We start from the raw sequence: 135,972 nt of genomic DNA, 5'->3' as shown, positions 1-135,972 counted from the left end.
AGTCTAGAAGAAGGTATAATTCCTAAACCCATAGATCAATTTTCGACATGGATCTATTGAATGTAGTACTTGGATGTGTGAATGTCTGCGTTGCATCTATGTGAATATGACTTCTATGATATTATAGAAAAACCAAAGTGTGTGATTGAAAGTTTAGGGCTTTGGGGATATTGGGGATGGTGGGAAGAAGCCAATGCCATTGGAGAAGGTAAGGGTTCTTTTGGTTGCAGTTTCAAGTTCCCAATTTCCCATTAGGATTAAGAGGAGGAGGAATACTTCTTACTTCATGTCGTGTGCTAGGGCAGAAGATACTTTCCTTTCCACTTCTCTTGCTACCTATCTTGACGTTTTGGCTGTGAATTGCCTTGTGGAGCTCTGTTGAATACTAGGTTACATTGCTATGCAAAATTGAGGCATTTTTTACTCCATCAAGACTTGTGTCCATGAGGACCAAGGGATTTGTCCCAGTTTTGGGGGTATTAGTTTGGATAATTTCAACTTGCAAACATGCAAGCTCACATTTCATATATTTTGGATGAATGTAAAGTTTGTGTCTTGAAAAATGCCCCTTTCATAAAAAGACTTGCTTACACAAATATTGGACGTTAGATTTGTGTTTTTCGGGGGATAAAGAGTTACATGCAAAACCTTTGTCTATCTCTAAATTGTGATGTCTCATTTAAGAATAGAAATATGGTATATGATATATCAGGGGCGGAGGGAGGTAGTGCCTTGGGGGACATGTGCCCCTCTCGCTCATTTTTTTGTTGTAAGATTATTGCATTAATCATATTAAATAATAGTTCTTGAGTGCCCCGCCTTTCTTTCATGTTTCTCACTCACTCTCATGTTTAAATCTTGTTTTTTTTTTAACCATGTTTAAATCTTGTTGAGTAGCATATATTTTGTTAATTACAAATGAGTATGACATTGTTAATACAACAATAAGAAAAAGTTAATACAACAATAAAGAAAAGTTAAATGAGTATTACATATATAATGTCCTTAATTTTTTTTCCTTTTTTTTTGTTTGGATAGATATGGATTGAAGGAAGCTTTTATTGATCTTATTATTAGAGATGTCTCATTTAGAGACAATTTGCATTTGTACGATTCTTGTGTTGCTGATGCTAAGGGCCAAACAGAGACATGTTGAACGACGCACTTTGACTAACCGTTCACTTGTATGACGAGATATTAGTTTGTGTTATCTGAATGGTATAATAGGGAATACTGACAGTGAATGTGTCAACGAATTGAGAATGGATAGAAGGACTTTTGGCATATTATGTGACTTACTTCGTCAAGATGGGAGGGTAAAAATGGATGGTTTGGTCTTTGTAGAAGAGCAGGTATGTATGACTTTACAAATACTAGCACATCATACTAAGAGTCATAGTGTTGGTGGTAGATTTTATAGGTCGGGAGAGACTATAAGTAGGTATTTCAATAGTGTATTGCAAAGAATTTTGCGATTACAAGGTATCCTACTAAAAGTCCCTCAGCCTATGCCTATTGATAATTTTTGATAATTATGTTGATAATTAGGTGGCGATGTTTTAAGGTATGTTGATAATTTTTTTCATTTTTCCTAAGCTTTAACTCTTCCTTCCCTTTGTATAAATTAACAAAAGCTTTTTTTTTGTTTAGAATTGCTTGGGAGCATTAGATGGAACACACATTGATGTGCATGTACCTGAAATTGACAAACCAAGATACCGAACTAGAAAGGGTAGAGTCGCAACTAATGTGTTAGGTGTGTGTTCAGGAGATATGCAGTCCTCGAACTTTCAAATCAGGTCTCATGTCATCCGACACTTGCTCATTCAAACTCGCATATTACTGATCAAACTCTTAGGCTTCCTACCCGAAATATACCGATACATGTTTGACTTAGAAGTGAGCCAACAATACTCATCGTGGATCGGACACCAAAGTAAAGCCAATTCCTTGAAGAGAAACAATAGTGGGATAGGGATAACTCAGATGGAGGTAAGTTGTCCATGGGATTTCTGACTAAGAGCATCAGCTATGACATTTGCTTGACCAAGATGATACTTAAAAGTGCAATCAAAATCACCGATGAGTTCCATCAACTTCTTCTATCTCAAACTCAATTCCTTTTATGTGAAAATACACTAAAACTTGCTTGGTTAGAAATGATGCAACACTCCTCGCTATAGAGAAAACGTCACCAGATTTTACAATAAGGGAAATTGTTACCAGCTCTAGGTCATGAATAAGATAATTCATTCAGTGAGGTTCGAGATGTTCAGGAGCATAGACGATGACCTTCCCATGCTACATTAGAAAACAACCCCAAATGTGACTAGGATGCAAAACAAGAACCTTAAAACTCACCACCAACATTAAGCAAAATAAGGACAGAAGCATGAGTAAGACGATGCTCCAAACTCCAAAAAGTTATATTCCCAACCTTCGTCCCACATAGATTTCTACCAAGAAAGGGTGTCATTAGGTTTTCAAGTAAGATTGTAACTGTTAACTCAAGGTCGTAGATAGGATGGTTCACTTCATACTGTTTTAGCAATTAAGAGGCACACGCGTTACAAGGTCATGCTGCTTCAACGTGCAGCCAAACATTTAATAACACATCACCATAGAATTTAAAATTTGTTGATGTCATCGAAAAGTGTAGGAATAATGATCAAGTGAGACAATACTTCAGTTGTCAGAAACTTCGTTCACCTTCAACATTTCAAACAAAATTGACTAGCTATTTAGCAAAAAAGGAATAAGGCTATGCTCTAAGAATCGTTAAGAACTACCAATAAAAAGTGACAAGACCAAGGATATCTCGTATTTCACAACACCTTGTGAGGATTTTCAATTTCCAATGGTCGCAACCCTTTTGGAAATTGATAAAAATAACTTCTGCTACAAAAAAGTCTCCCAAGAAAATTATTTAATCTAAACGAAATCAATGTTTGAAGAATTTGGTGTAAAGCTGAGTGTCGATGTTTAGTGAACTGACCTTGTTGTTAGAGTAAGCAAGAAGGTTATCAGTAAAACAATCATCGAGAAATCCTCTGAAGGTCCACACAAATTAACACTTACTAAACTGTGGATATAACTAATGCTTCTTCACTTTCTCTAACACAAACTTTAGATGTTTCAAGCAATGTCCATATAGATATGACTCTGCCCGCCATTCCTACGAAACGTATGTCACAAAGTAACATCACTGTTTCAGAACACTCCAGCTGGTCTGGCCCAAATCTTAACCCACTAACATTTTTCTGTATCACAACACTCCTATGTAGATCAGACTATGCCCGCCATTCCTAGGGAACGCATGTCGCAGAGTAACATCCTTATTTCGAATCTTCAGCTGGTCTTAACCAGACTTCCTTTTACTGAGATTTTCTATTTCACATCACTTAATGTAAAGCCGACTCTGCCCACAATTCTTAAGGAATGCATGTCACAGAGTACCAATCCGATGTTAAAAGTCATCCATCAATCCATTTCGTCACCGATGAGGTACAATCCGGACACGAATTCTTGTATTTCAAATAGAATGCGACAACTTAAACAGAAAAAAGTTTGCACAACTATGCCGAATGGCACATAATCTGGAAACTGTGACATCCAAATGATGTCAAGGCCGACACACTGCTACAGTAATAGAAGATCCTAAGTATGCTCTGAACAAACCATGCTCTGATATCAAATTGACACGCCCGACCCCGAAATCCTCCAAACGTCGGGTAGTCACGTGCTAGCCGACACTCGAAGGTGACGAAGCCATATTAACATGCATGAGAGCCATGAAGAAAGAACGAACATAAATAAAACTTATAAATTTGACTATAATGAATATGCAATTGTGGAACGAGTTCAAGGCATACAACTAATCCAGAACATTATAGGAGGAATGTCATAAAATGTACGAACAAAAGAATGGGTCGTACACCGAGATGACTCGAAGATACCAATGCGGGAGTGCCTTGACGCTGAGATTATACACCTCAATTCTAAATCTTGAGGGGGCGTAAAACAAAACATGAGTGGACCAAGTTTATATATATGTAATACTAAAATAGATATTCTTCAAATGTACTAACCCCAAGTTTATGAAAACTCATGTAACATAATAAGTAATAGGTTTTTCGAAAATCCTAGAATGCCATAAAACCTTCATAAAACATATATCATATATAGTGTGCTTAATAATGGTATCACAATCACCCGAAGGCACTACATCGCCCGCCCAAAGGTCATATATAAATATCTTTCACCTAAAGGCACTACATCACCCGGCCGAAGCCATATATAAATATCTTTCACCTGAAGGCACTACATCACCCGGCCAAAGCCATATATAAATATCTTCCACCCGAAGCCACTACATCACCCGACCAAAGCCATATATAAATATCTTCTGCCCGAAGGCACTACATCAAATATCTTCCACCCGAAGGCACTACATCACTCGATCGAAGCCATATATAAATATCTTCCGCCCGAAGGTAATACATCATCCAGCTGAAGCCATATATAAATATCTTCCACTAAGTAAGCACAGAAAATCATAAACATAACCTTTCCAAAATATCTCATCAGAGCACAATAACTTAAATATCATATCATAAATCATATTCATAAATATCTAAATAACGTAAATTCGATAAAGCATGATATTTCATAAAGCATAAATCCGATAATTCAATAAACATTCCATAAAACGTAGTCATAAAATCACGTTTTTCATGTATGCATTTCTAGTTATTAAATCATGCATTTTTTAAGGGGTCCACTCGCAGGTACTCCGTCGTCGAAGAGCTGCTTAAACTAAAGAAAAATGAATAGCCACTAACAAATGCACCTAAGCACATAAAGGGAACAATTAATAAAACTGTACTAAAATGATTAAATTTGGGAAAACAGAGTGCGGATTTGGAATCAGGGTGTCGAATTACCCTAAAAAAGGTCCCAGGCAAATTTCGTAAAAGTCAACAAAAAGTCAACACAAGAATATTCCATCGAATCCGGGTCGGGTCAATGGTCAATGAGTCGGATCTGGTTCAGAATATTCCAAAAAATATTCCATCAAATCCGGGTTGGGTCAACAATCAACGAGTTGGATCTGGTTCAAATATGGGTTCAAGGTGAATGAGCCGGGTCGCTAGGTTAGGTCTGTTAGTTGGGTTTGGGCTGAGTAGTTAGGTTGGGTCTGAGTTGATGGGTTAGGCCTAGTTCAGATCGGGTTTTGGGTTGCGGATCGAATCGACCCAATTTCAGGTCATAGGTTGGTAAGTGGCCGAAAAATGCCTGCAAAACTTGCAGTTTTCTACCATGAAATAACTTAGAGTCCGACTAGCTCCATTTCACAACTAACACCAGCATGTCATCTATGGATTTCAAGCTATGGAGGAGAGGAATAGAGATATAACATTAATTGGCCCAGTCATGGCCGGTAAGTGGCCAAAAAATGCCTGCAAAACTTACTGGTTTTCTACCAAAATATAGGGAGAAGTCCCCGAGTTGGAATCATGCTAATCCTTCACAACAACAGTAAACAACTTAACAATCAAACTCAAACATCAACTTGAAACAAATGAAGGAAATCACAAAGCTTACCTAGTCGAAAAAAGGTGGACATTCACCAGCGTGGTGGGTGTGCTATGTTCAGTGTCTTTGTGCTTCACAGAAAAGAAAAAAAAGAGAGAAGAAATCATGGCAGTAGGAGGTGGTGCCCACCGTTCCGATGAGAGTGGTGACTGGGTTTAGTATCTCTACATTTGCAGAGAATGAGGGACGAGAGCAAGCTGAGAGAGTTTAAGAAAGAGAGAGAGAGAGCCTCACGGGGAGAGAAATGAAAGAAGATAGGGAACTAAGAGATAAAAACAAAGAAGTGGGTCCACTGGCACACCAAACAAGATCCACCAAAGACAAAAATTTAAAATAAAAATCCCAACCAAAGTGAAATTACAAAATTACCCTTGTCGTTCTGAAATTTGTAAAATTTTGGGACAGGTCGTTATAGAGTGTGCCATTGACCAAGTAATATATAATGGAATCTTGCCAATTTGGAGTTGTACTAACCTGTGACACTTTAGTTGCTGGCTCCGCCTCAATGCTTGGCTTGTCTAGATATTCCACCAAAATAGGGAGTTTAAGTTGACGATAAAGGGCGGAGCCTAGGTTGGCTAGCGTGTCTGCGTAGGCATTGTCTACCTGTGAAGCTTAAGTAGGGTGTAAGTCTGAAATGCCTTAAGTTACTTTTGTACCTTCTCTAGGTATTGCGTCATCTTCGGATGTTTTGCCGTGTACTCCCCAATAGTCTGGCTGGTGATTAGCTAGGAATCAGAATGAATTGCAAGCTTTTTCACCGCCAAGTCTTTTTCCATTTAGAGACCTCTAGTAGGGCTTTGTACTTTCCTTCATTGTTAGATGCTTTGAAGCCTAGAATGATTGCCAACTTGATCATCGAATCGTTTGGGGTGACAAGGACCACGCCTGCTTCCGAGCCCTTGTAGTTGGATACGTCGTCGACATGCAAATGCCAGAAGTCTCCATTGGGTGAAGCAAGCGAGCTTGGTTGCCTCTAGGGCGTCGTTAGGTTGCTCTGTTGCATCGCCTAGGCTAAGCATGAATTCTGCTATGAAGTCCGCCAAGGCTTGGACCTTTATCACCATACGGGGTTGAAAAACTAAGCTGTATTGGCCAAGTTTCAACACCCATTTCATTACTCGTTGAGAAGCATCTGGACCATGTAGGATTGATCGGAGAGGATACTAAGTCATAACAATAACTGTATGAGCTTGAAAATATGGTTTGAGCTTCTGAGCCGCAACAACTAGTGCCAAAATTAATTTCTCGATCTTCAGATATCTAGTTTTCGCATTGAAAAGAGCTCCAGAAGTGTAAAATACCGGCAGTTGGGCCCCCAGATCTTCTCGCATGAGGGCAAAGCTCACCGCTACTTCTGAGACTACCAAGTAGATGTATAAGTCATCCGCTACTTCCAACTTGGATAGTAAATGAGTTGTCTCGTTATGCCCTCTTGATTGTTTTGAAAAAAGGCTAGCATCGATCGGTGGACCGTAAGAATAAGCGGTTAAGTGCGGTTGCTCATCCAACCAAGCTTTGGATCTCCTTCAAAGAAGTTGGAAACTTCATCTCTAGGATTGCTCGGATCTGCTTGGGATGTGCTTCGATTCCTCGTTGGGTTCATCTTGTACTTTCTAAGGATGTTGAAAGTTTTTGTCAAGTTATCGATGTGGTCTGATCGCTGCTTACCCTTCACCATGATGTCGTCGACGTAAACCTCCATGGTTACTCCATTTTTCTTTTTGAACATCATGTTTACCAATCGTTGGTAAGTGGCTCCCACATTCTTGAGGCCCAAAGGCATGACCTTATAGTAGTAGGTGCCTCTCTCGATTATGAACACGGTTTTCTCCTTGTCAGGCTCGTGCATGGCTATTTAGTTGTAGCTGAAGTATGTATCCAAGAAACTAAGCAGCTAGTTCCCAGAAGTTAAAACTACTAGTAGATCAATTTGGGGAACTAGATAAGGATCCTTTGGGCATGCTTTGTTAAGGTTGGTGTAGTCCACGCAAACCTTCCATTTGCCCTTTTCTTTATTCATTACTAGCACAACATTTGCAAGCCATGCTGAGTATACTACCTCTTCTATGAATCCGGCCTCCAATGGCTTGTCGATTTTTGCTTCGATGATTGCCACTTGTTCAGGTATGAAATGTTTTCTCTTTTGGATCATTACTTTAGCAGTAGGGTCGATGTGCAGTTAATGGCAAGCTACCTTGGGGTCGATGTCGGGCATGTCGAAAGGTAACCATACGAAGACGTCATAATTTTCCTTAAGAAAACAGTAAGTTCCTCATTTTCTTTTGGGCTCAGACGTGAGCCGATTCTAGCAGTTTTTCTAACTGCTAGGGATCAAGAATGATGTGTTCGGCGTCCTTTTTGGGTTTCCATCATGTCTCTTCTGCTAACGCGTTGATTTAGACACCATCTTCTTGATCTATTTGTTGTAGTTGCTATTTGGTAGCTTCGTTCTCCCTTTGGACCTCGATAGCCTCTACGGGGGTAAAGGTTTTCTTCTTTTACTCCTTCAGTACTTGCACAGTGCATCTCTGAGATGTGGCCTGGTCAGACTTCATTTCTCCGACTCGTCTTCTTGAGGTGCGAAATCGGATTTTTTTATACTTGACAAAGGTTATAGCATCCAACTTTATTAGCCAAGGTCACCCTAGAATCCCATTGTAAGGAGATGGGTCGCTTACTATCATGAACATCTGCTTTGAGACAACATAAGGTGTTCTCACGTCAAGTGTAATGTTGTCGATGGCAGTCGAGGTGTGTCCGTTGAATCCGGTGAGTACCTTCGCTCGACATATGATTATACTTTCCAAGCTCATCTTCTAAATTACTGAGAGCTAAAGTAGGTTGACCACACTTCCATTATCAACCATCATTCTATCGACTATCGCGTGGGTTAGTTGGATAGATACCACTAGTGCGTCCTTAAGTGTTGACTGCTGATGCGAGATTTATACGCACACAAATTAAACCCTCTTTTTATCAATTGTAGTAAGTATGTAAGTAGGGATCGTTCTGGACCGGGGATTAGGAGGGATTGTTAATCACTTGGATTTGACTCAAAAATGTAAAAACACAATATAAAACACTATACTAGACTCAAAGAATGCAAAACTAAACTTTAAAACACTAAGACAAACCAAAAGACTCAAAACAAGTTCAAAAGACTCAAAACTGCCTAAAAACACTAACTAGGCAGTTTCTGACCTTAAACCCAATTTTGGACGAATTTAAGATTATGGCTTGATTCAAAACACTTTAAAACATAAACTAAACAGATTCTAAGCACTAAAGAACAAGAAAGTAAATGGGGGGTTTTGATTTGACGAAAATTGAAATAACAAAACAAGTTAATAAACTAAGCAGATTGTAAAACGAATTTGGATTTAATGAATGGAATGAAGGCTAGCTAAGGGGTTCATCTCCATACATGTTATACTTGCATATAAAACGATTTCCAATTGCTTTTCAATAAACCATGAATTCTCAACGCCCCAGATTAACCGTGAATTGCACTAATTAACCCTCAGATTTTCCTAACGTTATTGAATTGGATGATTGCAAACGACAACCCAAAGCATTCCCCACAAGTTCCCTACATGAATTGCATAATAGAGATACAAGCAAGAATCATTACGTTCTTTGAAAACCATAAGCATTGACGAAGCACTCGTTACTACGAACTGCATGAAACTTATGCCAAGAATTTACTTAACACAATTGAGATCATCAACCTTTACTACTTGTGAATATAAGTTCAGAACTATTAGGTGAAACTCACTTATATTCTAGCGTCATATTCATGCATGAAAATTAAGCGTGCACTCTCAATAAACATGCATAAATAATTGTAATTCACATAGATAAGTAAATTGAATTCACAACTTATGAAACGTAATTAGAAGTAATCAAATCATATCGCAAGCATAAACATGTATTTCGAATCCCCCCCTAGCCAAGGGGGGGGTTTAGTTCCTCATACTTACAAAACAAAGAGAATTGAACATTGAACATTGAAATCAAAGGAAAAGAAACACCTAAACATTCCAACAACTCAAACTTTTATTGTATGAACGTTTAGGCCCTTTTCTCTTCCTCTTTGTTGCGGCACAAGGTCTAAGGATAGGTTTTGGGGTGGTGGTTGTATGGAGGAATGGTTGTGTGTTGGTATGAATTTGTGTATGAATGAATGAATTTCTGGAATGGTGGAGTGGCACGGCATAAAAGGGATTGGAATGGTGGAAATGAAGGTGTTTTTCACGGCCAAGGGAAGTTCTCCTTGTTGGTGAGGGAATGCATGGTTTTATAGGGAGAATGGGAGAATATGTGGCTGAAATAATGAAGGAAATGCATGTGAGTGACAGCTAGATTTGTTGGTGGAAAGCTGAAATTGCAAAGGGGAATGCATATGGCTGCAAGGTGAGTGAATGATTATGGGTGCATGTGGATGTTGCTAGGTTAGAAAGATGATGAATGCATGTGCAATGACAGCTAGGTTGGTTGTTTATTGAAGGGGGAAAGCTGGAAATGGGATGGGAGTGCACGGCAAGGTTGGGATTGTGGTGGGTTATGCACGGCATGGTTGGGATTGTGGTGCAATGATGGAGGAATAAGTGCATGTGGCTGAATTGGTGGTGCAATGATGAAAGAATAAGTGCATGTGGCTGAATTGGTGGTGAATGTGCACAGCAAAGAGAGGGATTGTGCTAGGTTATGATGATGAATGCATGTGGATTAGGTTGGAAAGTAGGGTGAATGATGATGAATGCATGTGGATTAAAGAAGAATATGGAAGTGAATAAATCAGAATAGGGCTGCAAGGTTAAAGGGCTAGGGTTTAAGTGCATAGGATGGGCCTAAAATAGGGTGGCTTGCATGGCAAGGGAAGGGGAGAAGGGATAAGCCACGGCAAGGTTATGTAATTGGGCTAAGGCCATTGTTTTGTGTCCTAAAGTGCCTCAATTTCGTCCAACACCTTGGCTCCAAACATAAGCTATCCATCCTTAGCCCAAAAGTGCTCCAAAAGGCTCCAAAATGCACTTCTTTGCTCCTTAAGCCCTTAGAACCTGAAAACACACAAAAGAAGCATAAAGGACTAAAATAACTAAAGAAACATAACGTAAATGTACGAGAACAAGCCATTTAAGTCGCATGAATATGCTCCTATCAAATTCCCCCACACTTAGCTTTTGCTAGTCCTCGAGCAAAACGGAAAAACAAAACAAAACGAAACGAAACAAAACAAACCAAAGACAATCTTAAACCTTCCAACGTTGCCTCAGGGATTTCCAATGCACATGACATGTTAAAAATCATCATTCCCACAGATTTTGGTTATCTTTTCACTTAAGTACATACTTAATCATAGTCACCACATACTAGTTCATAATTAAGCATTTAAAACCATGTTTTGAATGTAGTAACATGCCTTAGAGAATTTGCTCAATTCCTTACAAGATATGCACTCAATTTTCACTCAGATTTTCTAACTACACACCCTAATCTAGTTACATGTGAGAAGATTGATGTAAACATGAAAACGAACACTCACATATATGTATCATAAAGAGAGCAATTTCTGGAGTTAATAAGCATGTTTAGGTATGATCTCATGAATGGAATGCTACTACTTAGATGCGAGAACCAGTGACACCATATGCTCATACCAAGTTCAAACTCCACAAATTGAAACACATAACACTCAAGATTGAAGTCACGGGTTGTAATGGGGCTTGGGGTGTGTGGATAACAAAGAAGGGATATGGAAAACAAAGGTTCTTAAAGAAATAGTGAGCAAAACACTTGAATCAACTTAGAATTCACTTTTGAATGAAAACTCAACTTTTGAACAAAAAAGGGGAACAAGCTCTTTTTCCTTTCTTTCTTTCTTTTCTTTTCTGTTTTTCTTTTTCATACGTTTTTCACAATTTTTTCTTTTCTTTTGAATCTCAAAACATACACAAATACTTAAGAACAAACATTCTCTCCCCCACACTCATTTTCTTTCATAATGTAACTCAAAAGGAATTCATTTAAGTCATGCTCACTATCTTTTAAGAACAAGGGTGTGGACTGTCCTAAACTAGGCTAGGTGAGGATTATGTGGGTTAACAAAGAATAAAGGCTAAACAAGGCTCAACGGGGTTAAAACTTACAACATATACGAAATATGGGAAGTAAGGCTATTTGGCTATGGTGGCAACTACACAACTTCATCTTGATATATGTTATGCAATTCAATGTCATGCTTTGAATGAAACGGATATAAGTTCTAGCATTTAGTTCTATCATGATACAATTGCATTCTAAGTAGCAACCAAGCAAGGAATAATGAGATCATGCAACAACTTTAGAAAACAAAGAATCACAGATTATAACTCTCCAAAGAAGGTAATGGCTCGAGTCTCACAGGGTTGTAGCGTTTGTTTGAGTTCCTTCCTTTAAGCATGTTACAAAAACGAATTTTTCTTTTATGATTGCATGTGAAGTCATACATTATAACCATAACCAAGCATATACCAAGAGTAAATCAAACTTTTCTCTATGTTTATAACTCTTTTTAACAGTCATGCAATTACAAACCAAATCCTTATCATTGTGTTGGAAGGTACCCTAAGACACAAACACACAAAAACGACTCAAAACACTCTTTTTAGGCTTTTCAAAACATGTTTTTCAAATTTTTATGTGATTTTCAGAGTTATAAAAACAAAACATACTAAAACACTCTAAAACAACTTAAAAACACCAAGGAACAACATTTGAAGTTATGGGTGATAAAATCCCACGAATTTGCATCAAATATACTTAGTTACCCCCCCCCCCCCCCCCCCACACTTAAATCAAACATTGTCCTCAATGTTTTAAGCATAGATTCACACAAAACATAAGTAAACACACAAACAGCACTTAAACATACTAAACATGGCAGAATGTAACTAGCAAAGAGAAGAGTTTAGGGACGCAAATCTGGTTATGGAGTGTAAATTCCATCTTCTCCTTGGTGATTGCATTGAGGCTTTGATCTTGGTGATTCCACAGGCTTACTCTTGAACTGGGCTGGAGGATTCTTTTAGTCTCCCCGAAGGTCTGAGCTTACTCCTTTTATCTGTTTCTTTGTTCAATCTCTCCAATTCATATTGAAGAGGGTTAGAGGATAACTCAGCATATGCAGTTGTTGCTTGTCTCCACATGCTTCAATGTATCATTTTCACTTGCCTTACTTGCTCCCCTTTGCAAAAGTGGTCCCTTCTCTGGAAGTGTATCAACCGTTGAAGATGACTACTTGAGAGCAACGCTAGGTAAGCAACCAGGGAATAGATTCCAGGTAGTCGGTTCCAGATCGGAAGACTGACTCCTAGTGCCGGCTGATTGCTTCTTTCACTTTGCCATGCGAGTAAGAACAAGGACAAAGGAAAAGACAGGGAAAGAGCATGATATGAGATACCTTTGCTTTCGCCCTTGATGATATGAGATACTTTTGCTTTTGAAGAAGTTCCTCCTGCCTCATCTGTTCTCCAGGCATTTGGTATTTTCTTTAGGGGTACATCAATGGTTGAATAGGTGTTCTTAAGGGAAGAAGAAAACTGAGCATGTTGAGAGGTTTGGTTGTAGCTACATTCTCGGTCGAGAAGAAGAGTCATGCGTTTTTGGATGTATGCCTTGCCATGAATGTTGACATATATAGAAATTTTCCAATAGCAAGTGGTGGTACTGTTCTTTTACCATTGTCGACAAAAGTTTTGATCCAGCAAATCCGGCTTTTTGAAATTCAAATAGTGATGACTCTTCGATCTTTGAATAAGCGGCCCTTCGATTTCTGAACAAGCACCTCTTCGATTTCTGAGCAAGCGCCTCTTCGATTTCTGAGCAAGCGCCTCTTCGATTTCTAAACGGCAAGTAGTAGTGCGGATGCGCCTCTGTCAGAGATCTTTTGACAAAGTTGCACGCGTTTTCTGAAAAGCAGAGAAAGCGTCGCCGAACTTTATGCTTGTCGACAAAAGTGTGTAGTTACGATGATGACCTCCACGTGTTTTCAACTTTGTCAGAGATCTTTTGACAAAGTTGAACGCGTTTTCTGAAAAGCCGAGAGAGCATCGCCGAACTTTACGCAGGAAATTCCGGCTTTTTGAATTGGTGGTCGTGTCGCCTTGGCTTTTTATAGAGGTATCGATCACCTCCAACATGCACACTTTGAAGATTGCCCATTCTTGAAAATCGTCTCTGGCCCTTTGAGATTTTACTCCATCCAACCCTTCTCTTTGAACACCTTTGAAAAAATGGCTAACCCATCGAACCTTTGCTTAGAATTGAGTCTCAGCAGTGATACGGGTGCGCCGTGTCAAGGTAATATATGGCACCCTTCTTTTTTATCTTTTAATGGTCCTCTTACAGGTGAAGACTCCATGATGACGGATGCAACAACAACTACGATAGTAGCTAGGAACCTCCTCACTCCTAAAGATAGTAGGCTGCTTTTAGGACGGTCCGATGAGTTGGTCGTTCAAGAGTCCCTAGCTCTCAGTGTTCAGTGTGCGGGCTCTGTGTCCAACATGGGCCAACGCCTACTTGCTCGCTCCCGTCAAGTTGAATCGTTGATGGCAGAGGTGGAAAATCTCAAGCAAGAGATTAAACAGCTTAAGCACGAGAATAGAAGTTTGCACGTGCTTGCAAACAATTATTCAACGGCATGAAGAGGAAGCTTGATGAGCTGCAAGAATCTGAAGGTCGGATTCAAAGTGACCGTCAAAGGCTTGCGGCTTATCTCCAGAGGCACCTTTTTCCTGGGTCATCTAGCGTTCCACCAAGTATTGAGGTCTTGAATGATCTATCTTCGATGCCTCCCGCTCCGATGCCTCGTAGTAGGGCTTCACGTAAACATCCTTTGTGAAGGCTCCATCATTCTGCCATGTTTTTTTTATTTTTTTTATTTTTTTATTTTTTTTATCGCACGGCATGAAATTGATCTTTGAATGGGAGGTGATACTTGAGATGATCCGTTAATGGTTTAAATTCTAGAGTGGATGCCTGAATCATTAACAACATATTAGTATAAAAGAAAATTGAAATTCAGGGAGGCGGCTTACCTGTGTGCTCCGACATGAACTCAAGAATAAACACATCTTCTTTGAACATTTCAGGAACTTTGCCTTTGGACAGATTATGTGTGAGGATTGTTCCTTGTCCTGTGTCATAAAATTCAACTTCTTTGGGGTTGTTTATCTCAAGAACGTCCTCTTTGATGAATTCATGATATTCCATACTTTGCATCTTTGGAAGGGCTTCCAAGATGTCTTTTTCACTTTCTTCTTCCTTGGAATTCATGAACCTGCAAGGAATAGGGATATTAGGTGGAATGGGGTTAGAACTAATTAAATTTGGAACAACCTTACTTGAATTAGATGGCGTAGGAGCAATAGGTGCCTCCGGTAAAGGTGTTTCCACCCTTTCCGTGGGTTGGGTGTATTCCTCTTCCTCAAATTGCAATATTTCATCTTCCTTGTGATTTGATTTTGATGGTTGAGGGTCTGTTCCAACCTCCTTGCCACTTCTCAAGATGATTTCCTTGGCAGTTTCAAATCCTCCATTCGGATTTGCAATGGTTGAACTAGGGAGTTTGCCTTGGTCTCGAAATTGTCCTACGAACTCCGCTATCTGCCCAATTTGCTTTTCCAAGTGGTCCAACCTTTTGTCTTGATTTTGCCTCTCTTTGTCTTGATTCTCTAGCCCCTGAGACAAATTGGTGAGTAACTTAGTAAGCATATCATTATAGAAGGATGTACCTGAATTTGTTTGGGCAGGTTGTGGTGGCTGCATAGGTCTTGAATAGAACTCCTCATATGGCGGCCAATATCCTTCTTCTTGAACATGTTGAGTTTCCCACCACATAGAGTTTGAATGATCACTCCAATCTGAATTGTAAGTATTGGAAAACACGTTATTCCTTGATTGAAGATCAAATGTACCAACGCTTTGCATTTGGGACCTTTCCATGAGCTGTGACAAAAGAGAAGCATTATCAAGTGCCATGTTGTGCTTCTCTAGTACTTGAATTCAACAAACAAAACACAAATCAAAAACTAAAACTAAAATACATAACAGAAACGAACAATCCAAGGGATTAGCAAATTTGCTAATCCCCGGCAACGGCGCCAAAATTTGATGCGAGATTTATACGCACACAAATTAAACCCTCTTTTTCATCAATTGTAGTAAGTATGTAAGTAGGGATCGTTCTGGACCGGGGATTAGGAGGGATTGTTAATCACTTGGATTTGACTCAAAAACGTAAAAACACATTATAAAACACTATACTAGACTCAAAGAATGCAAAACTAAACTTTAAAACACTAAGACAAACCAAAAGACTCAAAACAAGTTCAAAAGACTCAAAACTGCCTAAAAACACTAACTAGGCAATTTCTGACCTTAAACCCAATTTTGGACGAATTTAAGATTATGGCTTGATTCAAAACACTTTAAAACATAAACTAAACAGATTCTAAGCACTAAAGAACAAGAAAGTAAATGGGGGTTTTGATTTGACGAAAATTGAAATAACAAAACAAGTTAATAAACTAAGCAGATTGTAAAACGAATTTGGATTTAATGAATGGAATGAAGGCTAGCTAAGGGGTTCATCTCCATACATGTTATACTTGCATATAAAACGATTTCCAATTGCTTTTCAATAAACCATGAATTCTCAACGCCCCAGATTAACCGTGAATTGCACTAATTAACCCTTAGATTTTCCTAACGTTATTGAATTGGATGATTGCATACGACAACCCAAAGCATTCCCCACAAGTTCCCTACATGAATTGCATAATAGAGATACAAGCAAGAATCATTACGTTCTTTGAAAACCATAAGCATTGATGAAGCACTCGTTACTATGAACTGCATGAAACTTATGCCAAGAATTTAATTAACACAATTGAGATCATCAACCTTTACTACTTGTGAATATAAGTTCATAACTATTAGGTGAAACTCACTTATATTCTAGCGTCATATTCATGCATGAAAATTAAGCGTGCACTCTCAATAAACATGCATAAATAATTGTAATTCACATAGATAAGTAAATTGAATTCACAACTTATGAAACGTAATTAGAAGTAATCAAATCATATCGCAAGCATAAACATGTATTTCGAATCCCCCCTAGCCAAGGGGGGGGTTTAGTTCCTCATACTTACAAAACAAAGAGAATTGAAATTGAACATTGAAATCAAAGGAAAAGAAACACCTAAACATTCCAACAACTAAAACTTGAATTGTATGAACGTTTAGGCCCTCTTCTCTTCCTCTTTGTTGCGGCACAAGGTCTAAGGATAGGTTTTGGGGTGGTGGTTGTATGGAGGAATGGTTGTGTGTTGGTGTGAATTTGTGTATGAATGAATGAATTTCTGGAATGGTGGAGTGGCACGGCATAAAAGGGATTGGAATGGTGGAAATGAAGGTGTTTTTCACGGCCAAGGGAAGTTCTCCTTGTTGGTGAGGGAATGCATGGTTTTATAGGGAGAATGGGAGGATATGTGGCTGAAATAATGAAGGAAATGCATGTGAGTGACAGCTAGATTTGTTGGTGGAAAGCTGAAATTGCAAAGGGGAATGCATGTGGCTGCAAGGTGAGTGAATGATTATGGGTGCATGTGGATGTTGCTAGGTTAGAAAGATGATGAATGCATGTGCAATGACAGCTAGGTTGGTTGTTTATTGAAGGAGGAAAGCTGGAAATGGGATGGGAGTGCACGGCAAGGTTGGGATTGTGGTGGGTTATGCACGACATGGTTGGGATTGTGGTGCAATGATGGAGGAATAAGTGCATGTGGCTGAATTGGTGGTGCAATGATGAAAGAATAAGTGCATGTGGCTGAATTGGTGGTGAATGTGCACGGCAAAGAGAGGGATTGTGCTAGGTTATGATGATGAATGCATGTGGATTAGGTTGGAAAGTAGGGTGAATGATGATGAATGCATGTGGATTAAAGAAGAATATGGAAGTGAATAAATTAGAATAGGGCTGCAAGGTTAAAGGGCTAGGGTTTAAGTACATAGGATGGGCCTAAAATAGGGTGGTTTGCATGGCAAAGGAAGGGGAGAAGGGATAAGCCACGGCAAGGTTATGTAATTGGGCTAAGGCCATTGTTTTGTGTCCTAAAGTGCCTCAATTTCGTCCAACACCTTGGCTCCAAACATAAGCTATCCATCCTTAGCCCAAAAGTGCTCCAAAAGGCTCCAAAATGCACTTCTTTGCTCCTTAAGCCCTTAGAACCTGAAAACACACAAAAGAAGCATAAAGGACTAAAATAACTAAAGAAACATAACGTAAATGTACGAGAACAAGCCATTTAAGTCGCATGAATATGCTCCTATTAACTGCTCAGACCTGAGAGACTAATATAGCCTGCTAAATCTTCCTCTTCTTGGAGTTGTTGGTGGCCCCCAAGTGCTTAGATTCGACGAATATGCCATTGATCTGGATTGTCTTGGTCGATGGCTTTTCATCAGCGTCTGCATTTCTTCCAGGATGCGCAGCTGGCTTGTCCAAGTATTTGTCAACCTTGCCTTTTTTCACCAACTTCTCTAGGTAGTTCTTCCAAGTGTAGCAGTCATCAATTGTGTGACCATTACCTCGACGGAATGCACAGTACTTGGTGTGGTCCAACTTGGAGGTATATCTCTTTGATTACTTTGGCAACTTGAACCATGGTTCGCTCTCGATGTCATGGAGGATTTAATGGATCGGGATCAAGAACTTAGAATAATTCTTCGGTGTCGGGCCTCCTTTAGTTAGGGATCGGTCCCTACGCTTGGTCTCTTGCTTGCTTTTGTTGTTGTAGTACTTCATGTTCTCCTTCTTTTGAGCTACTGCCTATTCTCTTCAAGGTTGCTTAGGTGCCTTATCTACTCGCCGAGCCTCGTCCTAAAGTTCATGCTTCTCTACCAAAGTGAAAGAGTATGCCAGAGTTAGATCTTCTTTCATGATCAGTTCTTCGAACAACAGGTGGTCTGATGGAAGTCCTTTTTGGAAGGCTGCACTAGTTATCGAGTCGTTGTATCTTACTATCTTTGCCTTCTCTGCTTTGAACCTCTTCACATAATCGCGAAGTGACTCCTTTGGGTTTTTCTTGATGTTGAACAAATGGTCGGACTTCTTCTTGATCGAGCGGTATGATGAATACTCTTTGGTAAAACCAAAGAAAACTCATCGAAACTCAGGATGGATTGTGATGACAAGGTGTAGAACCAATCTTGCGTCTTGCCTTGTAAAGTGGTGGTGAATATAACCAATCTTGCGTCTTGCCTTGTAAAGTGGTGGTGAATATCTTGCACATGAGAGCGTCGTTGTTCTAGTAGAGGATCATTGCGCTTCGATAATGTTTTAGGTGCCTCTCTAAGTCTCCATCTCCTCTGAAGGATGTGAAATGTGGCATGATGAACTTACGCGGAGGCTCTACCTGCTCGATCTCGTCCATGAAGGGTGACCTGCTTATGTTGGTCATATCCCGTCGAAGTGCCTCGTCAGTGACCTCGTTGCATTGGAAATCATGCAATTGCTCGGTCATGAACCTCTCTACTTCTTCCTGAATTTTCCTTTGATGAGGTAGGGGAGCTCTCGACTGCCTCCGATCGTGACCTATTAGTTTGGGCTGTTCTTCCATGTGTTCGGATCATCTATGCCGCGACTACTGTGCATATGGTACGTTCCTAGCAGGCAAGCGAATTTCTCGCACGCTGCCGATTGAACTTGAGCCAGAATGTGTGACTACTTCCCTCGGTCCTTCATGCTGCCTACTCCGATATGAGGTGGAGGATGCTCCTTACGGGCCTAACCATGAATGAACACTTCGCCTAGAAGGTTACTTATGTTGATTATCGGAGTATAGCCTCAACCATGAATGTATGCTCGTCCATGGGCCTAACCGAGAGTGCACGTTCCTCCGCGTGCTAAGACTAGAGTATACGCTATCTCAGAGGCCCAGTCAGGAGTGTACACTGCCAAAACGCTCAATTTGTGACTGGTCGAGTGGGTGCTTGCCATGACACCACTAGAGAGGTTCGTTGTCTGCCCTTGTCCTACTTCGAGACACCACGTCTGGGGCATGCTGCATCTTGATGCGCTGCATGATTCACCAAGGTCGTCTACTACACGAGGGCGCTTATTAACTCTATGTCTTGTCTAGACAAGTGTTGTTCACCATTTAGGTTGGACAAGCTTGGACGGTATGTGTCTTCTTCAGTAGTGGAAATGAAATGAACTCCGAGCACGAGATTTGAGTTAGGTATGTCAAATATGCGGAGAAATTAGGTGAAAATACACCCGGTTCAATCATTAATCCATAAATCTGAAGCTGAGATAGCTGAACCGGCTTTAGACCAATTTGGGTTGCTATGAGGGCCACGGGAATGGGCTGGACCACAAGTTAGACAGCAGGAACGGATCGGGTCATCGACACAGGTCAGACCATGGGTGTAGGATGAGCCGCTGAAGCGCATGGGTGTTGGGCTCTCCTTGGCATGACTTGGGTCTGCGCGCCGTCCTAGGCCTACGAGTCTTAAGCCACTGCCTTGGCACATGTGGCTGCAACTTGGGCCTACTTGTGCTGGGCCATACTGGGCTTTTTTGTGGCACAAGCTTAGGCTTGCTACTGCAATGTGGCACGGGCCTCGGCTTGCGAATGCAAAGTGATGCCTTCATCATGGCTTGAGTCTCACTGTGAGTTGCCACGGTGGCTGCTGCTCATTGGCATAGCCACGGTAGAGCCCCATGGGGGTGGTGCCGCTCTAATTGTCGTCGCGTTGAGCCTCGTGAATCGTCGTGGTGGGGCTATGCCTCGATCTCCATTGTTTGGTCCAAATCCTTGAACATAGGAAGTTTCATTCGTTGTGGTTTCTGAATTTCTAGTCATTGTATTTTTCTTTTACCTCTATTCAAAGAACTTTATAAAAATTCTAGGAATAAAAATGTACGAAAAATCTACCAATGAATAAGAAATGAGAAACTTTGAATACGAGAGTTTTCTTCGAGCTTATGAATCAAACTCTCAATGAAAGCACCAATTTGTGGATGCAAATATCCGTCGTCTTCTCCTTTGACGAAAGTGCACCTGCAAAATAATAACACCTAAGATTAAGGCCAAAAGCCTAAAGCGCCCACGATGAATAGGGGGCTTTTGCCGAAGAATCTCTTATGCCAAAGTTAGAATTTTGAAAAGAATGTGTTTTGGAGTTTGTGGAGGTAGTAAATGGCGTAACTTTTTAGTGGGATAATAGAGCTGTTTATAGGGGAGTGGCCAACCCTATTTGGAGAATAGTGGCCGGCCATATATGGTGTAATTGGAGAATAATTGCAAGATATTATGTGAAATAATATCTTGCAATGAACATGGCAATTAAACTTAAATTAAATAGAAAAATTGGAAGTTACCTTTAGAATAAGGATTTGATGAGGAGTGATGAGAGGGATTTGAATAAACACCATTTTGATCATCTTTGACTCTTCCTTGATTGAGCCGTTATTGTCCGTTGCATGAGCATGGGAATCCCGGTGTACCTCGAGGGTAATTTTGTCCTTTTAACCAAAAGCCCACGTGTCACCTCCATAATTTTCTTTTTTATTTTTGGCTCCACAATAATGAGGAGTATTCTTAGATGATAGACTAAATTCTTCTAGTTTATTTCTTTTCTTTGTATGTACCCCTCAAAACTGCTCCAATTCATTTCATAATTGGATGAACTTGTAGTCAATCCATCCTTTGCAAATTAGGTACACCATTTCTATAAATATACCACCATGAAACTAAAAAAGGAAAAAACCCACAATTAATAAATAAATAAACCAAACTGCCTAGGACTACCTAGGAGCCATCTAGGTGCCGCCTAGGCACCTAGCTCTAGACTGATTTTTTGAAATGATTTGTATTAAATCGCGGCGTGCCTACGCCACCTAGCGCCTAGGCGCCGCCTAGGCCAATTTTTAGAACATTAGCTTTAATTAGTTGCCCTACAAGTAATATAAGTCATAAAGGGATTTGATCTCCCAAATCCTATTGGAATCTACTTCTAGATTTGCACAATCATGTTCCTAAATAATATTAGCTACAACACTCCCCCTTGAGCATGTAAAGCTTAAGAAGAAGTAGCATTAGGTCTTCATGGACGATTATTGAAGTCTTCAATCCTCATAGGCAGTACACACATGAATTTGAGTTAGGATTGCATGTAGGGAAACATAAACTAACAAAAACCTGACAATAGCAAACCCAATGAGACAAATCCCAAAGTCTCAAAGAAAAAGTTGAGAAGTGCAAAGTCTATGCTTGTGGTAGTCAAGTGGCGATTAACGCTCACATCAGGGTATGACCACCCCAGTATAAGTGTCTCATTAAAACCTTCTCAGGTTAGCAAAATTCAATGGGAAAAGTGCTCATGAACAAAGAAAAAAAGTGTACACTAGGTTCAACTTAGTATCTACTAAATACTCATCTTAAGTTCAACAAAACTTCCTAATTAGACTGCAAATGGTGTAAATCAGGTAGTTTACGCATTCCAATTCCTCGAACAAGATTCTAAGAATAGGACTTGGTGAGAGATCAACAAGATTGTTTACGGAACAAATTCGCTTGATTTTGATCTTGATGCTTTTGTTGTTGATGAAAGAAGAAGAACTTCAGCGCAATGTGCTCGGCTATACGTGTAGAGTTATCGCCCAAGATTGTTGTTGGGACGTCAAAGATAGACAACAATCCACATGCACTTTGAATATGCTCGACCACAACTCTCAGCCATATACATTCATGAGCGGCCTCATAGAGGGCGAATATCTCGATATGGTTCGAAGACATAGCAACTAAAGTTTTCTTAGTAGACCTCTAAGATTTCGTGGTCCCAAGAATGGTGAAGACATAACCTATTGCGGATCTTACCATGGGTGGGTTTGATAAGTACTCATCATTAGCATAACCGACAAGGCAAGATTCAGAGTGAAGACCAAGGGGGCAGCAATTTCACTCGAGAATAAGTAGGGATAGAATAAACTCAAATCCATAATACCTATAAGGTATTGTAGAATTTCTTTAACACATTTTTAGTGTTTGCATATCAGTGTGTGGCTGTATCTATCTTGCTAAAGAATTCACAACAATGGAGATGTCTGGTCTTGTACATTGAGCTAAGTACAACAAAGTGCTAAATGCACTAGCTACTGAACTTCGGGTTACAAAACCTCTTCATCATCCTCCTTCGGACGGAATGAGCCTTGTTGTGCATCAAGCGTTCAAATGACTGTGGATGTACTCGAAGTTAGCACTTTATCCTCATTAAAGCAGTGTAACACCTTAGTGGTCTAGTTCAACTATTGGACCAAAATACTGTTAGAACAATGCTCGATCTCAAGACCAAGGCAATGTCGAGTTTTCCCAAGATCCTTCATCTCAAATTCTGATTTAGGGTGTGCAACAGTATTGTCAAGCTCTATAGGAGCTCCAGTGAGATTTATGTCATCAACATAGACTACAACGATTGCAAATCTGAAACTAAACTTCTTCATAAACCCGCAAAGGTATAGTTCGTCATATCCCTGACTAATCATTTCCCTCTTAGATGATTATACCACATCAATACAGATTATTTCAATCAGTAAAATGAATGCTTCAATAAAATAGAAAGGGTGTTCCATGGTCTAGAACTATCTGACCATATCAATATAAGCCCCTCAGGAACAATCATGCGAATATTCATATCATTATCCATAAGAAAATGTGTGATTGAGCTAACAATAAAATGTGTCAGCCATATGCATAACTAATCATAGTAAAGTTTTAAATCACGTGGAATAATCGTAACGGGAGGCAAGGCTACACCAAAATTAGAAGTGCATGTACATATTAACAAAGGTAGCTAATTATCCTGTTGAGTAATAAATATTAATGAAAAATAAGGTAATTTCTCATGTTGGGCTAATTTGTTATATAGTAGCTCCAGCATATTTAATGAAAAATAACGTAATTTCTCATGTTGGGCTAATTTGTTATAGCAGCTCCAGCGTGTGTTGGAGCTCGAGGAACAGGCAAGGGAACAGAGCCAGAGAGTCCGAGCAATCAAGCCCAGCGTGTGCTGACGAGAGAGCCCGAGCAAGCCCGAGGGAGAGGCCCGTGGAGAGTTGCCAGCCCGAGAGCCCGGAGTGGGTTTGATGCAAGGCCAACGTCGCCCTAACGTCAGCCACGTTTTTTCTTCTGTTTTGCTTCAGTCGTTGGGGCCCACATGCACAGCTGCGTCAGTGACCGTTGGAGGCCACGTGGCACCTTGACGTCCATTGGATCTCAACGGTTATTTGTTTTATACCGTTGGATTTCCAACAGTAATAATAATTTTAAAATCTTATTTAATTGCAACCGTTGGATCTGAGGTCAACGGTCCATGTTATTCACCTTTATAAATTAAAAAAGAAAAAACTGTTTAAAATTCAGAAATCTTACCGTTATGCCATGTGGCACAATTTGGAGTGTTGGAATTCAAATTTTTTTTAATCCAACGCCAGAGATTAATTAGGTGAATAAAAATTTAAAAAAATGTAAAAAATTAATAAAAATCCGAAAATAAAAATTAGAAAAAAATTAAAAAAAAACTGATTTTACTTTTCTATAAATACCTTCTCATTATCTTCTAACTTACACCACAATTTCATATTTTCTCAACTACTTTCAACCACATTCCTATCTTTCTCTCAAAGTTCAATCCAATTTTTTTTCCAACAAAATAACTCATGATGCACATACGAATTGGACACTTCTTGAAGATGTTGCTTTGTGTACTAGCTGGGCTGAAGTTACTTATGATTTGCTTACAGGTAATGAGATGCAGTTGCGAGAAATGTGGAGTCTTTTTCATACCAATTATCTTGAGAAAACGGATGGAAAAAGAACCAAAGAATCAATGTCCAGTCGTTGGAAATTACTTAGCCAATCGTTTAGTACGTGTAAAGATGCATTGGCACAAGCTAGTAGTAATCTTCAAAGTGGGGAAAATTTAGCGGATCAGGTAACAATATATTATTTATTTTTTTGTCTTATTTATTTGTTAGCTACTTTGATTATAATTATTTGTTTGTATTATTTATTTGTTACCTACTTTCATTATAATTATTTGTTTGTATTATTTATTTGTTACCTATTTTCATTGTAATTATTTCTTCTCCCGCATTGTGTAGGAACTTCAAGCACAAGCTTGGTATAATGTCAAAACCAAAAGCAAAAACAAATCATTCAACTGGTGGGAATGTTGGAATATTGTCAAAGATTGTCCTAAATTCAGGGTTGTGTCTATCCGTCTAGAAGTTTTCATGAACAGCACCCCTCTACACTCTACACTCGATCATTCAACTGGTGGACATGTTCATGAAGATGACGTTGAAGAAGTGCCCGAAACACCCCTTTAAACAAGCGTCGGGGTCGACCCATTATCCAATTAGGCATCAAGCTAAGAAGGCTTCAAAGAGAAAAATGAGTGCTTTCAAGAATGATTACTTGACAAACGTTGACTACCTTGAGTAAATGTCGTCTGCTAGGTAGTATGGCCCGTCATACTTACGTCCATTGACCTAGTACATGACTTTTGGTGCCTTTCCTTGCAGGGCATCGTTGAACACTGGGGATTGGGTAAGGACATTGAGGTCATTTTGAGCTCCAGAACCCCAAAAAATGTGTGCCAAATCTATGTATCAAAAGATGCAACCGCCTCCAAAATGATATTTTTTGCTCCTTTTCTGTCCTCATAAGCAACTTGCCATGTACTTGGACAGTTTTTCCAAGTCCAATGCATATAGTCGATGCTTCCAATCATCCCAGGAAAACCTCACATCTCATCCTTCTTTAGAAGCCTTTGCAAGTCCATGACAGTAGGTTTTCGGAGGTACTCTGCGGTGTACATAGATTCAATTACTCCGCAAAACCTCATCAGGGACTTAAGAATGGTTGATTTCCCCATCTTCGCTATCTCATCCACTTGATCTGCAGATACTCCATATGCAAGCATCCGCAAGGCAGCAGTAATTTTTTGCTCAAGAATGAGACACATAGCACCAAATGCATCCTTCTTTTGCACAAAGTAAGAATTATGGTTGCAAATAGCAATCATGATTTTGTTGAACAAATGTCGTTCCATTCTAAAACGACATCTAAAGTACGTATCAAGGAATGCACTGTTACGGACAAAATAATTGTCCAAGAGATCCATACCTCGTCATTGCCTGCTTCTATCAAGGTTTGCAGAACGGCTGGGCCTGGAGATATGAGCCATGGCTTGGATGACTCGATAGTAATGTGAGGCTATTTGGTTTCTTGCTTCGTAATCTCTTCTTCTACGCTCCTCATCCTCTTCCCTCTCATTTTAGGCCACCTGGAGATTGAACATTCCTTATGATTAGTCAAACAATTATTCCTCTTGTTGATTGATTTCCCACATCATCCTTGAAGAAGAAGGCATTGTAAGAAGGAAGCAGAAACGATGAATAATGATACAAATTTTGATTTTGATGAAAAATGAAGCATAAACTATGAATAATGATAGAGATCTTCAGAAAATTGATATGAGATTTCTGAAAATGGATGGTGGATTATATAGAGGATTCATAAAGGATTAGGTTGTAGATAATATCACGTGGCATGCCGTCATTCATTAAAAATATGATTGAAATATATCCTCACATATTGTAAACAGATTGTGACACGTGACGCGACGTAATTAGTTAAAAATCTTATCGGAAATCTATCATCAACGATTCTAAAAAGGTAACAACACGTGGCACAACAGCATTGGATAAAAATCTTATCGAAATTCATCACCAATAATTGTCTTTTCGGATAATAACACGTGACGCAACGAAAACGATTAAACAATTAAAAATCTTATCTGAAATTATAAATTAAATTATTTTGTATTATTTTATAAATAAATAAAATACTAATATTTTATTATCTATTGCTAAGGTTATTCAGTGTAAGGATAAAGATGTAAAAAGCAATTACTGTTCATTGAATAGATTAAATAGTGAATAGCGTTGGGGAGAGAGAGAGAGAGAGAAGGGGGGGGGCAGAGGACTGTAGTCGGGTGAACCCATAGTAATCCGGCAGGTCGGAATTTTGGATTTCAATACATTTTTTTGCTTTTTCTTCTCTAACCTCAATCAAACAAGCAGGCGCAGTTTAGCACCGCAAAGACATAGTGCGATTCAGAGCAGTCTGTCGTTCTAGGTCCAAGGCGGTCGAACATTGTGTACATTGTCATTGCCATGGCTGCTGCTTCTTCCTCCGGTTCCGGATAAGTTCGGGTTCGAACATGCCCATGGAATTGAGTCATGGCCATGGTGGTTGCCTCTGATCCTGTTACGGTTATGGATATCTGCTTTTCTTAGCCACGCGGTTCGAGTTGATGCTGTTGAATCCCTTTTCTTGGAACCAGCTCCCACTCCCGCCACTTTCCAATATACTTGTCATTCATTTCAAATATCGCTCATACTATAGAATCCAAGAAACACCATCCGCTTAATCCACATTTCAAATATAACCATACTCCAGACCACTGTAATTCAAGTCTCTGTCCCAGACAACACCGTAACTCATCATCTCAAGTTTCCAACTAGATACTCCTCAAAAGGCAAAAATGATAACCAAGACCCCAACTGGTTTCACCCTCAATTCATAAGCACCTAGAATTTGAAATAGGGCACATAACCTAAGAAAAAGAGCACGAGAGGGGAAATTAGGATAAACGACATAACCACCATGAATAAACATACGCAGAGCCAACAAATATGCCAAAGCAGATCCACCCGGATCAAATGCATATATGCAAGAGATTAAACGGATGATACCCAGTTACCATAGACAAAATGGACAAGGCACATTTAACAAAGCTGCAGAGTAAAACCATAATTCCACGCGACTACTTCATACAAAACAAGAATTAGCATGGAAACATAACGTTCCAAATGCTATGTATCGCTAAATCGTTCCCATCAATTCGATGGAAACCTACACAACTACTTCTCTTTTCCTTTTCCTCACAATTCCAAGCAACACAAATAAAGGTAAATACTAAACAGCTTACACCATTTGCAAAAGCCCCAATAATGCGAAGAAAACTAACAAAATCTAAACAGAGAATTCGCATTAACAGATATAAGCAACCGATTAACATAATCGGATTTAGACTCATTTATCAGCAAATCACAGAGAGATTGAAATAGAAGAAAACTCATCAATCATTCACAGAACAATCACAGATTGCAAAAACACACTACAATCGATATCTGTATATATCCAATTTTTCACAAAACCATCCAACCATTAATGCTGGAAATCCCTTTTTCGCCTAATCAAATTCTAAACCCTAATCTTCAAATTCCAAACCCTAGAAAATAGAGCAAATCAGATCAATAATTGCATGGCTACGAAGGAGAAGAAGACGATCTGGCTCGCTGGTTCAGTTGATGTCGGTGTCGTCGAAATCGTCTTGGAAGGAGTTGAAGAAATCGGCGCCGGCCAGCTTGCTCTCGCTGATGCCCTCGCCGAACGCCTCGATTGGGTCGACGTCGTCAACGTCCATGGCCATGGTGGAGCCCTGATCGTCCATGTCGCTGAAGAAGTCCATCGCCGTTGGCCTCATCACTTCAAATTGCCTCTGCCTTGCGGAAGCTATGGCTATGGAGCGTCTCACGTTTTGGCTTTCTGCCGGAGTGCTCGCGTTTTTATTTTGTCTTGCTCTTGACGACGACATGTCCTTTCTTTAATTCTGTTTTTGTAGAAATTATCACCCACTCAGTATTTATTTTTTTTTTTTTTTATAACCAACCATATTATCTACATAAGACCAACTCCAATGGTGGGCTAAAAGCCAAATTACCCTCTAAAATTTTCCCCCAAACCCACTCCAACCAAAGAGGAAATTTTGGGCTAAATGCTAAACCAATGCCAAATTCTCCCCAAAATTTAGCCTAGAAATCAGAGTGGAATTCACCCAATATTTATTGGAATTTAAATTTTTTTAGATTAAAATGTTCATAAAATTAATTTATGATAGTCTACTTATCTTTTTTTTAAAAAAAAATTAATTTAACAAAAAAAAAATAGCCTAAGTTCATTCTTTAATAATCTCGGGCTAAAATTTTAGGCTAGAACGGTTGGAGCAAAAAAACTGTTTCTGGGCTAAAAGCTAAATTTTCCTGGCTAAAAAATTTAGTTTTTAGCCCAACCATTGGAGATGGTCTAAGAGAGGTGGCAAGGTGTAAGTGGTCATCTACCATAATGGTAAAAATGAGTATAACCCTTACACCACGGTATAGGTTCAAACTCCGTCGGCTTCCTAATCTAATATCTAATTTAACAAATCTGTTGTTTAACAAAAAAATAAATAAATAAAAAGAGGAATGGGGGAATGGGGGAATGGGCTAAGTTTTATAATGAGCTAACAATGGTCATCTTCGGTGAGAATCGAATATAAGACCTTTATACCACTAGACAATAGTATTAAGTGACCACTAACTCAGTATTTTAGGACTTTACTTTTTCTAATCAATTTAAGATTTTGCTGGAATGCTTTTTTACTGGAAACCGGCTGGGTTTAGGAACCGAAATGTCATATTCATCCCTATAACAACAAAATTAATCATATCCATAATCGCAAATTAACCATCAGAAATTATCTATAATTATACCCACGGAGTAACTGATTCTCCAATGGTTAACAATTATATACATCTTCGTCAATGAAAAAAAATTATTTGTTCAATTAACACTTTATAATTTAATAGTTTCTAATTCCATCCTTAAATATCTACATCTATATCATAAAAAATATAACAATACTTTATAGAGGTGTTCATGATAAGCTAAATATGGCAGCAAATTAGGCAAATTAGTCTGATGAAAAAGAGAAGAGGGATGACAAAAGCAAATAAGCAATCATTACCGGAGAAAGATGACCCAAATTATCAAATAATTTCAATACAAAACCACTTCATCATGCCATCACCTCCAAACCCAACACAAAACCACCAACTCCACCACCAATTCCATCCTACAACTCAAGCCACCAATGTCGAGAAAAATGTTATGGAGGTTGATGAAATGGTATGGACTATCATGATGCGGCCACCACCATCGTCACCACCCACAGAGAAGAATTAGAAGTTTTACGAGTCAAGAATCGGTAAATGAAGGAATCAAATGAGAAGAAATAACTTCTTGAAACCCTAACTGAATTCTTAACCCTCTTATTTGTTAGGAGATTGCCCTCCTAATGTAATTTCAATTTGGGTTCATTTTTAATTCAATCAATACTTAATTGATCATGGGGTTCTATATTATATAATCTATGTTTGAAATTTAGATTTTAAGCCAACTAATATTAATGTTGACCATGATATAGCCAATTGGTGGGTTTTGAATATAATCTATGTTTGAAATATTAACTAGGGCTTAACATATGTGACATTTTTAATAGGTTGGATACTTGTTTGAAATGTTTAAGAAGGTTAAGACCAATTTGGAATGACACTAAAAGGTTTGGGGACTTTAGGTACTTAATCCTAAGTTGTGTTATATTACAAGAGGAGGATTTGGAGACGGATATGAATAGTGGAACCCTATAATCATATATGAAACCGTAACCGAATCATATTCATTGTTTCTCCCAATAATCGAAAAATAGCCAAATTTTCATCTTCAAATCTGCCCATCCGGGCGGTTATTTACAGTCATTGGGTTTAACCGGTTGAATTGTCTTCCACAAGCACCCCACATAATATTGAATAATATGTGAGGTGTTAATATAATAGTCATTCAGTACTACAATCTAGTGAAATTTCTTTTCACTTGGAAGTGAGAGGTCTTAAGTTCGAATCTCATGGATAACAAATTTGATACCAAATTAAGTTGTCCATTGTATGATTTAGCCGAACTCCCTCTCTCTTTAGCGTAAAATATCGATGTACTAAAAAATATGACAGGCCTTGCTGGAATCCCATTTGTGTTTATTTCTTTCAGTTAATATTAGTTTCCTCTGAATATGGGATTAACTAATATAGGCTCTAAATGGGTCTCAACTTTTCAAAATATTACAAAAAAACAGCCTAATGTTTTGATGATCGGATATTTGTTAGATCATTAAGTAACGACGTGCAAAAATATTGAAGTGAATTTTAACTCTCAGTCATCTATTGGAGCTATGAGTTCCCCAATCAACTCATTTTAGCAAAAAAAAATTGGGTTCAAAGGTGTTGATTTGGAGATTTAAGACTCCATAAATGACGAGCTAGTGACTTCATCATTTAAAACTAGTGACCTAACGTATGTCCAACTTTCAAAGTATTATGTAGTTAGTTGGAATTTTTTAAAAGCTTGAAACCTAAAATCATCCTAAAAGGTAGAGTAGTTATTCGTACTTATCCTTTAAAATAAATTCAAATTTTAAAATTTTAAAAATTTTAAAAATTAAAAAAAAAAACCCTAAAATCATGTGCAAGACCAGCTAAGTGATATCTTTTTTTCATTGTTTGAAGAGGTCCCCCAAGTCTGTATCCTACCACTCCCAATGATAAAAATTAAACAAAAATCATGCAAGAATAACTAGACAATATATGATTTATTGATCCATTGAAATTATAATACGTGACTAATTACATTTCGAAAATATTCGGCCATAGTGACCGTAAATGATGGATTATCTCTTAAGAATGGAAACATTAAATCCTCTCTTAAGCATAAAGATTTGTCAGCCACCACAATTTGTAATTTGAGTGAATTGATCGTGTTAACAAGTCACGTATTGTCACAATCACATAGAATGAAAATTTTACTTCAAAACGGATTGAAACACAAACCAAGAAAAAAAACTTTGGAATGGAAGGTGAATAGCAAAGCATGTGACCAAAACACAATGTGTTTATTAGAAAACAATTAGTAATAAAAGGTATCAAACCTGCGAAATATGCATGGAATTATATATCCTTGATGGAGCGTCCTCTCTTGTCAAAATTGTTCTTCTTTCTCTCTTGATCTCTTGAGGCTAAAGCCGAAGGAATATGAAAACGAAAGAGGGAGGAGGGTAAAAAGTACAGGCCAACCATGAGAGTCAAAAGCCTACAATCATGGAATATATAGGGAATGGAATTGGTAAAACGTATCATAACATTAACTTAAACTTTCCAAGCCTATTTACCCTCCAAAAATTGAAGGTTTAATGACCCGTTTGCCCCAAAAAGAAAACACGAGTGTTAATTTGTCATAACTTGACTTCTTTGAAATTCACATTTCATCGTGTTTGACCATGTTTCGTCTATTTCATTCCAAATTTGTTAAGTTGGCTTATGACAAAGTACTTTCGTCATTTTCGCAACCAGAGATATTTACATGTACCGTCACCAAGAAGTTGTTTGCAAGAAGTTGATCGTTGAAATGATAATTGATACACAGGAAGTACAAAATATTGATTCTTTTTCTAGATTAGAATTTTTAAAATAAGTTTATGAAATTCTCTAAGTTCTTGTTCCTATTTTGACTCTTGTAATGGGAATCACAATAAGCGTACTAGTAATTGTATGTCTACCCCTACATACAAAAACGAATGGAGAGATCAACGCCTACTAAACTAATTAGTATTCATACGTTTTTGTTAGATGGAAAATTTCAGGCTTTGAGACATCTTTTAACAGTGACTCATTGAGAAGCTAGCACAGCTACTAGACCAAGAATTAGTAAGTTTCTCCTTTCATTAAAATTTCAAACTACAAAAGAATTTATTTTTTGCTTATTTACTTCAGTATATTTTTGAAATTCAACTCGCGTATCACTAAATTTTTTGAAATTCAACTTTTGCCACTTAATCCACTAAAATTGAACCGTTTCATACTTGTCAACTATTGTCAAAATTTGTGAATAAATCTACTAAACAATTTACGTGGCACAAATAAGTACCATTGTTGCTGAGATGTCTGCCATGATTGAAAACAAAATTGTTAAAAGTTTTACTTTTCTATTTTAAAAAAGAGAATTTTAAATTCAAAAATATGATTTTCCAAACATTTTAGCCGCATGACAGCACACATCTCAACAACAATGGGTCACACTTGAGCCACATAAATAGTTTTGTAGTTGAAAATAAAGTGAAAGACGAGTTGATCATCAAAATATTATTTGGTTTCTCCAAGGTTAAATAAAACTCGTGAGTTTGAGAATATGGTAATGTGTTTAACCTTTATTTTTTTGTAATAAAGTTGGAGAGTGTTTAGGCGTCTCACAATGGATTAATAATATTATCGTTCAAATTCATCTTTAGTGAAAATCGAATTTAAAACTTAGTACTCACAAATAAAGAAAAATAATATTAGAAATTGGTATTAAGTGAAAGAGTTTTAATTGGAGAAAAGATAACGAGAACGTGGCAGATGGAAGCTCACACTACGCATGGAGAGCAGTGTCCTCCTTACAGCACAGCCTCATCCATGGCGACACAAATATTCCTTTCACTTTATCTGTCAAAACCCACTTCCTTCCTCCCATTTAAGTCGCTCCTACGCTCCTAGCTACCGTCGCTGGGACTCCAATGCCGAAACCATTCGTTCCCAAAGATTCGGTTTCAATTTCAGAGACAAAGGCAACGGAGAAAATGACGATGACGATGAAGAAGACGAAGAAGATTACGAGTACAGTAGAAGGGAAGGGAAGAAGAAAAGGCGGTGGTGGTCGGACGAGTCGTCGGAGATGGAGGAGGAAGGCTCGGGTGGAATCTTGGAGGATGCCATTGATAGTGTCTGGATTTTTAAGGTAGTAACCTTCACTTCATTTTTGGTTATTTATGTGAAGTTTGGATTTGGGAGTGCTTCAAGTTTGGAGAGCTTAATTTTTTATTCAAGCGATATTTTAATTAATCTAATCTAAACTGCGAAGAAGGGATTTAAGCTTAAAATGCAGTAAAAAAAACACATTGTTCTAACCGACTTAGCTATGCCCAGCTCTAATTGGGGAGATTACTTTAGTTCTTCTCACCCATGCTTTAGTATTAGAACGCATCAATATTGGAGCAATATTCTAATCAGTCTAATGACTCTAGTCTAAATTGTGGGGGAGGGGATTCAAACTTCGGTGTAGATGAGAGCACGCTGCTCTAGCCAATTTGACTACCCCCTAGTCTACTTGGAGAGCTTACTGTAAACATGTTTGACTCGTCCAGGAACAAAAATTATTAAGAAACAGATGTTTAAGAATTAAAATGCATCAATAGTTTGATTAATTGAATAAGGATCATGATAGATAGCTTTACTTGCATTCATGTAAGTGCTGAATTCCCCCCCTATAAGGTTCATATGCAAAAGATAGAATCAGAAACCAATGTGAAGACAGTGAAATCGATATTGTGTGTATCTTTGTCTACTATTGGCTTCTCGATTCGTGTTGTATCAAGAGTTTTGAAGTTAACCAGTTCCATCTTCAAACATAATTTGCTTAAGATCAAGTTATAGATGTAACATTTCAACAACCTGTTGACATTTAAGTAGGAAAGTGCTATGGAGTAATATTTCATCACCTCGGTCTTCGACTACATAGCAGATTTCTTTTCCTTTCTGTTCTGAAACTTCTCTCACATCCTATTTTGTTAGCCTAGTCCCTAAGTGCTTTCTACAGCTGAATTGGGCCCTTTATCCTAACATTTTCTGCACGTGTAAGTCTCCTAATAAGTTTGAGGTCAATGTGTTACATACAAAAAAAAAAAAAAATTGGATGAGAACTGATGTTAAGCACAATGTGGCACTTCCTGAGAAACATCTAATGAAAGTTATGAAAGGTATCGCGATGGGCCATTATTGCAGCTATGGGAAGGCACCTTAAGGTAAGAGACAATCGCTGGAGAGCCTTAGTCTGAGTGAGCAAAGCGTAACATCAAAGCGTAAAAAATGAATACCTTAATGTGCTTTCATAGCAATGAACAGCTGCAGTAATTGGAGGGAATGATATATTTGCTTGGGGTTGTTCTGGATGGTCAGATTGACACTTGGTACTTGGTTTCAAAAGAAACAATGAGAAAACTGCTCGAATAGTTTGTGCTTTGTATAACTGTTATAATGAACAATGCCTTGCTCCCAAGACAAACAATTATGCCGTCTGGTTGAGCACGGTGGATCCCTTACATTAACAACATCCAGACCAAAACTGACACTGGTTTTGTCCTGTACATGCTCTTCTGCAACTAGTTAAGCTCGGTTCCTCTGCTTCCCATTTGTTGATCACATGACGTAAATGGTCAATTAGATATCTGATACCATTGAGTTCCTGAATATATAAGCATTTTGATAAAGTGATTACCAAAATAAAAAGGGACCAAAATATGAACACCATAATCCCGAGGCTGAAGATGAAAAATCGCCTGAGTCAAAATTTGACATCCAGAGGGGTCTAATTTTTCTTAGTATACTTGTGCTGGTTTATTCCTATTTTAGAATCTGTTCTTATAGGTGTAAAATGTCCAATGTATTCGCTTTTTTGGTTGGTGCAGGTGTTCAAATCGTATGGTTGGGCATTTCCAGCTATTATCATATCTTTGCTGCTGTCTACGGGTCCAAAAGCTTTCCTAATGGCTTTAGCACTCCCCCTTGTTCAGTCAGCATTTTCACTGGTATTTGAGAAGGTATGGGGAGGGACACAAAGTAGGCCGAAACGCAAGTCCAGGACCAAGAGGAGAAGGAAACCTTTTGCCAGCACTGTAGGTAATGCTAGAACCAAAGAAAAAGAAAAATATGATGAAGAGCAGGAAACTAGTGACAAAAGAATGGGTTATCAATCCTGGGTAGTTGGAAATGATGCTTCAGATGATAGTAGTGGTCGAGATGCATCGAGTTTAGGCGGATGGGATGATCTTGAAAGAATGGAATCTGCACGGAGGCAATCTCGAAGAAAGCCGATGGGGAAGGGTAAGTTGAGTCGGAGAGAAAGTAATAGTGACACACCTCTCCTGTTAAGATTGTTGATTGCTGTTTTCCCATTTTTGGGTACATGGACAAAGATGTTTTGGTGAATAGAGAATGTAAACCACTAGTCTCAAACCTGTAGCATTCCGATTGGTTTGCCTGAAAGTATTCGGATCAACTACTACAAGATTTTTCCGTCTGCTGTTACACGGCCTTCAGGGATCCACGATAAATCAGCTGAGTCTAAAAGATGAAGGAATCGGTTGAAGCTTAGATCAATGATATTCTGATGGCATAATTTAGCCATTTTTTGTATACACCTGACTCGGATGCTGGCGTTCTTCAAGAAATTATTATTTTGTACGCCATCGTATATAGTATTTATTCCAAATACAATTTCACAGTACACTTGACATTTCATTCCATACGGTGGAATTTGGTATTTGTCTTATGGAATTTGGTTGAATACTGAAATATTCACATCGTAAATTTCTTGAATCGAATACCATTAATCAAATATTGCTATTTGTTTACAAATTCAAATGAAACCTTGAAAGAATGTTAAACTGCATCTGTAAAAAATTGTGATTTCCTGTACTGTAAACAATGCGAACGTACACAAAAACTGCGATCATCGTGCAAATAGCTCGACCTTGTTGCAAGCAAATGCAGGGTCCTGGAGGCAGTTACAAAAAGCCTCCTCGTCTTTGGGGAATGAGGTAGGCAGGGGATGGTCTGGAAGCACACCGACCTGTAAGTAATGGGAACAAAGTTAACCGAGAGCAACACGAATACAGTATATGGGGAGAACAAGAGACCGCATCAGACCTTATCAATGTCTGTGTGCGCAGGTGTCTCATAACGAGCGACTGTAATAACCAAGCCAGAGCCATCGGACAGCTCAAAAACCGACTGAATCTTGCTGCATGGTCGGATGGATGACTTATGTCAGGAATACACGATTTTATTCATGGGAGCTGTGTAGGAGCAAAAGAGATTACCCTTTCCCAAATGTGGGTTCTCCAAATAACACAGCACGTTTATTGTCTTTCAATGCCCCAGCTAAGATTTCACTTGCGCTAGCAGTTCCCTTGTTCACCTGAAGAAATCTCAGTTGATACACACACCAAATCTCACCAAGCAATTCTTCAAACATAATGTTTCATAGGAACGCACAGGAACACGCTATAGAAAGGTTCCTTTTTAATAAGACAAAATATCAGAAACGAAAAACTGATTCCAGCATTAAACAGCACAGCGAGACAGACCGGAGCTTGACAACAGATAATCTAAATGATGACAACCCTGCACCGTTAATAATAGCATGTGCAAATGTTTGCCCGAGCGTTGAGGAATATCACTGACCAAATCTACTTAATCGTATTACTAAATAAACATGTACCAGCACAACTAGGGGTTCTGAAGTCGCTACTGCTTTGCTTCCATCGGTGTCATACATATCTCGAACACCACGACTATCACAAATATATACAATCACACCTTTGTCCAACCTGGAAAAAAACATCTGATCATGAATTTACAAAATTTGGATCTGATATAAGGAAGTGCAAGCTTAATACTTGAAAGACAAACAATGTTTTTTACTTTTGTTACAAAGTTGAATTGTAAGAATTTGTGCTGCATAAAAGGATCAAACATAACGGTTTTGAATATGAATGAAAAGACCACTCAAGCAGCATGATTGCGATCTAGTAATCCAGTGGCTTTCGAGGGATTGTCTTCTTAAACCTTGCTGGGTTGAATTAAGAGATACATGAAAGAAGCATGCCTCCCACACTTTCAGCAGATCGCATGAATCCCTTTTAAGCCCAAATACATGTATGCATTGCAATCAATACGGTGCGTTGTAAAGGATTGCTGGCTAGTATTTTCATATATGTAATATGAGTCCAAAACTTTCATGTGTAAAAAAAACGCGTGCTGATATATATAAATTTGATATTTGGGACATGATATATAGGAATAAGGTCAGAGTATCAAAATCTGTATCGTATGGCTATGACTAAGTGCAAACATTGGTTATCTTAGTTCCATAATTAAATATGCAGCAAAAACTTTGTTATTCCCCGTCTTAAAAATAACTCCAAACCGACTGGGTAAGTGAAAAGCAATAATTATAAACAGTTTAGTTTCCCACAATTGTCCGCGGCAACTTACCAAATCTTAGCAGTCTCAATTCCTTCTGGGAAAAGACCACCACTGCACCAAAATTAAGCGAATATTAAGCTTTCAGAAAGCCTTCCAAAAGGGCAAAATTTACATGAGCCGTGTTGAAGGCTAATGATAACCTAGACCCACGTTGAGATATAATGATTACCTATTGTCTCGAAGATCCAATACAAAGGCATTAACATTATTACTCCTTAAGGTATTAATTGCTTCCTTGACAGCACCTACATGGGATGCAAAGTTCTTAGACCAAATTGCGGAAATTGACAGTCAAAATATGAGCTCTCTCTCTCTCTCTATATATACACACACACACACACACACACACACACACACTATGTACATATCCAAACAAGTTCAAACGAATGAAGTACTTAACAAGATTATGAAGCATTGAGTAAATGAAGTTTTAAACAAAATGAGCAATGTTTTCTTCAAAATGAAGCACAAGAGAACTGAATTCATTTCTCAGTGAGAGTGGGCTTGAGAAGATCAAAACACCATACCATCATACATAAAACTTATATCAGTTCTGCAACTACTAGTTTTTCTTACCAGATGCATTTTGATTGAACGTTGGTAATTTGATATATCCAATCCTAGGGGAATCCTTTCCCGAAGCAGGCACCGCACATAGTCTTGACTTCACAGGATTCAGTGAAACTTTCTCCCGCCTAGAATATACCAAGAAGACATTTAAATAATTTTAAAATGGAAAAAGGACTCTGAATTGAGTAAAAGTAAAATCACCAGTAACCCCAGTCCTAAGTGCTATCCCCAACTTAACGGTAGCTCAATGTCTTAGCGAATGGGATGACTGTGGTTAAACACGGAGCTCAATTGCCAGCCACCAAATAAAATGAGAACTTAGACCAAAAGCTTTCTTAAAATGACATGATAAAATTAATTCCAACTAATTATCAAATGCATGCCATGACAAAGTTAAAACCAACATATTATCAAATCAATAATCTTCAAACACTTTTGAGAATAGAATGAATAATTCCTTAGACTGATATTACAGTATTTCTGCAGGAATGAATGAAGAACTGAACCTACATTAGATCCAGGTGCTTTATTTCAGGTCCACTCCGAATGGTTAGTTTCACTGAACTTCCTTCAGAACCCCTGTAACAATTAGGAAAAACGGTATAAATGAAAATAAATAAAATTTTACTGGGAAAAAACGAATCATGATTCTGAAACACCTGTTACAATTCACCAGCCCACTCACAAATTCAAAGGGCCCAAGATAGAGAGCTACTCCAGGTTTTTAAATGATATGGCTTCCAACTAGAAATTTTGTGAACAATCCCTAGAATATCCTAGCACTAATGGATAGTTACTACTATAGTCATTTAGATATCAGAAAGGACTCGACTAGAAAACTGCAATTTGTCTATGTGTGTATGTCCATGCTAGATTAATCTTACGAACAGAATTTCAACGAAAATTCCAGCTAAGAAATACATAATATTGTAAGTTATATTATTATTGCATTTCCTCATTACAGTATTGGAGGATAAACATTTAGATGAAAAAACAATGACAAGTTACATGGGAGTAAGTGTATGAAACTCACTGTAGCCGCTCTGCTGCATCATATATGCCCATTGTTTCTGTACTTGTATCATCAATCGCCAGAATAACATCCCCAGACAAGATGCCAGCCCTGTTTGCCGGACCTCCTGCGGAAGCTGAAATAACAACAAGACCAGCAGCTGATCCATCAAGTTGTGTAGGGTAGCCAATTGACAGCCCTACGCCTGTAAGAGCACCTCGAGTTCCAGACTGCCTTTGAAGAAGATATGAACAGATTTCAGGAACAATAACTATATTCAAATTCAACTGAAGAAATGTTTCTTAATATAATAAGTGATTTGAGAGTGAGTTTGATGTAGTGTCTAATGGTGCATCATATTCTTATTCAGGCTAAACTGCTAAAATGAACTACACTAACAGTATAAGAAGAAAAATCATTGTACCCGTAGACTCTTTAACCTTTCAGGCTCCAGAAACCGAGTGAAAGGATCCTCCAATGTGGCAAGCATCTTCCTAATTGCCATATCTAAATGAACATACAACGCTAGGATTTAGAAAGGCAGAAACTGGAAAGATATGTATAGTATTAAATGAGGAGATCCAGCTGGCATGAAGCTCTTGCTCATTTTTATACAAAACCAAAATAGCTGAGTAAAATAATGGTTTATCAAGTGAAGGGAGACTTTGGCATGCTAGGATCAGTAAATCTTGAAAACTTTCAAGCAGGAAAAAGAAATTATAAGTAGTAAACTAAGGTGACTGTGGACTTTAGATATCTCAAAGTCTCAAACAGTTTCTGCAATTAAGGCGGAAGAACCAACTATCGAGTTAAACAAAAGTTTATAGTACAAAAAATATTTCTAAGTCCAGCGAACCATTGTAGAGGTGTACTTTCAAAAGGACAGCCTTGGAATATTTCGAGCTACTTTTAGTATGGTAATTTTCACACAATACAATATCACCGACTGCAGGAAGGAATTCATACATGTCTCTTCTCGTGCATTCATTGGTTCATTGCGCAGTGCATTTTCTCTGTACCGAAACCAACTTTGTCCATTGAAACTTTTGTCAACATATGCACGGTCAATCATCTTCCATGCCTCTAAGAAGAGAAGATTCTCTTCTGTGAGAGCCCCTGGGAAAGTTAATAAAGGACAACAAATTAGAGTAAATCCTCTTACCACTGCACAATTTTGGGTTGTCATTACTATATTACCGTATAAAGTAAACTTACAGGATGGAGTACTGCTAACAGAAAGGGAAGCTGACATGACAACCATCAGCCCAGCAACAAAAACAAAAATATGTCGTCTGATTTTTTCTGAACATTTTATCACTTCATGGAGACTGCCAGCGTATTTCTTCAATCGAAGTTTTTTCTTGATCTTACAATAATTTGCTGAAAACAAATCACACTGACAAATAAAACTCTGGTTGAACTCAACACTGATGGATTCAAGAAACTGTTAAAAGTACCCATTGCTGTTACCATAATTTATTGGTCTCTTAAGCGACATAGTCATTATACACATTAAGGGAGACTTTGCTCGAGTTTCTACGATCCTTACTGGCAGATACTTCCACTGCAGCAACTGCAAGGATTCCAATTGAAAACAATAACTTTGGGTGTTCCCATTACAACTACATAACGCCCGGCATACATTATAGAGCAGTATCTTTCAGGAGCCAGAAGGCCTCTTTAGGATCAAATTCCGACATTAAGACTCTGAGAAAGTTACAAGATATTACTAAACCACCGGAATGGATATAATAACAACCATAATGTCGTAAAAACAATTATAGAAACGATCAGAGAATCAGACATCTTTCTTGGTAAAATGAGTTAGAGTATGCAAACAAAAATCAGTAGCTTACACATAAAAAGTTGTAATGGCAAAGCAAGCCATCTTCTTACTGCACGTGCGAAGCAATTTAAATTCATCCAACGGCAATCAATGTGATGGTGAGCATCACCAACACTTAAGGATGGCAAGCGAAAATGGTTCCTTATCAAAAGTAAAATGAGATACAGTTCTTTATGGTGTCAACACGTGTCCTCCAGTTATCTTTTTTATATATTTCCTTCTACAAATAAAGAATTACAACTCTTTTTTTGTGTTACACAAATAATAATAATTGCAACAAAGCGCAATCTTTGAGTACAAAGTTTTCAGCATTCACCACAATTTGATTGACCCAAAAGAGGAAAAGCGAAAAGCTTTAGAATTTTATGATTAGAACGTAATTTGGCAACTATGTTGTTCTCTAAATTCGTAATTGTGGGTTATGCCCGGTGCAAGAAAGCTAAAATGAGGCATGAATTAGATAGGAAGCAATGAGGAGTACCTGAGGTGGACGAGCGGCGGCCATGGAGGCGGAGCTACAGTGGTTCTTGTAGAAGTTTGAAATTAGTAAATGAGGGCATGAAGAAGAGGCAGTTGCGGAGCTAGCGAGGACATCCATGAATGGAGAGTCTGGACCCGATTTACAACTTTATCTGATTCTAATTCTCTTCAGACCATGATAAATAAAATAAACTGTTTGGATTATGAAGATAAAGATTCGTTAAGTATAAGTGAGCGACAAATAAATCTCGGGGCACAAGCCTTATCCTTTCGCGAAACTCATATTCCAAACAAGGAACTAAAGGAAAATAATTTCAAAAAGTAAATGTGGAACAAAATATGGCGCCCTGACAATTCACTCAGTACCAAACCCTCTATTTTAAGCCGTGCATTTGTATAAATTCCACTGTTCAAAAAATCTCCGCCTAGGGCTGCCTAGGCGCGGCCCTAGACGGTTGGTCACTGTCCCGATTAATGCTTAGGCGTTTGAAAATTAAGAAAGGGCGCCTAGACGTATTGAAGCGCCCGCCTAGACGTATTGAAGCGCCCGCCTAGACCGCCTAGCCTGCTTAGACTTGCCTAGACTCCTGCCTAGGTTGTGACTCACTTAGACAGAAAATAGATAACTTTCATTTTACATTTTATTTTTTCAATAAATTGTAAGATACTTGTTGAATACTTAAAAGAACACACATTATATACTTGTTCCCTATGTTTTCATTATGTTCCAATAGCTCATAATATATATGTCATTCCATTTTGTAGTTTATGATGAAATCATATATATTGTAAGTATAAACAAACACTTATTTACACGAAATATAATAGATTTAATTAAGTCTGCCCCCGCCTAGCTGCCTATGCGCTAGCCTTAGCCCGCCGCCCAACTAGCATCTAGCATCTTTTAGAACCTTGATAAATTACCCCACGCTCATGCGACCCATGCATATTCGTTATGCCAAGTTTTGTCATGTTAATCATTATGTTTGGAACTTGTCAAGTGAATTGTAGTGTGATGGTTACGGAAGTTTATCGGACCTACACAGAGTCAATATTATGGAAGACTTTAGACTGCTTGCAGGCTGAAAGATTCAAGCCCATAAGCTTTGAAGTCCACGTGGGTAGGTTTGAGAGCGTGCAAACCTAGTTTCCTTCTTTCCCCAGCAAGCCAACCAATCTAGTTAGGAAGGCACCAAACCCTAAGTAAGTCACATGAAAGCCCAACGAAGCATGCATTTAATGAAGAGAGGTTGATTTTCCCTTCCTAACTCACGCAAAAGAATGGCGAAAGAAAGCCAAGAGATGAGTTACCATAAGTAACGTATGTGGAAGTTGAACCGGGAAAGTAGTGCCTTGAGAAGAAGGCGTAGCACAAACATTACAAGGCTAGCAACACTCATCTATTTTACACTAAAAGGGAAGGTTGTAGCTGCACTAGAAGAAAGAAGGGGGAGGACTTAGCCACAACTAGAGATTCCTTAGGAAGCCTGGAAAAGAATCATTCACCTACAAAAGGGAGTTTAGGGACCTTAGATAAGGAGGCCAGAGAGAGATAAAACATTTGACAGAATTAAGGATTGTACTACACCAAGCTAGGGAAGTCTCTCCCTAAGTGTAAGCAGCCTCAAAACTCAGGAAGCATCACCTCTGCAACCTTAGTGTTTTCCATAACCTCCCTCTTAGCATCTCAACCATTAGAAGCATTGTTATTACCCTAGGAAGTCCAGATTACCCAACTGAGAACGTCATGTATCCATGCAAACTCTCTCTCTCTCTCTCTCTCTCTCTCTCTCTCTCACATGCTAAACTAATCAACTTCTAGCTTTCACACCATGCCTCACTTGAGCAAGCAATTATTTGTTTAATCATGCCATCTTTGAGTCATTGATCCAACTGGGTTAGTTAATTTTGTGTGCCTCGCCATTAGTTAATTTTGTGTGTCTCTCCATTAGTTTAGGATTTGGAGTCATGAGTATGGCAAATTCATGGCTCATTCGTTTGACAATTTGTGAGTTCGAGAGTTAGAGATCAATTTGGGAGAGAATACTCTGTTTGTTTGGATTCTCTACTTGTTTGGTTCAGGGTTGTAATTTGTGAGATTTGGGTGATGAGAGTTAAGACACTCATTTTTCATCTCCGTTTGTTCGGTGAGAGTCAATAAATGATTAGGAACGTTTAAGATATGTGTATGAATGAGAAATGCCTCATGAATTTAACTTTTTTAGATTATATTCTCTTAGTTACATATTCATTTGACTTATTGTTTAAGTGTACAACATTTAATGAGACAGCTTTAGCATATAACATTTAATGAGATGACCTTAAATAATATTTTTATCCTTAGATTAAACTAGATTAGTTAATATATGAAATGTCCGTAACGTATCATTTCATGATTAACTTATGTTCAGAATGATGATACATATTCACATGTTATCAATATAAGCAACTTGAGATTATTTGTGACATCCCACATCGCCCAGGGGAGTGATCCTTAAATGTATATTCTCATCTCTACCTAGCACGAGGCCTTTTGGGAGCTCACTGGCTTCGGGTTCCGTAGGAACTCCGAAGTTAAGCGAGAAGGGGGCTAGAGCAATCCCATGATGGGTGACCCACTAGGAAGTTGCTCGTGAGTTCCCAAAAACAAAACCGTGAGGGAATGGTAAGCCCAAAGCGGACAATATCGTGCTATGGTGGAGTCGTGCCCGGGAAGTGGTCCCCCCTGGGGCGGGATGTGACAGTTTGGTATCAGAGCCTAACCCTGGTTGTGGTGTGTCGACGAGGACGTCAGGCCCGTAAGGGGGGTGGATTGTGACATCCCACATCGCCCAGGGGAGTGATCCTTATATGTATATTGGATTGTGACATCCCACATTGCCCAGAGGACTGATCCTTAAATGTATATTCTCATCTCTACCTAGCACGAGACCTTTTGGGAGCTCACTGACTTCGGGTTCCGTAGGAACTCCGATGTTAAGCGAGAAAGGGGCTAGAGCAATCCCATGATGGGTGACCCACTAGGAAGTTGCTCGTGAGTTCCCAAAAAGCCTCGTGCTAGGTAGAGATGAGAATATACATTTAAGGATCACTCCCCTGGGCGATGTGGGATGTCACAATCCACCCCCTTAGGGGCCCGACGTCCTCGTCAGCACACATGCGGCCAGGGTTAGGCTCTGATACCAAATTGTCACATCCTGGCCCGGGACGGATCACTTCCCGAGCCTACTCCACCACCGTACCACGATATTTGTCCACTTTGGGCTTACCATTCCCTCACGCTTTTGTTTTTGGGAACTCACGAGCAACTTCCCAGTGGGTCACCCATCATGGGATTTCTCTAGCCCCCTTCTCTCTTAACTTCGGAGTTCCTACGGAACCCGAAGCCAATGAGCTCCTAAAAGGCCTCGTGCTAGGTAGAGATGAGAATATACATTTAAGGATCACTCCCCTAGGCGATGCGGGATGTCACATTATTGACCTCATCATTATACATGCTTTTTACGCTGAACCACGTTAATATGTTGTGTTTTTATTTTAAGATTGTTTGTTTCTTCGCTTTCACTTATAACGCTGATATCTCTGAATGTATCGCACTTGAAAACTCATTTTTCATCTTCTCTAGTCACTTAAACCAACCCATAAGTAATTCCGTTGCATATTTCGTCCTACTCCCAAATAATTAATTATGTTGATCAAGCTTATATGCTTTTTATTTTCTATTGATAAAATACGATTAGCATGTGGAAAACCGATAGAATCAAAACACAGGTCCCAATTAACTTCGTATGCTTTACATTTTTTAAACAATAATGTTATTCTTACCATAATTTTATACCATATTTCTTTATCATCTTAGGTGGCAAATGAGTTGGATAACCACATCATCTAAATTAATTAGCATTTAATCAATAATTAATAAAAATATTTATTAATTAAATGATGATTGTGGTATACGAAGAGTCTTATTCTTCCACCTAAGATTATTTAAGTATTTTAATTAATAAAAAGATTAAAATTAAATAATGTAACTTGTCTAACTCATCTACCACTTAATATGGTAAAGAAATATAATATAAAATAACATTACTTTTTTCTAAATTAACAACAAAAAGTTAACCGCCATAAAGTAATTATTACCTCCAAAAAAAAAAAGATTAATTAAGCTCAGCTACTAATTAATTTCGGTAAAACCCAGAAGAGAGATTCATTAATCAGCTGCGGCGGATCAGAGTCCAAAAAGTCATCAAATCGTGTATGACCACCGCACGAGTTAGAGTCTTAGACGTCACCCCACACTACTCCAAGAAAAGTGAAACCTCCAAGTCAAAACACACTCTCTCTCCTACCCTTACCCCCGCCCCCCCCCCCCCCCCCCCCCAATATTTATACCGTACAACAAATATCCGACGCCAACTACACTTCTACAGGGAGCAGACTACTCCAACTTCACCTCTCTCTCCCTTCCTTCTCTCGCTTACTGCTCCAATGGCGACGTGGGCAACACTAGACTGCTCGGCCACCCAGCTGGCCGACCTCCTGGGGCCCAACTCCACCGGCGCAGCTCACTTCATCTGCGACCAAATCGCCGGCGTCTCCACCAAGCTCTCCGACACCGCCTACGCCGTCGACACCACCTACCTCCTCTTCTCCGCTTACCTTGTCTTCTCAATGCAGCTCGGGTTCGCCATGCTCTGTGCTGGCTCCGTCCGCGCAAAGAACACCATGAACATCATGCTCACCAACGTCCTCGACGCTGCCGCCGGCGGCCTCTTCTACTACCTCTTCGGCTTCGCATTCGCCTTCGGCGGCCCCTCCAACGGCTTCATCGGCCACCACTTCTTCGGCCTCAGCAAAGTCCCCTCAGCAACCGGTTTCGACTACAGCCACTTCCTCTACCAGTGGGCCTTTGCCATCGCCGCCGCTGGAATCACCAGCGGATCCATTGCCGAGAGGACTCAGTTCGTCGCCTACCTCATCTACTCATCCTTCCTCACCGGCTTCGTCTACCCGGTCGTCTCGCACTGGTTCTGGTCAGTCGACGGCTGGGCTAGCGCCGGAAATACCGAAAACCTCTTATTCGGAACCGGAGTCATCGATTTTGCCGGGTCGGGTGTGGTCCATATGGTCGGAGGCATCGCTGGTCTCTGGGGAGCTTTCATCGAAGGCCCCCGAATGGGTCGGTTCGACCACTCCGGCCGCGCCGTCGCTCTCCGCGGACATAGCGCTTCTCTCGTTGTTCTCGGCACGTTTTTACTCTGGTTCGGATGGTACGGGTTCAACCCGGGTTAGTTTACCAAGATCCTGAGTCCCTACGGGTCATCCGGATCCTATTACGGGATGTGGTCAGCCGTGGGTCGGACCGCCGTCACCACAACTCTAGCCGGATGCACCGCCGCTCTCACCACTCTCTTCGGAAAAAGAATCCTATCCGGTCACTGGAACGTAACGGACGTTTGTAACGGTCTTCTGGGCGGATTCGCGGCGATAACGGCGGGATGCTCTGTTGTCGAACCGTGGGCGGCGATAGTATGCGGATTCGTCGCCGCTATCGTTTTGATCTCGTGCAACAAATTGGCGGAGAAGTTGAAATACGACGACCCGCTGGAGGCGGCGCAGCTTCACGGTGGGTGCGGCGCGTGGGGGATTATTTTTACGGCGCTGTTTGCGACGGAGAAGTACGTGAACGAGGTGTATCCGGGAAAAGAGGGGCGGCCTTACGGGTTGTTTATGGGGGGCGGAGGGAAGCTGCTGGGGGCCCACTTGATCCAGATAGTGGTGATTATTGGGTGGGTGAGCGCTACGATGGGGCCCTTGTTCTTTGTGCTGCACAAGCTGAAGCTGTTGAGGATCTCGGCTGAGGACGAAATGGCGGGTATGGATCTGACCCGGCACGGCGGGTTTGCTTACGTGTACCACGACGATGAGGACTCGGAGAAGCCTAACGTGATTCAGCTTAGAAAAGTAGTCGAACCGAATACTTCGTCCACGCCCCCGTCTGTTTAGATAGAATCTAATTTCCGTATTAAATTTTATGTTTTTTAAAAATGTTATTATTATTATCGGTAAGATTTTGTATTCCGAAAGATGTGATTCTAATCCCCGTAACAATAGATCGAATTCTCCATGGTATTTTGAATCTCCCTTCAATCACACTTCAATTACCAGTTTAAAATCTCCCCCCCCCACACAGACATATCTTAGAAACCCCGATTCCGACCAATCATCAAGGCACTTCTACGATCGTCAACAGGATTTTGATTCACCATTGAGCCATCAAAATGTTATTATTTCATCTTTACACCAAAGTTGGTCCAAGCAAATCTAAAAGTGAAAGTGAACATGTTTGGAATCCGCTTCGGATTTCTTCCACCAAAGCTACCGGATTAAGTGATCCGGGCCCTTGAAATTTGATTCAACAGCTAAAAATAAAGATCCCTTTAAAAGTTATAATAACTTTAGTCGTTGAATTAAATTTCAAGAATTCGAATCACTTGATCCGGTGACCTTGGTAGAAGAGATCACTTAATCCGGTGATCTTAGTGATTTCATATTATCATGGGGGTTGTGCTGATTTTGTTATTTGTATGCTTCCATCCGCAGAAAAATACGAGTGCTTTGTCGTAGTTAGAATTGGCTTCTTTGGTTGAAGCATCGAAGAAGTTGGAGCCCTTGAGATAAGCTATTTGTGCATAGCTTGCTTCAGCATAGGAATAAGAATGTCAGGCTTCTAATGGCCAGTTGTGTCACTGAAATGTTTTAGCTTCTAATGGCCCCTTGTGCATAACTTGACCATGTTTGATTTCACTGTGCGTTCATGATTCGAAAGATGCTTACACTCCTAGTTTGTTTCAGAACATTTTTAAATTCGTTATTAGCACTTTCGTGGAGCTAGTTGAACATGCTCTATTTTTATGTTTTACCAAGTTATAAGTATCTGAGATTAGTGTCTCTGAATTGTTTAAGTGCAATTTGACCTTCTCTTTTGATTTTCTTTTTCTGGGTAATAAATTTCAACAATAACAAGTAAACCAATTGGAATTTAGCGTGCTTGAGTTTCTGTGGTATAATTTTTATTGTCACTGATTAGTTAGCCATGAAATTATGATTTGATAATTGGTGCTGTGTGTATATAGGTTAATCATTTGATGGTTAGGGTTTAATTATGGTGTGTGTGTGTGTAGATTAATTGTGGTGTGTGTACACATTGGACTGTCAGTAGAAATTTTAACAAAGTTTTGAAGGCCTTGAACACAATAACACCAGAGATGATGGCCAAACATGGATTAGCAGTGCCATTTAGAATAAGGGAAAATACGAGATTTTACCCTTACTTGAAGGTACGTATAGTGCGTTGTTTTTTTTTTTTTTTTTTGCATCATTCTAATTTATTCCAAATGATAAACTTAACACTCTTTTAGGATTGTATTGGAGCTATTGATGGCACACATATCCCAGCATCAATGTACAAATACGATGTAAGCAATTATCGTAATCGTAAAGGTGTCATATCACAAAATGTATTAGCTGCTTGTAACTTTGATTTGGAATTCATGTACGTCCTTAGTGGTGGGAAGGATCGGCTCGTGATTTAAGAGTACTAAATGATGCTTTGACAAGAAGGAATGGACTTAAAGTGCCACAAGGTATCAAATTATTATTTATAATTTTTTTATTATTTAATTTCTCACTAATCCATTGAGTTGCATACTAAAATATATATTATTAGGTAAATTTTTCATAGTAGATTGTGGATTTCCAAATAAACGTCAGTTCTTAGCTCCTTATCGAGGAATCCGATATCATCTCCAAGAGTATAGTGGTTTGGGTCGTGAGCCTAGAAACGAAAAAGAGTTGTTCAATCTTCATCATGTTTCTTTAAGAAATGTCGTCGAGAGGATATTTGGTATTTTAAAATCACAATTCTCGATTTTAAGGATTGCACCTCCATTTCCATATGCAACACAAGAGAAGGTAATATTAGCTTGTGCAGCAGTGCACAATTTTCTTTGCAAGGAGTGTAGATCAGATGATTTTCCTGTTGAACCAAATGATGAATCTTCTTCGTTTCCACCATTGTCAGTTTCTGAAGGGGATCTTGACCAAGACTTTCAAACACAAGAACAACAACGGAATATTGCTAATGAATGGAGATATAATATAGCTTTGGACATGTGGAGAGATGCCCATAATGGTAACAATGTGAAGGGAGGATAATGAGTCCCAAATAATTCTAGTGTGGTAATGATGAATTTCTAATGATGCTTTTATAATGTTAGGTTTTGTGGCTGCGTTTGAGAAAGCAAAAAAGAAAGAAGAAAATATTTCTCGTAATGATGAATTTCTGATTAATATAAGGTTTTGTGGCTGTGTTTGAAACTTGGAATTTGGAATTTCATCTGATTGCTTAGCTACTACGATTACATTATTATTCTATGTATTTGAGTTCATGATTGTGCTTGCTAACACTTTAAATTTATTGTTAATGGATCTCCTTTGATTCAAGACGTGTATGTTTCTTGTGCATTATTTCATTTTATGTTATAAGATTCAATTAATAAATCCTAAAAGATCCACGAAAGAAATCCGTATATAATTGAGAATCTTTTAAAATCCTTTGAAATCTGTCACATTAAAAAAGTCTATTAAAACTCCGTGAAATCCAAATTGACTACACCCCTTAATTGATTTGTAGAGATTTCATGTAAAAATTTGATTCAATTCCCTCAAAATCTCATGGGGAGAGGTGAAATTTGTAGATGCTAAAAATACATTACGAAATCTCTCCAATTCCCTCTAATTCCTTAACTTTTTCAAATTCTTTAAAATCAAATTCTAATTGAATGCACCTGGAATGTTATAAACTTCTTTAAAATCTTAATTGAATACATCCAAATTTCTAAGGATTTTAATAAATTATCTTAAAATCCTGATTGAATACATATTGAATTTTAGAGAATAACTTAAAATCTTAATCGAATACCTCTAAATTCATTAAAAGAATTAAAATCCCTCGAACTGAATACACCCCAAGTCTCACTCGTTCGGACTCTTAGTGAGATCCCCCGAAAAATGGCAGACTAACTATGACCGCTCGTCCTCATCTGTTGTCTGCTTCGCACCTCCTCTGAAACTAACATGCTTCTCTCAAAGATGCCTAGAAAACCAACCTAACACCAACCTGTAAGATTTTACCATGTGTGTGAGTTTGCCACATCATTTTATCTGTATTATATTAAATAAGAAATAGAATTATACATGTATTAGGAGATAAATAATATAATTATTTATATCAAAATTGATTGGGAATAGAACTCTGAGGGAGTGGTTTACGCCACTCACATAATGGGATGACAGTTTTCCTTAATAGGAGGAAACTGTCAACAGTTGGATAAATATATGGATTTGGTCTCTCCTCTCACGATTATGTTCATTAAGAAGTTTTCCCTATTGAAACTGAACACCAATTGCCAGAGAGGAGAAGGCTAATTCAAGAACCATTTACTATGAATTCATCAAGTAAGTTTTACAGATTGTTTCTATAGAGTCAATGCTGTATTTGATTGTGATGTTAATTGTAGTTCCTTGTATTTAATTGGTTTAGATTCTTTATTTGGAAATGCCAACATGTGGTATCAGAGCCACCAGTTAAATCATGAACTCAATTATTTTGACTTAAAGAATATAAAGCTGAAACGGTGCCGTTTGTCTTTTGGGTATAAAACTTCACTTTTCTTCCGCTGTTCTGGGTATAACAATGAACTCCTTCTCTTCAATTCTTATATGGCGGCTGTTCAATTTTTTTTCTTTTCTGATCTTGATATTTGAGATTGATCTCAATTTTATCAACTCTACTTTTCGTCTTATATTAAAGGTATGGACCTTAATTTAGTTTTCTGCCATTTCGATCATTATTTCATCAAAATTCTATAATCTTGTCTAATTAAATCAGATAAAGTTTACATTTTGTTTAAAATTATTACTGTAATCGTTTATTTTGAGTTCGTTTTCGATTATGGTTATAGTTGTGAACCTTGTCTGAATCATATTAGAATTCATTGGAAATCAAATTTCGTTGAATTGATTTGTCTGATGGCCTTCTGTAAATTTTTTTTTTTTGTTTTTTGTCAATATCTTGGATCGACAAAATATGAATTCTGGGTTGGTTTTATTAAGATGTTCAATTTGCTACCAAAGTGGTTTATTTGAAATTTTGCTCTTAAGAAATCAAGTTTCGTTTAACCAGATTATGGTTTATGAACTGTAACAAGTAAAATTAGCCTCCAAAGGGGTGTTTTTGCTGGGATTAGTCATAAGCTAATGTATAGTGAGCAATGGAAAACTTGGATTATGTATTGTTCTTCTTGCCTAAAGGTGTGGATGGACATAATTTCTGGTGCTTTATTCTTGGCTATGCAAATGTTTGAATGTTCATCTAAATATATAGAATGGTTTCTTGCCCAAAGGTGTAACCAGTTTCTATAGTTGAATATGGAGAAAGCTTGTTCAACTTTCTTGTCATAGATATTATGAAATTCAAACACTTACGAAATTCTGAACAACTTTCAGGTCTCAATATTCTGAATCTCATCAATATTGAGAAATTAAATGGGAACAACTTCAAAACATGGAAGCAGCAAATTGACATGAATCTGGGACTTTTGGAGTTTGCGATTGCTTTCAAGCAGCCTAAGCCACATGCCTTGACTACCGAGAGTACAAAAGAACAGAAAGATGCATTTGAAAAATGGGAAAGAGCAAATGAAATGTCCCTGCTTATTATGCAAAGTGCTATGGAGGAACATATTAGAGGAGGCATACCTTCATGTGATTTGGCTAAGGATTATTTGACAGCTATTGAGGAAAAATACAAGAGGTCAGATAAAGTGGAGGCAGGGTCTTATTTATCCTCTCTCACTTCTGCCAAGTTTGATGGGATTGGGAGCATCAGAGAACACCTACTCAAGCTTGTCAATATTGCCAACAAGCTGAACAATTTGGATGTGCCGATTTCTGAGCAATTTCTAGTGCACATGGCACTTGGTTCTTTATCAGCTGAATATGAACAGGTCAAAATCAACTACAACACACAAAAGGAATCCTGGAGTGTTAATGAACTGATTGCAATCTGTTGTCAAGAGGAAGAAAGGCTCAAGAAAGGCAAGGAAGAAGCTGTCAACCTTGTGAATATGGGAAAAGGGAAGAAAGCTGCTGCATTCAACAAATTTGGAAATGCTGGGAACTTTCCAATCAAATCTGTAAAATTCAAAGCAGGTTCTTCTTCTGGAACTAAAAAGGGTGCTCAAAACTTTGGTGTCTTTGCTAAAAATGTTCCTTCCTCTAATCTGAAAGTGAGTAAAGATTGTGTCAAAAAATGTCATTTTTGTCAGTCAACTGAACATCTTAGAAGAGATTGTGCTGGTTTTAAGGCTTGGTTGATTAAGAAAGGTATCAAAATTGTTGATGTTTTTGTTACTGTTGAATCAAATTTAGTTTTTGTACCTCAAAATTCATGGTGGTTTGATACTGGTTGCACTGTCCATATCACTAATTCATTGCAGGGATTCAAAAGCCAGAGGGAACCAAGTAGAGAGGCCTACAGAGTGTTTGTTGGAAATGGGACAAAAGTAGATGTCGAGTCTGTTGGAAGTATCAAATTAGAGTTGTCTTCTGGTTTTATTTTAACTTTGAACAATGTCTTATATGTACCTTCTATGAGAAGGAATTTATTTTCAGTTTCTAAGTTTGTAATGGATGGTTTTTCTTTTATCGGAGATAATGAAAGCATCAGACTTTTTCATAAGAACCAATTTGATAATTTACTTGGTTATGCTTTTCCAAATGGGGATTTATGGCAGCTTCAATGTACTTATGTTCAAGAATGTTTCAATATTGAAAATTCTGCTCCTAAGAGAGTGCTCTCTAATGATAAGTCATCTATGCTTCGGCATAGGAGATTGGGGCATATCTCCAAGGATAGAATGAAACGTTTAATGAAATCTAGTATGCTGCCAGAATTGGATTTTACTGATTTAGAGTCATGCATTGATTGTTTTAAAGGCAAAACCACAAATACTAAGAAGCTAGGTTCAATTAGAAGCAGTAACTTATTAGAAATAATACACACAGATGTTTGTGGCCCATTTCCAGCAAAGACTATCTGTGGTAATCTCTATTTTGTTCTATTTATTGATGATTTTTCACGGTTCACTTATCTTTATTTAATTTCTGAAGAGTCTCAAGTTTTCAATTGTTTTAAAGTCTTTAAACTGGAAGTTGAAAAACAATTAGAAAAGTCTATTAAAGTTGTTAGGTCAGATAGAGGAGGGGAATTTTTTGGCAGGTACACAGAAAGTGGGCAACAAAAGGGACCTTTTGCCTTGTTTCTCCAACAACAAGGGATAGTGGCACAATATACAACTCCGGGAACCCCACATCAAAATGGAGTAGCTGAGAGGAGAAATAGAACGTTGAAAGACATGGTAAGAAGCATGCTATCTCATTCTCAATTGCCAGAATTCTTATGGGGAGAAGCTATAAAGACTGCCAACTATATTCTTAATCGTGTTCCTAGCAAATCTGTTCACTCTACTCCATTTGAAATCTGGACAAGCAGGAAACCAAGCTTAGCTCATTTTCACACTTGGGGTTGTAGAGCAGAAGCACGACTTTATAATCCTAATGAAAGGAAGCTTGATCCAAGAACGACCAGTTGTTATTTCGTGGGTTATTCAGAGAAGTCAAAGGGATTTAAATTCTATTGTCCTCATTCTCATACTCGAATTTCTGAGACAAATAATGCAAAGTTCATTGAGGATTTCAATACACTCCACTGTCAATCCAAGAATTCATATGTTTTTGAGGAAATTGATGAAACACAAGGGCCATCTTCCAGCAATACCATATCTCTGCCTATTTCCATGCAAAGTGTAGCTTTTGAGAATCAGGTTACATCCACTCAACAAACTGAAATCAATGTAGTTCCACCTCAGATTGCTGATATGCAACCATTACAGCCACAAGAAGAAAACATAGTAACTGCACCAGTTCTGAGAAAGTCTCAAAGACCAAGAAAGTCAGCAATGTCTGATGACTATTTGGTTTACTTACAGGAAGTCGAATATGATTTGGGAGATGATGATGATCCTACTTCTTTTCAACAAGCTATGCAAAGTGATAAAGCTGCCTTTTGGCTTACAGCTATGGAAGATGAATTGGCATCTATGCAGAAAAACAAGGTGTGGTCCTTAGAAACTCCTAATCCTACAATTAAGCCTATAGGATGTAAATGGGTTTTTAAGACCAAACGTGACTCACAAGGAAGAATTGAGAGGCACAAGGCCAGACTTGTAGCCAAGGGGTTTACTCAGAAAGAGGGTTTGGATTATAATGAGACTTTTTCACCAGTTTCTACAAAAGATTCTTTAAGAATAATTATGGCTCTTACAGCTCATTTTGATCTTCACTTGCATCAAATGGACGTGAAAACTGCTTTTCTCAATGGCAGCTTGGATGAAGATATTTATATGGTTCAACCACCTGGATTTGTTGAAAGGGGGAAAGAAAATCTGGTATGTAAACTGAACAAATCTATTTACGGTCTCAAGCAGGCTTCGAGACAGTGGTATCTCAAATTTGATAACGTGGTTTCTTCTTCTGGTTTTGTCGAAAATAAAATTGATAATTGTATCTACATGAAGATGGTGAAATCCAATTTCATTTTTCTTGTTCTTTATGTGGATGACATATTGCTTGCTAGCTCAGATTTTCAGTTATTGCAAGAGACAAAAAGCATGTTAGCCAACAATTTTGATATGAAAGATTTGGGAGAGGCTAATTATGTTTTGGGCATCGAAATAGTCAGAGATAGAGCGAAAAGAGTATTGGGATTGTCTCAACAAAACTATATAAACAAAGTTCTAAGGAGATTCAATATGGAAGCATGTTCTGGTGGTGATGTTCCTATTGGCAAGGGAGACAAATTTTCGGTTAATCAGTGTCCCAAAACAGATTATGAAATCGAAACCATGAAGGATAAGCCTTATGCCTCATTGGTTGGAAGTGTCATGTATGCTCAGGTATGTACTCGACCAGATTTGGCCTTTGCAGTAAGTGTGTTGGGAAGATTTCAACAAAATCCAGGTGTCTCTCATTGGAATTCAGCCAAAAAGATTTTGAGGTATCTGCAGAAAACCAAGTCTTACATGCTGATATATAATCATGTAGATTCCCTTGATTTAGTGTGTTATAGTGATGCTGATTTGGGTGGAGATATTGACGATCGTATGTTAACAAGTGGATACATTTTTCTCTTGGCAAATGGTGCTGTTTCATGGAAGAGCCAGAAACAAAAGACTCGAGCAGTATCAACCATGGAGTCTGAGTATATTGGATGCTTTGAAGTTGTTAGACATTCTAACTGGCTTAGGAATATGATCTTGGATATGAAAATTGTCAAAAACATAGAACGACCATTGAAGCTATATTGTGACAATAGCTCAACTGTTTTCTTTGCTAAGAACAACAAGCGTTCTGAAGCTTCAAGGCTTATTGACATCAAGTATTTGGTGGTTCAAGACAAGGTCAGAGATAAGGTCATTGACATAGAGCACATTAGTACTCATAATATGATTGCAGACCCTTTGACGAAGGCAGTGAACGTTACAACCTTCCAGAGGTTGGTGCCAAAGATGGGCCTACATGCATCTCTTGATCTAGTTTGAATGTGGGAGAAAGGTACTGTTTTCTCTTTTTGTTTCAACTCTTCATGTTGTTAACTAGACAGTGGACTTATCTGTGTTATAGATGAGTTTTATTTCTTGTAAGCAAATTACATTATGTTGGTAATTTCTTATGGAGTAATTTTCATTTGGACCTAGTATTGTTGATTGTGTTTTGCAAAACTATTAAGAAATTTTGGAATGTCTATGACATTAAAAGGACCAAAATGTGGGAGCTTTATTGGTACCAAAGTTTTCACACATCGATTCCCTAATTACAATGATGACACTTGATATGATTACTAAGTGATTGTAGAGTGCTGGTACAAGAATGGTTGTGTCAAGTTTTCTATAGTCCTGTAATTGTATTGATGTGGAGAGTTATTGAAAATTCTGGTATACATGAGTATGATTCCATGATCACTATTGCCTTATTGGATGTAATACTATTTCGGAAATGATGAGGCTGCACTCATGTGGGAGAATGTAAGATTTTACCATGTGTGTGAGTTTGCCACATCATTTTATCTGTATTATATTAAATAAGAAATAGAATTATACATGTATTAGGAGATAAATAATATAATTATTTATATCAAAATTGATTGGGAATAGAACTCTGAGGGAGTGGTTTACGCCACTCACATAATGGGATGACAGTTTTCCTTAATAGGAGGAAACTGTCAACAGTTGGATAGATATATGGATTTGGTCTCTCCTCTCACGATTATGTTCATTAAGAAGTTTTCCCTATTGAAACTGAACACCAATTGCCAGAGAGGAGAAGGCTAATTCAAGAACCATTTACTATGAATTCATCAAGTAAGTTTTACAGATTGTTTCTATAGAGTCAATGCTGTATTTGATTGTGATGTTAATTGTAGTTCCTTGTATTTAATTGGTTTAGATTCTTTATTTGGAAATGCCAACACAACCCGCATGAATCTAATCTCAAATATGCCAGCAGCATCGGAAATGCTTTAATCGACCAAAGGACCTCAAAAATCCCAAAAAACCAACAAATTTTCACCATCGATTACCCTATAAATTCCTACAGGTTGTCCCCAGAAGCTTCGATTTCAGCATCCAAAATGCTCGAATTAATTGCAAAAACCAAGTTCAAACCAAGATCAACCAAGTTGCCCAAATCAACATCATTGTCCAAATCAACCTCAGCACCAACTCCGAAACAAGGCCCTTGGCATTTCTCTAAATCTGGCTGCAAAATGAAGAATTGATCTAGGTTTTTCACAAAAAGGTGATTTGAGCTTTTGAGAGAGAGAGAGAGAGAGGATGGTGGTTGGAGTGCTTGTAGTTGTATCATTGAAGAAGAAGACCAGAGGAAATTTAAATTATTTCAAAAATTATAATTTTATTCTATAAATACCACGTTCTTCCACTTGAGGATGGTGGTTGGAGTGCTTGTAGTTGTATCATTGAAGAAGAAGACCAGAGGAAATTTAAATTATTTCAAAAATTATAATTTTATTCTATAAATACCACGTTCTTCCACTTGACATTACTTTTCGATATTTTCAATACTTTCAACTAATCTTTTATTATTATTATTATCCAAAATTAAAATAAAGTTATCTTTTATTATTTTATAAAATAAAAAAATACTAATATTTTAATACAAATTGTTTGGAATATTCAATTTAGGGATGGAGATACACTTGGACAATAAAGCTGCGTTTGTTGCACCAGACTATCTTGGACTGAACTAACTTTAGGGACTAAGTTGGACTGCTTCGCTTGGACTAAGCAAGATAAGATTAGTGAAGTGTTTGGTGCAGTGTCTTGACTAAAGTTTGGACTAAAATATTTTGCTATTTTTTATTCACTTTTACAATTTTTAATCCACTATTGCCATTTTTTTTATTTCATTCTAGTATCATCTAGTCCTTCTTATTTTAATCCACTTTTGCCATTTTTTAGTCCATTCCATTATCCTCTGTGTCTGACGTCACGATGACGTTAGCCTTGCATCACATAGCCTAGGCGTTGGACTAGTAGATTATTATCTGACTTCTCCATCGAGCTCGCCTTGAGCCCAATTACCTGAGTGGGCTGGAGTGTTTTGGGGAAGTAGCGCTATGGGAAGTGGGGGAACGGGGGAGTGGATTGAGTTACCTATCCCCAAGGCAACGGTGGAGTTGCTCTCAATGGAAGTTGGAGAAAAGAAAATATGTTGAGTGAGATCATAGTTATGTCATAGGATTACACAAGATATGATATTTGATTGTCAACCTTGCATAACCCCAATTAATCAATCTTTAGAATCAGCTCGCAGGGGTTTACGGCTGGTCGATCGCTCATGGCTAGTTAATCGTAATGCCAAACGTCAACTTCTTACGAGATGCTTGTATTTGAAGTTCTAGGTTCGATTTTTCCTTCTTTTAGTATATGTATGTACTGAATGTCTCTGTATATAAATTAAATGTCAACCGTTCATAAACTAAACCGCATTAAACTAATTGAAAAATGAAAACCAATGAAGGACAACTTTGTCTTGTAATAAGTCATTAAACTAACAAAAAGAAGTTTTGATGAATGTTTGTGACAAAACATAAAGTATATATATAATTAAAGGTCAAGAACACACACAATTAACTAATTGAATTAAATTATGGTATGAGTTTGGTCTCATAAAAATCTAGTTGACTCTCACCAAAAGAAAAGAAAAAACTTGTTTTTTTTTTTTTTTTGTCAAACAATAGATTTGTTAGATTAAGAACCGACGAAGTTCGAATCCACGACGTGATGCAAATGCAACATTTTTCTCCACCAGTATGGTGGAGGGTCACTTACCAAAAAAAACTAGTTGACCTTATATTTTTGGCTGAGTAGTTCAAGGGACACAAATTTGTTCACGATTTGTCAGTCTTGAATCCTGATTACTCACAACTATTTTATAAACAAAATTTTACAGACTCAATTTACGATATACTAGAATGTTTTACATCAACGTTGAGCAAATAAAAAAAAGTTTTACATCACTAATTGTTCTCAAAATGTTTAATCTTGATGGGACTACAATTAATGAAGCGGAGGCGAGGGCTTTAAAAGAGGGTCCGGTTTATGCAAAAGCGAAAGGGATTCAAGAAAATCATGGTGGAACGTGACTCTCGTCTTATAATTCAGGCGGCCCAAGGCTATTGCGAGTTTCGGTAAAATCTCATTTCTATAATTGAAGATTTCCTATGGTTGGCATTGAACTTTACCGACATTTGGTGGAAGCACATTTTTAGAGAGACAAACTTTATGATAGATGTTTTTGCTCGTCAGGGTCTTCTCATCCAACATATTCATTTGTGACGGATTTTTGTATCCTTTTTTGGCTAGAGCAGCCTTTGATTTGGACAATATGGGAGTTTTGCATTTGCGGTTTATAAAAAAAAAAGGTGGATGTCAAAGAAACAAACAATGCCAAAGATTAATCCAATCTCCTATCCTTTCGTAAAGTTTTTTCAAAATTTTCAGAATTTAAAATCCACAAAAACACAACTCAAGCTTAGCTACCTAAGCATAATATGGTGATTAAACTTCACAATGATCAAGTTTTTTTTTTTTCTTTTGAACAAATGATATTAGTGTAAAATTTTCAGAATTTAAAATCCGCGAAAACATAACTCAAGCTTAGTTACCTAAGTATAATATGTTGATTAAACTTCACAATGATCAAGTTTGATTAAATTATGGTTTGAGTTTGACCTCATAAAAAACTAGTTGACTCTCACTAAAAGAAAAGAAAAAACTTGTTTTTCTTTTGTCAAACAATAGATTTGTTATATTAGAAACCGACGAAATTTGAATCCACGATATGGTGCAAGGCTAACATTTTTCTCCACGGCCACTTACCCAAAAAAAAAGTGTTTTACATCAGTGTTGACCAAATAAAAAAAATTTTACATCCTTTTCAGTCCTTTAAATTGGCCCAAGTCACGGACCCAAGGTCATCAGAAATTGTCAAACGGGTGCCCAAAGAAATGTAAAATCACTATATTGACCTCCATTTTCTCACCAACCAAACGCTGCCCACAACCCAAGAGGCTCTCCCAGCCACTCAATTACACACCCAGAAATTTCAATTTCTCAATTTAAACCCAAATACCTCCCTTTCAAATACCCAATACACTCAAATCCTGCCCCATGCCACTACTACTACTACCCAGAACACTCCTCTTCCTGCACCCAAAACTCAAAATCCCCAAAAGAACCATGGCCACAATGGGCACCACCACCGCCCAACCACCCAGGGCGCGCCTCCGAGGCGTCGTCTTCGACATGGACGGAACCCTAACGGTCCCCGTCATCGATTTCGCCGCAATGTACAGAGCTGTGCTCGGCGAAGATGAGTACGTCAGAATCAAGGCTGAGAACCCTTCCGGGATCGATATATTGCACCACATTGAGAATTGGAGCCCCGAGAAGCAGCGGAAGGCGTATGATATTATCGCCGATTTTGAGCGCCAGGGGAGCGATCGCCTTCAGATCATGCCTGGTGAGAAAATTTTCCAACTTTGGTTTTGGATATTCTGTTTGGTTCCCGGGAAAATGTTGGATTAGGAAAATTGTAATGTAGCAGTAGCACACACTATCTTCAATTACCTTACTTTATTGTGCTAATTGCATAGCTGCCATTTAATTTCTTTTCCCAAAGTACGTAAAATTTTACTGTTTACAAGTGAGATATATAAAACGAATGATGATTAGGATTTTAGTCTATGATTTTCGTTAAATGCTACTGGGATTATGTTGCGTTCTTAATTCGTTATCTCGTGCTAGTTTTCGGGTGATATATGATTAATGAGTAATGATTGTGTTATATTATCTACTTGTAGATGTAACATAACAAGAAATGTGAAAACTTGTTGTTATTGTTCGAACAATGTAACACATTTTCTTTGAATATTGAAAGTTGTTTAATTGAAAACTAAAAGCGATATTCGTAAAGCAAGAGGATGCTATTTGCTTACCACCCTTTGCTTTTTCTCCGAAGTGAGATTTAGGGTGCTTAATGTACTATTAATGTGGGAATTTAATTTATACTTTGCTATTCACACGAACTTAATCAGATTTCAGAGTGCTTTGTTCTTTTTCCCGTCATCACTTGACAGATCTGATAACTGATGTTCATTAAAATCTGGATTAATTGCGGTGCAGGTGCAGCAGAACTTTGTGGTTTTCTAGATTCTAAGAATATAAGGTCATGCTCAACTTAAGCCTTTATCTTCTCTTATAGTCGTTCATTTTTTGTTGTATGTATAACTAATGGCGGCATGCTTATATGCATGTCTCCTTCAGGGGCTTTCAAGTGTGGCTTATCTTTTATGCATATATGCATGTTACTGAAGTTCATAATCTTATTTTGCTTGCAAGATTTTGATTTTTTCTTACCTACTTCGTGTCATAAGTTTTTCGACCAATGAAGACAGGAATGATGGCGATATTCTTATTGTTTTTATTTGGATTATTTACAGGAGGGGATTAATCACACGTAATGTCAAGGCTGCAGTAGATTTGTTTCGTGATCGGTTCAGTGTAAGTATATTGAAGTACACAAGTTGGTATAAAAAAAATTTCTTATAGCATAAAGCTATTCTTCTATTTCTGTTCCGTATTACTGTTTCTCTTGTCTTAAGAACAAATTACAGTTTCTTGGATGAGCCTTACTCTGATCTGGCTACTAGCTGAAGTTAGTCAACTCCTATGCGCTCATGAAAAGCTTACTTGGACTTCAAATCAGCACCATTCCTCACCTCTCCACGTTTGATTCTCTCTACAACTCCAAAAATGCCATATTGTTTTACTTCAAATGGATCCTGACATACAATTAACCGCACACTAACACTAAATAGGGTAAAATGCAACCAGTTTAACTCCAAAACATCACAAAGAGACTAGAAAGGGATGGTCTAAATGTATGAAATATATGAGTTATCACTTGAGGAGAACCCCTAACTTTATGTAATGTATGTTTGGGGCTCATCTCATTTCTTATCGTTCTTTCTACTTTGTAGTGGACTCTGATATCTTATTTTCTGTGTCATTACTGCAGTTGTCATTTTCTCCAGCGTTGAGCAGGGAATTTCGACCTTACAAACCGGATCCATCTCCACTACTGCATATATGTTCAGCTTGGGAAGTTAAACCAAGTGAAGTAATGATGGTTGGAGACTCCCTCAAAGATGATGTGAGCGTTTGGGTTTTTGTTAGTTCTTTTTGAAGTATTTTGTTCTGTGACCAGTTCCTTGTATTTGATAGGATGACCAAGCAACATATGGACCTTAGGTAGACTTATTGATGTTCCAAAAGAAGAATGATGATTAGATAATTAAGGAAGCTGGATTTCTGCTTTGTGCTACAGTTCTGAGTTTATGTCAAAACTTGCTTCCCTAAGATATTGGAGATGCTTACAAACAATTGCCTGATGTTGCAGGTGGCTTGTGGGAAGCGAGCAGGAGCTGTTGCGTGCTTGCTCGATGAAAATGGAAGGTATGACTCTCCAGAATATGCCAATGTCGAATTCAAACCAGATTTCAAGGTGACTTCCCTAAGGGAAGTTCACACGCTATTGGAAGCACATTTTGACCTGTCACCCTGATCCTCAAACCGATTGTGGACAATCTTCACATTTCACGGTATTTGTCGCTGTGCATTATCCAGAAAAGAAGTATAGGTTGCAGTGCTTGTTTAATAATTTGTTCTTTGCTTCTGGAGAGGAATACACGCAAAGAAACTGCAACCGAAAGATGAAGAGGAACGAATTTGTAGAAAACCGTTGTTTGGCGGGAGAGAAGATTCATTAGTCAACTTGTATCAGACTTAAAATCTAACCGTTTTTAGGGATTAAAATCTAGCTTTCTATATTATAATTGTACTCTACTTACTGGCCTGGTAAAAGCTCATTACCAGCATCAGACTTGGAAAATACTTTGGGTGAGATTGATCAAATGCCCACAGTATGTAGTCGTTAGTGCAATGGATTTTAAAGCCGATTCGTCTGAAAATATTATCCGGTCGAGGTTCCACAAGCAGTACTTCCTGACACTGTATTTTAAGTAGTTGTCCGAATTCCTTATGATCTGCAATCGAAACAAGTTCTTGCTAATGGTCAAAAAGCAAATGTATTTGAAGCAGTTGTCCGAATTCTTGATGATTTGCAGCTGAAAAAAGTTCTTGCTAATGGTGAAAAGCAAAGACAAACAGACATCGAATGCTTATTTCTAACAAAGTAAAGAAAATCAAACTGGGGTGTGTAAAGAAAAAAAAAGGTGTGTACAAATAAAAAAAATAAAAAAGAAAAAAGAAAACAATAGACCGCCCACCGTGGGGCTCGAACCCACGACCACAAGGTTAAGAGCCTTGCGCTCTACCAACTGAGCTAGACGGGCTTGCTGCTTGAGCCCTTTCAGCTAGCTAATTATTCGATAAAATGAGACGGTCTGGTTGCTAAAACCCTTGGTTGAATCTGGCGCCAAAACGTAACGGATTACCTGTTGACTGATTGACTCTGAAGTCTCGATGAGTGTTGCGGTTGTTAATCCGTTGCAAATTCCTTCTCCCTGTTTACAAAAACCAACCACACTCCCTCCGTTTTCCCAATCAAAACTCCCCAAAATTCCAAACAGCTTCCAAGAAACCAAAGAATCCCTCAAATCCCAAAACCCAACTCCTCCGCCGGCCACCATGAACCACCACCACCAGGTTCCATCCAACCACCCAGAACAAGACTCTTCTCTGCCTGCATCTTCTTCTGGCTACCGCAGGATCTCCCTCCCTCTTCTCCGCCGCTGCATCTCCGACCCCTACAACCCTCCGTCTGCGACCAACCCCAACGATGCATTTGAGCATTCTCTCTCTGCTTCTCGCTGTGGCAGTTCTTTGTGCAACATGACTCCGTCCTACTCTCCTGACCGACTCCACTTCCCCAAGACTCCGTCCCATTCCCCGGTAGCGGTCCTGCCTCCTCTTCCTCCACCCCATACTCTCCGGCGCTCCGTTTCGGATCTCAACCCCTCTCCGGCCAAGACCTCCTCCCGCTCCTCCACCTCCTCCCAAGATTTCCACTTCTCCACCGACATTGACACCCCCAATTCTAAGGCAACGACATATCCTTTAATTAATTTATTCTTTAATCTTTATAAAAGCTCATTTCTTTCTCTCGGTTTGGATTGCTGATGAAATGAATTTTTGATTTTATGCTTTAATCTGCGAAAAGCTGAATTCTTTATCTGTTTTTGGATTGTTGATGAAATAGGGTTTTGCGGAAATTGTTTATTTTTCCTTTAATCTTCGAAAGTTTGATTCCTTTCTTCTGTTTCGATTGTTTTTGAAATCGGGTTTTTGGGGAAAATGATTGCAGAGGCTGCAGAGGATGAAGGGCCGCTTGAGAGAGATGAGCCTGTGGTGCCAGCAACTGATGCGGGAAGAAGACTTAATGGAAGAAGATGAAGATCACGAGGAGCAAGCGGCCGAAGAAGAAGAAGAGGAAGAAGAAGAAGAAGAAGAAGAAGCGGAAGAAGAACAAGTGCAAACTGTTGATGCTACTGATCAAGATTTTCATGACAATGCTACTGCTACTGCTGAGGTATTGGGTCTGAAACTGATATGATTTTTTAATTAATCAATCATAGATAGTAAGATTTCTTTTCTTCGAACAAACAAGATCAGAAAGAGAAAATATGGCCATTCTATTGTCTTGGGTCTGAATAATCATAGACAGTAAAAGCTAAACAATTTGATTTCTTTTCCATGTTTCATGTATTTTCTAATTAACCAGTCAAAGAAAGTATGATTTGGTATTTTTCTGATTAAAATGTCAATTAATTTTGATGCATAAAGAATTTACAGGATGACGGGGGGAAAGAATTTGCAGAGTCTGTGAGTGTGGAGAAGAAGGATGACTGCTTGGTAATTCACTTCAGGTGTCACTGTGACAAAGCCTATCAGTTCCTTCTCAGTGGAGGCGACTGCTACTACAAGCTCATGTAGATACTCAACTCTTCATTCTTGGGTAAACCCACTGGATAAACTGAGCACTCTTCATTCTTGGGTTCGGATTTTTCATACACATTGGTTAAATTCTTTTCGATACTCAACTCAGTCACCCTGACCTCATTCTTAGGTTGTTTAAAATCTTCGTCTTAGATCGTACCCTTTTCATAGATTCTTTTTGGATGAAGTGCTCAGTGCCTTGATTGGTGTCAGTTTAACAAATCATCTGGTTTAGCTGGATTACCAATCAATTGGGTGAACCCTTGTTTTTCCTTTTTCTTCTCCTTTTCACTGTGATGAAGTAGAAGATGTGGAATAATGCATTAATTGCAAAGGCGAAAAAATATATGGAATGTACTTTGTTGCAATTCTTGTTTGGAAGCAAATGAAAAAAATTTCCTAATTCTCGTGTGAATGAATACATGATCCTTATTCTTCCGATGTCATGAAATTTCGCATGTCAGTAACATTTTCCTGCTGATTTCAGTCATTTTGCATCTCCCAATCCTTCAACCGCATCTGGTCATTGGATTGTTTAGAATTCTGCATGCTTACTAAGATCATCATAGGTGCTTTTTTGTTAAGCTCATAAGCATATAACCTCCACACTTCAATTGAATTGTATCGTCGCAAGTTGAATGAAATCGCGAGGAAGACAAGTTCTTGCTTGTTTTCTGTGAGTTGAAGTTGTCAATTGGAATTTTTTGTTGTGTATTTGAGCTTTTATGCTCATATTTTATCAAAATGTGGTGGAAAAAAAGGTTCCAAGTGGTCATTAGCCACGTATGAAAAAAAGCAATGGAGATATGTCTTCATACAAATTAGTCCTTTGTCATATACAATTTTGGGGGAAGGATATGTGGTGCCCTATGGTTTGAGTGTCCTGTAGAATCTGAGTGCTTGCTATTGTGATTGAAATTGCATATGCTAACTCGCGAGTAATAACTGCACAGCAACCTTAGCGTTAGACGTTGCTGATTGTACAATGATAAGGAGAAAAGGGGAAATGCATCTTGAGTTGGAAAATGATAAGTCGAGTTCTTGGCATGTCTACGAGTTAAAGATAGGTCTGCAACCTTCATCAGGTCATTGGTTTGTTGAGATTGAGATGCATATTAAGATTGTCATAGAAACTTTCATGTTCTCTCCGAATTCAAATGAAAGCACAAGAAAAACATGTCGTCTAGGGGATGGGATAGTGCAGATTTGAACAAGTATATGGTAATGCCTGCAGAATTGACGAGGATAGCCAAAAGGTTTGCAGAAATAGGTCAAGCAGAGCAGGTTGATGAGTGCACTTTCACATGTCTCTGCAGTGTGGTATTTTGTACAAGATTAGAATCCAGTCCTTTGTCACATATGTATTTTTGGGGAAGAATTCGCGGGGCCTATGATTGAGTGGGTTGGAATTTGAGTGCTTGCTACGGAATTTGCAAACATTGTATGGTGCTCCAGAGTATCGTACAGTTTTTTTTTTCTTTTTTTTTTTTTCTGGTTTTTGATCAAAGATCTAACAATTGAAAAAACATGATTGTATGAATCTATTTGCAAACCTATGATCTCTTACTTTCCTGAGTAATTATTGTCATTGAAATTATACATGCTCATGTTTGCTGAGTGATGCCTTGACACCTCAGACCATCACCAAATCCAAAGGAGATGTCAAATATGCCAGATAGGATTAAAAAATGTTCAGGTGTTCCTCAATGAAGAGATTTTTCAGTGTAACCGGTACACGGGGTGGTACATCATGTGTTATTATACAAGGATACGTGTGTTAAAAAGTTAATAACTTAAAAAATAAAATTTCACACCATTTATATAAAAACACATGGTGTAACACCCATGTTTCAATCACAATGAAAAATTTCTTCCTAATGGATATGCCAAATATGATGTGTTAATTGAATCATTTGACTTCTTACCTTTTAGCTGTCTTTTTTTACAACAAACAAAGAAAGAGTCAAATATTTTTAATTTAATTTTTTAATTCATGAGTCCCATTAACAACCAATAAAATAAAAACTAAAATTAATTTTGATTATTTTTTAATAATTAATGTAACTTTGGGTCCAATAAAATAATAAAATACATATTTGACACATTTATTGGAAAAGAAGAGGATTTAACACTTGTATTCAATTTGCCACATCAGCCATCAAATAAAATTTTGACATTATTTTTGACATTTCATTTGGAGATGCTCTCAACTAACCTTAATGAGCCGCTAGATGTTCTTGAGTCTTCATTCCTCCAACAAAGGATTGACAAAATAGGTAAGCGGCTGGTGCTATCCACACACTCGTTTTTGCCTCTCATGTAACATCCCACATCGCCCAGGGACTGGATCTTGTAAGCCTTATATGTATATTCCCATCTCTACTTAGCACGAGGTCTTTTGGGAGCTCACTGACTTTGGAGTTCATCGAAACTCCGAAGTTAAGCGAGTTCACGCGAGAGCAATCCCAGGATGGGTGACCCACTGAGAAGTTCTTGTGTGAGTTCCCAGAAACAAAACCGTAAGGGCATGGTCGGGGCCCAAAACAGACAATATCATGCTACGGTGGAGTCGAACTCGAGATGTGGTGGGGGCCCGGGCCGGGATGTGACATCTCACGTACTCATTTTAATTTTTGATTGTCAGATCAAATGAACTGCAGAAGATCAAAGGACAAAAATTAACATAGGTGTGAGAGGTTAAAAATAAATGTATGGATAGCACTACTCGTTATTTATTCAAGTCTTGTCACTTCCTCTCCATATTTTTGTTTGTCAATAGTTAGGTGAGGTTCTCATGGGAGTGAAAAAGGGATTGGCAGAGCCTCAAACCCGCCATAGGGGGCCCACAAGGGTGCTTGATTTCACTATGACACTAGCCCTCCTCCACTTCCTCTTCACATTAGGATGACATGGAATTCAAGGGATTTTATTTGATTGTTAGATTATTGGTCTATATATATATATATATATATATATAATAATTAATAGAGATGTGCTATTGACACATTCTTTTTACTTCTCACATGCGCCTTAATTTAGTCGATCTAATGGTTGCAAATTAAGTAAATGTGTAAAAAATAAAAAAGAATGTGAATATCACACTGTGCAAAATATTAACCGACAAAAATTTAATACACAGTACACCAAAGCATAACAGATGCACATGCCTTTTCTTGTTATGAATTTGGATTTGCTTTATTGTAAATCTCTACTAAGAGAATGCTAGAAGCCAATTTTGGTGTCTAAGGCTTCACCAAAAAAACAAGTAGACCAAAAAGTCCCTAAAACAAAAAAATTTAAAACTAACCGAAAATAATACATAACATATTGCAGGGGCAATTTTGTAAAACGAATACAAAATTTTTACATTTTTACACTAAAAATTGAATGGAAAAAGTAAAAACTAAATAGAAAAAACCAAGAATCGCTTCTCCCACGATGGCATGCTCTTCGTTCCTCCAACAAAACTTCAACCACGTTCTTCGTTCCTCCCACAAAACTTCACCATGTTCTCCATGGAAAATAAAATAGGGTTTTTCGATAATCTTAATCTTAAGTATTTAACTTCCTCAACCCTAATTTATTTGTGGGATATCTGAGAAAAACCTATTGAGACTTGAGAAGGACCGAAACAACCCAACGTACTCCACTCACTGCTCATCTCTCCATCTCGCATGGCAATTGCAGCTGCTGCTTCTCATTAACCACGATCATCTCAGGTATTCAACTTATTTTTCGGTGTTTTTTTTTTTTTTTTTTTTTGGCAGTTTTAGTTCATTTCGTTACTTCTCCTTATAAAAGAACTAAAATTGTTTCTCTCTCTCTATTGCACTTCTTTTCATTATGTTTTTATTCTTAGTTGCTTAAATTGATCTTCTCATGGCAGGATAACGAATTTGCAAACTTTGATTTTATATTAGGGTTTTCTCCATATATCGTCAATTTTAATTTGAACATTTTCTGTATGTGTTATATTAGCCTCTATTTCCCAAACTGTTTAGTTATCAACTTGGATTTCCTTTGAAGTTTTTTTTTTTTTTTTTTTTTTTCATTTTTCTTTTTGTGTGTGTGTGTGTAATCTGTAACAGTTTGTAATTACAGTTCAAATATGCATGCCTTCATTCATTTGATTTGATTTCACTTTTGTTGTTGAATTTATATGCTTTTTATAACTAAATTTATTCTGTCCAAAATATTTGTAGCTTTAAGTTTCAAATATTTGTCCAAGTGAGGCACTGTTGCTGCTACGTCAAAAACAGAATAGGCTACTTTCCCTGCCAGAGATGAAATAGAAGGGGATGACAAAAATGGTCATCCATTAGGCCCTCAGGAAGGCAATGCAACCGATGGCCTTTTAAAAACGAAGAGAGAGAGAGAGAGAGAGAGAGAGAGAGAGAGAGAGAGAGAGAGAAGCGTATTTTCCCTTTGCCTTATGATTTATGGTTCAACTATACATAATGGATGTAAGCTAAATTTTTATTTTTTTTATTTTTGTTCTTTTGCTTTATGTCGCCATTTGGTTTTCCTGATCAATTAGTTGATGTACTGATGTTTTAAGTTCATATAGTGTACTATATATTAATAAAGTTTATGTACATTTTGCATCTTTGTTGTAGTCTAATTAATCGTATAGGTCGGCATGACGAAGTCCAATTGAGACGTACAAACGTTTTGCATTTGCAAAAGTCAAACCAAAGGCATCGTAGGAGCAATACGTTTACCTATTTACACTATATGCTTCATTATATAAGGATCACAAACACAACATGAGATTGCAAGAAATGTTGTACATACAAATATTTTGTTTCCATCTAAGTTATGATGTAATTTTTTAAAAATTTAGTACTTGATGTCACATAAAGATCCCCTCCCTTCTAAATTTGTGATTTGTCTTATGAATGCCATTTTTTCCCCATTTTGGGTCAATGTGTCAAAACTTAACATTATTCAGTTTTGGCACCTTCAAAATCTTTATCCCATGTTCTTCAACGTAACATTAAGAGCACTTCCAGCATCATCTTTTGCCCTGTGGACCAGCTCCATTTGCAATCCAATCTCCTACTAAAGTGGCTAGTCCATTTGGGCAATTGGGCTGAGGGGGAGCCCGTGGGAGAACTTAGCCATGTTATAAAAATTTTTGTGTCAGGTGTGTGCATAACAAGAGCATGTTGGGGGGGGGGGGGCGCATTACTGACAATATTTCAGGCAGTGGGACCCGCGTGGCAGCCCACTCAGTAGTCGTTGAATCTGGACCGTTTGATTTCTAGATCAACGGTCCAGGTTTTTCTGCTTTAAAAATTAAAAAAAATAGAAATGCTACGGTGAGCCACGTGTCACAATCTAGAGTGTTGGATTTCAAATTTTTTTGTAATCCAATGATTCGGATTAAATAAGTTAATACAAAAATTAAAAATCAGAAAAAAATTTCAATTTTTTTAAATTAAATTTTTTTTTTTCATAAATACCTTACCACTTTTTCTCGCCTTACACCGCATTTCAATATTTTCAACGATTCTAAACATGGAAGGATATGTTGCGCAACTAAATTGGTTAAAAATCTTATCGAAATCTATCCACAAAAATTGTACTTTCGGATCATAACACGTGACGTGACGAGATTGTTTAAAAATCCTGTCCGAAATTAAAAACAAAATTATTTTTTATTATTTTAGAAAATAAAAAATACTAATATTTTATTGCTTATTGCCATGACTATTCATTTTTTATTATTTTAAAAAATAAAAAATACTAATATTTTATTGCTTATTGCCATGACTATTCAGTTTACTTTTTATGAGTGGAGATGTAAAAGGTAATTACCATTCATTAAAGACAGTTACTATTCACTTGAGGGGATTGAATGACCTATTGTCAAGGGAAGCCTTTACACATTGGAAGTGCTCTAACTTCATTTCCGTTTGCTCATTAATCAAACATATCTAAAAAATTAAATCTTTAGGCGCATGTAGCACCTGTCATGTAAAAAAAACGTTTCGCATGCGCTTAAGCGTGTGCAGAAAGAAAACGTTTCGCATGCGCTTAAGCGTGTGCAGAAAGGCTAGTTCTTTCTAAACCAACAAGACAACTTTAACCAATAAAATTGTATGTATTGAAAATTGTACTTGTGTGAATTGGAATCATTCAATAATAACGTATAATAGCACATTACGATTCAACTGATTAGACTTTTTCGTAACTTTATCCTCCAAACCTAGCAAAAACAACATAAAAGTATGGGAACTTTAACGAAAAGCTTCTGGTATTGTTCACTTTAACGAAAAACCACATTTTTACACTAAAAAGTCAATTATAGTACTATTCATTTTACCTTTTATTTTATCCTTATCGTTAAAACTCAAAATTTCCAAACCATTTTCATTAATTTTCTTAAAAGTATGGCCAAGCAATATAAGACAAACCAACCTCTAAAAACAAGGGTATATATGTTAGCATCTACTGAGGTGCTAGACCATATACTCTCCAATCTCTTTCTCTCGATTGTTCAAAGCAAGCTTAGAAAAATTACTAGTGATACATAGTACAGTCTTCTAGATCTCTCCATTAACAAAATAATATTTTCTTCTATCAGCTTACATATATATATATATATATATAGATTTTTCAAAGTGATCAAAACATAAGGTACATCACGTGTCATTATATAAATAGTAAGATATGTGTGTTCAAAAATTAATAACTTGAAAAATACAAATTTTTTATATAAAAACACGTAATATATCATCCGTGTTCTGATCGCAAGAAAATCTCTTCAACGTAGATAACCACACTCCTCCCTTCCCTCCTCGTTGTTGTGTCAATCAAAACTCCATACGATCATAGGAACTTTCATTCCATTTCTTTTTTATTTTCCAAGTGCCCAATTAATATTAATTTGTAATTACCATGATTTCTTCATCATTTTCTTCTGAAAATCCATGGATATCATCACTTTCAATCTCCTCAAAAACCCCCACAAAAAAAGCAACCACCTTTCCCCTCCAAACGCATCCTTTGTTTTCACCGCCAAAACCCAGCAGGACCCATCCAACCCAAAACCCAGCTTAGAGACCCCATCTCCCCAAACCCAGCAACCCAAGTTATTTACTTAAAAACCAGGAGAAGCAGCAGCCGGACGACGACGATCCATCAGGAAAGGAGTGGGTTTTGATTTCCCCAACTGGGTAGGCAGCAAATGTTGTTTCTGGTGGATTTGGGTACTGGATGCAGGGTTTCAGGTGCTTTCCATGGCTGACTCTGAACTTCCACATGGTTCACAATCTCCAAATGCATCCCTCCACATTGGCAGCTCGTGCAGCATTCTGCTAACCTTCCCATGGTGACCAAGTCCTTGTATGGAGTCCTCTCTGATGCTCTTTATATTTCTGGTGCTCAGAGTTGCTTATATTTCCATTGGAGGTCAGTTACAATTTTCTTGCCTTATCTCCTTCGTGGTTTTCTGTCTGATTTGGTTGTATTTCCTAGTTTTATTGTGTTCGTATGTTAAATTTGAAGATGCATTGGAGATGTAAAGTTACATTATTTATGCATTTTAATTCATATCCGAATAGATGAAGGCTTCGTTTTGGTGGTTTATATTGGTATCGTACTTTTTGTTCTTTCCTTTGCTTGGTTTGGTTATGGTGTAGATTTGTTGGAGTGAAATTTCTTCATAGATTTGTTGACCGTAATCCTCACATTCGCTAAATCCCTCGTAAGAGGTGTCCACGAACGGTCATTCTTCGAAGCTTTGTCTAGGCGGGGGTACTTGCAAGAGATACTCCGATGCTCAAGTCAGTCAATTGAATTTTCGATCTCTAGTCTGGGGTTTTGATTGCTTACCTTGCTCTTTGACTCCTTTCCATATTTACAAGACTACGACGCTTGGAGAACAAGTACCATGACATGTCCCTCTCTCCCTCTTCCTTAGTGGTCCTCTGTAGTGGAGGTAGTTATCTACCTCCTTCTCCCTTTTCCGAACTCTTCATGCAACGTCTCACACGTTTCCCTTCTCATGCACCAGTGAGAAGCGAGTAAGGAGTCAGCATGTTTCTTGTGGGCTTTCCTCCTAAGTCTGCCTGTCATGACTTTGCTTACACAACATCATCTCTTTGGATGATTGGTATTGGTCCATGAGTCGAAACTGAATTTTATCCTCCCACATTGCCCCCTTTTCCCTTTTTTTATTTTTTATTTATTATTTTTTTTTTTTTATGTATGTAAAATAGGGGAAAACTAAATTTTTCGATCGCATGAGGCCATGAAATTATATTTTCTAAACCAAGCTAAAACTTTAAGCTCCTCTTGCTAAGGCCAAATTTATTAAAGGTAAATTTACCAAAACCTCCATTTCGTTTGCCTAACTTATGAATGTTATACTGGCTTTCTTTGTGTAATTTCCGAAAGCATTCTTTGCATACCTTGCAAAAGTCAACTGACACTATTCGCATAACTTGCCTTCGCATAATTTACATGGTTCGCATAACTTGAACGACACTCTTTGCATAATTTGCACTCTAAAGCCAACTGACAATGACTAATGAACGACACTCTTCGCATAACTTGCTGGCACTCTTCGCATAATTTACGAATGTCAACCGACATCTTCGCATAATTTACGAAAGTCGATTAACACTCATTGCATAATTTACGAAAGTCAACTGACACTCACAGAACTTGCGAAAGCCAACTGACTCTTCGCATAATTTACGAACGTGGACTGACATAATTTATGAGCGTGGACTGACATCTTCGCATAATTTACGAACATGAACTGACACCTTCGTATAGTTTATGAAAATTGATTGACAAAAGTGGACTGAGAAAGTTGTCTGACACATATATATATATTATATAAATCTCTATCCCCGTGTGCATACATGTATATTTATACACCATATATGTTTCCAACACACACACATAATTCATAATATTAGTCTGCACACCTGCATCTATATATGTATGTATATGTATATAGGCACACCGACACTTAACACACACACACACACACACACACACACATACATGTGTGCATATCTCTACACACCGACATGCATATCTGTGCACACACTTTTTCCATACATACATACATATATATATATATATATATATATATATATATATCTATGCACACACATATATACATATTTATGTGTCAATTACCTTGGTTTCAACATGTTTCATAATTTTATGCTCAGTTAAATTTTGTCATCACGTGCGCTTCTCCAACTTTGGAACATGTGCTCCGAAACAAGCTTTCTTCTTTCTCTTTCATTGTCAAATTGTCATCTTCAATGGTCGGGCTTTAGTTCCTTCAAACGCATAAATGGGAGTTGTATTTGGCCTTAGCTCTTTCTCGTCCAATTTCATCCTCCTAAAGGTGCTCCAAAATAGAACATCAGTGCTGCTCCCCCCGTCAATCATTATCATTTTCACTCTTGAATTAGCAACGCGTAGGGTCACGACCAATGCGTCATTGTGAGGGAATTGAATCCCTTCACGGTCTTTTTGGCCAAAGGAGATGACTCCAGATTCTTTAATGCTTTGGACGCTTCAGGGGCTGATGTTATGTTATGCACTCATCTAGACTTCTCGGCTTCTTGTCTTTACAACCGAGAGCGCGCCTCACGTCCTTCAAGGGGTTGGGGTCCACCATGTATAACATTGATATCCAATAGCCTCTCATCTGCTTCAATGTTTCTTGTTATTGCTTTAAGTCCTTAGTCCTTCTTATGTTCGTCTCTCGATTCTACGCGGTACTGTGAGTATGTGACAACATCCCCTTCTTCAACATAGCTTCCACTGGGTTCCTCAGGCATTGATAATTGTTAATAGTATGACCAAAGTCGTCGTGATGAGCGTACATCTTGTTCCTGTCTCGCTTCTCTAGCAGCGCTCGAATTGGTGCTGGTGCACGAAAGATTCCCTTTCCCTTCTTGTCATGGAAAATTTTGGCCAAGCTCATCGTCAGCTTGGTGTGTGGGTGATCAGGTCTGGATCTTTCACCAAACCGATCTTTCGAATCATGTGAAAATCTTTCTTCTTGCCTCGATTGAGCCGTGGGTTTCAAGATAGGCATGGTAGTGCTCGTTAGGGATGCAAAAATAGTGGCGGTGGCCTACTTTGACTGAATAAGTTCTTCTTCCTTTAGTCTGATGATTCCATCAGCTTGGGCCATCACCTCCCTCATGTCAAGGGGCGAAGTTTCGATTAATGACTTACGCATCTTCATTCTAGGCAACACCCCCTCTCGGATTGCCAAAGACACAGTGTGAGAATCACATTCTTCTAGGGTGGACATTTCTTCCATGAACCTAGTCATGTAGCTTTTAAGGCTTTTGCCAACATTTTGTTTGGTGTTGAACAAGATTGTAGCATCTTTTCTTGGCTTCCGAATGCAGACGTTTTGAGATATAAATGCTTCACAAATCTTCGTGAAACTTCCCATAGACTTCGGTTTCAGTTGTCTGAACCATGATAAAGATGATCCTGAAAGACTTGAGAGGAAGAACTTGCATAGGAAGGCCTCGCCGTCTCCTTCAAGCGCCATCTGCTGTTGGAAGTGGTAAATGTGCTTGACGGGGTCAGTCGTGCCTTCAAACAGCTTGAACTTTGGTTAGGTAAACTTGGCAGGTTTCTTAGCTTTCAAAATGTCCTCAGTGAACAGCGATTTGCAGATCCCTCTGGCTGCTTCTAAGGCAAGTTTTGCTGAGGTCTGTGGCTTGTATCCTTTCACAATTTTTTCAATTTGCTTTCGCAGATCGACATCTTTTATCCTCTTTGGTCATTTTTCCTTGTGATCATCTTCCCCCTGATTTTTCGTTGCCTCAACGCGGTTGTTGGATGATGCATTATTGGAGATGCCCTTCTTATCTTCTTCTTCTTTTGCACACTGTCTCTTAGTGCCAGTCACATCTTCCATTGCGTTTCTCACCTTAGCCTTCTTCAAAGCCTCTTCTGCTATCATTTTTGTTTCATGCAATTCCTTCGTTAGCTTTCTAAATTGTTCCATGGCGAGACTGGTTTCACTATTTTGGGATTGAAACCTCGTGTGCCTTGATTGATTCCTTACGTCTCCGGAAGGATTCAGAACTTCTTGTGTGGATCTAATCATATTTGTAACTTGATTTTTTTTCGGTTCCCACATATGACGCCAATTGTTGGAGCGAAATTTCCTACACGAAGAAATACCTCCACAGATTTGTTGACCGTAATACTCACGTTCACCAAATCCCTCGTAAGAGGCGTCCACGAACGATCTTTCTTCGAAGCTTCGTCTCGGAGGGCATACCTGCAAGAGATACTTCAACGCTCAAGTCAGTCAATTGTATTTATGTTCTCTAGTTTGAGGTTTTGATTGCGTTCCTTGCTCTTTGACTCTTCTCCATATTTATAGGACTACAATGCTTGAAGAACAAGTACCATGACATGTCCCTTTCTCCCTCTTCCTTAGTGGTCCTCCGTAGTGGAGGTGGTTATCTACCTTCTTCTCCCTTTTCCAAACTCTTTGTTTAACGTCTAACACATTTCCTTTCCCATGTGCGAGTAAGGAGTCAACATGTTTTTTGTGGGCTTTCCTCTTTAGTATGCCCGTCACAGCTTGTCTTACACAATCATCTCTTTGGATGATTGGTATTGGCCCATGAGTTGAAACTGGATTTTATCATCCCACAATTGGAAAAAGTGTGCAGAGATACAATGTGTGTAGACTAGGCGTGCAAATTGGGTGTGCAGACTAGGTGTGCAGACAAATATTACGGATTATGTGTGTGGAGGAAGCATATATGGTATATAAATATAATTGTAGTGATTTATAAATAATATACATACACACACACACACACATATATATATATATGGAATAGGATCAAGGGACAAAGATTTTGACACTCCTTTACAACCTTTAGATCTCGTAACATTTAACGGTCTTGATTAAGAGTTATGTAGAAGATTTTAAACATTAAATGAGGTATAAATTTATAATTAAGAAATTAATAAAAGTTAAAACTAAGAAAAGAATAAAAACTGAGGGAATAATCTTGCAAACATAAGGAAGAAGCGAAAATGGCCTTCTTGGATGAAAATGTAGAAGCACAACCATCGAATTGCTTCGTCCAACCCCAACACCTCAAATTTCTATCACTCACGCTATCAAACTTAGTATCGTGCCTTCAATTGATTGATACAAAATTCCGATATAAAAGCAAATCAAGTATCAATCTGCTTCAAGCATTCGTTCCTTGCTCTTTCCATAAATTTACAAAACTAAACCCTAAATCAACAACTCTAACTGCCTCCTCAAATTTTTTATTTTTTTTTTTACAATTAAATCTAAGTGTGGATTTGAAATAGAATCAAAGAGGTTTTTGGGGTTTTTACCCAAAGATGAGAACGAAGACTCAAAAGACTTTAAGGTATTTTGCACAAATCAATGGAGGCCTTTGTGCGCAAGGTTGTCTTCCTCTTTTCAAATTTTAATTAATTTTCTAGTTTTTATTCTTTTTCAATGTTAATTATAATCCACGTAAGCATCCAAGTCATTGAATGATTCATTGAAGACCCTTAGATGTTATGTAATCTAGCGGCTTAAAAGGAAGGTAAAAATGTTTGGCAAAATCTGTCCTATGATCCTATCCTTATATAAGTGTCAGACAACTTTCTCTGTCAACTTTCGTTAAACTTTCGTAAACTATGCGAAGGTGTCCATCCACGTTCGTAAACTATGCGAAGATGTCAGTCCACGTTCGTAAATTATGTGAAGATGTCAGTTGACGTTCATAAATTAGGCGAAGAATCAGTTGGCTTTCGCAAGTTATGGGAAGAATATCAGTCGACTTTCGTAAATTATGCAAATATGTTAGCATTCATAAATTATGCGAAGATGTTAGTTAGCATTCGTAAATTATGCGAAGAGTGTCAGCAAGTTATGTGAAGAGTGTCGTTCTTAAGTCATTGTCAGTTGGCTTTAGGGTGCAAATTATGCGAAGAGTGTCATCCGTAAGTTATGCAAACTGTGTAAATTATGCGAAGGCAAGTTATGCGAATAGTATCAGTTAGCTTTCACAAGGTATACGAAGAGTGCTTTCGCAAATTACGCAAAGAAAGCGAGTAGAACATTCGTAAGTTTGGCAAACGAAATGGAGGTTTTGGTAAATTTATCTTTAGTAAATTTGGCTTTAGAAAAAGTGGCTTCCACAAATTTGACCTTAACAAGAGGTGCTTAAAGTTTTAGCTTGGCTTAGAGAATATAATTTCATGGCCTCATGCGATCGAAAAACTCAGTTTCTCCTATTTTACATATGTAAAAAAGGGGAAAAGGGGGCATTGTGGGAGGATAAAATCCAGTTTCGACTCATGGGCCAATACCAATCATCCAAAGAGATGATGTTGTGTAAGACAGCCTGTGATGGGCAAACTAGAGAACAGAAATTCAATTGACTGACTTGAGCGTCAGAGTATCTCTTGCAGGTACCCCGCCTAGACGAAGCTTCGGAGAAAGACCGTTCGTGGATGCCTCTTACAAGGGATTCGGCGAATGTGAACATTACAGTCAACGAATCTGTGGAGGTATTTCTTCGTGCAGGAAATTTCGCTCCTACAAGATTCTATTTGTCTACTGCATTTGCATATTCGTTTGATTGACAATCCAAAGTAAAGTTATATTCTTAATATAAGAAAAGATTTTTGGTTCCTATAATAAATTTTTCTATATGAGTTCCATTAATCCTACTAGTTTTATGCTGTAATTCCTGTGAAAGACTGGCTTAAGCTTAACAACACTGTTTAAGGGGGTAAACAATGCATCGACTAGAAAATAGAATGAACTAAATTTGGGTTTGGGAAAGGCAGAAAAAGAAAAAAAAAAGCGTATATTTGCTATGTGAAAGTGAAGCCTGTTGGCTTTGGTTAGAACCAATTGCTTGGAACAACTTCTCATGGGAGAATCTGATGGAGTTCAAACTTGTCAGTTGTTCTACAGGTTCTATCGTGGGGGCCAATGACACTGACACCTGTTGCAGCTCGAGCTCTTCCTAACCTTATGGCATGCGTTCTTCTGAGTGATCTTGGAGCATCCATTACAGAAGTAGCACAGGATGCTCTTGTTGCAGAGTATGGCCAAGAGAAAAATATGACTGGCCTCCAGTCTTATGCATTCATGGCAGCAGCTGCTGGTGGAATCCTTGACAACTTAATAGGTGGATATTTCTTGATGAAAACGCCGCCCAGAACCATGTGTCTTGTATTTGCAGTTTTACCCTCTGCTCAACTTGCAATTTCGTTGAGAATACGAAAGGAATCTCTTGATTTACCACAATTACCAGATGAGTCTTATAAGAAAACCAATCTTTGAAAGTATCAGGAAACAATTTCCTGAGCTGCAGATGGGAATTCAAAGGAAAGTATAGCTCGTCCTCTTATTTGGATTGTAGCTTCTATTGCCATGGTCCTAGTCCCGTCAGGTTCCATCTTCTGCTATCAAACACAATGTCTACATCTCGATCCTGTAAAAATTGGCATGTCTCGAGTGGTCGGCCAGTTGGTGGTTCTTTCCACTGCTGTACTTTATGACCGTTATTGGAAAAAAGCTCCGATAAGAAAGATAAGAAAGTTGGTTGGTCTTGTTCAGCTGGTGTATGCCTTTTCCCTTCTTCTTGACCTTGTATTAGTGAGACAGATCAATGTTAGACTGGGGATTCCGAATGAGGTGTTTGTCCTTTGTTTTTCGGGGTTGGCAGAGACTATTGCGCAGTTTAAGATCTTGCCTTTCACAGTACTATTTGCCAATATATGTCCTCGAGGATGTGAAGGATCACTGGCTTCTTTCTTAGCATCAGCTTTGTGCTTATCATCGATAGCTAGTGGGTTTTTAGGTGCTGGATTGGCCCCTCTGATAGGAATAACGGCAGGCGACTACTCGAGCCTGGTTTTAGGGATTATGGCACAGTTCCTTGCTGCTTTACTGCCTTTAGGACGGCTTCATAATTTACCAATGTCAGAAGGTGTTGTTGGGAAGGAGAGGAAGAGAGGTTTCTGTAGAAGAAGTCAGAAAAATAGAAGGGTTGGTTGAGTGGTGTATGGTTCAGTATTTATCTACAGACGCGAGAGAGAGTTAGACGCCCAAGAGTAAAAGAACAAACTTTTACGATCACTCTTTTTCAGATAGCAAACGGATTGAAAATGGAAGCGTATGTACCTGAGAGAGAATCTGTAATGTAGAGGTGAAGCAGCTACTACTTGTATGGTTGCATCTCTTGGATTGCCTTTGTGGCGTTCATCTTCCTCATGCATCTCTTGGATTGCCTTTGTGGCGTTCATCTTGCCACAGGACGAAAAGGAAATCAGGAAGAACATGTATGCGATGCAGCGAAATGGGAAGAACATCTAATAGATTCCCAGAAAAAGGGAAAATAGAGAACCCAATCGATGGATGCTCTGAGAAAAACCGTTAAGACTGTTGTATGGTGAGCTACGTAGTTTTTCAGATAAATTGGGGATAAGACTGGTGGGGGAACAGTAGCCTCCTACTTCCGTTTTTATAAAACCAGGAGTGTCTTGTTTTCTTAGAGAAAAAGAAGAAAATGACTTCACATTCTGTGTGACATACAGTACTACTGGTGTACGTTTTGATGCACACGTTGTCACAATATTTTGTACCAATTTTGGAAAGATTTTGGCACTTGTCACTTCCCGCATTCCTCCATTATATGCATGGAAAGCGGGAGTGTATGAGATTACTTTAGAATAAATAATATGTTCTTAATCAAAATAGAATTTTTGGGACAAAAAATGGGCAACATATTATGTGTAAATTACAGTTAAATATCATTTTGTCGTCTTATTTAGCATCCAGTTATAATTTTGCAACGGATTCTCTTTTTCCATATTTTTGGGTTATTTAAGGGTGATTTGGAAATTGGAAGTCGCAACTTCATATGTAGTTTTTAAATCTCTGACATCAATTAGGCAGTACTTAATGCCAAACCTGTCCTAGCTAATCACTCTTTAAAATTCTTCCACCACCAGCAGCAGCAGGAGGTCGCAGGAGGGATTTCTCCTGTCAGCTACAGAATTACTTGAAAACCATAGGAACTTGTATATTTGCGTTGTGGGTAAGAAACGAGGACTTCTCACTTACATTATCTGGGACCCATGGCCAGATTAAAATCGCTAAATTAAAAATAAATGAACAAAAAGAAATTGAAGCGTGATGAAAATAAATTCGTCTTATAAAAATAATAAAAAATTCTTTATAGGGCTAAAATAAATAAATAAATTGTAAGCTTGGTATCCAACCCTTTTGATTGTTTAGTTCGTAAACCTGCATAAACAATAAGAAGTGAGCTTCAACAGCTCAATAGGAACATAACTTTACCACAGTAAAAAGGAAATGAAGGAGATTCAGGGGCTGGTGGAGTGGCACATGTGTAATAACGGGAGGCTGTGAGGGCAACTGTCTTGCGTGCAGACGAGAGGTTCATCAAGCACCCAGAGGTAGTTTGAATTTGGCGGGGGATTTTGGAGCTCTGCTAGTTTTTAAATTTTATTTTATTTTTAATTTTTTTTGTTTAATAAACGATATTATTTATGGGTGAGCTTAGCCTCATAATGAGTTAACAATAATGAGATTCAAATTCACTTTTGGCCAGAATCAAACCTAAGACCTCTCAATTACAAATAAAGAAGAATAATATTACACCGTAATACTAAGTAGCTCGAGCTCTACTAGTTGAAGCAAGAGGCTATATCTGTCATTTTAGTTGAAGCAAAAGAGCATTGTTGTGGGTTTTCTTTCTCCTCTACGCTTGCTTAGAGCAACTCCAGCCCATGCCCAATGGACTGGCACCAAGTGAAGAAAATGGACTGGCACCACATTTTTCTGCTCCAGCCCGTGCAATTGACTGGCACCCAGCCCGTGCCAGTCAACAGCCCAGCCCAAAATGGACAGACCCATTCCCCGGTCTGTGTCTTGGCGCGTGCAACACACGCGGGTTGCGGGGCGAGTAGCCGACAGGCGTTGCAGGCGGCGGGGCCCGCGTGCAGGCCAACTTGCATGAGTCCGGGAATGTGCTACGTGGCCACCTTAGAGCCGTTGGATTTCCAACGGCTAGTTTTTGTAGGCCGTTGGATTTCCAACGGTAAAAAAAATTTAAATTTAAATTTTAAATTGGACCGTCCGATCACAGATCAACGGTCCACGTTTATTTCACCAAAAATTTAAAAAAAAAAAAAAAAAAGGCCCAACGGTCAGAAATTTGACCGTTGGCCACGTGGCAGCGTGTTGGCTGTTGGATTTGATTATTTTTCAAATCCAACGGTCCAGATTAATTACAACATTAAAATTTATTAAAAATTAATTAAAAAATGTCAAAATTTTTTTAAAAAATACAGAAAAATTTTAAAAAATTAATTTTTTTTTCTATAAATACTTAACCATCATCTTCCACCTTACACCACATTTCAATATTTTCTACACTTTCTACAATTTCTACATTTGAATATTTTGTACACTTTGAGAGAAAAAAATGACTTCGTGGAAGCTCAGTGAAGATGTTACGTTGTGTGAATGTTGGGTTCGCACTACTCATGACCCGATTACGGGTAATGAGATGGATAAGCGAGAAATGTGGAGTAAAATTACGAAATCGTTCAACGATGTACATGGAAAAGATGTACATGGAAAAGATGCCAGATCTAGTCAAGGTCTTCAAGGTCGTTGGAAAAAACTCAACGCATCCTTTACTTGTTGGAAAAACGCCCTCTCTCATGCTTTTGGTAATTTGCGTAGTGGGACAAGTTTAGCGGATGAGGTAACAATATTTTTATTTATTTATATGCATTCCACCCGATTTGATTATTTTAATTTATTTAATTTCTTATGTAATTTTTATGTAATATGCATTCCAAATACTTATGTAATTTTTATGTACTTTTTATATAATTTTTATGCATTCCACAATTCTTATTTAATTTCTTATGTAATTTTTATGTAATATGCATTCCAAATACTTATGTAATTTTTATGTACTTTTTATATAATTTTTATGCATTCCACAATTCTTATTTAATTTCTTATGTAATTTTTATGTAATATGCATTCCAAATACTTATGTAATTTTTATGTAATTTTTATATAATTTTTATGCATTCCACAATTCTTATGTAATTTTTATGTAATTTTTATAGACACTACAAGCACAAGCATTCTACAATGCAAAGAACCATAACAAATCATTCAACAAATGGGAATGTTGGCAAATTGTCAAAGATTGCCCTAAATACCAAATTGTGGCAACCGGTCCAGAAGTTGTCATGCACGGTATGGGTCTACACAGTTCGCCAGAAGCAGACACAGCCAAACAAGAAGCCAACACATTTGAAGACACGGAAGGGATACCTGAACAAGTGCCAGAGACCCAACCGACTCGTCAGTCCCTCAGGCCTCAAGGTAAAAAGGCATCAAAGAAAAAAGGTAGTTCTTCCAAAAATGACTACACTAAATATATGGAGGAACTTACTCGTCAAGGTGAAATGAACATGGCATGGGAAAAGGCTAGAGATGAGGAAAAAGCTGCTGCTGTGGTAGCAATTATTGCAGCTACTGAGGCTCGTGATGCGGCGTCTGTGAGACAAAGAGAAATAGTTAATCGAGAGAACGAGATGATTAGAGAAGCAATTCATCGAGAGAATGAGATGCTTAGAGAAGAAAGGATGGCTCAAACAGATCGTGACACTATGAACAAGTCTCTAGTAGGACTGTCTCCGAATTCAAAATATTTTTGGACATCAGAAAAAAGAGATGTCGTGCGAAGGAGGCGTGCAAGAGATGCCGAAACAAGTCAAGGGGGTTCCAGCTACAGAAATCCTAGCAACCAAGATCCTAGCACCACATATCCTAACTCCACAGACTTTGTATAATTTCGCATTTATTTGTACTACTTTACTTAATTTCTTATGTAATTTCTTATTTATTTTTAGAACTTTATTTAATTTCTTATGTAATTTCTTATTTATTTTTAGAACTTTATTTAATTTCTTATGTAATTTCTTATTTATTTTTAGAACTTTATTTAATTTCTTATGTAATTTCTTATTTATTTTTAGAACTTTATTTAATTTCTTATTTATTTTCTTATTTATTTTTAGAACTTTATTTAATTTCTTATTTATTTTTAGAACTTTAAAACACCATTTAAACTTAAAACACCAAATAAAATTACATAAAACACCATTTAAACTTAAAACACCATTTAAACTTAAAATTACATAACCTCACCATTTAAACTTAAAACACCAAATAAAATTACATAACCTCACCATTTAAACTTAAAAAAAAAAAGCAAACACACTAAATAAGATCACTTAAAAAACAATACACTTTATTCTTCAACCACAAGCCTTATTTTAATTATCTTCGCCTTCGTGCAATCTCCACTGATGGTCAATCAAGTCATTCTGGCGGGCTATGTGCCAGTATGGCTCTTGCAATGAAGTGTATCGTTGAACGATCAATTCATTGTAACGTCCATCCCGTTCCAACGGCTCGTGTTGCACGGGATCTTCGGTCTGGTCATGAGCATAGTAGATTTGTGTTCTTGAGTTGTTCATCGGATCCGGCTCGTATTCATCGACGGCATTATAATCATACTCGTCTTCAACAATCATGTTGTGAAGAATAATACACGTCATCATGATGGATCGAAGAGCCTCGACATCAAACATTCTAGCTGCACTCCTGACAATGGCCCAACGAGCTTGCAGGATGCCAAAACAACGCTCGACATCCTTCCTACACCCTTCTTGACACTTTGCGAAGTGTTTATCTTTTTCACTCTGCGGGTGTGGCACTGTTTTGACAAATGTTGACCACCTTGGGTAAATACCATCTGCAAGGTAGTATGGTCCCTCGTATTTAGTACCATTAACCCAATATGTGCATCTCGGCCCACGCCCTTGTAGCAGTTCGTCAAACACTGGAGATTGGGCAAGGACATTTAGGTCATTCTGAGCTCCTGGAACACCAAAAAAAGCATGCCAAATCCATGTATCAAAAGAAGCCACCGCTTCCAAAATGATGCTTTTAGCTCCTTTTCTGTCGCCATAAGCTCCTTACCACGCACTTGGACAGTTTTTCCATGTCCAGTGCATGCAGTCGATGCTTCCAATCATGCCAGGGAAGCCTCGCATCTCACCCTTCCTCAGAAGCCTTCGCATGTCCCTTGGCGTGGGTTGCCGAAGGTACTCATTGGTGTAGAGGGCTTCAATTGCAGAGCAAAACCGCATCAGGGACTCCAGAACTGTTGTTTTTCCCATCCTTGCGATCTCATCCACTTGATCTGCAGATGCTCCATATGCAAGCATTCGCAAGGCAGCCGTAATTTTTTGCTCAGGAAGAAGACCTAGCACATGAAAAACATCCTCTTTTTGCACAAAATATGGATCATGGTTGCAAACATCACTCATGATTTTAGCGAACAAACTTCGTTGCATTCTAAAACGACGTCTAAAAACATGATCAGGGTAAACGCTGTTGGGAATAAAATAATCTTCCAAGAGATCTTTACCTCGTCTTTCCCTTCTTCTATCGATGTTTGCCGCACGTTCGGGTTTGGCTATCTGACCCATAGCTTGCATGATACGGCGGGAATGTGAGGCCCTCCGCCTTCTATGGTGATCATCCTCATCCTCCTCCATTGCGAAGACCTCATCTCCACCTCCATCTTGGTCAAGATTGACCAATTCTTCCTGTTGTGCCAACAACCTTTTCTGCTGCTCTTGCAACTGTTTATACGCTCTCCTTGAAGAAGACATTGTAAGAACTCAAGATTTGAAAACGATAAAGAAGAATTCTGAGCTAAAAAAAAGGATTGAGTTTAGTGTGAGGATGGATGTAGGGATGTAGGGTTTATATGGACAAAAAAAAAGATGAGGTTCTGGACAATGCCACGTGGCACTACGTGATTGGTTGAAAATCTTAGCGGAAATCTATTCAAAAAATAGTACGTTCGGATAATGACACGTGGCGTGACGAGATTGGTTAAAAATCTTATCGAAATCTTGCCTAAATTATTGTAAACAGGAAGTGACACGTGGGTTGTCGGGATTGGTTGAAAATCTTAGCGGAAATCTATTCAAAAAATAGTACGTTCGGATAATGACACGTGGCGTGACGAGATTGGTTAAAAATCCTATCCGAAATTAAAACTATTTTTTTTTATTATTTTATAAAAAAATTATTTAATATTTTAAATGGACTGGGTGCCAGCGCATTTTGTAGGGGTGGAGATCGTTTGTGCCAGCGCATTTTTAGACTAGGTGCCAGCACATTTTTTTTTTGGGGTGGAGATGCTTTGGCCTATTACTGTTCATTGAGTCTGTTACTGTTCAATTAAGTGGATAAATAGGCTGGGTGCTGGCACAAAGTGGATAGGGGTGGAGTTGCTCTTAGGGACTCGTCCGTCACCTGCAATTAGTAATGAATCATATTCGGATTGGAGCACCCTTAATTTATATTTATATTTATTTATAATCAAATTATCAAATGTGGACTACGCACATCAAAATTTGATGACCACACAATTTAATAATTAAATTCAATGAGCAAAATTGAAATCAAGTTATAATTCAGAGACCATTGTTATAATTAACGTCTTCCTCTTAAACAAACGATTTTACAGAAGTGTGAATCGAACACAAACCTTTGGCTGCAGGGCGAACGGGAACAACATTATTTACATGTTTAGCTTTAATTTATTAAAAACTCAATCTATAACTTCTGTACAGTGAATACAGGACCAGCATTCAAAGAGGGTAAATTCCAACAATTACCCTGACTATCAATACAGCAGCTATACCATTTAACCCTATAAGTACCCACTGGAAAAGCAGAAACATCAAGCAAGCAACTTGAAAACCCTTGCCCTCTTTCGTTCAGTTCAAAACGTGCGAACGAACTCACAAACTCGCCATCATTTTTACCCCTTCGACGCTTATTACTCTTTTTTGTACTGCACTCTGTTATATACTGTAACAGCTTCTCGTTCATTTCTACAATGTCATCAGCTTCCCAAGCCTGTTTTTGCTCCTTGTTTTCTCCACCTTCTCTTGGCTCCTGAAAGGATGCTCCACTGTAGACTATGCAGTACAAATTTTTCAACCGGACTCGGATGTCTGGTGGCACATTTCTTAACTGAAGGCACAAATTTAATGATAAGTTGAAGCCTGAGGCTACATATATTGCCTCTGGGTTTCTCGTTTCACTGACAGCAAAGAGTTCTGACCCCAGGCAAGGCCTGAAATTTATGTCAATGGAAAAAATTAGAATGGTGGTGAAAACAGAAAAGAAAAACTTTTATATAACTAAACTTAAAACATCATATCAAAGCGATTAACCAATCCAAGACTAAAACCCTATAGTAAAAAGCTCTACATGGTGATTTTAATCCTAAATAATCAACCATGTCAATATATGATATGAAAGCTTTAAAGGATTGAGTAAAAGTAAGATTTTCTCGATGCATCTATTCTTAGAACAAAATGGAGAAATCAACAAAACAAAAGGATTGTTTGAGTTAGATATATATCATACCTAAATTTAAAGAAGTACTTGGGAGTCCGGAAGGGGATTTGCATCCATTTCATTAGGATGCTATACAGAAGTTGTAAGCCATCCTTGGTTGCTTGGGAGAGACCTTCCGCATTGTGCACTCCGTTTGCCTTACTTTTCAAGCCAAAAATCCCCAAAACCACAGAACTACAAACACTGTGAATATCTTTCGCTACAGAACCAACCTTACATGCTTGGATTCTGGACTGCAAGTGAAAACAATCAATGGGCTTACCACCTGGATTCAAAAGCAGACAAAGAGTTGCACTGGTGTCATGGTTACTGGCCCCCAAACGCCCAATTAGATTTCGTATCAACATTGAGTCTAAGTTGTTCTCTGTTGTTCCCAGACCGAAAATGGAAACAGATTCGATTAGGCTTGGAATGTAAAGAGAAAAACCAGCACAAAAGGCCAACAGTGAACAAGATAGTGCGAGTTCCGAAATGATTCCTGAACTTTTTCTGTCCATGTCAATGAAAGATTTTGTTACTAGATCAAATTCTTGTGATAGCCTCTTCAACTGCACAGATATTTGAGTACACTTCTTCAAGGATACGAGGTATCCAACCTGTTCATTATTGGTAATGCTATGCTGGTCAAATTGAATGTTTTCAAGAACTTTAACTATATCCACCACAGCTCCTAGCACCTTTGCTCTTAAAGACAAAAACGACCTTTGGAAATAAAAAGTTTGGTCCATTTTGAAATCACCTTTTAATGTTGCCAAAGAAGAACAAAGACCATCGTAAGCCGCTGTGAGCTCCCTACTGTTAATATGCTCCCTGATATTACTAGCTGAATCTTGGCTGATTTCACCTGAATCATTACTAGAAAGTATAAGATCAAATTTATTCGTCTCTAAACCTTGTTTTGTCAACAGCAGAGACTTGAGTCTCCTCTCAGAATCAGAAAATTGAACTAATGATCTCATCCAACAGCAGCAGGAAATAGAATGAACCTTTGGTACTAACTGCTCGAATGTAAAAGTTGCAGTGAGCCAGGCTCCCTGACATGCTGCATAAATCCCGACTCTGTAAGCAGGCCACTTGTTTTCTGTCAGCATCCTCTTCGCACATTCAATTGTACGAATTTCATGCTCCATTAAGTGAGATACGCCCGAGTTCTTATCAAGATTGTAACTTCCCTCACTCCCATGCGCCAAGTTAACCCAAATGATTCGACAATGTAACAACAAAGAGTAGAGTGTGTATGTATAACATTCAAACAAGTTGCTCTGACTTACAAGTTCGACCAGAAGCTTCACTTTGTCAAATACTTCAGTGGAGATGGCACCAGCTTCACTGAGATTTTCAAGAAAGGCCACCAAAAATCTGTAGACAATAAATAAAAGCTTTGATCTGATAGTTCTGCTTTTTTCTCCTTTCAAGTCTACATTATCACGAATAGATGCATCTGCTTCTGATGTAATGACTAGATTGTCATGCACATATGAGAGAGACTTGACCAAAACATATATTTGATCCAGCACTAAGACATGCAGATCCGGATATTCTCGAATTAGACAGAAAAGAAGATTGAGCAGGCAATTAATTTGTTGAAACACTGGAGACTCAGTCCAACAAAGATCCAAAACTGGCTTAACCATCAAGGTGATTCGATCAATGATAAGTGAGATCACACGAGATGGCAGAAGAGAGGAACAAGGTGCAAGAGACCCCATCTCTGTACTTCCTTTTAGTTTCGTTGGCACATCTACCAAAACAGAAATAGCTAACAGGCCCTCAGACGTGATTGGAGATGAAGTTGCATTCTCAGCAACGCTTAACAGCTTAGAAGATTCAAATACATCAAGGGGTAGACCTGCTAGCTTACATGAAATAATCTGCAGAATGCGTATGTGAGTCAATATAAATTGCAAAAACGTTAATAAAAAGTTAATCTGTCGGACTGAGAAACAACCTTACGTAATGTCTGCAGTGCATCACACAGCATGAGTGATGGAACTTGAGGTTCATCTAGTATGTTAAGTAATGCTCTCACAAGATATGCATTTACAGGAAAATGACACATTCCTTGACTGTATATATAATGCAGGCTTCTTACTGCTGTTGCACGCAGCTGAAGAGGTTTTTCTTGGCTAAGAAACAAGAGAAGCAAATCCATCTGCATTCAGATGCCAATAAGTATTGCGGATCAAGAAATCTGAAACCATATGCTACCAAAAACAATTACCTGCTGAGATATAAGAATGGTTGACCTGGAAGACAGTTTGGAGAGAGAAACCAGCATTGCAACCTGGCAACCCTCATCCGCGGACTCTAACAGAAGCTTTAGGCATGTCTGGAATAAAGCAGTGTTAGGCGAATCTTTCATAAGCAAATAACTAAAACTCTAAAAGAACAATTTCCAATTAAATTCAGGCCAAAAATAACATAGCAAAAGAACCTTGTAAGCATTATTCACAAGGGGATGTGAGCACCGAAGTTTGGCAAATACTCGTGCTCCAGCCAACCTTATAGCAGGTGACGTTTCTGGTGAAGTCATCATATGAGGCAGCATCTCCAAGACAACACATGCAAAGTCCTCTGATAACTCGGCAAAACATCCTGCTGCAAACAGCGATGCTTTTACCTCCATAACGTGAGAAGAAACCAAACTAGAAAGCACCAAGTAGCGTATGCTTGAACTCTCTCTAGCAAAATGTGCCCAACAACCAAACAGACCCAAAGCCAATGCCCTATCCTCAACATCCCCACTGTCAAACACAAGCTTAACTATCCTCAGCAGTTCTGCCTTCACATGAACCCGAGTTTTGGACAAAACTCCATTATACTCCTTCCGCTTGTTCCTCTTCCGGTACTCAAACAGAAAGGCCCTGACAATAGAGAGTCTAATATTCTTGTCTCCGCAATGGAAGGCATTGGCAAGGCGAAGAATGATGGCGTTGGAGAAGAGCTTTTCCTCACCAGGAATTAGGTCGAACAGGTGGTGGACAGCAGGAGAAGCATCTGGCTCCCTGCTTAACTGTTGGAGCCTTGCACCGACGTCCGAAATGGCTTTGAGTGAGAGACCTGGTTTCTTGGAGCGCAGGGCTTTCTCTAGCTCGATGCTCCATTGCATCACACATGCTGCCGAGTTCCTTTCCATTTCAGCTAATAAAAACAAGTCATAACAAACTCATAATGTATCACACATTTAACACTCTTCTCCTCAATTTCTTCGAAAAGTAACAAACTTTTTCTACTTTCAAGCCTTGAAACTACTGCAAAATAAAGTCTTTCTCTAATCTATCACTAAACCAATTTTCCACCCAAACCAGAAACCCATTTTAAACACACAAATTGCTAAACAATTAAATTAAAGAAATTCCAAATGTAAAGGAAGAAGGGAAGAAGCATGGAGATTGGATAGAGCTGCTTACCATCAAACAAACTATGTGGTTTCAGCCTCTGTGAACTTGAATTCAAAAACTAGTTTGCACAGAACCGAAGGAAAAAGAGGATTGGGTGAGCGACTGGGGTTGGTCGGGGAAGGGTTGGAAATTAGGGGTTCCGATGGAAGAGAGGAGGGGATTCTGGGACAGTGGGACCCGGGGCGGGAAGAGAGGAAAAGGGTAGAGGCCCTCGCTTTTGTTCTTCATTTTTCGTTGATTCGCGCAGTTTTTGTGTATTCACCGGGAAAGGGATGCTCTCCGGATTCAATAGCATGCCCACGTATTAGCGGTTGATGGTATATTGTGTAATTAATTTTCGTCGGATCCTATTTATATTTAATTTTAGATAAAGCACAATATACGATGAATGATTAAGATGTGAGGATCCTAGAATGAGATCCAATTCCCATAAAGAAAATGATGCTCTCCGGATCATTTTGTGGGGAGCCGTTCATCACAAAACAGAAAGAAAAAGAAAAATCCTAGAATTTTTGTCAGGGCATGTTTACTTCTATTTATGGCTATTGAAGTCCTTAGTCTTGATTTGAAGGATTCGTGAGCTCTAAATACATATTAACTATAAGATTATATTAGTTTAGATTCAAAAACTTAAAATTTTTGCCAACTTAATAAAACAAAACCAACTTAAAATTCATGAAACATTATAAGACCCATTTTCTTATTTTGCTTTATTAAATTGAACATTTCAAGTCTTTGGATCTAAATTAATATAAACTTGCAGCTAATATGCATTTGGACCTCACGTGTCCTTAAAATGAGGACCTTAGGCCATCTCTAATCGAGAAGGACCAGAGGGCCAGAGGGCTCGTTTTAGCCCTATGGACCTCGAACAAATTAATATTTTAATGAACAGTACATGGTCATATTTCTTACTATCTCCAACCGAGGGCCATAGGGCTTGTTTTAGCCCTGTCACAAAAAACCATCTCTAACCGAGGGCCAAACATAATTTATTATTTAAATTTAAAAACTACAACTTATATTTAAAAACTACAACTAAAATTGAAAAACTACACCAACTTAAATTTAAAAAATACAGCAACTTAAATTTAAAGTCCATAATCAACATCATCTTTATCATTTGCCATTGTAGGAGTATAGTCGGAGGTAAACAACTGCCGTCGGGCCATAATTTCCCTTTTTTTTTTTTTTTTTTTTTTAATCAAAATAGGTCTTACTCATTGGATTGTAATCCGAAGTGTTCCCTTGCATATTCCTATCATCCATCTCTTCTTGTATTTGTTTGGCCCGTTCTTCATGCCCACGATTCCTTTCTTCCGCGGCAAAGATATTTTGCTTCACCATTAATCGCAATGAGGCCGTCACTTCCTGTTGAGCGGCGTAATCATCATTTGCCTTGCCCTTTGCCATCAACCTTCAGGCCTTGTTTTGTCCCATAGCCCTAGGTATGGAACCTTCACCCGAAGACAGATTTTCTACCCTTGTTTGTTGAATGGTAGGAGATCCATTTCATCCCCATCTACAACTGAGGATTGAGTTCCAAACACCGGCATAGGACCTACTCTATGTTGAGGTGGATCTTCAAATAACACCCACCCTTTACAAATTTCCCAACAATCGTGAAACTAAAAGGGTTTCGAGCTGCCCTCCATATACAATTCCTCTGCTTGGCGTACCTAGAAAATATAATTACAAAAATTAAAGGAAATTAATTTATGAAATTAAATGTAATATAATTATATATAATTACAAAAAGTAAAGGAAATTAATTTATGAAATTAAATGTAATATAATTAAATATTAAAAATAAATTGTGAATACTTCGTCGTAGTAATTGGAGCCACTTTCATGTCTACTTGCAGCTGCTAACATTGCTTGATGCCATTTATTCAAACTTGGATGAAGATGTTTCTTCCATCTTGAAGAACAACTCTCGTGGTTTCGGGTATTCGGTAGAGTGGTGTCTTCGTATGACTCATAGTATTTTTTGGACACATGAGTCCAAAACACCTTCACTTGTTTGGGAACTCACCCTCGCACTATCTTCTGAGACCCATCTATAAGTCCTGCAAAGAGCTTCATCTTCTTTTCGGGTCCAAGCCCTACCTTTCATTGCAGATGAGGCCACTTGAAAATTATTGAAAAAATTGAAGGAAACATTATTGGAAAAGGAAAATATGAGAATTGAAATGGTGTAGGAATGGTGAAAATTATGTAAGAAATGGTGTAGGAAGGCTTAGGTATTTATAGGAAAAAATAAGAATTTTTTAAATTTTTTTTAAAAATTTTGGCCAAAAAAAAAAATTCAAAACCAACGGGAACTGATGTCATCTAGCTATTGCTAGCTAGCGTCATGCTGACGTCGGCTAATCGTTGGGATTCAAAATATGGCCCCGCTCGGGGCTGGCTGACTGGTTGCTTTGGGCTGGCCGATTAGCCCTTTGGCCTGGCCCTCGGTTGGAGACGGTTTTTGAGCTATTTTCAACCCTTTGGCCCTCTGGACACTTCGGTTAGAGATGGCCTTAGGAGCACCACTCATGGCTATTGTAAGGATCAATGTTTTAAAAGGTGACAAGACGTTTTATGGATAACCCATTTAGAGGAAAGCTTTGAGGCGCGATGCAAGGTTTTATAAGACCTAAATTTTTAAACACATATTGTATATAAATTATTTATATAATATAATACTTTGTGAAACAAATTAATCAACAATCGAACAAGCAATCAAGGCCTAATTAGGATTAGAATACTAAAAAACTTACTTGAATTTTGAAACAAATTATGGTAGTGTGGAGAATTTTGAAACAAAATGAAGAATAAGATTGGGGTAAAGTTGAAATATGGGATTGGGATTGAGAATTTAAGATTTGAGGAATCGGAGAATTGTGGATGAGGATTGGGTGAACTGTCAAAGGGAATATGGAAGAATCAGGTATTGGGATTGGGAAGAAGGGATACAAACATAAACTCTAGAAGACCAATGTTCTGGAATCCTAGACTTAAACTCAACCCTGAAGAAGTTTAGGGTTTTAGGAAAATTGAAATGTCATGTCGGACCGAAAACGAAGAGTTTGGATTTTATTACAAACTTTAAAACGCTATTTTGGATGCCTAAACAACCTTGGATGACTAAAATCTACCACATATCACAACATAATAGTGAGTTTGAATGGGATATCGTGTTGGTTTCGAGAAGGTATTATGTAGGCCTGGCAATTTCTGACACGACCCGATAACCCGACACGACACGACACGAAATTAACAGGTGTTTGGGTCGACACGATAACGAATCGGGTCTTATCGGGTAACCCGATAAGCACCTGTTAAGATAACGGGTTGGGTCGGGTATACACGTGGGTAAACACGATACACGATAAGAAGAATATTATTTTTATAATTTTATAACCCTAAAAAAATACTGTAATAATTATATACATTAATTTTACAATTTTATACCCCTAAAAATTATAATAAATATATATATATATATTAAATTAACTATAAAATTTATAATAATTATAATTATTATATATACTATAATAATTATACCCCCAAAATATTAAGTCTATCTATACTAATTATATATATATATATATATATTAAATTTTATAAAAACTATAATGCATATTAATTAATAATTTAATATGCATGAATCATGATCATGCATTTGTCAACTTGCCGTCCTTTTTGGAAAAAAAAATGGAGGGAAAATGAAAATGTTAAGAAAAGTTGAAAATAAAACAAAAAAGTGAGGGAATTAGGGAAAGATGTTGGAGGGAAAAGTGAAAATGATAAGAAAAAGTTGAAAAAGAAACAAAAAAAGAGGGAAAAATGAAAATTAATAGAAGTGGTGAGAAATTTTTTTTTTTTTTTAAGTTATTAACTTTTTATCACACACATGACTGTCATGACATATCTCACTATTTTTATAATGACACACGTGACACGTGATGTATGTACTATTCTGTGTACCAGTCAATTATAATTTATACGTACAAAATAAATAGATTTAAATCTACTTAATAAATATATATATATACACACACACACACACGGAACTTGATTGATGGCATACGAATTCTCCAAAACTAATTTCAACGATCCCAACCGTCAAACTTGTTTGTATATGCTTTGAGATCACATCAACAAAAAATCATAAAAAATAAACATTCAGAGATCAAGAAACGGGACAAAGCTTTTCAACGGTTATAAACGAAAAATCACGATTTAACGGTTATTTTAACTCTGATTTTGATGATTTTTTATAACTACACTCCTTGACCCTATATGAATACAATGAATGAATTCGATTTTCAATTTAAAATATTTACACAAGTGGATACCACAAAATCTTTTGTTATACTTAATGAAAGTATAAATAAACTCTAAGTGTTAGTCAATCTATCGTTTTACGAATTCTCCAAAACTAATTTCAACGATCCAAACCGTCAAAATTGTTTGCATATGCTTGGAGATCACATTAGCAAAAAATCACAAAAAAAAAAACATTCAGAGATCAAGTAACGGGACAAAGCTTTTCAACGGTTATAAACGAAAAATCACGATTTAACGGTTATTTTAACTCCGATTTTGATGATTTTTTATAACTACACTCCTTGACCCTATATGAATATAATGAATGAATTCGATCTTCAATTTAAAATATTTACACAAGTGGATACCACAAAATCTTATGTTATACTTAATAAAAGTATAAATAAACTCTAAGTGTTAGTCAATCTATCGTTTTACGAATTCTCCAAAACTAATTTCAACGATCCAAACCGTCAAAATTGTTTGTATATGCTTGGAGATCACATCAGAAAAAAATCACAAAAAAAAAACATTCAAAGATCAAGTAACGGGACAAAGCTTTTCAACGGTTATAAACGAAAAATCACGATTTAACGGTTATTTTAACTCTGATTTTGATGATTTTTTATAACTACACTCCTTGACCCTATATGAATACAATGAATGAATTCGATCTTCAATTTAAAATATTTACACAAGTGGATACCACAAAATCTTATGTTATACTTAATGAAAGTATAAATAAACTCTAAGTGTTAGTCAATCTATCGTTTTACGAATTCTCCAAAACTAATTTCAACGATCCAAACCATCAAAATTGTTTGTATATGCTTGGAGATCACATCAGCAAAAAATCACAAAAAAAAAACATTCAGAGATCAAGTAACGGGACAAAGCTTTTCAACGGTTATAAACGAAAAATCACGATTTAACGGTTATTTTAACTCCGATTTTGATGATTTTTTATAACTACACTCCTTGACCCTATATGAATACAATGAATGAATTCGATCTTCAATTTAAAATATTTACACAAGTGGATACCACAAAATCTTTTGTTATACTTAATGAAAGTATAAATAAACTCTAAGTGTTGGTCAATCTATCGTTTTACGAATTCTCCAAAACTAATTTCAACGATCCAAACTGTCAAAATTGTTTGTATATGCTTGGATATCACATCAGCAAAAAATCACAAAAAAAAAACATTCAGAGATTAAGTAACGGGACAAAGCTTTTCAACGGTTATAAACGAAAATTCACGATTTAACGGTTATTTTAACTCCGATTTTGATGATTTTTTATAACTACACTCCTTGACCCTATATGAATACAATGAATGAATTCGATCTTCAATTTAAAATATTTACACAAGTGGATATCACAAAATCTTATGTTATACTTAATAAAAATATAAATAAACTCTAAGTGTTAGTCAATCTATCGTTTTACGAATTCTCCAAAACTAATTCCAACGATCCAAACCGTCAAAATTGTTTGTATATGCTTGGAGATCACATTAGCAAAAAATCACAAAAAAAAAAAACATTCAAAGATCAAGTAACGGGACAAAGCTTTTCAACGGTTATAAACGAAAAATCACGATTTAACGGTTATTTTAACTCCGATTTTGATGATTTTTTATAACTACACTCCTTGACCCTATATGAATACAATGAATGAATTCGATCTTCAATTTAAAATATTTACACAAGTGGATACCACAAAATTTTATGTTATACTTAATGAAAGTATAAATAAACTCTAAGTGTTAGTCAATCTATCGTTTTACGAATTCTCCAAAACTAATTTCAACGATCCAAACCGTCAAAATTGTTTGTATATGCTTGGAGATCACATCAGCAAAAAATCACAAAAAAAAAACATTCAGAGATCAAGTAACGGGACAAAGCTTTTCAACGGTTATAAACGAAAAATCACGATTTAACGGTTATTTTAACTCCGATTTTGATGATTTTTTATAACTACACTCTTTGACCCTATATGAATACAATGAATGAATTCGATCTTCAATTTAAAATATTTACACAAGTGGATACCACAAAATCTTATGTTATACTTAATGAAAGTATAAATAAACTCTAAGTGTTAGTCAATCTATCGTTTTACGAATTCTCCAAAACTAATTTCAACGATCCAAACCGTCAAAATTGTTTGTATATGCTTGGAGATCACATCAGCAAAAAATCACAAAAAAAAAAACATTCAGAGATCAAGTAACGGGACAAAGTTTTTCGACGGTTATAAACGAAAAATGAAAATTTAACGGTTATTTTAACTCTGATTTTGATGAATTTTAACAGCTACACTCCTTGACCCTATATGAATACAAATAATGAATTTGATCTTCAATTTAAAATATTTACACTAGTGGAATTTATATACTTAATAAAAGTATGAATCAACTATAATATTAATAATTATATACATTTAATATTTGTAATAGATTAGTAGTGTATGTATTATTTTTTTTATTAGGCTTTCATTTTCGAGTGTAGATATAGTACTTGAACGAGAAATGTTTTAATGTTTTCAAGTAATATTTATGTCGCAATGTGTGGTATGTGCAAATTGTAAAAAAATGTATTTTTTTCTTAACGGGTCATAACGGGTCGGGTCACTTTACCCGTTGGGTAAAGTGACACGACCTGTTAAGGACCCGTTAAGATAACGGGTGTGACACGACACGACCCGTTAAGATAACAGGTGTTACACGAAAACGACACGAACACGACAGACACGACCCGTTTGCCAGGCCTAGTATTATGCGCCTAAAACGGAGCTCAGACGCCAAATTTATAAATTCTCACGGGATCCTTTTGTCTTTCGTCAATCCATTTTGTCTTTAATCCACTCTATCATCTATCTACATCAATAAAGAGTATAAAGACAAAAATGTCATGAAAAGTTGATATGACTAAGCTAGTACTAATGCACAGAAGTATTGAGGATAGCACGTGTACTTATGCTTCTCAAAGTACAAATGGGTTTTCTATTGAGTAAATGACTTAAATTATGTTTAATACTTTTTGATTTTTTTGATTTTTTTATACAGTTTTTTTTTATTTTTTTTATTTTTTTTATAAGGTTAAATAGCTAAAATAGTCCCTGAGATTTGCATAACTCATCACTTTGGTCCTTAAGATTGAAAATCAATAGAATTGGTCCTTGAAATTGTCCACCATCCATCATTTTGGTCATTCCGTTAAAAACTCTTTAGGCAATTTTCAAAGCTTCATAACTCAATCGTTTCTTAACCAAATTTGACTCATAATATATCAAAATGAAGATAGGAAAGTGTAGAAAAAGATTATACTAATTTGAAAGCCCAATGGTTGCCAGAGATGGATGGAAAATAGCCTCAAAGTTGACTGGTCCACGGGAAAAGTGGAAAACTCGCCTGAAACTGGGTAAACTTTAAACGTTCATAAGTTCTTTAATAATCAACGAAATCAAGTGATTCAAAAATGAAAATTATACTTCTTGACGAGACAAAGAGAATGGTAGCTTTCTTGATGGCTAAATCACCGTGGTTTGGCTGGAAAACGGCTCGAAAGTGGCTAACCATTTTCGAGTTAGCCACTTTTGAGCCGTTTTCCGGCCAAAACACGGTGAATTAGCTGTCAAGAAAGGTACTATACTCTTTGGCTCATTGATAAGTATGACTTTCATTTTTGAATAACTCGATTTCGTTGAGTATTGAAGAAGTTATCAACGTTTATAGTTTACCCAGTTTTCGGCAGGTTTTCCAGTTTTCTCGCGAATCAGTCACCTTTGAGGCTATTTTCCGGCCATCTCCGGCAACCATTGGGCTTCCAAATCAGTATAATCTTGTTCTACACTTTCTTATCTTCATTTTGATATATTATGGGTCGAATTTGGTTAATAAACGATTGAGTTACGAAGCTTTGAAAATTGCCCAAAGAGTTTTTAACGGAAGGACCAAAATGATGAATGGTGGATAATCTTAGGGACCATTTCTATTGATTTTCAATCTCAGGAACCAAAGTGATAAGTTATGCGAATCTCAAGGATCATTTTGGCTATTTAGCCTTTTTATAATGGAGTAGGACAAACACTACAAAGTAATGTAACCGTAACTCAGTTAACCATAATTAAGTATCAAACTCATCGTAATATAAATCGTTATTGTATTTATGAGAATCGAACCTTAAATTTCTTTCAAACAAATAGAACAACTACTATTACATAAAAAACTAGTTGTCAGACTTTTTTGCAAGTTGATTATGCTTTGAGAGGACAGAACAGGTTAAAATTAAACAACTTCCAATTAATAAAACTTCTTATGCAGCATGCAGTGAACCAACTTAACCCTTATTTGACAGAAGTGGAAAAACCCTAGTTGTGAAAACTAGCTTTGTCTGGTGGTGTTAATAAAGTTTGCATGGACATCATTTAAGTTCCACAAACCATCCCGTAGAAAATTGTCCTCATTGCTGGAGGCAGCTTCAGGCACAGACACATTGACAATATTGCCGTCGAGCATGGAATAGAAGAAGCCTTGCTCCTAACGAAGATTAGCTCCGTGAGGCCAATATAATGGCATTTTAGTCTCATTTTCGTCCAACAAGGACATGATTCTTTTCACTTCTTTTTCATCCACTTGCAAATTTTTTTGTTGTTGCTGCTGATTATGGAATTTTTGTCTCCTTAAGATGTGATTTTTCGCACTTTCGGCTATTTACAGAGCAAACAAACATTTGTATTAGGGTTTAGGGTTTAGAGAGACAGATATATATAGGGTTTAGGGAGACAGATACATATAGATATATGTATCTATCAGAAAGAGAAGTTGCAGACCTGCAAGCCTAGCCACAGAGTTCCATCTGCCTTCACCATGAAACCTCACGTACTCAATGAGAAATCCATCTTCCTCAGCAGTCCAAGGTCCCTTTCTCCAACCCTCATCTTTTATCATTGCCCAAGCCCTATGTTGCCCTCCTGCCATCATCCCCAAATACATCTGTGAAGAAATCACAACTTAATGCTTTAACCTATGAAGTTTGTGTTGTCTTCAAATTCCTATTGAATTTATGCTTTGTGCTTGTTGTATATTTATAGAACTGCGGCATTAGCCCCTACTATCAGTCAATTCACTGTCATTTTCAAACCTTCCCATGACAAAATCACTCTCTCAGGCTTTTCCGGTTGTGATTTGTAAAGATTGTTCCTTGATTTCTTTTGTTACTTGATATTCTTATCTATCCTCACTTTTGTGATTTAGCTTAACACCAATAATACACTAAAATATTGTGCTAGCAACAATGACTGACGTGCTTTTTTTTTTTGGTCAAACTAATTTCCTTTCATTAAAAAAAGCAAGTACAAGAAAAAACGGAGCCCTAAGGGAGCCCACTACCTAAATACAAGCCCAACCGCAAAAAGGAAAAGACAGTAGATAGGCCCAAAAGTGGCAAGCTGAACAACAACAAAAAAACCCTAAGATTGGAAAGGAACCAGCAGCCACCAGATGTGCCTCCATCGCAAGGCTACCACCACCACCACCAAGAGAACAAACCAATGAAACAAATGGATCAACGGAAAATGGGGGTGAGCAAGCCACCCGAATAGGAGCGCTCCCATAATCCTACCAGATAGTCCTAAAAGCACTTTGATAGCCACCTAACACCTGAGAAGAAGCACACGGGCCGAGTAGCAAAGGCCGGTGATTGAGGACGCATGATGAAAAGTTGCACCAGAGCAGGAAAGGGCCTTGAAGGTTCAGATCTTAGACCAGCTCATGCGAATTGAGACAAAGTTCATAGAACAAAACTCAAGGGAAGCCAAAATATATTCAAATCTTGATAACAAAAATATCCCTAAACTAAAAGTTGTGCTTAAGAATTGGCCACAGTTCCACCCTACCCTTTTTTTTCGGGCAATTGGACAATTTTGCCCCAAAATCTTAAAAAAGCAGCTCCAATCCATTGAAAGAAGTTGGAGAAAACATGGGCCCAAGCTTGCTGGAAGAAGCAGTTGGACAATTTGTGCCCAACACAGCGCTTGAGTATGATCCGACGTCAGTGTGATGTCGGTTATGTGCAAGATTTTTTTGCGTCAGGCATGTTTGATACACACTCGCATTGTGGTGCGCCAGAAGACAAAAAAGCATTGTGGGGTACGCGTCGCAGGTTGTCAAACATGTGGCAGAATCTGAGCTGTTGGATTTCCAAGGGTCATATAATCCAAAGGTCCTTATTAATTCGGCCTTTTTTTGGTTAATATTTTTTAAAAAAAAAGAAGAAAGTGATCATTGTGCCCACGTGGCACAATCAAGTACATTGAATTGAAATAATCCAACGGTTCATATTAATTTGGTCAAAAAATGTTAAAAATTAAAAAAGAAAACATAAAATGAATTTTTTTTTTTATAAATATTTCCTATAAATACCCAATCATATACTCTTCCACAAAATTGTAATTTCAGATAATGACATATGGCACAACGAGATTTGTTAAAAATCCAATCTGAAATTAAACATAATATTATCTTTTTATTAGTTCTTTCAAAAAATAAATTTTTAATGCCAATTGCCCAAACAATTCATTTATGTGGTGAAAGTGCACTCCAGCAATTACTGTTCACTAAGATGACGACAACAATAATAATAATTATTATTATTTTTTTTTTAAAAAAGGGGACAAGTAGCGGCGAACCACGGTTATCCACTTCTTTCGAGCCTGGAGGAGGCTAGTTGAGAATTTCACCATACCCGTAGCCATGATCAAGCAGATTCATAACTTACAAAGTATCTAATCCAGGACTTCCCTTTTCTTCTTTAAGGCGTTGTTGTTTGCATTTTTCTATTAGATCACTTGCCGTGGTTCACTAAGGCAATAATTGACTATTACCCAATTGTCTAGACAATTATAAGCGGAAGGGCTCTTAATTTGCTTTACATCGATGTGAAACTCAGCAAACACTAAGCAATCTGAGGTATCACGTTGTTACAGGTGAACCCTACCGAATCAAAATCTCAGATTCTTTGATTAATTAATATTTCTAGACAATGCTAATCCGCGTTTGGTACGGATAATCAAGAAAAGTGAAACACCTTAAGCTAGAATAATGTGAAGTGCGTCTCTTAATTATTCTACTAGACCACTAACCCTTTTCTTGTTAGCGTGTCATCCAAAGCATTAGCGTGTCATCCAAAGCAGATTGGGATAGAGTTTAGGGCATGACGTGGGGATAGAGTTCAGGGCATGACGTGGGGTTAAAGCTCTAATTTTTCACCTAAGAGAGTTTCTAGAAACAATATAATTGTGTTGTCTTTTGAATACTTAGTGAGTTCGTCATGATCTGTATCTAGTTGTCCTCCATTTATGTACTTACTAATAGAGTCGATATTACAACTGTGACAGCCCGTTCCTAAAAATTATGGTTTTTATAATTTTAATACCTGAAATTACGGAATTACCCTGTGGGTAAAGCATGATTTTTCGAGGACGTATGTGATTTTCGTATATTTTGTCCTGTTTCTTGACATATTCGGATAGAGCTCGATTTTACGGACGCGTAGGCACAAGTAGAAGTGAATCTGGAGTTATGGTTAAAGTTTTATTAAGTTACGAACCCGAAAGTATTTCGAATGAATCACTATTTTAATTATCTTACACTATATTTTTATTATTACTAAAGGATTTATATGCCATTGGTTAGTGTGGCTGGGAAAAAAGGAGGAAAACAGAAAAGAAAGAAAACGGGGGAACAAGAAGAGGGAACAGGAGAAAAAAAAAGGGAGGGAGTTGGATGAATAGGGAGAGCAGAGAGGGTAGGATGGCCCAATCAGAAACAGAAGAAAGGAGGGGAAATGAGAGAAGAAGAAGGGGTGAGACACGGGTTGGTCCGTGCAAACCTTCGTACTCGACCCGTTCCGCCAATTTTCCAGCTATTTTCCGCCATTCTTCCAGTGAACCACGTCACCTAACCATTGGGAAAACATTCCCCATTGTTCCTTCTACCTATTACACCCAAAATAGAATCCAAACCGTAGGGGACAACAACACCATGACTCCAATCCACCAAACCTGAAATGTTTTCATGCAATTAACACCACCAATAGATTTCCCTTGAGGCCTAGAACAATGCCCAATCCTTGGTTGGAGCGTCAGAGTCAAATTGAGGACGAATCAAGAACATCTATTTCTAGGGTTTTCTGGCGGGTTCGAAGCAAATTGGAGCCTTTCTAGGCCAAATTGGACTTAGCCACAGGTATAAAGTTTGCTCTACTCTTTGAGATCTTCATTTTTGTAATTTTTGAGAATTTTTAGAAATAATTGAGTTTTCCTGTAAGCCGAATGGCGGTCACCTGCGGCGGCGCATGGCCAGGAAGCCGACATTGTGTTTTTATGCAAATTTGTTATTCTAATTATGCTTTTGAGACCTAATTGTTGTGGTTTGAATATTAATACGATTGTAGTATGTGTTGGATTAAATGAATATATTCAGATTTAGTTTGAATTCTGGATATGTGAACTACGAATAGCTAGATCCCTGTTTAGGGTACGTAGGCAGTCTAACGAGATGTTGGATGCAGCTATATACTATTTGAGACAAAAGCCTTGTTTGGGAAATTAAGCAATGTGAAGGAATTGGTGAAAATGTGAGTTTTAACTATATGATTTGTTGGTTAAATGTGGTCATAAAACAGTGTGTGAGGAATAGAGAAATTGAAGTAAGGAATCGTAAGTATTGATAGTTAGTTAAGCTAGTGTTTAGTTGGGCTTGTCATCGATAATTATTCCCTAAACTAATTAGTTCGGGAGTAGGGCGTTATAGATTATGCATGCATTTTACGCCACATTATATGTACATATATATATATATATATTTGAAAGTACAACGATATGGTTAAGTTTTGGATTGCATCATGGCATATCCATGGGTATATTACTGCGCATAATTATTGTGAATGCTTTGAAGTATGAAGGTGAACGCAGGACGTACAGGTAAGTTCAGGTGAGTATATGTTGTGAAATGTGAGATGCATGGTTATGATTACATTTTATTTGAAATGATTGATTAATGAAATATAGGTGAGTCGTACATGTCACTATAGGTGATTCCGACTTACGTGCTAGCATTGATTGATGAGATATGGGTGAGTCGTACAGGTCACTATAGGTGACTTCGACTTACGTGCTAGCATGGATTATTAAGCACCTAATTATTTGTATTGTTGATGAGATGTTGTATCATGGTATACTTCTGGATTTACTAATAGTATACAATTGATTTCATCCTTATACGTAGTATGATTTTCTGAGAAATTATACAGGTTTTACGGCGAAGGGTTATTACTTTTGATAAGTGAATGGTTTTTGAAAAGCTTTGTTTTCGCTCACTCACATTTTCTATTTTGCACCCCTCCAGGTTCTAGTAGTAAAGTTTCTGTATCGACGAGGATTCGTGGAACTTCCCAATACAGGTGGCTTCTTATGATGGTATAATCATTATCTGACCTTACTGTACGCTACTTATGCTCTGTATTATGTGTGTATGGGTCCGTACCCGCCCACTGCGCACTCTTGTATTTAGGCACTTCTAGGTTTAAATTTATTCATAGTTTACACATTATCACACTTTATGGCTTCATCACCTTCCAGGTGTCGGCCAACACAGCTTGATTCAGAGTCTTAGTGGACATTTCAGGTCGGGGTGTGTCAACAACTATTTATAAAACTCATGTGGGTCCCTAATATTGTTTGTTGGGTTGAAATTTCATTAGGAAGAAAGCTAATTAGTATTAGTGAGCCTAATTGCTTTGAGTTTTTATTTGGGTGAAAGAGGAAATGAAACCATGGTTAGTATGATTGCACAAATCTTAATTCAGATATGAAGTTATACAATTGTATCTAATAGGTGTACAAATTTTACTCAATATCAATGATGCAAGACTCAAAGATATGGATGTAAATATGTAGGACTTTATAACCAAGATCAGTTAAGCCATTCAATTACAAATGCACACTACTACAATTAACAATTTTCATGATGAGGGACACTTGGTCGTGCAAAGAGAAATTCCGTCGCATAAGAAATTAGGCCACGAAATGTTTGTCGTGAAATAATTGTGAAAAAAGACATTGCACGATGAAATTATGAAATTCGTCGCGCAACAAAAGATAGTGTGATGAAATAAAGGTTCATTGCATTAAACTTATTGGAACGAAGCGCTTTGTCTCGCGAAATACTAGGACACAAAAGCCTGTCGCTACATTGTACTTATGGGGATGAAAAAGTTACATTAGTAAAGACATTGCACAACGAAATGTTTTGTCTAGTAAACATTCATGCAACAAAATTGGAGTAATTTTAAGATTATTTCATTGTCAAAGGTTTGTCGTATAAATATTTACGCAACGATTTTTTTAATTGCATTTAATGTTAAGCGACGAAAGCTTTCCTTGCGTAAAGTTAAATTTTTTATTACATATTTCAATTAAAATATTTTTAATTAAATTGTAACAATAATTAACTAAAAATGATTTATTTACAATATAAAGGAAAATGTACATACAATTTTGAAAGTTCTAAAAGTAGGCAGGAGAAAAATTTGCACAAAAAGTTCCGACAAGTCTACTTTGTAGGCATTGGCGGGCTGCTGGATGTCTTGCCTTTGGAGGGGTTCAGAGATCGACAAGTCAGGGTGATGGCTCTATTCTGGGTAGAGAGGCCCCAAAAGTGGATAGGGCAACACTTGGTGGGAGACGGATGAGACGGACAAGCTGAGGGCCTATATGATCAGCAACATTTAACTTTGTGTGGATGCAAGCTTACTCCTCAAGTCAACCACTTTTTGCATTAATGATGTGACCTCATCCTTTGACTACGTGGACGAAAAAGCCTTAGTGTCTCGCTGCTGGGCATTCCTCACCTCGACAATACTTCCCAGGCCTCCGACCGAGGGTTTGATCCAAGTTCTCTGTCAAGATAAGAAACTCTGCATCCTCTAACGGATCCACGACCTCGATCGTGGTGTCTTGGGAAGGTTGGGAGGCAGTCTTCTAAAGAACAGACTAGCTCTTCTCCACCACCGTTCCATGTGACAAAAAGAAAGAAAATAATAATAATAATTAATATTGAATTAATTTTTAAAATAATTGGAAGCGTAAGAGAATAATATGAATTCAGCTATACTTACACGCAGCTGCTTGGCTAACTCATTCTCGGGTCGAGCATAAACATCCTTGAAGACGTCAATCTTGAAATATGAAAAAGATAAGAAAAATGTTCGTGAGCAAAAAAGAAATTAATATTTGTCACATTTCAAAATTGGAATATGAGACGCTTTATTACCTGCTGTTGTGCCTCCATCCTATATGAGAAAGGCCTCGAACTTGAACGGTGATGAAGAGTCTTTTTGTCCCGGTTAATCTTGTTGGCCTTTGCCTTCTTCAGTAATACACAAAATGAACGTATTAGTTGTAATATTTAAAGAAAATATAACACAAAATGGACTTATTAACAGACGTACCATATAGGTCTCCTCTTGAAAATGGCTGTAAAGCCACGCCTTGTACTTCGGGGACTCCTCCAACTCCAATGGGACACCCTCCTGGAGAGCAACCTTCGAACCACCAAACAACTTAAATCGTTTGTGGAGGTCGCTCTTTCACTGCTTGTAGCAGTTAGCGAAGAACCTGTTCAAGTAGGTGGCCATTGACTTGTTCATGTTGTTGAAATTGTAGTTTGTCAACAATTTAATAAATATAAACATAATATTAAATATTACATAAATTTATTAGTATAAATAAATAAATATATATATATATGGAATATGAAAACTAATAATACTTACTAACAAACAATCCCGAACCTCCACCTTTTAACGCTCTGGCATGACTTGCCAAGATTTCCACCGCATAAGGCAAAATGTTTGAACGACGTGCCCAACATCGTGGACCAATGCGCTAAGGCCACACTAATCACATTGGCTGAAACATTCAATTTGTCAGTTCAGAGCACTTTGCACGACAAGATGTTGTTGCACAAGATTATATTAGGAAAATCTTCATCGGGTGAGTTTTTGGTGCTAAAAACTCATCTTCCCCGCCTTTTTCCTTACTCTTTGCACGACAAAAGTATGTCTTCATTGTGCAAAGGTGTCTTGCACGACGTAATTCTTCATCACACAAGTTTTTTTACTTTTTATTTTTTGGGAAGTTATTTTCGCGCGACCATTTACTGAATCATCGCACTAGTGTGGATTACGCAACAAGATTTCATTTGTCGTGTAAAATTTCTTTTGCTAAAATATTTTTTCTATTAGTGTTGGCTTTGTCATGTGAAACTTTTAGCCATAGGACCAGCAGCAAGGAATGCTGCTTTTAAAGAAGCAGAAGGGTTTTCGTAGCCACTATGGTCATGAGCTCCAATTGAGGACTTTTCAAAACTTTTAAGGCCGGCAGCCGGATATGCTGTTTTTAGAGAAGAACCATTATGGTCATGAGTCTTGGCTTCTTGGAGCGTCGAGTTATTGAGCTTGTCGTGAGCTGTTGCCCTCTGACCATGTGTTGCTTAGCTACTTTTTGAATCTTCGATCCTTTGAGCTACATGGTCTACATCACAACATGATAAAGGTCTCTGGGATAGAAAATCACTAATTAATCACATAAAAAGTGTGTGCAGTCGATTGGAAATTCATGGGCAAGATTTAAGGAATGCATTGCACCTTATGTGACCGATCTCATAAGCTGCGTAGTATGTCTGTAGCTGGGTGCTAGTGAATTTGTTTTACCTTCTCGTTCTGGAGAGCAAACCTAGATGGGTGTTGGGAAAATAGTTCACCCTTTGCAAACTAGCCTTAGATGAATGTCGGGGAATTACTTTACCATCTCGCGCTGGAGAGCATACCCAAATGGGTGTTGGGGAATTAGTTTATCCTCTCCCACTGGAAATCATAGAAGTCGATGTTGTATGTGCAGTTGAGGAAAACTGGACTATTTAACAACTGAAATAATCTAAAGCTTGTGAGGTTTTGTTCGGTGATCTGCTTGAGACTTCGTGTTACAATCCGTTCCTTAAAATATTGTATTTTATTCTCAAAACATGTGAAATGTCCATTTTGCCCCTAAGTGGATGTCTTAATTAATTATTGAGCCTCGACTCGAGATTAAAACCCTTATACTTTCTTATGTTTCATAATTTTTTTTTCGTACATTAGTTTAAAGTCGAAAGCGTGACACAAATCGAAGCCTCGAGGTTTTTTTTGTAATTTATAATTAATAGAGGGGCAAATCTATAATTATACTTAAAATCTTTTTTAAGTGGAATTATACCCACTTCGTCGCTCTCTAACTCACGAACTCTCTCTCTAAGCTATGAGAGTTTCACCCATACTCTCACTTTGATTCCTCCACAAATCAAACCCCAAAACCATATATTTGGAATCCCTAAGACTCAATGAACTTGAATATGGTCTTGCATGTAGCATCAGTGCACCAAGGTGCACCCCATCATTGAATCCGAGAGCTTCGAAGCTCCAAACTCTAACCCAGGTGAGATTTATTGGAAAATCCTTGAATGTAGTTGTTTCTATCTCATTGGGATTGAGCTAGTAGTTGTTTTTCAGTTCGAACCAAGGGTTTTAACCCCTGCATACTCTCTTTGCATTTCATGCAGTTTTCGGCGTTTTTCTTCGATAAAACTCCAGTGAGTTTGAGACTGTGGTGCACGGACCCACCTGGAACCGATCCCAAGTACTATTTTCCTTTGTTGCAAGTGAATTTTGTGTTGAAATTTGAAGGTTTAACCTCTGCAGTACGTGTGCACCTAGTTTTCAGAATACGGCGAGCTACTCTAAGCTAAACTCGTTGAATCCACGGTGGATTTGACCTCTTCTCCTTCTAATTTGGTTTTGGGTAAGTCTCTAAAACTTGTGAGACTAAATTCTATGAATTTGACATGGTTTTTTTTTATTTGAATTAGAGCTCGGGAAGCCCTTGAGTGTTTTTTTGATTTTTTTTTCCTTCCGTTTTCGGCGACTTGCCGCCAACGGTCAATGACAGACAGCTGCTGTCATTGTTAAATTTGACAACGACTACCACGGTTCTGTTAATCCTAACGAAATTCCGTAATAGGTGAGGTATATTCTATTAAACTCTATAATCCTCACCGCGATGGCGTGTGGCCGGTGCATGGCAGCGCGTGCAAGACTTGTGACCTATCTTTGTGTTTTTCACTATTGTGAATCACGTGGCACCCTCTGGTTGCGCAAATTCATTACCTAAATGGTAGTTTTGGATGATCTCCCATAGAGTGTAGATTAAAGCTTAATTTAACTTTATATTATTACAACAGGTTTATTAGAGGATAAAAAGAGTTTAAGCAAATAGCCTATTGACGAGGGATGCTCTGCTTACCTGTGAGTGGATCCCTTTGAAAACTTAAATGTTTTTACTATATAAATATTTATAATGCCTATGATGATGCATATTACTCACGTTAGTCTTTGACGAGGCTTATACTTATCTTAACTTAGATGATATCTTGAGATCATTGGTGATTTATTTTCACCACATGGTTATCAAACATATTGTATAGCTAGCTACGGCTGCAGGATTTATTATAGGTACTTTTTTTGTCTAGTAGAGGCTAGAATGTGCTAATAGACACTAGATATCAATCAGGTAGACACCATTTCACCTGCTTGCTATACATTACATTATTTGTGATTGATTTACTTTCTTTGATATAACAAACAAGATTGAGTTGATCTTGACTACTATTATTTAGTACTATTATGTATTAGTTTTCACTATATATATATATATATATATATATACGCCTTCAAAATGGGGTTATTATATTCGAATGATTTTGACGTGATAAAACTGGTCTACTCATATTTTGTTTTGTCGACCCCTTCAGGACATAGGGAGAATAAGGAGAATACCAGAGTGATGAGTGGGCTTGGCAGTGAGGCTTTCATCATTTGGATTTAGGGTGATGGTTCATTTATTTTGGTTTTATCTTTATTGTAATAATTGCATGATCACACTTTTGATTATGCACAACACTGCACTTTTATGTGTTTACTGTTGTGTGAAACTTCTAGATGCTCTAATGTGATGTGATGTGGTAATAATGGGATTAAATTTCCTAGATACTTTGTGTCCCTAAGTGGGGAGGTTGATAAGTGAACTTTGAAATTGGCTTTGGATTTATTAATAATGAATGTTTTGGTTCAAATTCTTGCACATCATAAATATCTTACTATGGTTTTGTCATTAAGTTGGCTTGTGACGTCATCTTAGGATGGGGTCATATGGCCAATTTAGTGTCAGCCAGTACATCACAGCATCATAACTTGTGTTATTTGGGTCGGGTTGTACGCAATGAGCTACTCTCGGATAGTATCCAAGTGTTCCTCTATCCTTGGATGTTTCCCCATGTACTTCATGCGGCTTGGTTGGTGGTCAATTAGGAATCTAAATGGATTGCAAGCTTTTTCACCGCTAAGCCTTTTACTAACCAAGGGGTTGTTGGTTAAAGCCTCGTGTTCTGTTTCGTCGTTGAATGCTTTGAAGCTCAGAGTGTCGGGGGCTTGATCGGTGATGCTAGGAGCTGTAGAGCATAAGTCAGGGCGCTGCCTTGAAGTCTAAATTGTCGTTGTGCAAGATCGGCATGGCAAGGATTTGTGGTGCAAGATAGGCACAGTTGGGAGTTGTGGTGCAAGATAGGTGTAACTAGAATATAGGAAGCAGGCATGAGCATGGCTAAGAGTCGTGGTGCAAGATTGGCGTGGTAAAAAACCACAGAGTAGGTAGGCATGACCATGAGCCGCAAAGCTAGAACCAATTTGGGCCAGTTTGTGCACAACATGAGGAATTAGGCCACTAGGTCCACAATACTTGACTATTGGCAATTTGTTGCACTAGTGTTGAATCGTTACAGGTGTTGAGGACAAGACCTGTTACCGGTCATTGATGGTTGAAATAACTCTCTTGCAGGTTGGGCTGGTGCGTCTTTCCGGTGCTCGTTTTCCCTAGGCACCCCTTTGGGTTGTGTTGCTACATTATTCGAAATGGGAGTAAACTTTGCATCTTTCAGTGCTTGCGTCTTTATCGCCGTGCATCTGGATTATGCCGGATACTGCGTCATGATGATAACTGTGTGCGCCTAAAAGTATAGCTTGGGTTTTCGAGCCGTAACAATTAGTACCAAATTCAGTTTTTTTGATTTTCGGGTATCTAGTTTTAGCATTAGGAAAAGGTTTTAAAATGTAGAATATAGGTGGTCAAGCCCCCAGCTCTTCTTGTATGATGGTAGGGCTCATCGTTACTATACAAACCACCAGATAGATGAATAAGTCATGGTCTTTGGATAACTATCCATCTTTAAGCAGAACAGCCATTTCAGATACATAATTACGAGTAATTGTTGGGACCATGATTTTCTAGGGTTGGAGTAAGATAGATTGAAATACGAATGCCTCCGAAGTCTGGTCACGAACTCAAGATTTATGGACTCATCGAACCGTACAGACGGATCAGTGATGCCACCATCATCCTTTGACAGATAAGTAGTGGGCGAAGTCATTCGTTCAACTTCACTGAGATTGACCATTCTTATTCCGAAAGATACAAAAACCTGATCCAGTATGGAAGCAGCTAGGTTTCTTATATTCTTGGAGATTCTTACAATCTGGGGATTTGGCATGCGCTAGGTAATTACACTCCTAAGAGGAAGCAATATCTACTCCTAGATATCATCTGTGATTCCTCCGGTTTAGTATGAATTTTATATCCTAAAAGGTTTCTCTTGTGATTGGTATATAAGTACACCCTTCTAGGTTCATCTATGATAACACAATCATGCATACTTTTTTCTCTTGCCCATTGCTTGACTTTTAAACTGCATACCGTCATCCTTTGATGGATAAGTAGTGGGCGAAGTCTTCGTTCGACTTCGCTGAGATTGACCATTCTTATTTCGGAAGATACGGAAACCTGATCCAGTATAGAAGCAGCTAGGGTTCAACTTCGCTGAGATTAACCATTCTTATTCCGGAAGATACGGAAACCTGATCCAGTATGGAAGCAGCTAGGTTTCTTATATTCTTGGAGATTCTTACAATCTGGGGATTTGGCCTATGCTAGGTAATTACACTCCTAAGAGGAAGCAATATCTACTCCTAGATATCATATGGGATTCTTCCGGTTTAGTATGAATTTTATATCCTAAAAGGTTTCTCTTGTGATTGGTATATAAGTACACCCTTCTAGGTTCATCTCTGATAACACAATCATGCATACTTTTTTCTCTTGCCCACTGCTTGACTTTTAAATTGCTTACCATCATCCTTTGACGGATAAGTAGTGGGCGAAGTCGTTCGTTCGACTTCGCTGAGATTGACCATTCTTATTCCGGAAGATACTGAAACCTGATCCAGTATGGAAGCAGCTATGTTTCTTATATTCTTGGAGATTCTTACAATCTGGGGATTTGGCCTGCGCTAGGTAATTACACTCCTAAGAGGAAGCAATATCTACTCCTAGATATCATCTGGGATTCTTCCGGTTTAGTATGAATTTTATATCCTAAAAGGTTTCTCTTGTGATTGGTATATAAGTACACCCTTCTAGGTTTATCTTTGATAACACAATCATGCATACTTTTTTTACTTGCCCACTGCTTGACTTTTAAACTACTTACCATCATCCTTTGACGGATAAGTAGTGGGCGAAGTCGTTTGTTCAACTTCGCTGAGATTGACCATTCTTATTCCAGAAGATACGGAAACCTGATCCAGTATGGAAGCAGCTAGGTTTCTTATATTCTTGTAGATTCTTACAATCTGGGGATTTGGCCTGCGCTAGGTAATTACACTCCTAAGAGGAAGCAATATCTACTCCTAGATATCATCTAGGATTCTTCCGGTTTAGTATGAATTTTATATCCTAAAAGGTTTCTCTTGTGATTGGTATATAAGTACACCCTTCTAGGTTCATCTCTGATAACACAATCATGCATACTTTTTTCTCTTGCCCATTGCTTGACTTTTAAATTGCTTACCGTCATCCTTTGACGGATAAGTAGTGGGTGAAGTCTTCGTTCGACTTCGTTGAGATTGACCATTCTTATTCCGGAAGATACGGAAACCTGATCCAGTATAGAAGCAGCTAGGTTTCTTATATTCTTGGAGATTCTTACAATCTGGGGCATGTGCTAGGTAATTACACTCCTAAGAGGAAGTACTATCTACTCCTAGATATCATCTGGGATTCTTCCAGTTTAGTATGAATTTTATATCCTAAAAGGTTTCTCTTGTGATTGGTATATAAGTACACCCTTCTAGGTTCATCTCTGATAACACAATCATGCATACTTTTTTCTCTTGCCCACTGCTTGGCTTTTAAACTGCTTACCAACTTGATCGTGAAAGAGCCTTTGACTGTTACCCCACTAGTCCCAAGGTTTCCTTATGGTTATTCGTTGTTTTACAGGTAATTAAGTTTGTGCATCTCTTCCACACACGGTGTGCAAATTTGGTTCCATGATCCTTTATTTAAACTGGCATAAAGAATGTGAGGACAAAGATGTCACTAAAAGCTAAGCTTGATATGAGTAAGCTAAGTACTACCGTAAAGTTTAATAAAAGAAAATACTAATGTAGAGAAGCATTTCAAGCAATCATGTGTGTACTTTCATGTTTCTTTAAGTACTTACGAATCATACCAACCAACTGTTAGTCTATGATATTTCTCTTTATTTCGTTGAAAGAGATCTTAAATTTAAATCCTACCAACACATTTAAAAAATACAAATGTTAGTTGTTTGTCCTAAAGGGGGTTTGAATTTTGGAATGGATGACGGAATATGATGGAAGTAGTCGAACTCTTATTGTGAATATAAGATCAAAACAAGATGAAGCTTTTATCTGATGAAAACATAAAAGAAGAGGAAGAGACAAAGGGAAGCCTCTATGAAAATTACGCAACTTCATACTTGAAGCAACGGTTTTTGATTTCCAATAGCTTGTCTAGCAAGTACCAATACAAGTTAAGCAACAACCAAAATAATTACAATTCTCCTATAGTTAAAATGGTGAGCCATTATTTTAAAATAAAAGCAAAAAGCATGGTAAATAAGTAGGTAGCCTTGGATTGCATGATTTTTTACAACCCAAAATTCACACCACTTGTTACACTTGAAAAATCAAAGTCTGCTCAAATTCAACAAAAGGGAACCACCAAGTTGCTCTGCAAACTAGTTTTTCCTGTTGCACAAGCTGAAGTTGTGTTAAAATTACCATGGATATCATCCAAGTTCCACAAACCATCCCACAGAAAATTTTCCTCATTAGTGGAGGCAGGTTCAGGCACATACACATTCCCATGCAGCATGGAGCTGAAGAATCCTTGCTCCTGATCAGCTGTGTGAGGGCATACAGTAGTAGTTGAAGTCTCCGAATCCGGCTTCACTTGAGGCCAGCAGGATGGTATTTTATTGTTGTCATTTTCATCCAGTAAGGCCATGATTTTCTTCAGATCTGCTTGACTGAGTTGCTGCTGCTGGTAAAACTGTTGCCTCCTTAAAAGGCGAGTTTTCACCTTCTCGGAGGCATCAGAAACCCCTTTAACCGCTTTTTTCTTAAAATGGGTCCTCCAATAATTCTTGATCTCATTATCAGTCCTTCCAGGCAAACTCCTTGCAATAGTTGACCATCTGAGTTTGTTTCAAAAAACAAATTAAGCCTTCATACATGTAGCACAAGAAAAAAAACTAGCTAAAATATTAAAAACAAAGCAAACAAAGTACAACAAATATTTACCTATTCCCCCATCTTGCATGTAGGTCTACTATTATTCTCTCTTCATGTGGAGTAATTTGCCCCCTCTTAAGGTCTGGCCTCAAATAATTTACCCACCTCAGCCTGCAGCTCTTTCCATTCCTTTTCAGTCCTATATAATTATACAACCCAAAAAAATTATATTATTATTATTCTCAGTTATTCAATGGATATATGTACATAAACACATGAGCGCTCAAACACTAATTGTAACTAGAGTGGAGTCACATACCTGCAAGTCTGGCCACAGAGTTCCATCTGCCTTCACCATGAACCCTCACATACTCAATAAGCAACCTATCTTCCTCAGCAGTCCAAGGACCCTTTCTCCAACCCTCCTCTTCTATTAAACCCCAACCCATATGTTGACCTGCCATCATCCCCAAATACATGTGTGATAGCTTAATTAGCACAACTTTTGTGTTATGCTTAGGTAATAGGTATGCTTTTATCTAAAGACTTTGTCTTCCAGATGCTGTGGTAATTTTTGTAGTGCTTGTTTGCGTATTTATATGTCTGCAACATAAGCCCTCACTTTGTAATCCCATCAGTCAATTTGCTGTCGTTTTCGAAGTCTTCCCTATGCTTTCCACTATTTGAGGTACGAGTCATCTGATCTCACAGAAATATCATCTTTATTATTCATTTATTTTTCTTATATACTAAAAGAAGAGATTTGAACTTTAGGCATCTAATACTTGATATATATAAAGGAAGCTAACAATAAAAGAGTTTTCATTTGGCACTCTAATACGATTATTATGCACTATAATTTTATAAAATACATAGGAAATTTCGTATAGGGAGGAGGGATGGGTTACATTTAAGTGTCTTCGCCATTGATGTATGATTTAACATCATGATCAACCCCAAATATATGTTGAACGTTATCATGGTTCCTAGCCGTTAGGGTTAGGTCTTCTTAGTTCTAGGTTATTAGGAGTTTGTTTCAGTTGTTGATAATAAACCCTAGTTTGTAGGGATAAGTTATTTTGTTTTGAACTAGTCTTATACCACGTTGTAGGGTTGTAACGTGGGCTGCATTTTTCCTGCTTTCAGTTATCTTTGTAAGGCTACTTAAGAGCCGTGTTTACATGATTGAATAACAAGATTGTTCTCCCAAGTCTTTGAGTGTTCAAGCAAGCTTTGGCTACGTGTTCTAGTGTGAGAGTTCAACCTAGGGTTACCAACATCTGGTATCAGAGCCCCACCACGGGGCCTGATCGGAGTTAGTTATTCTATTCACCTGAACATCATGACGACTGAGAGTAGCTTTGTGCAACCTGCAATCCCACTACTTGATGGACACTATGATCATTGGAGCATGCTCATGGAGAACTTCCTGCGTTCTAAGGAATATTGGAGTTTGGTAGAGACTGGCATTCCTGCAGCAGCAGATGAGAGCAGTGTCACAGATGTCCAGAAGAAAGCTATTGACGATTTGAAGTTAAAGGACCTAAAGGCTAAAAATTATTTGTTCCAGGCTCTTGATCGCTCAATTCTAGAGACCATATTGAAGAAGGACACTGCGAAAGACATCTGGGACTCACTGAAACAGAAGTACCAAGGCACGGCAAGAGTCAAGCGTGCCCAGTTACAGGCTCTTCGCAAAGAGTTTGAGATGTTGCATATGAAGACAGGAGAATCGGTGACTGAGTACTTTGCACGTACTCTCACCATAGCCAACAAGATGCGACTTCATGGGGAAAAGATGGAAGATGTAGTGGTCATTGAAAAGATTCTACGATTGATGGTCCCTAAATATGACTATGTGGTTTGTTCCATTGAAGAGTCAAATGATCTGGACGTCTTATCCATCGATGAACTGCAAAGTAGTTTGCTTGTGCACGAGCAAAGGATGGGAAGACACACCACGGAGGAGCAAGCTCTCAAAGTGACCTATGATACACAACAAGGTGGGCGAGAGGGACGCAGCAGCTATAGAGGAAGAGGGCGAGGAAGGGGTCGAATCGGCTCGTACAAATCCACCCTCGAATGTTACCATTGTCATGAACTTGGGCATTTTCAGTGGGAATGTCCTAAGAAGGGGAAGGATTCCAAAGGTTTTTATGCAGAAACTAGTGAAGAAATGCTACTGATGGCATATGTGGATATCAAGGGGAACGACAGGGAAGAACTATGGTTTTTGGACTCAGGTTGCAGCAATCACATGTGTGGGAAAAAGGAGTTGTTCATAGAGTTGGACGACACCTTCAGGAAGTCTGTCAAACTTGGAAATAACTCAAGCTTGGACGTGTTAGGGAAGGGCAATGTTCGAATAGAGGTCAATGGAGCCATGCAAGTTGTTACTGGGGTATTCTACGTGCCAGAACTAAAAAATAATCTATTGAGCGTTGGTCAATTGCAAGAGAAGGGTCTTGCCTTCTTCATTAAAGGTGGCAAGTGCAGGATTTACCATCCAAGAAAAGGACTAATTTGGGAGACCACAATGGCAGAAAATCGCATGTTCATTTTGCTGACACGCACACAATTACAAGAGGAGCAATGTTTCAACGTGAGCACAGATGATCAACTCAAATTATGGCATCGTCGATATGGACACTTGGGTTGGAGTGGTCTCAGAATCCTGCAACAAAAGAACATGGTGAAGGGTTTACCAAAATTCAACGCACACACACAGGTGTGTGAAGAATGTCTGGTGGGAAAGCAACAACGAGATCCATTTCCAAAGGACAGCACATGGAGAGCATCTCAAATCCTTCAACTTGTGCATGCAGATATTTGTGGGCCTATAAATCCAGTCTCCAACAGTAACAAGAGGTACCTTCTTACGTTCATTGATGATTATAGCAGGAAAACATGGGTGTTCTTTTTGATTGAGAAATCAGAAGCATTTAATATGTTCATAAGCTTCAAAGCACGGGTTGAGAAAGAAACGAGTTCGAGTATAAGGGCTCTAAGAACAGATCGTGGAGGTGAATTCACTTCATTTGAATTCACCAATTTTTGCAACAAGAATGGAATTCAAAGGCAGCTCACAGCTGCTTACACCCCCCAACAGAATGGTGTCGCGGAGAGGAAGAACCGAACCATCATGAACATGGTTCGAAGCATGCTTACAGGAAAGAAAATCCCAAGAACTTTCTGGCCAGAAGCAGTAAATTGGGCCATTTATGTACTTAATCGAAGTCCAACCCTAGCAGTAAAGAGCATGACGCCAGAAGAAGCATGAAGTGGCTCCAAACCATCAGTGGAGCACTTTAGGGTTTTTGGATGCATAGGACACGTGCATGTTCCTGATAGCAAGAGGATCAAACTTGATGACAAAAGCATGAAGTGTACTCTACTTGGAGTCAGTGAGGAGTCCAAGGCCTATCGTCTGTACAATCCAGTGTCCAAGAAAATTGTGATAAGCCGGGATGTTGTTTTTGAAGAGGACAAAGCTTGGGACTAGAGTAATAACTCCCAAGACAAGATCATGGCTGATCTTGAGTGGGACGTGAACGAAGAAGGAGACCTGAGGCATCATGATGAGGAAGGAGATCTGAGTGATCATGATGAGGAAGGAGACCTGAGTGATCATGTTGAGGCGGATGAACAGACTGAGATGACTGCTGAAAGACGAGTCAGAAGGCAACCAGTGTGGATGGAAGACTATGTGAGTGGAGAAGGTCTTTCAGAGGAAGAAGATATGGTTCACTTAGCACTATTCGCTGAGTCGGATCCCATCACGTTTGAGGAGGCTATTCAAAGTGACAAATGGAAGAAGGCCATGGATTCAGAAATACAAGCAATAGAGAGAAATAATACATGGGAACTCACAGAGCTGCCACCAGAAGGGAAGATAGTTGGAGTAAAATGGATTTACAAAACCAAGTTCAACGAGAAAGGTGAAGTGGATAAATACAAAGCTCGCCTGGTTGCAAAAGGGTACAGTCAGCAATATGGAGTAGATTACGCAGAAGTTTTTGCACCTGTGGCACGGATGGATACAGTCCGAGTTGTGTTATCACTTGCAGCACAGAAGAACTGGACTGTCTACCAGTTGGATGTCAAGTCAGCTTTCCTCCATGGAGAAATAAATGAACAAGTGTTCATCGCACAGCCTCCAGGTTATGAAGAAAAGGGACAGGAGCATAAAGTCTACAAGCTTAAAAAGGCTCTATACGGTCTCAAACAGGCTCCCCGAGCCTGGTATAGCCGCATCGAGTCTTACTTCATAAAGGAAGGTTTTGAAAAATGCCCACATGAACACACCCTGTTCGTCAAGACAGAGAATGGAGGTAAAATGTTAATTGTGTGCCTGTATGTTGATGATCTTATATTTACTGGGAATGATGAGTCAATGTTCAAGGATTTCAAGCATTCAATGATGACTGAGTTTGATATGACTGACCTTGGGAAAATGAGCTATTTTCTTGGCCTAGAAGTGATTCAAAGATCTGAAGGTATTTACATTACTCAACGAAAGTACGCACAAGAGTTATTGGGAAGGTTTAATATGGACCAATGCAATGCTGTTCATAATCCCATTGTGCCTGGGTTTAAATTGACAAAAGATGAAGATGGAGCAGAAGTGGATAGTACTAAGTACAAACAAATCGTGGGCAGCTTGATGTACTTAACAGCAACACGACCAGACATGATGTATGTGATTAGCCTAATAAGTAGGTTCATGGAGCGACCTACTGAGCTGCACCTTAAAGCAGCAAAGAGAGTATTGAGGTACTTGAAGGGCACGGTGAATTTTGGGCTGGTCTACAAGAAGGGAGGAGAAGAAGAACTCTATGGGTACACTGACAGTGATTATGCTGGAGATCAGGATGATAGGAAAAGTACTTCTGGGTATATTTTTATGTTAAGTGCAGGAGCAGTTTCTTGGTCATCAAAGAAACAACCGGTGGTCACATTATCAACCACTGAAGCTGAGTTCATAGCTGCAGCTTCTTGTGCATGTCAAACAGTTTGGTTAAGAAGGATTTTGCAGCAGCTCAATTTTGAATCGCATAAATCTACAATCATATACTGTGACAACAGTTCTACCATCAAGCTTTCAAAGAATCCAGTGATGCACGGGCGTAGTAAGCATATAGATGTTCGCTTTCACTTTCTTCGCGAGCTCACCAGGGATGAGATTGTAGAGTTGGTTCAGTGTACCTCGCAGGAGCAATTGGCTGATATCATGACCAAGCCTCTAAAGCTAGACGTTTTTCAGAAACTACGAGGATTGTTGGGTGTTCATTCACTCATGCATGTAAACTGATTGCTGTTAGCATTCAGTTTAAGGGAGGATGTTGAACGTTATCATGGTTCCTAGCCGTTAGGGTTAGGTCTTCTTAGTTCCAGGTTATTAGGAGTTTGTTTCAGTTGTTGATAATAAACCCTAGTTTGTAGGGATAAGTTATTTTGTTTTGAACTAGTCTTATACCACGTTGTAGGGTTGTAACGTGGGCTGCATTTTTCCTGCTTTTAGTTATCTTTGTAAGGCTACTTAAGAGCTGTGTTTACATGATTGAATAACAAGATTGTTCTCCCAAGTCTTTGAGTGTTCAAGCAAGCTTTGGCTACGTGTTCTAGTGTGAGAGTTCAACCTAGGGTTACCAACAATATATACCAATCAAGTGGTTGAAATGCTTCAATCAAGAAGGTCAAAATTATTTAGCTCATACAAGGACATTTTAGAAAGCTAGAACTATGTTAGTGTAGTGTTATCCATATTCAATTTTACTTTTTAAATACTTTCTCAATTTTTGGTCATCAGGATCTTTTGATCTGAAGAAGATCAATAGTCAAATATAACAAAAATGTGTACAAAGTAAACATGAATGTGAATAGCAATATTCTTATGCTATCGCATTTGGTGACATATTCTAGTAAGAATCTAAAACGATAAGTTTAATAAATTATTGGATGCTAAAGTGCGACAGAAGAGAAATAGGAATTCCATGGATTGAGGCCACGTACACAGAGATTATGCATTTGGACAAGAAGAATTAGTAACTCATTAGCATACTAAAACATGCCTGATAAATATTAAATCACAATTAAGTGGGTGGTGGAATTTTTAAACTTGAAAATTACTAGAGGACCAATGTGGTTTGACCAGGTGTTGGAATTGCTTACTTCTTAAGGAGAATGTTCCAAGTAATCACTCTAAATCAGGAATTAAATATTAATTTGTTGATGCCATTTTGGATTTTGTGGGCATTATAATTCTCAAGGTATTGATGACTTTGGAACGTCACCAAGGGGACACGTGGTACTTTTTATTATTTTCTAATATATTTTTGGAATGATAATGCTTTATGGAAAGATTTTTTGATGTAAACAAAACACGGAATGGTACATTATATGTCACTATACAAATGGTAGAATATGTGTGTTAAAAGGTTAATAACTTAAAAAATAAAATATTTCAACACTTATATAAAAACAAGTGATATACCACTCGTATTCCGATCACAATAAAAAATTTCTCATGCTTTATGGACTATACGCGGCATGGAGTTCTCATGTTGTAAACTTGTAACATGGCTTTGTGGGTGAGGCTGATGTTGTGAAAATAGGTGATCTGTACAGAAGAAAGATGATGGATTATGAGACAAATAAAAACTATTTTGGGGAAGTTTTAATTATTATTTGTTTATTCTTCAATCTGAAGTGATAGTGGGAGGGAAGAATTGAAACCGAAACTACCGGCATAAAAGTGAATGATTTAAGGCTTTTAAGCCAACTAAACTACAAGTTTTTTGTATTTCGAAAAATTTTAGTAGGTAAAATAAATTCGTTACTGACGCACATGTGGACATAAATGTTTCGTGTTGACCATAATAATGGTGTTCTAAATTCACTCATATGTACCATTATATAATGTGATCGTATTAATCTAGTATCAAATTGTAACTCATAGGCTACTAGACGTTGGTAAGCTTGGTTCACCATTTGGATTAGTAATGCTCAAATTATAACTCATATTCGATGAACACATAAGTCCAGGTAAATGTTTAGGTAAATGTTTTATATAACAGGAACACCAAGAGTAACAATGATTTGTTACTTGTTAATTTCTTTACAACTTTACTCGTTACTTGTTAGTTTCTTTAAAATCTTAATGGACATTAAAAAATATAATATAAGATAAGAAATCTTTGAAACCTTCCTTTGAGTACGTTTGCATGATGCACTTTCAAAAAAAAAAAAAAAAAAAAAAACTAAAAACTACTTCCTAAAGAAATATGAGTTGTTCCAGAAAGCAATTAAAATACTTTATTATTATCTTAGTGTTTATAATGTTTATAAAAGCATTCTCAAATAGATTGAATCCTGCATAAGGCATCTGTTTATTTATTTTTATTCATAAATATATAATTCTCTTATTCGAAGGAAAATATAAATTTTGCTTAGATGCATTCCCGGTCACGAGCCTTATAGGCAAATTGACCAGTTGCAACTTGTTTTGATTGCATCCTCAATAGGACTGTTTCCCTAACCATATAGAGTAACCCTACGACTTAGATTTAAGATTTTAAATTTAAACTTTCGACATAAGCCAAAACTTGAAATTTAAATAAGAACTAGCTCTTACTCTTTAATTGACATCTTTATCTGATGTTGGAAACGTTCTCAAATTCGATCTCTCTCTATTTATCTATTTATTTATTTATTTATTTTTATAAAAAGAGAATAAGTAAACATGATTTGACACAATGCAATTTGTTTCGAATCTCCCCTCCCCTTTGATAAAAAGAGTGAGAACAACATGATCTCGAGCACCATACAAACACTACATACCCTTTTGCCATGTAATGTTTGGAAATTGGAGTGGCTTTGAGCAGTCCATGCTTGACTTTTAATTCCTTGAAACAAAGACGAACATCAATCAAAAGAGGCCAAAATCTATGTCATTCATCAAATATGGCACCACAGAATCTCCTTTGCTTTTATTTGTTACTATTCATAACACAGCCACCAACCTTAAGTGCACGAAATATTCATATGTTTCTTCGTCAGTGTATCACAACAGATTTCTATGATTAATCATTTCTAGACAACACTAATCCGTGTTTAGTACGGATAATCAAAGAAAGTATGTGAAACATCTTGCACTTGTTTAACAGCTAAGAATGTACGTGCTTAAAGCTAGAAAGATCTGATCATGTGGGTTCCTTAATTATTATTCTACTAACCTTTGCTTTGTCTTTTATTTTTATTTAAGGCCGGGTGTCAATTCTAAGCAGATTAGGATAAAATTTAGGGCATGACGTGGGGTTTCACTCTCTAATTATTTAACAAATTGTGCTCTGTCTTTTTCTTTGTTGGAAAGGGAATGGCATACACTAGTTTCTAGAAACATTATTTACTATCTGATCACATTTCCAAGATTAATGAGTTCGTGATAGAGTCTATTTGCCCTCGCTTATTATAAAATTAATTTTGGTCCTTGATATTTTTGTTGAGTTGGAATGTCACTAGAAAAGGTTAAGTAAATTATGAACCTATTTGGATGTGTTTTTAAAATAACTGAAAGCGTTTTTGGTGAAAATAATTTTTAAAACAATCATTTGTAAAAATGCAAATAAATTCTGAAAATGCACTTAAAGTGCTTCTTAGAAGAAATACATAACTGATGATTTTTGTAGAAAGCACTTCAAGTGCTTTTACAACCCAAAAACATTTCCTTCAAAAGGGTTTTCAGTTTCAGTCATTTTAAAAGTACATCCAAACGAGCTCTATATTACTTATGAGATTTACTTTTAATTTTCCAATTGGGGAAACAAGAAAATATGCCAAAATTAGTATGATTACACATATCTTCATTAAGATCCTAGGTTATAAAATATGTAAGCATCTGCGTATACAAGAATTGCTCAACAGCAATAAAGCAATATTCATAGATGTGGAATCCATGAAAGACATAAGATAAGTTAATCTAATTTTCTTGTCAGCACATTGTAAGAATATGTTGAAGTGATCAAGAAGCTGTAGTCGATCGGTATATGAACGATGCATATTTAGCGACAATCATATTTTGTACATGCCGCAGTCCATATCTTCATTAGTACGTAGAGTACATACAAAAATGTTCTCTTCGTCACCGTAACTAAATATATAATCAATTATTATTAGATTTGATTTCAAAAATGTAGGATAAATAAATATATTTTTAATATGTTGATCTCAACTTTTGATGTCAATTTTAACGAAGGTGATCATAAGTTATTGATTGTATGGGCCTATAATTAAGGAATTGGACTGCTAGTCCTTTCTCGCTGTCAATTAATTGGTTTTGGCATGTCAACTTACTTTGTAGTGTGAAAAGAGTTTAAGCTAAGTTTATTTTAATAAAAAATCAAGTTATACTTTTTTTTAAGAAAAAGACTTAAATTTTAATAAAAAAAAATTTTAAATTTCAATAAAAAAGATAAAAAAACTAAAATTTTAATGAAAAAGGCATAATTTTAATATTAATGAAAAGGGTTTCAAATTTTTACATTTTAATCAAAAATCATCCATTAACTTTATTTAATGATAAGAATAAAATAATATAAAAAAACCCCAACTTGCGCTTGGGTGCGTACCCACCTTCCATTCCACACCCCAAACCTTTTTCTCCCATTGTCAGCTACATTAATAAATTTCTTTTTTTTCTTTTCTTTTTGCTTAGAATAAGAAAAATACTTCAAATTGAATTACATTCCTCAGTTTTATTTGTGTGGTGTTGTTTCCCAATAGTAGTCATAATGACGAGAAACTTTTCAATGTGCCTGAAACACGGGGTGGTACACTCTATACAAGTTGTGAGATTCTTGTGTTAAAAAACTAATAATATAAAAAAATAAAATTTTCCACCACTTACATAGTAACACATGGTATACCATTTTTGTTACAGGCACAAGGGAAATTTTCTCCAGGATGACATCCAATCTCAAGAAATTGGATGGAGAGATACATTTATTATTGTAGGTATGTAAAAAATGTAAGGAAATTTTAATTTGGTAATTGAAAGCAGCTTTTTGAATATAATTACTGAGAATATAATCTTCTCAAGGTTTTGATCTAAAGAGTCACTTTTGGGTTCATCGTTTTCAGCGCAATGGGTGAGTTTACAAGACAAAAAAGGGTCTAAGTTTCAAACCTTATGAAACTGAACCAATAATTAAACATTATTTATAAAACTTCACTAATAAGTAGACACTATTCATGAAACTAGACTAATAAGTACACACTATTTATGAAACTAAACCAATAAGTAGACACTATTTATGAAACGAAAACAAGATCAGGCATTATTTCAAAAACTGAATCAATCTTCAGTGGAGTCTCTAAATAGGAACAGTCACCGTATAAATTGACTATAAAATAAATATAAGGAACAAAATAAATCTCTAATGGATCGGAAAGTGAATTCCTAAAGTACGGAAACTCATCGAATACTTGATGTATGTATCCGTATATAGGAACTGTATGAAATTGAAATGGTGGAGCCCAATGACAATTTGGGTGTAAAAATTGGGCCACCAGGTGGAAACTATTTATGAAACTGGACTATACACTATGTATGATAATAGAGTAAGAACTAGATAGTATTTATGAAACATGATCAAGAACTATGCACTATTTATGAAAGTGGACTAATAACTAGACACTATTTATGAAACCGGACCAAGAAAGTGACTATTTTTGAAACTATACCAATTACTATACATTATTTATAAAACTGGATCTAATAACTAAGCACTATTTATGAAACATGATCAAGAACTAGATACTATTTATGCAAGTGGACAAAAAAACTAGGCACTATTGATAAAATTGGACCAATAAATAGTATAGTATTGTTCAGCTTCATAAACAGTGTACAGGTCCCGAGCGTCATTTTTTTTGTTTTTTTAAATTCTATCCTTTTTATTAAAATTTAAGTTTTTTTTTTCCTTTTTAAAATTTAATTATTTTTCATTAAATAAAGTTATAGTATGATTTTTGGTTAAAATAAACTTAGCCCAAACCCTTTTTATGAAAGTTTCTTAAAAAAAAACTATCTACACGTTCTCACACAAACTGCTTATGAAACTTATTACATTGTTTATAAAAATTAACGGTACTACACTGTTTATGAAACTTAATGATGCTATACTGTTTATGAAACTTAACAGTACTACATTGTTTATAAAACTTAACAGTACTACACTGTTTATAAAACTTAACAATACTCCACTGTTTATGAAACTTAACGGTACTACACTGTGTATGAAACTTAATGGTACTATACAATGTATGAAACTTAATAATATATAAAGATTAATAATATATGGAGTTATATAATAATATATATGTGTAAAAACAATAAAAAATTTATAATCCTACTTTTGTGTATATAATCTACAAGGGACGAATTTGATTAAATTCGTGCACAAGCAGTAGTCTAATATAGATGCGAAGAAAATATTGAAAAATATAAAATTGTTAGAGAGAAAGAGGAGAGGCGTTGTCAAGATAATTTGAAAAATTATATTGTTAGTCATGACATACTGCCTGAACAGCATCCTTAAAATATTTTCTGAGACTTAGACATTGCACACGTTCATATGAAGTTGTGAAAAAATTGGCACATTTTTAAGGAAGAGAATTCTCTCCGGATCAACTCTTAGTTCATCATACATCATGTAATTAGTTTTCGTCAGATATTATTTGTGTTTAATTTTAAATAAAAAAGTCAAATGATTTCTGACCGCACGATGCAGATAAATAGTTAAGATGTGGAGATCCTAAGTGGGATTCTTCACTAGGATCCCCACAATTTGAATCCGGATGGAATCCAAATCCCATTTAATAGTAGTGGTTCAGTTCATCCTGTCCCCCAGCAGAGAATATTAATTATTATTTTGAAAATGCTTTTGCTTTTAGCAGAATACATGTCAAGCAAAATAAGTAATGTTAATCTTACTTGCTTTTGTCAATTAAACACATTGAATGTCGCTTTTGTTCCCGTTGTTATTCATACACCCATTTCCCCCTGCTTCACATTTTGGGCAGTTTGGTTTAGACCATTTCAGAACATCCAAAGATGGAGCTGATAAAACATTACGTATCTTTGTACAAGACTACATGTTATCAATTTCGTAGTCGGGATAAACGGCATAAACGTGATGCCAGGGCTGGTAAGGAAGGGGCCATTTAAAACGTAAACGTACTGTCGTCTTTCTAGATCTAAAGAACATTTGAATAAGGTAAGGTTCTCTTGAAACTCTTTTGAGAAGTGGAAGGGAGAGATTGAAATGTTGAGGATCTCTGAAACTTTTACCAGCAACCAATTATCTGAGTCGTATAGATGGACTTCCTGATACTTATAATCAATGATTTTGACAGAGAATTTGGCCAGAATTGGAGGAGAAGGAGATGAAAAACAATGAGGCGACGATGAAGTATTGCATGCGCTTTACTTAGGTTTTTTTTTTTTTTTTTTCATTATTTTGTCCATATCATAAAATATAGTTATAGGATAACTTTTGGTTAAAATTCAAAATTTTGAAGCCATTTTCATTAATTTTCTTTTTAAAGATGCTTCATGTTGCCAAGTTAAATTATCCATGTGCTTGAAATTTCCCCATACGTGGAGTGCTCGGCATGTGAAGAAGCGAAAACTTAATTTAGATATTAGAAAATTAAGAATCTTATTAAAACTAATAAGGACTTGAACTACGATTGGTTTTGTTGAAAACATTGCCAACCTACTTTGATCTTAAATTAGTGTTGCATATATATATTGACAACCACTTATAGAATTCTGTAAAATCAACATTTTAGATGAGTGTACATGAAGAAAAACTTGTGTTGAGTTGTTCTTACTATAAGAGTTTTATTCCTAAAGTTAGTGAGATCAAACTGTATTTGGTGTATAAGTGTTTTGATATGTAAGTAGTTGGAAATATACTAGGATTAGAGTTTATATATTTAACTACAATTAAACGTTATGGAGACAAATCAATTGAACTCGTTTTGAATTAAGAGGTGGTTAAAACCTCTAGGAAACTGATGGTAACTGACTCCATAACGGGAGGAGCAGTTACCATCTAATATATGCAAATGTCTTCGGTTTCTTTTCTCAAGTTAATGTTGTTCAATATACGCTCGTCCTATTGAGAGCAAGAACTATAAGAAATTGAGAAAGTAAGAGAAGATTGAAGCACGAACTTATTCATGATGAGTTCTTTTGCGGGTACGAACTCCTATTAATAAGGGTTTACTCTGATTAGACGTTTTTACTAGAGCCTGGTTTAATGGCTTTATTGATTTCGATAGTTGCTCACTAATGTCTATAAATAAATAATGCTTTCACCTACCTACCATTTAACAAACGTTGAAGTCGCAAAACAATTAATAAAAGATAGGAAGTTTTAACGAAATACTCCTAATACTGTTCATTTTTAACGAAAAACCATATTTTTACTTTTTTCTGATACTATTTACTACACTTTTATTTGTCATTTTTCATTAAAACCAAAGTTTTTTTTTACTACTTTTTGTTAATTTTCCTTAAAAGATCATATATACGTAAAAAATATAACACTGGACATATGTTTTTTTTTTTGACATATGCCATCTATTAAATCGAACGAACTATTATGTTAATCATAAATAAAAAATAAACAAAGAACTCCACACATGCTTCTTCTGGACATGAAGCCTGAATATTGTTTGGTTGTATGAAGTCAATTGCTCTTGGAAAGCAATCACGTTTCAGGCCGCTTAATTTGCAACTGTAACCTTTCGCAATGCAATGATGATTTTTTACTTGATAAGTATGAATATTTAAGTCTCTACATTTAGCATCGATACAACTTCTTCACCTAACAATAAATAAGCATTGAAAACCATAAATCTAATCACTAATAGCCTGCGATTTTTAACCAAAATTACAATCAAAATCACTAGTGGCCTGTCAAAAGTATTGTATTAGTGCACCATGACAAAAGGTAATTATGCATGAATGATGATAATTTGGATGAACTTATCAATAAAAGTAACTTTCCTAATATTGGTATAAGCTGTTGAAAAAACACTTAACGTAAAGCATTGTTAATGACCTTTAGAACAAATGAATGATACCCGGCCACTCAGCTTATAATATTTTTGGGCTGGTGCTATTTACACATCTATTTTTACTTCTCACACACCCTCACTCAATTTATGGCCGTCGGTTGAATAAATTGAAGAAGATCAATGAAAAAATATAAAAAGGATGTATGGAAGATAAAAATGAATGTGAATAGTACTACCCTCTTTGTATAGGCTGTTGAAGCTGCTGCCACAACTCAGAAGCTTTTTTGTTGAAAGAAAGCCTGCTTTAGGTGCGTGAGTTAATCTACTATGCAACTAGTAGTTTAATTTTCCCTTTATAACTAGCTGGTAATTATGGACGTGGCTAGATGCATAATGTATAAAATTATACAAGAGGCATTCTATTATATGCACCAAGAAATTATTCAGTGGCCCAGCAGTAAAAAATTATAAAGCTTCAACTTTCACTTAATTTAATTTTCCAAACAAAGCTTAAGGAAAGAAAATCCACGATCAGTTATCAGCCAGCCATGATCGATGACTCAACTTGAACTTAAGATTTTTACATTGGATTTAAGAATTTTATTTTCAAAGCAACTGTCATTCCCACTTTCAAATTATCAATTTTAAAAGACTCCCTAAAGAAATATTCTGTCATTTAAAACTACTCACTAAGGGGTTGTAGGATGATTTTTTTATTTTTTTTATTTTTATTTTTATAATTATTATTGTTTTCTGGGATTGGGTACACCTTTCATATTTCTAAATGAATGTAGAACATAAGAAGCCCCCATAATACCATGACATTTGGTGAAGCACTCACAATAAAACAAAAGGCAATATTTCATGCATTTATGTTTGGGTCTGAAATACAGGCTTGGGCCAAGAATGCATAACCTGAGTTGAAAAGCCATAATTCTCGGCCTAGTCATGACTCCTCAAGCTAGTAGGCTTTCAGCCCAAAAGGGTGCACTGATTTGACCAAGTCCTTATAGGAGTAGGACTATTAAAGGATCAGGTTCAGGCTTGGCATGGTTAAGTTCTAAGGGAGTAAAATTGCCAAAGATCAAGATGGGTTCTGATAAGTTGCCAATCATTCAAGGGATTATATTGATCAGATGCGGATGAATCAAGTGCACAAAAAGTCTAAGTTCAGAGTCTTGATTCAAATCAAAGAAGTTGAGGCTTGATAAAGTTCGGGTTTCGGCTTTAGGAAAGGATAATGGGGGAATATCCAGGTAAATGCCGAGTAAGCACAATCCTATCAACTTGTTAAACCGGCAAAAAAGGAATGCTTCATGTTCGCCTTTCCTTAATGGTTCGTCGTCTTTTCCAGCAAAACTCGTAAGTATGGTTTTGTAGTTGAGGAAATTATTGGCAAATTTGGTGATCTATTTCTACAGCCAATTCATGTTCTTGTCCTTGAGTCGTAAAATCTCCTACATTCTCTCATCGAAGATGGTTTTTATGGTGGTTCCATGTTTATACGTTGGGAATGGTAAATCGATTTGCATACCAATCGGAGAAGTGCCAAGAAAGGCAGTAATGCCCAGTATTGTAAGCGCCATAGGGCCAAGAGGCAAGATCATCATACTGGTAGCCAAACACTGGAAATTTAGGATAGTTAGCAAGAGTTTTCAATCTATAAAAATCTTGATATTGAAATTTTGATAGCGTCATAGATACTTAGATGTTTCTGAGAATGCCAAAGAATCATTCCATTCTTTCAACCTATGGAGTCCATGTCGCTGAGACTAAAGGCCAAGCAACTTGGAGTTTGACAAATTCTCATTTCTACCAATCATTACCTTTAAGTAGTGGCCAGAGAAGATTTTCTTCATCAACATGATGATCACATCAGGAACCATATATGTAAATCATGGACCTAGAACTTGAGTGAAAATTTATGCATTGTTAAGAAGCTTGGTGATAACACAATCAGTGGAGTCCTTCGCTATTTTGAGTTTGGTAGAAAGCTTCTCACATAAATTGAAATCAGGTTGGTCACAGTCTATTATGATTCAAAAAAGAGGAAAAGTTGCAGATTAAGGAAACTAGGGATTTCTTTAAGTTTAAAGTTTTGCAGTTTCTAGGGCTTGAAGAAGGAGAAGACAAATCTTGGTTTTATGTTGGCGGGAATAGATTCAAGGTTTTTCAATTTTAAAAGAAAACATAAAATGTTGAGGCATGTGTCTCAATCATCACATATGGGAGAATCAAAATGACATGAACTGATTTTTCACTTTACCTAATCCAATTTGAGAATTAGCGGTTATTAAGATGAGACCTCTTGATGGTTGATTTGTCTTGAAGAGTATGGCACGTGGACAACCGAACTTGAAGAGTCATTGTGAGAATCTGACGCATGAAAGAAATAAGGTGGATTATGTTAGTCAAGGCAAAATTGGCACATAAATTGAAATCGAAGCATTAAAGTGCTAGCTAGTGAGAGGATTTAAAGAATATTCGCTTCTTCAAAACCCTCAAGCCATGTGCACATGACCGAGGATTTTAGAAGTGAGGGGGCAATGTTTAGGCCTAAAATATGGGCAGAGAAATGATAACCTAAGTTGAAAGGCCATAATTCTCGGCCTAGTGATGATTCCTCAATTTAGTGGGCTTTTGGCTCGAAAGAGAGCATTGATTCGGCCAATTCTTTTTATGAGTAGGACTATTAAAGGATCAAGCTCAAGTGTGGCTCGGTCGAGTCCAGAGGGGGTTAAAATTACCAAAGATTAAGATGAATTTTGATAAGATACCATTCATTATAGGGATTATAATTCATACTTGATCAGATAAGGATGAATCAAGTACATAAAAGGACTAGGTTCAAAGTCCTGGTTTATTGAAACGAGTTTGTATAAGATCTCAAGGGATGGGTTGTATGTATGGATTGTCATCCTCACTTTAGCTAAGTCATAGGCTAAAGTGAATGTCTTAACCCTACTTTCATGATTTCCCATAACTTGTCATTCACCTTACCTTTTTTTGTCAACCTTTCTTAGTTGCTTGTAGAAACTTCTTTCCTTGTAATTAGGTTTTGGCTTTTCCACTTGTTAAGGCAGATTTTAGGGATTGTGTTGGGGTAGTTAGCTTACAATTTCTTGTAGCTTTCTTTTCGGTTCTCCATAAGAGTTGCCTTCATTTTCTTGTAATCTTTACAATGAAATATACAACAAATATTTGAAACCAAAATTCAACATGGTATCATAGCAGGAACCATAGGGTCCTGACTCTGTCCCTTTTTTTTTTACTTATTCGTTTGCTCATCATTAATAAAGATGGCAGAAGAAAATGCATCTACTACTGATAATGCCTCAACCTCATCCCCCAACTTAACTCAAGGGGGTGAGAACAACCTAAATCAACGACTCTGTTCGGTGCTACTGAATGAGTTCAACTACCTTCCTTGGCCAAGAGCTGTGTCACTCGCTCTAGAAGGAAGATTGAAGTTAGGGTTTATCAATGGAAGCTCTAAGCCCCCATAATCCACTTCACCAACCTATGATGCATACATGCCACTGATCAGCTGGTCATGTCCTAGATACTTAACTCCATAGAGTCAAAACTGTCTGAGCTTTTCAGCTACTCAGGGTCTTCCCTTCTTCTATGGGAGTCTGTCAAAGACATGTATGGTAGCCAAAACAACTCAGTTCGTATCTTTCAACAAAAGAAGAGTGTTGCGAGTTTAAAGCAGGGTGACCACTCCTTTGTTTAACACCTTGGAAGTATGAAATCTATGTGGAATGAACTCGATATGTACCATTCACACATAACTGATTCTGCTGTGCTACTGAAAAAAGCTGACGAAGACAAGGTGTTTCAACTCTTGGCAAGCTTGGAAGATGAGTATGAAGACCTACGTAGTCATTTGTTAATGACTGCAGAGCTGCCCTCTTTTACCAGTGTGTGTCATGCAGTCCAAAGAGAGGAAACTCAACGAATATTGATGAAAGTTGAGCCTAAATCCAACTCTGAGGCTAGGGTTTTCACGACAAATCACAAAGTAACTGGTGATAGGGTGCTTGGCAAGAAAGCAGATTGGAAATGTTTTTATTGCAACATGAAGGGACATTTGAGAGAAAAATGTTGGATTCTTCATTCGGAGTTAAAACCTAAGTTTGATAGGGAAGGTAGGATGATCAAACATGGGAAGGGAGGAGTCAATCTAAAGGCATTTCACTCAGCTTTTTCCTCGGTTGAAATGATGGCCAATTTCTCAACATATCATATGTCCTTAATCAATGAGTTTGCTGCTTTTCTTTAAAAGAAGTAAGGAAGCACTGAGCCTGATGAAGTGATGACTGAAAACCCTACTGCAATGCTAGGGAAATTTGTTGGATTCTTGGTTGACTCGGAGAACACATTGAGAGTCAATATTCCAGGTATTATCAGTGCCATTTCCACTGCTCTTAATGCAAATGTTACACATGATTTTTGGATTATTGACTCTAGTGCCACTGATCATATAACTAATAAACCTTCTGGTCTCTATGAATTTCAAAAACCTATTGATCCAATTCATGTGTCTGTTGCAAACGGGAAAAAAGAACCTATTATAGGGAAATGAAAGATTAGATTGCTGAGTGAGCATACTGATTCCACTACTCTTTATGTACCTTCTTTTCCTTTTCAGCTATTGTCAATAGGAAAAATTATAAAAACTTTAGATTGTCTTACCATATTTTCCCCTCACAATGTTGTGTTTCAGGACCGAATTACTTAGAAGAAGATTGGTGAAGGGTTCTTCTTAAATGGACTCTATTATCTCTCAAAGGAGTCCAATTTTGTCAAAAGGCTCAGTGTCAACTTAATTCAAGTTCAGAAACACCAACTCTGGCACCAACACCTTGCCCATCCTGCAAAACCTCTGATGACCATGTTATTTCCCATTTTTTTTTTTGTAAAAACACACTTGAGTGTGAAACTTGTCAAATGTCAAAAGCCACTAGACTCCCTTTTGTTTCCTCTAATTCTAGAACCAGTAGACTTTTTGAGCTTGTTCACTCAGATATTTGGGGTCCTTCTCGTGTAGAATCCTTTGATGGGTATAGATATTATGTTACATTTGTTGATGACTATTCTAGAGTGACTTGGTTATATCTTTTAAAACTTAAAGTGATTTGTTTGATGCTTTTAAGGACTTTCACAATCTAAGCACCAATCAATTTTCATTTAAGTTATATATGTTAAGATCAGATAATGGCACCAAGTCCACTTCCAATAACATGAGTAATTACTTGAGCAATCATGGCATTTTGCATCAAACTAGCTGTGTTGGTATGCCATAACAAAATGGTGTGGTAGAGAGAAAGAATTGAGACTTATTGGAGAAGACTCGATCACTTATGATCCAAATGAATGTTCCTAAGAAATTTTGGTCTTAAGCCCTACTCACTGCCACTTACATCATTAACACACTGCCAACTCGGGTGTTGAATACTAAATCTCATTTTGAAGTCACGAAGGGCAGATCTATATACTTGTTTCACCTCAGGACCTTTGGTTGTACTTGTTATGTGCACATTCAAGCTCTCAATCGTGATAAATTAGACACTCGAGCTGTCAAATGTGTGTTTATGGGATACTCCAGTTCTCAAAAGGGTTACAAAGTGTACAACCCTAACACTAGGAAGCTAGTATTCTCTAGAGATGTGCGATTTGATGAATATTCACTTTATTTCCACAAAGGTTTGCAGACTAATTCCAATAGGAAAGATCTTATGGACTTATTTCCACTGCCTATTCTAGTAGAAGTTCATGAAGTCATTCCTGCTCATATCAGCACTGAGAATTCTCAACCCACTGAGAATGTAAGTGATGCAATGTCCAGTTTCTTTAGACCATCAGAAGCTCAACCAAATTAGCAAGCTATAAGTGCACCAAGAAGAAATACTACGCGAGATAGACATCCACCAGTGAGGTTACAAGAGTACGTTACTTACACTGCAAGGCATCCTATCTCTGCAGCCATTTTTTATCACAGATTCTCATCTTCTCATGCTTCTTTCCTTAACAAATTGTCTCACACTTTCAAACCAAGGAATTTTCTTGAAACCACCTGCATGCTTGAGTGGCAAGATGCTATAACTAAAGAGCTTCAAGCTCTGAATGGCAACCAAACATGGAGTGTGGTGGATTTTCCAAATGGCAAAGAGGCAGTGGGAAGTAGGTGGATATATAAGACCAAATTCAACTCCAATGGAAGCATTGAGAGACACAAGGCACGGTTAGTAGCTTAAGGCTTTACACAAACCTATGACATTGACTACAAGGAGACTTTTGCTCCAGTTGCCAAAATGAACACTGTGAGGGTATTATTGTTTGTTGCAGTTAATAATGCATGGCCCTTATTCCAAATGGATGTGAAGAATGCATTTCTTCATGGGGATCTTGAAGAAGAAGTGTACATGAAGTTGCCCCCAGGTCATCCTAGAGAAAAGGAATCTAACAAGGTCTGTAGA

At 37.5% G+C, this 135,972-nt stretch overlaps 8 protein-coding genes, 1 non-coding gene and 2 pseudogenes across 14 annotated transcripts; 6 read left to right on the top strand and 5 right to left on the bottom strand.

Moving 5' to 3' along the window:
* Positions 1 to 27,743: 27,743 nt before the first annotated feature.
* LOC137732104 (small acidic protein 1 pseudogene) lies at positions 27,744 to 28,409 on the bottom strand (annotated as a pseudogene). Its single transcript, XR_015957458.1, has one exon. The product of XR_015957458.1 is annotated as a small acidic protein 1 pseudogene (transcript).
* A 4,605-nt stretch (positions 28,410 to 33,014) lies between these two features.
* Positions 33,015 to 36,058, top strand: LOC137731497 (uncharacterized). Its single transcript, XM_068470616.2, has 2 exons — positions 33,015 to 33,422; positions 35,149 to 36,058. Exons 1-2 carry the CDS (start codon positions 33,063 to 33,065, stop codon positions 35,665 to 35,667), a joined length of 879 nt encoding a protein of 292 aa, XP_068326717.2. The 5' UTR covers positions 33,015 to 33,062; the 3' UTR covers positions 35,668 to 36,058.
* LOC137731496 (carboxyl-terminal-processing peptidase 2, chloroplastic) lies at positions 36,050 to 41,986 on the bottom strand. Of its 3 annotated transcripts, none has more exons than XM_068470615.2 (14): positions 41,639 to 41,986; positions 40,782 to 40,884; positions 40,527 to 40,691; positions 40,278 to 40,427; positions 39,736 to 39,818; positions 39,333 to 39,541; positions 38,810 to 38,878; positions 38,306 to 38,424; positions 37,899 to 37,974; positions 37,739 to 37,780; positions 36,963 to 37,071; positions 36,562 to 36,659; positions 36,389 to 36,482; positions 36,050 to 36,311 (listed from the first exon to the last, which is right to left on the bottom strand). In XM_068470615.2, exons 1-14 carry the CDS (start codon positions 41,753 to 41,755, stop codon positions 36,192 to 36,194), a joined length of 1,554 nt encoding a protein of 517 aa, XP_068326716.2. In that variant the 5' UTR covers positions 41,756 to 41,986; the 3' UTR covers positions 36,050 to 36,191. The 3 variants fall into 3 exon arrangements, with proteins under 3 accessions (XP_068326716.2, XP_088544097.1, XP_088544098.1); XM_088687971.1 differs by having other exon boundaries at positions 40,782 to 41,018; positions 41,639 to 41,835; XM_088687972.1 differs by lacking the exons at positions 36,050 to 36,311; positions 36,389 to 36,482 and having other exon boundaries at positions 36,568 to 36,759.
* A 4,011-nt stretch (positions 41,987 to 45,997) lies between these two features.
* LOC137731530 (ammonium transporter 1 member 1) lies at positions 45,998 to 47,769 on the top strand. The gene is given in 1 exon segment (XM_088687077.1): positions 45,998 to 47,769. A coding segment is annotated over 1 exon segment (1,518 nt). The 5' UTR covers positions 45,998 to 46,125; the 3' UTR covers positions 47,644 to 47,769.
* A 12,570-nt stretch (positions 47,770 to 60,339) lies between these two features.
* On the top strand, positions 60,340 to 63,370 carry LOC137731529 (Haloacid dehalogenase-like hydrolase (HAD) superfamily protein). Its single transcript, XM_068470652.2, has 5 exons — positions 60,340 to 60,861; positions 61,524 to 61,566; positions 61,841 to 61,901; positions 62,419 to 62,553; positions 62,800 to 63,370. The coding sequence occupies exons 1-5, from the start codon at positions 60,510 to 60,512 to the stop codon at positions 62,962 to 62,964; spliced, it is 756 nt and encodes a 251-aa protein (XP_068326753.2). The 5' UTR covers positions 60,340 to 60,509; the 3' UTR covers positions 62,965 to 63,370.
* Positions 63,371 to 63,681: 311 nt separating this feature from the next.
* On the bottom strand, positions 63,682 to 63,754 carry TRNAK-CUU (transfer RNA lysine (anticodon CUU)). Its single transcript has one exon. It is a non-coding gene; the product is annotated as a tRNA-Lys (tRNA).
* Positions 63,755 to 63,920: 166 nt separating this feature from the next.
* Positions 63,921 to 65,354, top strand: LOC137730607 (uncharacterized). 2 transcript variants are annotated; one of them, XM_088688263.1, is made up of 3 exons: positions 63,921 to 64,463; positions 64,726 to 64,950; positions 65,214 to 65,354. In XM_088688263.1, exons 1-3 carry the CDS (start codon positions 64,050 to 64,052, stop codon positions 65,352 to 65,354), a joined length of 780 nt encoding a protein of 259 aa, XP_088544389.1. In that variant the 5' UTR covers positions 63,921 to 64,049. The 2 variants fall into 2 exon arrangements, with proteins under 2 accessions (XP_088544389.1, XP_068325694.2); XM_068469593.2 differs by having other exon boundaries at positions 65,205 to 65,354.
* A 6,841-nt stretch (positions 65,355 to 72,195) lies between these two features.
* LOC137730672 (Major facilitator superfamily protein) lies at positions 72,196 to 80,481 on the top strand. Its single transcript, XM_088687167.1, is given in 7 exon segments — positions 72,196 to 72,559; positions 72,562 to 72,659; positions 72,661 to 72,746; positions 72,748 to 72,773; positions 79,322 to 79,676; positions 79,678 to 79,739; positions 79,742 to 80,481. Coding segments are annotated over 7 exon segments (1,377 nt in total). The 5' UTR covers positions 72,196 to 72,549.
* A 6,467-nt stretch (positions 80,482 to 86,948) lies between these two features.
* Positions 86,949 to 91,632, bottom strand: LOC137731919 (uncharacterized). 2 transcript variants are annotated; one of them, XM_068471180.2, is made up of 6 exons: positions 91,341 to 91,632; positions 90,365 to 91,071; positions 90,152 to 90,259; positions 89,879 to 90,082; positions 87,940 to 89,801; positions 86,949 to 87,643 (listed from the first exon to the last, which is right to left on the bottom strand). In XM_068471180.2, the coding sequence occupies exons 2-6, from the start codon at positions 91,064 to 91,066 to the stop codon at positions 87,118 to 87,120; spliced, it is 3,402 nt and encodes a 1,133-aa protein (XP_068327281.2). In that variant the 5' UTR covers positions 91,067 to 91,071; positions 91,341 to 91,632; the 3' UTR covers positions 86,949 to 87,117. The 2 variants fall into 2 exon arrangements, with proteins under 2 accessions (XP_068327281.2, XP_088544199.1); XM_088688073.1 differs by having other exon boundaries at positions 90,365 to 91,058.
* Positions 91,633 to 114,623: 22,991 nt separating this feature from the next.
* LOC137730561 (MYB-like transcription factor EOBI) lies at positions 114,624 to 116,337 on the bottom strand. Its single transcript, XM_068469544.2, has 3 exons — positions 115,722 to 116,337; positions 115,472 to 115,601; positions 114,624 to 115,365 (listed from the first exon to the last, which is right to left on the bottom strand). Exons 1-3 carry the CDS (start codon positions 115,879 to 115,881, stop codon positions 114,873 to 114,875), a joined length of 783 nt encoding a protein of 260 aa, XP_068325645.2. The 5' UTR covers positions 115,882 to 116,337; the 3' UTR covers positions 114,624 to 114,872.
* Positions 116,338 to 119,951: 3,614 nt separating this feature from the next.
* Positions 119,952 to 120,713, top strand: LOC148690046 (secreted RxLR effector protein 161 pseudogene; annotated as a pseudogene).
* The last annotated feature ends 15,259 nt before the right edge of the window (positions 120,714 to 135,972 follow it).

Source organism: Pyrus communis, chromosome 16 (genome assembly GCF_041283825.1).
Source record: "Pyrus communis isolate YQ-2024b chromosome 16, ASM4128382v1, whole genome shotgun sequence".
Classification (NCBI taxonomy): Eukaryota; Viridiplantae; Streptophyta; class Magnoliopsida; order Rosales; family Rosaceae; genus Pyrus; species Pyrus communis.
The sequence above is the reverse complement of the archived record's forward strand: the minus strand, read 5'-3'. Positions and strand labels throughout refer to the sequence as shown.

Coding starts and splice junctions, on each gene's coding strand:
- LOC137731497 (XM_068470616.2), top strand. CDS start 33,063: ATGGAGAGCAGTGTCCTCCTTACAGCACAGCCTCATCCATGGCGACAC. Junction 33,423..35,148: donor ATAGTGTCTGGATTTTTAAG/GTAGTAACCTTC, acceptor TGGTTGGTGCAG/GTGTTCAAATCGTATGGTTG.
- LOC137731496 (XM_068470615.2), bottom strand. CDS start 41,755: ATGGATGTCCTCGCTAGCTCCGCAACTGCCTCTTCTTCATGCCCTCAT. Junction 40,692..40,781: donor TAAGAGACCAATAAATTATG/GTAACAGCAATG, acceptor ATTTGTTTTCAG/CAAATTATTGTAAGATCAAG. Junction 38,879..39,332: donor GATGCAGCAGAGCGGCTACA/GTGAGTTTCATA, acceptor TAATTGTTACAG/GGGTTCTGAAGGAAGTTCAG.
- LOC137731529 (XM_068470652.2), top strand. CDS start 60,510: ATGCCACTACTACTACTACCCAGAACACTCCTCTTCCTGCACCCAAAA. Junction 61,567..61,840: donor CTAGATTCTAAGAATATAAG/GTCATGCTCAAC, acceptor GATTATTTACAG/GAGGGGATTAATCACACGTA. Junction 61,902..62,418: donor TGTTTCGTGATCGGTTCAGT/GTAAGTATATTG, acceptor TCATTACTGCAG/TTGTCATTTTCTCCAGCGTT.
- LOC137730607 (XM_068469593.2), top strand. CDS start 64,050: ATGAACCACCACCACCAGGTTCCATCCAACCACCCAGAACAAGACTCT. Junction 64,464..64,725: donor TTGACACCCCCAATTCTAAG/GCAACGACATAT, acceptor AAATGATTGCAG/AGGCTGCAGAGGATGAAGGG. Junction 64,951..65,204: donor ATGCTACTGCTACTGCTGAG/GTATTGGGTCTG, acceptor TGATGCATAAAG/AATTTACAGGATGACGGGGG.
- LOC137731919 (XM_068471180.2), bottom strand. CDS start 91,066: ATGGAAAGGAACTCGGCAGCATGTGTGATGCAATGGAGCATCGAGCTA. Junction 90,260..90,364: donor TTGTGAATAATGCTTACAAG/GTTCTTTTGCTA, acceptor GCTTTATTCCAG/ACATGCCTAAAGCTTCTGTT. Junction 89,802..89,878: donor CACTGCAGACATTACGTAAG/GTTGTTTCTCAG, acceptor CGCATTCTGCAG/ATTATTTCATGTAAGCTAGC.
- LOC137730561 (XM_068469544.2), bottom strand. CDS start 115,881: ATGTATTTGGGGATGATGGCAGGTCAACATATGGGTTGGGGTTTAATA. Junction 115,602..115,721: donor CTCTGTGGCCAGACTTGCAG/GTATGTGACTCC, acceptor ATAATTATATAG/GACTGAAAAGGAATGGAAAG. Junction 115,366..115,471: donor CATGCAAGATGGGGGAATAG/GTAAATATTTGT, acceptor AAACAAACTCAG/ATGGTCAACTATTGCAAGGA.